The sequence below is a fragment of the Cyrtonyx montezumae genome, unplaced genomic scaffold (genome assembly GCF_038088225.1).
Source record: "Cyrtonyx montezumae isolate F1298 unplaced genomic scaffold, pur_monq_1.0 scaffold_2, whole genome shotgun sequence".
Taxonomy (NCBI): Eukaryota; Metazoa; Chordata; class Aves; order Galliformes; family Odontophoridae; genus Cyrtonyx; species Cyrtonyx montezumae.
The window spans coordinates 40115360-40259538 of NW_027071936.1; the positions used below are offsets into that span (position 1 = coordinate 40115360).

Genomic DNA, 144179 nt, shown 5'->3' on the forward strand with positions numbered 1-144179 from the left:
CTGAAGACATCTGCTAGTCTCGATTTCTGAGACTTGTTGTACCTTGATCATCAACTGGTTTTATGTTTATAGTGTGGTAGAATTTTCTGCTTTTAATGCATTAAAAAGCAAACTTTAATTTTTGACACCTGCAAACTGTTTCTCAAACATTCCTGGCTCATCTTACCCTGCACTGTGCTTCCCAGGATTTGTTTCTTCTTATTTTCCTCACTTTTTATAGCTTCAGCCTCCTGTAGATTCCTTCTAGATGTTCATAGCCTTTCTTACTCTACTCTTTTGCTATTCTGTCTCCTCTTTGTCTTTCAAATCTTGTATTAGCAAGCTTGTGCCAATGGATGTTTCTGTAAAATCTGTGTTGCATTTTAGCTCCTAGTTCTAGCTCATTTTAAAAAGCCTTTTTTTGTGTGTGTGATAATGGTGGTAGGCAGTTTTAGCTTGTAATGCTCTTACAGGTTTATAAATTCAGCTTTCTTTTTCCTATATTTTCAACAGTATTCGTGCTGTGTACCACAACTACTTCTGCTCATGGAATGTTTTATGCAGTGAAGGAGTAATAATTGGCAAGGCCAAGTTTGAAATTGCATACTGTGAGAGTGTTTGAGATACCAACACAAATGGGAATCAGAGAAATAATGTGTATTTACAGAAGTAATGTACTATAGAAACAATCCTGTGATAAAGAATATGTTTGAAGGATGAAACAATGAATAAATTAATTGTGAAATACTCTGAAGCTCACCACAAGATGCCTTCTTCAAATAATTAGTATCAGATTTTATCTAGGAGATCTGGCTTTTTTTTTTCCCATGATTCCTCAGTACTAGAAACCTTGTTGTTGCCATGAATCTCATTTTTGCCTTTGTTTATACACAAATGGGCTTGATTTGATTCAGTAAAGCAGAAGGATTTACTGCTCCTAAAATAGTGAAGCAGGTTTATCTTTGTTGTCCAGGCTGACAGAAGTAAAGATCATGATATAGAATCCTTAGAGTTGGAAGGGAACATTAAAGGTCATCTAGTCCAATACCCCTGTAATGAACAGGGACGTGCACAGCTAGATCAGGTTGTTTAGAGCCTGGTCCAGCCTGGCTTTGATTGTCTTTGGGGTGAGACATCTACCACATGTCTGGGCAAACTGTTTTGCTGCTTCACTACCTTATTGTGTGTTTAAAAAAAAAAACACAAAAAACCAAACAAAAAATACCACAATCTTTTTTTCCCCTCACATAGTCTAAATCTCCACTCTTTCAATTTAAAAGCATTTTCCCTTGTCCTATCACAACAGATCCTGCTGAAGAGTTTGTCCCCTTTTATCTTAAAAACTCTCCTTAAGTAAGGGAAAGTTGCTATCAGATCTCCCTGGATCTCTCCTCCTCTCCAGGCTGAGCAGTCCCAGCTCTCTCAGTCTGTCCTCATAGGGGCAGTGTTCCATCCTTTGGCTCATTTTTGTGCCCCTCTTCTGGATGCCCTTCAATAGGTCTGTGTCTCACCTGTACTGAGGACTCCATGTCTGCACACAGCATTCCAGATGAGGTCTTGGAAGTAAAGAGGAACAGAATTGCCTCCCTTGACTTGTTGGCCACTCTTTTGATACTGCATGGCATTGTTTGGCTTTCTGTTAGGTCTGGAAGAGCACACTGCTGGCTCATAACCAGCTTGCCATCCACTAGTACACCCAAATCCCTTTTAGCAGGGCTGTGCTCAATCTTTTCAGCACCCAACTTGTGCTGATAGTGGGAGCTGTTGCAACCCAGTTGCAAGGCCTTGCACTTGGCTTTGTTGAAGTTAAGGAGGTTCTCCTGGGCTCACTGTTCAAGTCTAGGTGTCTTTGTATGGCATCTCAGGTGTATTGGCCATACAGCTTGTTGTCATCTGCAAACTTGCTAAGGGTTTATTTGAACCCACTGTCATTGAAGATTTTGAGCAGTATTGGTCTCAACCCCTGAGGGATGCCACTCATCACTGGTCTCTGTCCAAACACTGACCCATTGCCATTCTCTAGGTACTATCTTGCAAACAGTTCCTCATCCGCTGAATGGTCTACTCATCAAATCCATATCTTTCTTTCCAGTTCAGAAAGATGATGGGAGGGTCTATATCAAATGCCTTCCTGAAATTCGGATAGATGACATCAGTGTCTTCCCTTGTCCACTGACACAGGCCACCATACATGGCCACTAAGTTGGACACCACTTGTCCTTACTGAAGCCATGCTGGTTGTTCACATAACCTCCCTGTCTTCTGTGTACCTTAGCATAGCTTCCAGGAGGATCTTCTCCATCATCTTTCTGGGCAATGAGATGAGACTGACAAGATGGTAGTTCCCTGGGTCATCCTTTCTACCCTTCTCAAAAATGAGTGCAACACTGCATTTCTTCCAGACACCAGGAACTTCATTTGACTGCTGTGACTTTTCAAATATCATTGAGAGTGACTTGATGACTGCATCAGTCAATTATCTCGTGATTCTGAGATGTATCAAGACTCATAGGCTTGTGGATGTTTAGTTTCCTCAGGTGGTCAATGAGCCTGATCACTTATGGAGGAAGGGGTACTGTTCACCCTGTCTCTACCTTCTAATTGTCTTCTCTTTTTAGTGACAGTGAATTCAAATTATCTCATTTAATACATTTAGATGTTGGCCTGTTAATGGATATTGATGTGTCTAGCTATTCTTCATGGCAAAGCCCATTTATGGTTGTTACAGAAGTTAAATAACTTCATCCTTGTACAGTTGTCTCCAGACACGAGCGGAACTTTTCAGAATAGCTTCTGTATATATTTCATAATTTATCTCCAACTCTGTACAGACTACTTATACATTGCACACTTTTCTTACAACTCTGTCTAAGCTGGTTGTGAGGTATCAGCCAAGTTGCATATATATATATATATATATATATTTAATGTAATGGATGACTCTTTTCTGTATAGGGTCCTAAAACTGATTTTTATTAAAGACGTTTCTGGTACAGCAATTAAAAACGATTACAAGGGAGGATATTCCTGCATTTTTTTTTCCCCAAAGAAGCTGACTAGTTTTAGCCACAGGGAGATAAACCATTAAAGCTGCTTAAGGTAATGTGCTTTACTGCAGAAGTAGGGAAATATTCCAGTGTGAAGCATAGCTGGTACTTTTTCCCTGTTGGAGGAGTGATTCAGTAGTGTCTGAGCCCGTGCACAGTCTGAATTGAATATCAGCCTCTTATGCAAGATCTTTTCTGCACTTGTTGCTTTCTGAGAGCAGAAATTCAGTCCTCACCCCCCTGTATGCTTGTGCTTTGTGGCTCAGAAGGGAGGAACTGGGACTTCTAATCTGCAAAGTGGCTGTGGGCAGTTTAGCAGAGTTTTAGGAACAGGATTTATGAATCTTGGCTTGAATGGAGGTAGTGGAGGGGAATGAATTGCTGTCTCCATGAGTCTGAGGAGGCTTAAACTTCCGGCTGCCTCACTTCTTCATAATCTTAAATACTGATAGTGGGATTTTTCAAGTGGCCAATAGGAAAACTGTGGCAGCTGTATAATGGTATTTAACTTAACAGCCTTGTTAAAAGGAAATGATTTTCCTTAAAGGGAATGATAATAAGGGCAGCCCAGAAAGATCAACTACTGCCCTAGTAAGTTGGGACTTCAGCTTGAGGAGCGCAGCTCCACAATGAAGCTGTCAGAAGTTTGCATGCTGAGTAAGAATTACCCAACTGATTCAAGGGAAACCTCCGGCATACAAATTTAAATGTCTAAGATAAAAACTTAAGGTGGGGCCTACTAAGAGTTCTTGAAATTACTGTTAAAATATACTTATTTGGACTCAAAAGGAAAAATTCAGCTCCTCTTCACTTTCTGCAGCTATCTTCCTCTGACTTCAAAATTTCTCACATTTTGCTTATATGTATGACTGTCTCCAAACTGAGGTTTTACTGTAGTTTTATTTTAGTTTTGCTCCTGCTGTTAATTTCTTGCTTTTGTTGTTATCTTGGGATGCAAATGAGTCTTTCAATTTTTACTTTTCCTGTCACTCCAGGCTTTCTGGCTTTTTCAGCAGGAGCTTCCAGTGTGGGTAACCAGTGAAAGATATAACTTAAATGCTTCAAGACTCTAAAGGCAAAATAAACATTCATCTCACCTTGTGTTTCTGAACAGTTACGCTTAGTTTTTAGAGGTGAGAGCTATGAAATTTCAATGGGATAGAATAGGGTTTGGTTTTAACACAATCTTGATACATAAAACCAAGCTCTGCTCATCAGACTAATTATATTTTTAGCCATTTTCTTCGAGGTCTTTTTTTCCCCCAGTGAAACTTAAAGCAGAAGTTCATTTATCTGCATGGCCAACAAATAGTATTCATGGTTCGAATTAGTCAAACTTGAAATCTATGCTGACTCTGCTATCCAGAAAATTATGAAATGAGGAAACTGAAACCTTCTGATTCAGTGCAGCCTTTCCTTCTGTGCTTCTTCAAAGTTGAAATCCCTCTCAGAGTTTACATTTAGATTGGTACTCTGGGGATTATGTGAATGAATCATAGCATCATTAATTGGGCTTGTCAGTGCTCTTTCTTACTGTGAAGTTTTTCTCCAAACGTACAAGAAAATATGAAGAAACTAAAGTGATCTGTAGCAGAAATCTTACAAAGGTCTTTTGTGAAATATAGTTCAGCTTTGGGAACTAATTAAACAAAGCTTCTTGTTCATAATCCCATGTTCTTACTGATAGTTTTAACTCCTATATAATTGCTAGAAAGGTTAATTTTTTTTTTCTGTGCAGAGGTTCATTAAATTTGTCATTATTATTATGCTTTCATGGACCAGATTTAGCAAATGCATATTGGGCACTGATAACCAGTAAGTTTTCAATTATCAGTAAGATCAGAAATTTATTTACCTTGTGTGGAAGATGAAATGTCTACCAAGCCTTCTTGTAGGCTTTTGTCTCTAAGATCCAGGTGAAGATCTTGCTTTCCTGCTTTGCTTTATAATGCTACATACTATCTTATACTTCTGGTTTTTATATCCCATCCCAATCCTCACTGGGAGTTGAACTCTAGAGGTCCCTCTAGAGTTCTAATTGTGAACCTGGCTGTGAAAGGTGTAATGCTGCCAAAAAATGTCTATTTCGATAATTAATGGATGTTATTAATGTTTTTATGAGGGCTTGTAGCAACTAGAAATCCTAAAAATTGACAAGAGATGGACTGTCCACCCCTTGTGTGTGGAGTGCAGTGCTTTGCTGTGAAGCACAAAGACTGTGTGGAGTCCTTGACTGCTTCAGCTAGGGAAGTGATCCTGATCTGGTATTCTTTTTGGCTCAAGTCAATAAGATTTGTATCTCTCCCCTACAGTGCAAGAATTCTCTGTGGGATAGCACTTGCGGTGTGGAGATAATGCGCAGAGCAGAGGCTGGAGGACAATCTGAGTTTATTTTCTCGGTTCCATTTTAGTACAAAATATCCTTGGAGGAGGGGCCTAAACCCCATCCTCTCTGAGAGAAATGTTATAGGACTGTGTTTCTTTTGTTTTTGGTTTTCTCACCTCATACTGTTAATCAGGTAGAATTTGTTCATTCTCTGCTCTAAGACAAAATTTTAATGCTTCCTACAGTCCAATTAAAATACAATTTGGACAGAACAGTGCTAAGTTTGACCCAAATCTGATCAATGAAACTTTAAATTTAATAAGTTTTTATAAAATAAGGGGAAAAATACCCACTTCCATGCTCCCCTGTACAAGAAAGACTTATCTGGAGAGAGTCCAGAAAAGGGCTGATAAGATCATCAAGGCGCTGGAAGCTTTTGTTCGAGAGGCTGAATGAGCTGGTACTCTTCAGCATGGAAAAGAAAATGCAGGATATTGCTTTAAGACCTTTTACTATGGACATGCTAACTCCTTAACAGTTGCAAGATGATCTTATTTATCTTTAACCACAAAACAAACAAACAAAAAACAGTGAGCTTGTCTCATGCTGTTACAAGATAAAAATCTTGAGTTGCCACAGAATCTGAGTCTGAGTCACAAAACACCTAAGGTTGGAAACAGTCTCTAGAGATTATCTAGTCCGACCCTTGCATTTATCTGTTCTGTATTTCATTGGTTTGTCTGTGAATTAACAGACTTCGTCTAGTAGCTTCTGAAGAGAAAGTGTGAACTTTGCAGTGTAATGGTGAACAGTCTAGAAAAGGCTATTTTTATTTCTAGAAAACAGATTCTTTGTCAGTACTCAGATACTGCAGGTGTGTTCTAGACTGTGCTTATGTATTCTAGACTTATGTTTTATGAATATTACAGATACTCGTTGTGCCATTTGACATGCAGGGAATAGAAGGTTCCTGTAGTAAAAATAATTCTGGAGTTCTAATTTATCAAATAACAGCTGATCTGTATTTGGCATTTACAGAATCTATTAATGGTTGTGCAAGAGTTTATTGTGCAGTGGTGTAGGTTTCTCACAAACAACCATGAAACCTTTGACACTGCATCTTACTTCATTGCTTCAAATGTGTGCCATGTCACTGACTTTTTTTTCCCTTCCCTGTAATCAGGGAGGAAAACAGTCTGCATCTGGCAACAGGTTCCCTTCCTGTGAGAACGGCTGGAGTGAAAGCATTTAAGCAACTATTTAGAGATTCAGCTTCCTCCTTTCTTTTTCTGCCCTTCCTTTTAATGCAGCAACTTGTTGATCTAGATGGATGTCGACTGAAGGGCATTCATTAGTAGGAAATGAGTAACCTTTTGTAGGGCTGGTAGTCTGCTTAATAGTCCTGAGTTAGCCACCATAGGAACAAACCAGTGGCAGTATTTGTACACAGGATGGAAAAGAAGAGGAACTGATGAATCCATTATACATGCAGCTGAATTATCCATCAATACTAACTTGTGGAGATGGTTTTATTTTATAGCTCAGGGTTTTATTATATCAGACTTCTAGGACATAGGTAAATATTCTTGTGTGGTGTTGTGGTAGTATTTGGGAAATCAGGTTTAGTTGTGCTTATACTGGACTTGAGTTGGCTGATAGTAGCTCCTGGCCCTTCTACAAAGGGAGCATTTTAACAGGGTCTTACACCAGCTGCTAAGCTGTTGTGGAGTTGAAACTGCCTGTTGCTTCTGTGACTGCTATGATGTGTCTTTTCATTTGCTGTGAAGTACAAAATTGTGTGCTGCATACTGTTTAACAGCTCTGGCCTTACATAGAGAAGAGTATTATACTTTTCTACATAAGTTTCTCTGTTTTGGTTTAGTTTTGGCAACAGAATCTGGAGCTGCTTGCATTGTAATGAGACAATACCTTCAGTACTGATAAATTGTTGTTCAGTGTTGATTCCTGTCCTTGACATCTCTTTCAAAATTCTCTCTTCTAATACTTCCGCTTTAAACCATTAACTTAAGGAAAGTTATGTAGGGTTTTCATCTTTACTTGGATCATAATAGGAAATGAACACAGTACACGTACTTGCATTATCTTACTGACTTCAGAGTTTTCATTTCTACTGAGAGACAGATAGTAAGAAATCTTGAACCAGAACTGTACATACATCTATCTCTTCTTGAGCTACAAAGGTTAAGCAGTGATCAAAATTTAATATGGAAAGCATTATGCCCTTTATTCAGTTTTGTAAAATTCTTTCAAGCTATTAAATAAGCGCTTTAACAAGGAGTCTGATGCCCAGAAAACTGTTACTGGGGATGAATACTGCAGCATAAACCAGAACATGGTTTTGAGCCCATTCATTTTAGCTCTTTTACGTATGTCAGGAGACTCTTATCTGCATGTTAGCAAATTAACACTGAGGGCATGGATTTCATGGCAGGTAAGACCTCAGCACAACACACCATCTATTTCCATGATACAGCTTGCCAGGCTGCAGGCTATTCTGTTTTGTGCAGAAATAATTAAAGATCCAAAGACAGATCGCATATCCTGGTCTTCCAAGTGGTGAAAGGCTTAGGTTTAGCTCTCTTGTATGTGACAGATTCTGCTGTTGTACCTTTCCAAGCTGAAGAATTTTCTGAGATGTGGGAACAATGGAGGTGAAAAAGTTTCTAGCTATGTTAAAGAACACGTTGATGTTCTAGGGTACCTGTTATGAATTTTAGTGTTCCTTGTCAGGAAGTAAAAGAAAGCTATCTTAGTCCTTTCATTCATGGCCAGAACAAATTTCAGCTGAGAACTTCGTTAGAGACTTTGTTCTTGTCAGAAAAACAGCTGGGCAATCTACAGAAACTGTATGCTCTCTTGACTTGTATCCAGTGTAAATTTAATGCAGGCGACTGCTATTAAAATATTGCTTGAAAACTCACAAGCTCAGACAGTAGCATAGAAATTTCAGTGTGGAATTACACAGCCAATAGTACAAACTGCAACAGTACAAATCCCTACCTATGTAAATTCAGAGAGGAGAAAACTTTAAAATGTTTAGGCTTTTTCTCCCTGTATGTGTGTGTATATATACACACACATATATGGAACTAGAAACACAAAGAAAAACTACTCAGTAAGCTACATAATGGCTGATATATGTTTAAAAGAAATGCAAACTACTGCAAAGGCTACTGAAGTTTGATACCCATCAATCTTTATTCATACTGGCCCAATTGCTGTTTAAAACACCATTAAGTACACACTGCCATCTAGTGAGCATCTCTAACAACTGCAATTCGATTTTAGAAGAGAAAAACGTGTTGCTTGGAGCAGGTAACTAATACAGTACAAAACATAGACTTAAAAATGCTGCACTGAATGCTTTGTCAATTGTATGTTGTTATATAACAGAGATACGCAGAGCAAAGCTAAAGTATTTTATTAATAATTTATTGTCAGTAAGAAAGACTGGCTAATGGTAATTTTCAGTAAAAACCTTTACAAGACCAATAGATCACAAATATACAGACACTATAAAAACTGTGTCGTGGTGGTTTTGGTTTTAAACTGTTATGTAGAAGGTCTTCAACACACTTTCCAAGAAGGGAAAAAATGTTTACAGTTCTAAAATACAGCAACCCATTTAAGACATTTCCATGTAGCTGACCCAGAAAAATATCAGACCTAACCTATGTACAATTGGAGTAGTGTGAACGTGTTGAAATTTTTATAATGAAATGTAAAACCTTGATTTTGGGGGAATACATACAGTGATGCCCTGATTATAATAACTCAGGGTGCTAGTTTTAATGGCACACAAACACCACTAGTTTCAGTGGAAAACAAATTCACAAAATATCTACAAAATCTAGTTAAAACTATTAAAATCAAAACTGTACATAAAATTTACAGAAAGTAGGAGGAAATTAACTTTCATTAGAACTATATAAATATATGTACCATGCTAATATGGAGAAGTGGTATGTGATTTTTTTAACATAGACAATGCAAGTACAAAAAACATGTTCAAAAATGGCACAGCCAGTGGGATTCTTGGAACTGCCCAATTATAGTAGGTCAGGAAACCGAAAAAAGCTGATTTAGTGAAATGAACTGCATGATCCAATGCCATCATGCCAGTTTAGCTCACTGAAACAGAAGCATTCACTTAGTCTGGGAAAAGGGGGTGGGGAAAAAGAAAGCTCTTGAAAATTTTTCTAGAACTGATTAAGTCTTTTAAGAGTCCAGGCACTTTGTTGAATGTGAGTGTCAGACTTCTGTATGTTGCTGGGAATCAAGTGGAGGAATTTTCACATTTTCAAAATGACTGTCATCTCCACTCTCATAGTCACTCATCATGACTTCAGACTCCATTTCACAGCATGCTGACACATCAGAGCACGAAGCTGTGGAAGCATACACAGACATGGACATGTTGTCTACAGTGGGAGCTTCAAAGTCTCTATTGTACCCTAATGTGTAAGGAGCATAAGGTTCTCTGTAATTGCCATTGGCACCACTGGTTGTGGTCTGAGGTTCAGACATGTCTGCAGGATAGTGATGGGGAAGATACTGATTAAGGTTAAACCTCTGCCTGCTTCTTGTAGAAGAACCCAAGCTACCTATGGCTGGCATGTCTCTGGGAGGCTGTATTGACTCAAACTGGTCGCTGTATTCTGGTGGTAATGGTGGAAGCTCATCAGGTGCAGGGAAGTCATCAGGTGGAGGTGGAAAATCACTTTCTATGTCGTAACCACCAGGGTAATAGTCTGTATCGATGGCATTAGGATCTGTATACAGGGGAGCTGGCTCCTCAACCACTTCGTAATTTGGATATTCCTGGATACCTGGGAGTTGAACGCTTGGCATCCAGTCTGATGTATCCCAATGATAACCTGAAAATTGAACATTTTTTAAATACAAAACATAGCGTTAATCATCAGTCTGAACTGAGATGTCAATGCATGTATTATGACAATGCAGTCACTGTGATTAGAACACTACTTGTTAATTGCAGAGCAGTTTGCCTGGCTCCACAGAAGACATTCAACACGACTTTACATTATGCCATGCACTAGATATTGCATCATTCACATTTAAAGATTTTGATTTTCTCAGACATCTCACCTACAATGAGAAGAGTTGTATGTCATCTATGGAATGTGCTGTTAAAATATATAATGGTATAGAATTGTTCACTCAACAGCAAATAACCAACGGTTTCCTTAATGCAGCAAAACTCTTCAATTGTTGTTTGAGTAATTAGAATTGGCTCGCTAACCAATGTCCTGTTTTCTTATGCTGTATTTATCATAAGTAAACCTTGCTTTTCCTGTGTAAAAGAAGTAATTTCTAACTGGTAAAGTATCCAGGCTATTTAAAGTGACTTTACCACTTGGCTGAATTTTAGTGTTAATTTCACAATGTGCTGTTAGCTTTATAGTAAAACTCAAAAAATGGTGCCTCTCCATACTTCCACACCTCTGATAAAATCCCTTTCTTGTTTTCTACATATGTTCCACTTGAATATAGGAGCAAAACAGCAAAATCAGGCTTAATCATGCATGTCAGCCTTCCCTTGAATAAGTTTTTATTGCTCTGCTGAAAACTAGGTGTAAGGCTAATGTCATTAAAAATATGCACATGTGTAATGTATTTTTAACATTAATAGCAAAAAGGAAAATTAATACATAACTGGAATAAGGGTGCAAATCTAGTAAAAAGAGCAATCACTGCAGACAAATGCACAGCAAGCAAGTTGACAGTAAGTCTGTGTTAAAGCCAAGTATTAACAAAAATATTTTGGTGCATATCAATGAACTACATGCAGAAGTCACCTCTTGAATTGCTGAGGTCAGGAACAGCAAAAGATTCTTTAGTTGGCAGAATGAGAAGAAAAAGGAGAAAATATCCCTTGTTAGGAACAAAGTACTGAAACCGATATGAAGACAAACATAACGACTCTCACTAGGATGTTACCTTTATCTGTTTTTTTTAGTGTTCTCTAGTTAAATGCCTATCTCTTGAGTAGTACTAAAGTTGGCTTTTTTCCCCTATGATCCTCCTTTATTAGATTTGAACTGTAGAACTGCTGCTGAGTCAATGTAAAGCCCACCTAGGACACTATGTTGTTATGGCATAATCTGTAGTCCACAGTCTGTTGAAATTTTCATTTCATTGTATTTAGAACTTTCCTTAAGGGGTAACAAGACTTGGTCTGATTCTATTCTTGCTTCACACCCCCTTGATTTTTAATACAGGGGTACATCTATTAGGACTTGTACTCTCTAGCGTCTCATGTGGAGATGGAACTTCCACTTTATCCAGCTTCCACATACTGTGTGCAGGGAGACCTGCCTCTTGCTGTACAGTAACCCCAACAACTTCTGCTTAGTATGGAACTGTCCTGTGCTGTCTGACAAACTTTAAACTTTTAAAACTTTTCTTTCTGAGGAATCTATTTTCTTTCTGAGGAATCTATATTCCTGATATAGGTCTGAAAGGAGGGATGCCTGCCTATTCTGATCCTGGAGTCACCTCCTAAGAACTGATACTTTTATCACTTCTCATAAGGGTCTGAGATCCTTAAAATATTAAAATATCTCTGGTCTCCTCAGCAGGAGAATTTTCTGACCATTAGACTTCTTAAAAGTCAGCTTTTTTTGTTTTTCTACGGAAACTGGGTGTAAGACTGAACAAAATGGGCAGACTTTGCATACTTCAGAGTCAAACACCATTCAGTATAAAATAGAGGCAAACTAGAACTTGATGTACCCATCTTTCTAGGTGACACTTTGCTACACTGGAGCTCTTATTTCCTCTTGCACTCAACACTGTTGTTTGCACAGCGCTACAGCCTTCTAGCAGCGAAGGGAATACATGCCTACAACTGTCCTAAGAGGAAATTGTGCAGTTGATACTTCCAGGATACTTTTTTGAGACTTGAGGAAAAGACCATCTGTCCAAAAGCTTGACCTTTGCTGAAGACTGGAGCAAGGACTGACACTGTTCTGAGATGCTCTGAAGTAGAACTCTTTACCTGTTGTGCTTTCAAATTTGTGCTTCTATTGAGGCTAGAAACTTCTAAGCATTAAAAAGCAGGTGAGCCAGAAGTCTTTAATCTCTATCCCTTCTCAATGGTTCCAATGCATAAAATATTTGTACTTTTCTTGCAGTGATACCAAAACAGTGAATGGTACTTCCAACTGTCCAATTTTAGCTTCTATGTATTAAAATCTCAGAAAAATCCAAGTTATTAAATATTTTTCATAGGCTTAGCTTTTGTTGCCTCTAATCTTGGAACTCATAAGTTACTGTTCATCACAATTTTTTAGCACTGGGGACTATGATCTATTTGTAAACACTAATGATATGCTACTCTGTGATTAGAAGTCATTGCATGTCTACTTTTTTTGTCTCTCTGCATACATGAGAGAGGATGTACTTCAGAAACAATAAGCCAAACAGAATCTTTAGGCACTGTTAAATATTTTTATGACGTTAAAATGGCTTTGTTTTCAGCAGGACAATTTTGTTTTTATTGAGAAACAAGAAACATATGCTATGAGTATCACTTCAGAAGTAGCCTCTGCAGACATGCAGAGATCTAGAGGAGCAAGCTATTGACAATTCCACTGCTATTCAAGTCTACTAAGAGGTCAGTTTTTGTATAGGCTCAGTGGCACTTCTATTACTACTAATGTTTTGCACAGTCTGTTTCTTAAATGTCAGCAAGAAAATACACTGAAAATAGTATTTTTATATATAATACTTATAAAATAAAGATTTTTTTTTGCTGCCTCCTAATGTAGAAATGGATATGCACAAGTGTGTATATATACATATACACACACAAATATGCCTTTTAGATACCTCAGTAAGAACAGGAGGTAAGCAACTACTTAAGCTAGGAGGGATGTATGTGCCAATGCACCTCAATTGTATACTTGAAGTCAGCATTTTCTACTACAGACTAACTCATCTAAAGATGTGGAAAGTGTGTATCAAGCTACTTGTGTTCTACTCTGCCAGAACTAAAAAGGTAGATAGGGAAAGAAATTGAACTGTGGGCTGCTGATTTTTCATCTGTTTTGGTGTACATAATAGCCTCTGCTGTCTCAGCCTGCCAGAAACTTTATCACGAATGTTGTCAGACAACAGTAAGCACCAGTATCTTTTTATGCCAACCCATTTTTTTCTTTTTCAGGAAGTCACACTGAAACATGCCTGCAGGGTACACACAGCATACATGTGAAAATACAAATACACACACTATATTCTTCACTAATGCTTTTGAGAAAGTTTAAGTAAATAACAGTTTGTAACTCATCTGCTACAACTACATTACTTAGAAGAAAAACATGCATTATTCTGCCACAGCAGTAAATAAATATGAAAACATGTATATACCTTCTTTTTCCACCGAGTCAACAACAGCATTGACAAGGTGTATTACAGTCACTACGGAAGCTTGTAAAAGGTATAAAAGGAGCAAATTAAAACAAACCTATGGTTAGTATCACTTTAAACAGCATACAGGTATACAAAAATACTGTGAAATGGTAGTCCATTGCTACTTTATCAATGAAGACTGTTGGTGTAATACATATACATACACATATACACACTATCTAGAAAGCAATTGTATGTAACACAAAACACATCTCTGAACCTGACTTCTGTTCTGTACGAATATCACGAGGTACTTGTTATAACTATTTTTGAAATTCTGCACAAGGACAAAATTGTTTTTAATTGTTTTAATATTTATTCAGTAGCGTGTTTCTACCATACTTCATCTAGATTGCAATAAACCTACACCCCACAAATGCTCTTGTGAGGTGTATTAAGGAGTAATTAAGAAGCAGGTTTCCTTCTGCTATTCCCCCTCAACTGAGAGGAAGAATCTTTCACTATAATGAAAGGATAGTAGGAATACCAAAATGAGGTTGATGTGTTTTTTAAATAACAATCATAATCAGTTAATTTGTTATAACTTCCTTTCCCCAACATACTTTTGGAAGGGAGAAAGACTTTCCCTTTTAGGGTAGGATGAAGTAAGCACATGCAATTTTGTTTGCAAGACTCATAATAAATTCAGTACCTATCAAAAAAGGAGGAAGGAACAATCTCTATGATGCTACAGCTATTTCTCTTAGAGTGATACAGAGTAATCAATACATTACAAGAAATACCTGTAGGCATGTATGAAATATAGGGGATGAAGGGGAGGGGAGAACATGTACTGCACAACACTTAATACCACAGGAAGAAAAAGTTGAAAGTTGATATTAAGTCTACTGATAAATGAGTACTATAAGCATACTATTTTACTTTCACCAATCATTAACAGATTGCTATTAAAGAATAAACCACTGTAACTTAAGAAGTGGAATTTCTTTACTCCTAAGCTAAAGACATTTTAAATTCTTGCTGCTGCCATATAGGCAAAAGCAGGAATTGGAATAGTCAGAGCGCCCGAACTCCGTGAATTAAATTGAGACAACTGCATCTTTATCCAATCGGTTTGAAATATTTCTGAATACATAGATGCATTCAGACTGAACAGTAAAAGCATCTGTTGCAATGGATAAATAATCGATCTAATCGATATCGTTCTAATCGATAATAGTAACAGAATGCTCTAATAAGTATAATGAGTTGTACTAAAAGATTTATATTTTTATTTTCATATTGGCTTTTTTTCAGTGCAGGAACTTTTTAATTAATTTTAATCATGGTGAAAGCCAAGTATACTGCTCTACTGCAATAAGATTCCTTTTTTGTAGCTTCCTTCATTACTAAAGTAATCAAACTTACAAGCAATCCCTTAAACTCTGCTTTCACTCAGAACTGATCTGATCCATATAGGAGCTGAGGTCGCAGCAGGAAAAAGAGAAGGAAACACATGAAACTGTAACACCAGAAAACTTTACTAGAAGCTGAACGTCAAAACTGAAGTTATAGTTGCACAGGCAAAGGCTGTTTTTTAAATTCACTGTATTCTTATATAACTATTAAATTTGAGTGCTTTTAACAGCTTTTAACACATAGCGCTGAATACCTTGTGCTGTATTCACACTGTTAATATTCTAATACTGGAATGAATATTAAGGTAAAGTAATTAACATGAAGTGTAAGATAGGCAAAAAACACTAACAGATCTGAGTATTAAAATAAACACTAATATATATTGTGTATTAATATATATTAGATGTATGCAACACTTACTGATACTAAGAGATTTAGGTGCAGAGACATTATGAATGAATGTAAGCAGCAGTACAGAATGATTAGAGTTTACATACCATTGTCATCACATGATTCAGACTGGAAGGAGCTAAGAGACTGGACTTCAGACATGCTTTCTCTAGCACTATAAGGATGGGAGCTCTTTTCATCCAGAGGCGTTTTTGAAAGGCAGGGGTCAAGATCTACTACTTTAGCTGGAAGAAAAAGTTTCAAGTAAGGCAATTAACAGTCTTCATTAAAAGGCATTAGTAATTAAAGCTTTCTAAGATCTACACTTCTAAGAAAACTTAGTGGTGTATGAAGCTCGATCAGATTTGAGAACTAATAAAATCCTAATTCTTTTGTCTTTTTTTACGATAGTAGGCACAGACAGACTTTGAACTCCTATTAAACCTGCACCACAAACATGCATCTTTATCTCTCAGTTAACAAAAGTAAGAAAATTTCTTACTGTCATAGTCGAAATCCCAGCTGGGCTTCTGTATGGAATCACTGTCTGAAGGAGAGTTGGAGGGAGGTGGAGGTGGCAGGTTTGGTGCTACGCTGCAAACAGCTACAGCTTTTCGGTGGCCATGTACAGAATCTGGATTAAAAGTACTAAATTCTGGGTGCTCAGGGATAGCAGACCCCTCAAAAGAATTCCTGTCAAGATTATTCCTGGAGTCACTTGGAATGCTAGGAGTATACGAAATGGGACGAACAGGAACCTGTGGCGGGATGTCAGAATAAATGTTCTTATTCAACTTTGCATCAAAATAAGGTCGTTGTAAGAATGCTGTTGTAGCTCCCAGTTGCTTGTCTTCAGGTTCTGGTTGGTGTTTCTTCTTTCTACTCATCACTTTGCGACAAACAACAAAAATCCCAACTAACAAGAATATTCCAGCGATGAAAACAATAATTCCAATTACTTCAGCTAAACTAATGTTCCAAGATGTTGAAACATATTTGTTAAGAACAATGTCTGTGCAGTGCTTTCCTCCAAATCCATGACTGCAATTACAGTGATATGAACCATAAGTATTCTCACAGAGGGCACCATTAAGACATGGGTTTTCTGTGCATTCATCGACATCAGTCAGACACCTACCAGAATCAGAAAGAGGAAACAATGATTAGCTTACATCAGTAATCACTGCTCTTGTTCAACAATTCTAGATGTGTTTAATATGTAATACTGTACACTACCAGGCAACTTGCTATTCCATCACCATTCTAGATTTCAATCAACTTGAGTAGTTAAGAAGTATTTATAAAACTTTTCTTTGGAATGCTATACTCACCTTTCTCCCCGAAAGCCTGCTTCACACTCACAAACAGGTCCGTCCAAACTGTCAATGCACTTGCCACTGTTTTTACAAGGATTGTCTTTGCAATATGGACCCAGCTGGCACCTTCAAAAGAGGAAAAAAATAGTTAACAACAAAAAGAGCCACTGTCTTACTGTAAGTTGTGTAAATAGTATTATATACAGTGGGATTCAAGGCTGCAACACAGGGGCTGACATTAAGCAACTCAAGTGGATTTTAGAGTGTGAGTTTCAGTTAGAAAAGAGATAAAGTAAAAAAAAAAAGCATTACATTTATATACTATGCTGTAAGGGGTTGATTTGTTCAAAAAAAAGCCCATACAAACATACCTTTGGCCTGTGTACTGTCCTCGGCATTGGCAGATGAAATCATCACTGACTGGGATGCATGTACCTCCATAAAGGCAGGGATTGGAAGCACAAGGATTGACACTTACATCACAGTGAGTTCCCATGAATAAAGGAGCACACTTGCAGTAGTAACCTAAAATCAAATACATTCTTTTTGAGACATGCACATGGCTTCACTGTATTCAAGATAAATCCTTCCCTGCCCACTTACCTATTTGTTCAAAGACAGAGGACAGAAATAGAAATATTCTGTTGACAAATGAAGGAAGGTCTAATGGAAAGTTTTTTCTGGTATGTGACTGAAGGTTAACTGCCACTTACTTATCTCTCAGAACTCATGCCTGTCATGTTTTCAGAAATTTTAAAGTAGGCAGTCAGAGAATGGACCTCAGTGTTGACTGACACTGAAGATTAATAAATGGATTTTACCTACTTCGTATTCCAAGAAACCGAGTGTCCAGAACACAGGCAGACACAGCCTCCCTCCCTGGTTAACAACCAACTTTCTACAACTCTTTGGGAAAGTAAAAATTATTTACAAAACTGTTTTGGCCTTCAAAGGCAGGTAAGTGAAAAAGCAGTTTTGAAAAGTAGCAGCACAGCTTACCTCCATTTGACAGGGCATTGCAGATGCCTCCATTCTGACATGGGTTGCTTGAACAACCTTCTGTGGTAGAAAGTAAGCACCCAGGAGTCACATCAACAGATTCTTCCATGTGTGCATAATTTCGTGGCTTGCTGTTTAAGGGGAGCTCCTGTCCATTAAGTACAATAGAATCCATGCAGCCTCTGAAGCCATTGCTAACCTGAGGACTCCTGCCATGTCTTGCACCCTGCTGCCGAATATGACCACCAAAAAACACATGATTATCTAGGTTTAGCGTCCTAAGTGTACCAGGAGCAGTACCAGATGCAGTATGCACCCTGTCCAGAACAAGTCGTGCATAATTTCCATCCACTTCAAGAGATACCGAATGCCACTGGCCATCATTAATCTGAATGCTCTGAACTGAGACAATGCCAGGTCCGCTGCCACAATCAAACTTATATTGCAGCCTTCCATGATGAATCTACAGAGGAAAGACACATCATCAATAAATGGACCACAGACAGAGAATCCCTGCAGAAAGTAAAATTTGAAAATATTGGTGCCTCTTAAAAGTTTATGTTTGCTACAGAGAGAAGATGATGGTGTTGTCCATAAAGGGCAGTTTAGAATACATTGTTAGTAAACATTCACACTGATTGTGATTTGCTTTACATGATCCTTCTAATTAAAATGCATATAGTACTTTTTTTTTCCCCTACAGTAACGAACTCACAGATTGTAATCAAAATATTGCAGAATATTGTGTTTTAAGTGATTAACATCTCATGTTTTAAACCCTTTTTCTGTATGAACTTACTGAGTATTACAAGCAAGTAAATATTTGTTTTTTTTACTCTTTTTTTTTTTAACACTGAAGAAAATTAATTCTTTTTACACATTAAAAAATTCTATAAATGTTGGCAACTGGAATGTATAAAAAAAACCTGTATTTTGAATGCAACTCTCAATTGTAACAACTCTGCAGAAATGGTGTATGAATAAAAGAAGATATATGTACCTCTAAGATACTGTAGTCTGTTCCTCGAGCGTACATAACAACTGCATGAGCAGAGTAAGTTCTAAGTCTCATTGTCAGCTTCATTTCCTCTTTGTTCTCATTTTCCATGAGACGATATTTCACATAACTGTTCCCACTGAACGTTACAGCAGAGCCCACCGATGCTGAGGGATACAGAAAAATATGACGTATTACCACACAGGACTGGGAAATAATATGGTTTTACGTGGAAATTTTTTAAAGCAAATTTTCTTACCAGAACACTGTCCAGTTTTGCTGTCATGGCAAACACAGGTATATTTTTCCTCCTTTGGATCTCCTAAACATTCAGTACCTTCAGGGCATGGGTTTCCTTCACAGACACTATTCACTACAGGGCATTTCCCTTCTGTAAAATGAAATATATTATTTCTCTTCTGTTGGCAGTAATGCTATTTTGTGAAAAAGGACACTTCAACAAGAGCTGAAGGCAACCCTAATGATACTCCTCAGTATCAGGCAACAAGGAAGTGAAGAACAGTTATGCAACATGATTGACAAAGACTAGGCAAACAGTGTGTGCAATGGCTGATGTTCACAGTTATCTCAATTAATAACTCAATTCAGCTGAGAACATTTAAAAAGTCATGATGTGGTTTAAGGTTTACTTCAGCTATCACACATCATGAAAAATGCAAGAGTGCATAGATATAAAACATAAGCAGAGGAGATAAGTGTATTTGAGAGAGAAAAGGAATGGGCTTTAAGTATTTACTGCAGATGTAAGTTCAGCCAGCAGTGGTAATCAATAATTTTAAAAAGCCATCTCATTTTCCTGAGAGCCGAAGACAAATTCATCACTTGTTATAAATCTAGATACTTTCATCTATTTTAATGCGTATTAATTTTCCAGTTCAATCTGTCATTCACAACTAAGTTTTAAAGCTGTATGAGATCTTTCTCTTAGCAAAAACCCAGACATATTCTTGTTCTTTGCAATAACTTATTTCTGTGCATACAAGACTGAATAGCCATTATTCATGCAATTAGGAGAAGCAACAGAAGAAAGAAATTCTTTTATAAAATGGATAATGAAGACACAAGTATAAAAAAATTGCTTCCCACAAGCTTATATCATATAAAGTCTCATTATCTCATTTTAAGAGAATAATTACTCCTTATTTTAAATAAAAGTAGTGAATGCTGCAGTGTAGGTTACAGAACATTCTTACTCCTGTAACATTCATTTCCCCCTATGGATGATGATTGTTCAAAACCAGAACAATCTTTTGAAGAATATGGTTTTCCTTTCTGCCCTCCTTACCTTTACAGAGACAAACTGCTGCTCTGTGATGACGGGGAGTGACAAAACTCAGCCTGGCTGTGCTGTGGGTTGACATGATGTTCTCATCCAGTGTTACTTTTTCTTCACAAAATTTCAAAGGACAGTCTAGGCCTGCACAAAGCTTATGGAAAACATCAATTATCCGAACACCTAGAATCTCCTCTAGGTCAGGCACAGAAGAGTTTATCTTGTGGAGCAAAATTCTCATGGGATGCTGAGAGCTGCCAGATTTCTCAATGTTCAAGAGGACATCAAGGCTTGAAGGAGGATCAGAAGGCTGCAAACTAACAATCTGGATGTCATTTCTCCTCACACCTAAGATGTTTCTTAAAGCTCTCTGGAAATTGCGCCAGTAATCGCCAATGAATTCTTCAGGAGCAAGGTTTGCAAAGCGCATTGTAATGCTGTGATTTAGTAAATCTTGTGTGATTTGTTTGATATGCACAGTAATATCAGCTGCAGTTGTAAATTTTCCATCAGTAACAGTGACGTTTAGGAGGTACTGTCCCACATCTAACCTTTTATGTGCTATTAGTTTGCCTCCAGTACTGGAAACAGAGAACATGGATTCCATCTTGGGGTCTAGGCTATAGGTCAAAGTATCATAAACATCTTGGTCAGTTGCATGAATTTTTCCAATGACTCCACCTGAATATTCTTCACCAAAGGCTGTAATAAAGATTTCTAGAGGCAGAATTGCTGGAGGATAAATGCTCTCCTCAATAACTCTAATATCAACATATGTCAGAGATGACAGTGGTGGCTTTCCATTATCTGTGACCTAGTAGAAGACAAGGGTACAGTTAGATTTTTTGCTTTATCTCATTAAATTCTGTTGCAGGTACGTTATGCAGTAGTGCTGTACTTTTCTACAAACACACACATAAATATACAAAAGTTATTACAGGTCAATGCTTTAAAAAAATTGCAAATTCAAGTTTATGAGAAGTTAATTCTGAAAATTCAGAAAAGTGCACACACCCAAATATGTTTTCACTTCTTCCACGATGAAAAGGATCCAGTGTTCTTAATACCTCCATATGCAAGAAAGCCTACTAGCACTTACAGCAAATGCAGAGGAAATGCACAGTAGCTGATTTCAGACAGTAGATGGTGCTTGAAGCTTTTTTAGTGCAAACATGGAGTTAAGAACTCAAAATGACTCATGGACTCTAAATTTCTAACAAGTTTCACCACTTAGGCCTTGAAGGCAATCTAAATGCAGTATGTTAAACAGAACTGCAAAAGAAAAACAATGTATGTAGAAAGTTACAATTAATTATACTGTCTTTCATGACTGGTAATCATGGAGAGGAAAAAAATAACCTGTGATGTTATTTACTTCAGGCAATTATACTAATTAACACAACCAGCCTAACTCAATTTTGAAGTCTTTTAAACATGTCACCTATCTTCCATCCTTTTTTGACAACAGCATATGCTGTCATTGGATGATGAGAGAACAGAAGAAAATTACTATAAAAATAATAAAAGAGTATTCCTTTGGGTTTACTTTTTTCCCTCTACATTTCTCAGTTCTTGTTTCCTTTCTAGCTCTTTCCCCAGTTACTGAAATTGAAAGTAAAGAAACAGTCGAAGATGCGGATACAATGTGAAGGAACCCAGGGGATATGCAAGGCTCAGAGAATACAAGATATCCTCCACTGTTTAAAAGATGTTACAATAATTTTACCATGACTACATGTTGCTGTACCAACTCTGCAGATCTATGCAGAGGCATTGCTTTTGATTTTTCAGACAGATTTAAGCAAAAGAAAATAACTCCTGAATACAAGAGTGTCTGAATATATGTACAAAACTGTAGCATCTTAAAAAGGCAAGGCATGTCTCACAGAACTACACACTTCTATCAGTAATTCCAAAAGGCATGACTAGAAGCTCGACCTCTAGTTACCCAAGCGCAAATAAGGAAAGAGACAGAGAGACGAAGCAAGCTTATGTTGGCAAAGTTTTGTTTTGCCTAGATTTCTGCCTGGAAACAAGACAAGGCAGGCAGTTTATCTACAGCACAAAAGCCCAAGAGAAAACACGAAAATACTTAAAACAAACAAGCGAGCAAAATTGTAACAAATGGACAGCAAGTAGGAGGGAAGAGCCACAGGAGAAAGTATCTTTCAATAGTGCAGATACTTAAAAATCTGCTGCAGTTTTAAACTAAAGAATTCAGGAGTGCAGTACAAAAGACCATATGACTCATAGCTGAAGATTTCACACACTAATGCTATGACACATTTGTTAATGGATAGTCTATTTCCTTTTTTCCAAAGGAAAACAAATCTGAGTGGCATGTACATGTTGGGAAAAGGCTCATGTGAAAGTTTTTTAGTGGTAGTGGTTTATTTGTGTGTATGGTAGGAGGAGGGTTTTCTGCGTTCAGTTAAACCCGTAACATAAGAAGAGCTTTGCTTCAGCGATCCGTTCAAAAAGAAAAAGCTGTGAGTACAGAAAAGCGGGGCCAGTGAAGATCAGTTAAAAAACAAAACCAAGCAACAATGGATCATGCACAGCTGTTAACTTAGGAGCTGCAAGAAGACAATACAGAAATTAAAGACTAGAGAAGATGCTTTTCAAAACAAACAAACAAACAAAAAACAAAACAAAACAAAACAAAAAAACAACAAACCAAAACAAGATTTTTTAGCGAGAAGAGGAAAGAATATTTTTCCCAGAAAATCATGTAACTATTTTTATGTGTGTCACTGAAGCTGAAGGCTTGTGATATGGACATGGTAATTCTAGTCTAAGATACCTTCATGCTTGTGCATGGTGACTCACTAAAGAAAAGTTAATTGCAAATTATAGCGCTACGTCAATTAAAAAAAAAAGATCATAATAGGTGATGATAAATGGCAACTGAAAGACAGTAATGCATTTCCAGAATCCAGGCAGAGAACTTCTAAATCAAAGTATGAGACAGGTACCAAGTATTGAGAATGAACAAGACAGAACAAACAAACAAAAAGAAAGCATGACATTAGTATAGTCTAACACTGACATAGAATCTCTAAAAAGCATTTGTTCTAAATGAGTATTTTGCTTTAAGATACTTGTTTTTCTATTAAGCACCATTAAAATTCTCCCTTTACTCATTCTCTAGAAAAAATGACACTGCTAAAGTGCTGTGCTAAAGATAAGACAAAGACAGCTGAAGTACTGATAGGCTGCTTACAGGTATTCTACAGTCTAGGTGGCTTGGAAACGAGAAGAATGAATCTACCAAGAAAAAGGTGTTAGGCTGATTTCTTGTATTCATATTCATCAATAGGCAAACTCATTAAAGATGGGCCAAGTCTGCAGCTGAATCATGAAGTGGGATAAAGACAGTCTAACAATCCACACAGCAGTCAAAATTGCAGCCATGTGCCTCAACAAGAATATGCTTTAGAAGCAAATTACATATAAATAATAGGATTAATGAATCACCAGTGTTGGAAATGACCAAGATATTCCAGTCCATTTGGCCACCTATGACCAGTACATATACCACATTACACAAGTGTGACAAAGTCCACCTCTACTGCTGCTTTGGACCCATGAAACCTAGGAAGGACAACAAAGCCTTTGCTTGAAGGCTAATCTGTCTCACCAGATCATTAGCAGATCATTACTGAGAAGCAAATAACTGACAGTGGAATGATTTATGTCCCTGACTCCTTTTTTAATCTGTATTATTAATCCTAAACTAAACTTAAATGGAGCCTTTACCTATGCTGCTACTTATGCTCAAGTCTCCTGATACCATGTTTCAGAGACTCAAACAACAAATCACAGTACCTGTGGCAATTATTTTCCTTCCCCAAAGAGGAGAGATAGACTTTGTATAAATATACCAAGATTATTACCCAAATGCAGGCAAAATTTACTACATCCTGTTGTAAAATTCTGAACATTTACTCAGAAACTATATGCAATGTTACATATGATAATAACAGAGATTTAAAGGCCGTATAAAGCCACGTGAAAATAAAGGTGAGAACTTTTCTTAAAATATAGCTCTGGAAATGAAGTTTAAAAATTAAGGGCAACTATTTTTAGCCTATCAATTTTAAGTTCCCTAGTCACAGTTCCTTAATTTATTACTGAACTAAAAGGGACCGGAAAAGGTTAAAAACAGGAAAAAAAAAAAAGGTTTGAATTTTTTTGTAATGTTAAGTCATGTGAAAGGCCTTACCAGGAGAACTCACCCTGTCAACATTTCACAGGCACTGTACACTAATAGTGAGTCAATGAATTCAGCTTTCTATTAAATCCGTAGTACTATTCCATTTCAATCAGCAGGCTGTCTCTGAAGACACTACTGGCAAGGGACATGCCTCAAATAACTACATAGCATGTCAAGATCATGTAACAGAAAGACAAATTATCTTCCAAGTAACAGGAAAAGGTGGTCGTTCATGTACAAGTGAAGAACGTTTAATACTTAAACTACAGAGTAGCTAGAAATAGGATATCCTACCTTAACATGGAGTAAATAGTGATCCCTCACTTTGCGATTCAGAGCAGCAGTTGTTGTCAGCACTCCTTGATGGTTAACCTGGAAAGTGTTCTCTTCGTTTCCACTCAGGATGGTGAAAAGAAAAGGAGGACCATTGTGAGAAGAATCCTTGTCTGTCACCACCAGTTGAAGCACACTAAATCCAACAGGCTTATTTTCCTATAAATGCATAACATAATCACATTAGCTTCGTTGCACTTGAGGATATATACTGACATTCATTTTTCACACAAAAGACCAAATTACTGTCAAATTAGTTAATAACTATCAGTGAAATAAGAATGACAAAACTATTTAAGAAAAAATACTTCCTTATGTGAAGAATGATAAAAACAGTAAAAAATTCTTAAGATTTTTTTTATTTTAAGAGTTATCATATATAAATTCAGTTCAAATTCAATATACTATATATTCACATAAACACACCAACTAAAAGAACACAATCCACTTGCAAAGTAAGCTTCTAAATAGGCTGCACAATATGGACTTTGTAATTCTTAACACTTGTTCAAGTATACAGTCTCACTGATAAACTTAATTACAAAATGACAATATTGAAAATAAAATTGAACCATTAGGTTTATCATATCCTGCAAAATTTTTTCAAGTAACAAATTAACATTCAAATAATATTATTGATTTGATTACTACAGCTTTACTGCATACATCTGGTTTACCTGGATGATAATGCTATAGTTTCCTTTTGAGAATACTGGAGGATTGTCATTTACATCAGAAACATCAATATTAACGGTGGTAGTGTTATGTCTAGGTGGGTTTCCATTATCTGAAGCTTGAACTGTCAATGTATATCCTGAAATCTTTTAAAAGAAAAAAAAAAGTCACACATTCACTGAAGAACAAAGAAGAATAAATTCATCTTAGAAGAAATATTTTAGTGAAAACCTGCAGTAAAGCTTGTCTTTTTATCTTTAATCCTTTTTCTCTCCCCACAGATGCCCCTTACCCTGTCCCAAAAGGTACTAACATTAATAGATGTGTTCACAGTTGTCACTGTTGTACAAGGTCTGCTCAAAAAATACTAATTCCTATCTTATTATACTGGCCCCCAATTTCAGAGGCAGATGCTGGTGACACAGTAGTAGAAGTTGAACTTTCCCAACAATATTCCCTTAAATTTTGTTGTTAGGCAACAAGTAATCAAAGTACATATGAAGCAAACATGTACTTGAATTCCTCCATGAGGAAAAAATAGCACACACTGACACTCATCAGTGCTTCCTGGATGTTTATGGAGACCAAATGGTGGATGTGAGCACAGTGAGCTGGTGCAAATTTTTATGAGCACAGCTTAACAGTGTTTGTTCATCACTTCCAAAAATGCATAGCTAGTGGTGGTGATCAAGTTGAATAACAGTGTTCTGCAGATGAGACTTTCCACTACCAAACAGTGTTATTGTGCTGTTTGTATCTGTTATAGTTTTCGTGAAAATAAATGGGAGGCATTACTTTTGGAGTGACATACATGTTAATTTTGGAACATTTAAAGTGGCAATTTAGAAATAAAATCCCAAAATTGTAGCCATCAAAAATAAACATCTAAAATAATCCCAACTGCTCAAAAAAAGTATAGAAAACTTACCTTTTCTCGGTCTAGAAGTTTAGTGACTTTTATTTCACCCCCTGTAGGGTCAATTGTAAAAGGATTTCCCTGATTGCCATCTATAATTGTGTAGTGAATGTGGTTGTTTGAAGGTCCATCGGCATCATCTGCCATAACCTAAGGGAAATTAGAATCTCATTTAAAACAGGTCTACACAGACTCTATCATCATTCAAACAAACTCATCTTGTAAATGAATATAATTGTTTTCATCTAATTTTTAACGATGTTGCACACTTCTTAGGAGAAACATCCTAACATTCAGAACATGCCAACATAATTTAAATTTTTAAAGAAAATTAGAGAATTAGTACTGTTTTCACAAGGAGAACAAAATATAAATATTATCTACTTTCCCATAGCCAGTCCCTGGCTCCAAAACTTTTTCGAAATTAATTTCAATTTATTCAATGGCAACATTCTCTATTAATTTACATCCATCTTCTAATCATTATTTGCTCCTTTGAGACTGAAAGCATGATTGTTTTAACATATTTTTCAAGGAAAAAGTGACAATACATACTGTAATGACTGACTGTTCAAGCACAGCATCCTCACTGATTACTGCAGTGTATGTGTCTTGGCTAAACACTGGAGTATTGTCATTGATATCTGTTATATTAACATTCACTGTTACGACATCACTTAATGAAGGTGTGCCTCCGTCTGTGGCTTCCACTGTCAAGTAATACTCATGAGAACTTTCATAATCCAAGCTGTCAATGATAAAAATGGCTCCTATTGGAGGAAATAACAACACAGAAACTCACTGTTACTGTAGTATAATACATTGCTACTTCTGATTTTGTTCTGATAAATACTTAGCTTCTTCACGGTTTGATTTGTCACTGTAAAGCTGGAGATACACAGTAAAATAATCAGACTTTACACATAAAAGGTCAGCTGTTGTCACTACTATCAAAGACTTCCACTTTAAAATCACCTTAATTTTTAATTAAAATTAACCAAAAATACAAAACTACCTTTAGCCTGACTTTCCGTGCACCAATATTAATTTCAGACATGGAGAGGACAACACAGAGGAAGTAAGAGTGGTGTCTGCCCATGACTTATTATCAATAGAAATATCTGACTTGAAGTGCAAGTTCTTAATCAAATAGTTAAAATAGTTCAGTCACTAATATACGTGTAAATTTGCTGCTATAAGAGTGTTTCTCTGGAATTTTCTTAACCATTTCAAAACTTTGAAGAAGTTAAACCGACAAATTACTTCTACAGTACAGTACAGTGTGCGTGCTGGAAAAAGCAGTAGGAAGAATTATAATTTCAGTCACACTGGCATAATTAACTATTATTAACTTTCAGGTAGAGATTTTATTTAAAAACAAAATTAAACAAACAAACAAAAAACCTCAACATAAATGAATTCTAGAAAAATAACTATAGAAGAAAACAAAGCTATAGTTGAGGTTTACATGAATTTTTAACAAAGTATTGTCATTAGTAGGGTAAATTTTTCCAAAGAACCTAAGTGCTTCCAGAGAGTAAATCTGACTAACAAGTAAGCCTGAAATCTCCATTGTCATCCTGGATATATACTTGAATAGAATACTCCAACCTTTTTTAATGACACATCAAGCTCCTCTGGAATGTCTGTCTTCATGGGCCAATGAATACTTTTCCCTGTCAATTTCATTTCTGATCTTTCTTTTACCAAGTCTGGATGCTTGTTCTGATTACATGACTTTTGTGAAAAGACTGTTAGGCTTCTGTAATGACAGAACCATTTCTTCCCCTCTGGGTGAGAAACATTTCAGCTAGGCAACCTTTACTTTTGCCATCTATGTGAATATAACTAAAATAAATAATAAATAGTAGTGATATATAAACTATTCTCATTTAATAAGCATCCTGTTGAGATGAGTGAGCAAACAGTAGCACGGCTTTACAGTGAGCGTAATGCACATAAATCATACAACATATTTGGTTGAATTACTGCAGAACATAATACGGCATTATTCTTGTTTAGACTAAAATATCATTTCAGGATAAGACTGAACAAGCATTACTGCGAGACCAGTTGCATTCTTACCTGTTGTTGAATCAATACTGAATTTTCCATGTTCATTCCCACTGACTATGGAGTATGTAATTTCAGCATTGGCTTCAATATCTCTGCTTGCAGCATGGATCTGGAGAACTTCAGTTCCAACCACTGTGTCTTCTGACACACTTGTGCTATACTCCCTGTACTCAAATACAGGTGGATTATCATTTATATCCAAAATGGAAACTATAAGATTACTTGTGGAAGACAGTCTTCTAGGTAAACCTCCATCTGTAGCCCTCAAAGTCAGTGTGTACACAGCTTGCAACTCCCGATCCAAAGGCTTTTCTAACTGGATGATTCCAGAGAATTCATCAATAGAGAACTGGCCCTCTGCAGAGTTCACCAGTGAATAGTGGATTTTACGGTTCATCCCTGTATTTTGAAAACAGTTGCACAATATGAAGCAGCAGACAAAGTACACCAACAAAATAACAGAACAGATAGCTATAGAAATAAAATACGCATGTTAAATACTATCACTCATGCTACAGTAAATTTCAGCATAAGACAATGGCTCCTGTCAAGGACAGAATGGTTTCCAAAAATATGTAATTAATTTAAGAAGTTAAATAAGGCCTTCACTGCATCAATTTTCTGCCAGATAAGAAAGCATGAAGCGTGGTTATGCTTTAGTCACAGTACTAGCTAATATGAAATGATTTGTAATACAAATCTGATTATAACTTTAGAACAACAACATCTGCTTAGCAGGCTTAAAAATAAAATGGGAGGATATGTAAGAGTTTGGCTGTATCAAATAAGCAGACTCAGTTCCAGTAAGTTCATTTAAGAACCACAACCCAAAATTGACAGGAATATAACTCCCGGCAACATTTTTGTAAAGGAGAGCAATCAAAAAGTTCGCTTTTGAGACAAGTATTTTGCTCCTGTGTCTCAAAGATGAAGAAAATGTGAAAACATCTGCGTATTACCTTCTAGTTGAACAATCTAGCTTTATCATAGTACAAAGAAAGTTTGTTGTTCCACAGAAGCGAGGCATCTATTACTTGATTAATTGATATACGGAAATAATAAATAAATAAAGACTACACCGCTTTATTCTTCCTTACAATAACAAAGCCTAAGAACATACTCTTTCTGATGCCATTTTCAGCTCATGTTCACTTAAATACTTATAACTAAACAGTAACTACAGAGACAACAAAATCTTAATAGGGTAGCATACGCTTTGGAATGGAGTATTTCAGTTGAAAGGGGTCTTCTATCTAGTCCACACATAAATCTATAAATGACCAGTGTTCTCTTTACAGTATGATCATCGATGGCTAACCTGAGGAATGCACATTCAAAATCTTTGAATAAATATTTATACAAAAATACAGGGCTTACACTCTTACATCAGGAGTAAAAGAACGTAAGCAATCGTAACAGCTTATCATGCTACAAATATCCTATTTTCTCTCTTTCCTCTCTTCTTTTTTGAGGGGAGAGAGAAAAGACATTTTTTCCAAGCTACTCAACACCCAAAAGTTGGGAGATACGTAATTTAGCAAATCTAAAAATATCTTTCAGGAGTCTATTCCTGAGAGGCACTGAACATCGGTGAGTTCCCCTGAAAGAGTTAACACACTTCAGGATAAGATTAAATAAACACTGCTGTTAATTTGAGACCATGGCAAAAGTTTTTGCCAAAGAACGCATACCTGCATCTGCATCCGTTGCCTGCACTCTCGTCAAAAGTGTTTTAGGCTCTGTGTTTTCAAATACTGTAATGGAGTAAGGATCCACTGTAAACTCTGGGGCATTATCATTCACGTCTTCCAGAGTCAGAATAATATTAGCCTGGCAGAATCTTCCTCCTCCATCTGTGGCTTTCACTAGAAGGTAATAAACTGCTTGCTGCTCCCGGTCCAGTGGCATTAATGTTTTCAGTTCACCTATAAACAGAATAACAAATACAACTTCATGCAAGTTGCAAGAATTATGCATTCCTAACACATTATTTTCTAATACCTTTATACTCAGCAAAAAACCATTTTTTTTTTTTAGGATAACTTCATCAGTGACCTGACTCTTCTGCTTTGATAGATTAAATACTGTAACACTTCTTTTTTTTCCAGTCCTTCTGAAGGAGAAATTAGCTAAAGTAAGAGTACCTAACAGTGTAGAGACAATGTACATGCATTCAGAAAATAATGTGTTATCACATAAAGAAAATTCAAATATGGTAAAGTCCATGTACTGTTATCCTAGCTGTGTTCTGTCCACAGCAAAGGACTTGACTCTCATCTAACATTCTGTGATAAACAGAGCTATTTACACCATCAAATATAACCTAACTAGCTACTAGACACAAATCTCCAGAAGTCTAACACATACTTTCCTTCCAAAGTGACAGTAAACATAACAGGAACAAAGTGTAGTTCAAAAAAGTCAAAAGTAGTTCAAAAGTCTCCTTTTGACTGATTCAAAAAACATTCTGAAATATTGTTTACGAGTATGCTAGCCTCAACAGTTCTGAATTTATGTAACAACCTGTTAACACAGCACATGGGTGATGTTCAAAGTCAATCTCCTTGAAGTAAGATCCTTCTCATTTATTTTGTCACTAGAATGTTCTTATTTCCTTCTCTGTATTTCTACTATATCTTTTTATCTATCTTGTTGATTTTTTTCTATATTGTTAACTAGTCCTGCAGTGCACAGTTTTTGCACTGAACTACATAATAATTCAAAAGAAGTGAATACCATGAAAACCAAACAAAGTCAGGGAAGATAAAAGCTTATCTTTATTACATAACGATTCCAAAAAGAAACTAGAGCCAATTTTGGCATTTACTGTGGAAAGGAAACATGCTGCTTATTCTAACCTCAGCCCATTTAACATGCCAAACCAAATGTTGGCAGGGAGAATCTGAATGAAGATTATCTTATTTTCAGTTTATCAACTGTGATTACTGCTAATACAATATAAATAGTACAAAATTAATGGCATGTATTTATCACAATTCTGCATGAAGCCTCTGTCAGTTGTCCTATTTACTTCAGTTTTTCATGTATTAAATACTTGCCTTTTCCACAACTTCTAAACAATTTTATTTTTTTATCTGAACAATATTACTTGCGTACTACAAATTCATACAGTATATGAACTCTTAATGGAAAGCTTCAAATACTGACACTTATGTGTGTCTTAATGTAGTCATAAAACATTTTGTAAAAATAAGTCACGATTATGCTTTTGTTTATAAAGCTGTTACCTGTGTCTGGAGTGAGTCTGAACTTCTCTGCTCCAGGGCCATGTAATGTATATGTAATTTCTGCATTGGAACGAATATCTGCATCCGTAGCAGATACCTGCATTATCAGTTTGCCAGGAAGGGCATCCTCAGGAACAGTATCAGTATATAAAGCCTGAAAAAGTTTTGAATTTCATTCAAAGACTTAACACACAGAGTAAATAGGCTTGGAAAGGGGATGCAAAGAGAGAATGGCAGATGACAAAATATTATTTTAGCATCGGGGAACATGTGACATGAATCAGAGGATGAAATACTGAAAATTATAAGAACTTAGATTTTCCAATTAATTACTTGACATTTATTACATTATTCAAAGGTAATTATTACTGAAACCATAGGGACTCTTTGAGTGTTAACAAAGCTGAGAACTCTGAACACTTGTAACTAATTAGCTGGTAATTAAATGCATTCCCAAGTTAGGAGTTCTGAATTTTTGGCAATGTCCTTTTTTTGTCTTCTGGTAAATCATGTCTAGGTTGGACTCAATCCAGAAGACACCAATGCCTGTCTTCTATGTAGCAGTTCATGAAATAGAAGCTTCCAGTTTAAAAGGCACTAAGCACTCGCATAGCTCATTTATAGCACTATATAACTCATATAGAAAGACGGAGATGTACAGATAACATCAGTAGTATCGAAGGAATAAATCTAAAAACACTGACTTACTAAATTGTAGTTACCTACACTTTTGTACACAAGTGATCAACATAAACAAAGACTAATAAAAATAATCAGTCACTGTATATTTGATCCTTCCCAAAACATAAAAACATTTTGCCTTTCTGCCCATTGCTAAAATAAAAAGAGGGCTATGAAAATCCAGATTTTTCTTATTATAGGCTTCTGCTTCCCCCTTCCTTTTTTTTCTTTTTTTTTCCCCATTTGTTATATTTCATATCTGTTTTTGCAGACTATCATATATGATAAAGTTGGCTTAGTAAAAAAGAAAACATTTTGGGGAATTACAGATTTTTGATTTTTGGACATTCCAGGCTTTTCAACACTTTTTCACAAATACATAAATGCTCTTCAGACTTTTTTCAGACTTTGCTTCATTCAGGAAAACACAGCACACAAAATGTAACAGGAGCTACCTGAAACTATTCCTTTGGGGAAAGTATGCGTTAACACAAATAAGTGACCTAAAGTTATCCTAATACATCCAGCTAGTGTTAAAATTATATCAATGAATTGTCTTTGGATTATTTACTTATTTTAAAAAAACTTGCCCAATTGCTTTGACAGAATTCATAGCAGTCCAGAGCTCTGTTACCAACATTAAAGGAATATCCATTTGTCTGTCTCCTAAGAAGTAATTTCAGAGAAAGTGAGTTAACATTTTATCTACAGAAACAGCTAGACATGAAGAATATGCCTACCTTTTCACATACAGGGCTATTGTCATTAGCATCAAGGACTTTAACCTCCACCACAGCTCTAGTAGCAAACGTGCCATCAGTAGCTGTAATATTTAGAAGGTAATGGTCCTTTTCTTCCCTGTCCAGGGGCTTTTTGACGTAAACTTTCCATTCATTCTGTATATTTTCAACAGCGAACTGTCCCAAGAGATCACCTCCTAAAATATGAAAGTAAAACTTTAATTTAAAACAAGAGGGAGAATGTTACTATTACTCTATCAATTACATCTAAAAAGAAAATAAAAAATTAAATGCAAAAGAGCAGCCACTTTCAGTGGGTATATTTGAAAGTTTCATTTTTCAGACAGAAATAGTAGGTAAATAAATACAATATTTAACTTGCTGCCAATAGAATCTATAAAAATCAATGCACAAATTCCTTTAGCATAATAGACAATGTTGTAAGACACTTAAAGAAAAAGATTAGAATACTCCACTGGAAAACAACACTATTATTTTGTTTTTCTTTGGTTCCTTTTTTAACTGCAACACTGACTTCAGTGCAAATACATATTTCTTTATAAAACATGATACATGTGAACTAAACAAAAAACTCATCTTTTTCCCCCTAGTCATCCCCCTTTATATTTGATTTTAAGTCATACACATTCTTTCTTTGCAGTTTCAAATGTTTCAAAAATTAGGATTAAGTTATAGTACACATCATTCCTCAAATGATTTTTTTTCTGACATTACTCAAAGAGTTACCTGTAATGTAGTAAGAGACTTGTCTATTGGCTTCTTTTGTATCAGCATCAGTTGTACTTAAGATGGCAATTATTCCACCAGGAGGGTCATCCTCACTGACTGTTCCTTTATATATCTCAGCAGTAAAGCGTGGAGGATTGTCATTCACATCTGTAACGGTAACTTCAACCACAGCCAAAGAAGACAGCTGAATTTTGTCACCCCGATCAGATGCAACCACTGTAATTCTGTATTTGTCTCGCATCTCATGGTCAAGTTCTTTGAGAGTGGTAATCCAGCCAGTTTCCATGTTTATGGCAAAAGACTCTATAACGTCTAGTTCTTGAGAAGGATCTAAGCTGTAAGTGACCTGCCCATTAAGTCCTGAATCTAAGTCGGTTCCTTTTACTTGGATCACTCTTGTTCCAGCTGGCATGTTTTCTACAATGAATGCTTCATACGGATTGGATTCCAAAACTGGTTTGTTATCATTTGCATCTTTTACTTGAATGCTTACCTCTACTGAGGAAATAACATTATAATTTTCATTTGTATACTGTGCTAGCACTGAGAACTGGTACCATTTAGTTGTTTCATGATCGAGATTCTTTTCAAGTTTCAGCTTTCCAGTCTGTCGATCAATCACAAAAAAATTATCTCTATTGCTTTCAGGAGTGTTCCCTTTAATCAGACTATACACCAAAGTCTTATTATGCTCTGCTTTGATAACATCTATCTCAGTTCCAACTGGAATGTCCTCTGAAACCACGTAAGAGTAAAACGGTTCTGAAAATTTTGGAAGAGACACATCTGATGGGAGTATTCTAGTGTAAACGGGAACAACTGATTCCTTCTGAGGGGATCCACCATCAACAGCTCTAACAAAAAAGGTTAGAAACTCATTTTCTAAACCAATTAAGCTTTCTTTTGTTGTAATTATACCAGACAAAGAATCAATTTCTAAATTCTCTTTAACATTTTCAGACTCTGCTTCAATAGTATACGTGATGTCTGCATTTGTACCTTCATCAGCATCAGATGCCCAGACTTTAATGACAGAAGTTCCCCGTGGAACATCAGATCCAATATTTACTACATACTCTGTTGCTCGAAATTGCGGAGCATTATCATTGTCATCAGTAAGTATTACATTAACTGTACAGAAAGCAACTTTTCCTCCTGAATCTTTGGCCATTAAACTAATGGCAATTACTTTTTCTGCTTGCGTTTCACGGTCAAGCTTTTCAGAGGTAAATATCTGCCCTCTCTCATTTACGTAAAATCTATCTTTGGCAAAGTCATTTACAATGTGGTAAGTGATATGGCCATAAGTACCAGAATCTTCATCTCTTGCTCTAACTACAGTCACTAAGGTATGCAAAGGAGCATTTTCAGCTAGTTCAACCTCATATTCGTTCTGGCTGAAAACAGGGCTGTGCATATTGGCGCTGGTTACTGTTATATGAACTTGGGCTGAGCTCCTGAAAACTCCATCAGAAACAGACACATTAAGAATGTAATGTGACTTCAGTACCTGCCTGCGTAGGTTTGAGATGGTGATAATGCCAGTTTTACTATTAATTACAAAATTCTTTTGGTCATTGCCTGTCAGAATGGAGTACTCCAATTTGTCAGCATCTGAACTGTCTGCATCTGAGGCTTGCACACAGGTCACAAAATGTCCACGGGGAGCCAGTTCACTAATTTTAGCTTCATAAACCAATTGGTTAAAAACAGGGGGGTTGTCATTTAGATCAGTCACATCGACAGTTATAATAGTGTCACTGCTCAAGGGCAGCATACCACCATCTATGGCCCTTATTAATAATTTGTGTTGCTGAATTTTTTCATAGTCCAAAGTTCTCGTTGTGAGAATGAGTCCAGTGCTGCTGTCTACGTTGAAATAGTCATGACTTTCAGTATCATCCTCAACCAAATAATAGGAAATTCCCCTGTTTGTTCCAGAATCAGCATCTGTAGCGCTCACTTGTAGAACAGATGTTCCAATGACTGATGCCTCAGAAAGAGTTACAGTGTAAGACTGCTCTGTGAACACCGGAGGATTATCATTGATATCTTCCACTATTATGTCTACAAACACATCAGCGTGTGCTCCAGTTAGAGAGTCTGTTGCTCGAATATTCAGTTTGTAGGCTGGATGAGACTCAAAGTCAAGAGGGGCAACAACATTTATCACTCCAGTGTTGAAGTTGATCATGAACTGATTGAAAGGATCTCCATCTGTGATGCTGTAAAACACTTTAAGTCCTTCTGGGCTGTTTGCTTGTACATGTACTACAGGACTATGGAGCTGAATGTTTTCAGGTATCTCTGCACTATAGAAAGGCTTTTCAAAAACTGGCATAGCTTTATTCATAACTGTAATTGGGACTACAACTTCAGCAGAAAAAGCAGGTTCTCCTCCATCTTTTGCCACTACTGTAACCAGGTACTCCTTATTTACTGTGTCAGGTTGAAACTTCTTCTTCAGAGAGATTTCACCAGAGGGATCAATTTGGAAATGTTCATGATGCTCTTTAAGATAGTAATGCACTTCTCCATTTCTGCCTGTATCTTTATCTACAGCAGTGATACGTCGAATAACATAGCCTACTTCAGAATCTACTTTAACTGCAGCGTAATATGGAAGATTGACAAAAAATGGAACATTGTCATTTATATCTTCCACTGTGACTTTAACTACAATATGTGCAACAACTGATGGTTTATGTTCCTCTGTTACTTCTACGACCACATCAAATGATTCTTGCTGTTCACGATCAAATGGTATTCCTGTTGTTGAAAGGACTCCTGAAGTTGGGCTTATTTTAAATCTGCTATCTGGGTTTAGAATATGATAAAACAAAGGCTCATTTAATTGATTCCCTATAGCAGTAACCACAGCTATTCTTTTTGCCTCAGTGGAATTCTCCTGCACTACTGCAGAGTAGGAACTCTGTGTAAATTTCAGTTGGCTTGCTTTGCTTTCTTTCACATTAATTTTTACAGATGTAGTGGTTGCAAATCTGCCATCAGATGCTCTCACTGTTAATTCATATCTACTTCGTAACTGAGTCGTATTTTGTACTGTTATATCTCCAGTCTTGGGGTTTATTGAAAATTTTTCTCCAATGTTGCCTTCAATAATGGAATAAATTAGTTGTGAAAAAATGCCTGAATCGGCATCAGTGGCATTTATGTTGATTACTTTCACACCTTTATAAGTTGGAACCAAAATGGTTGTATCATACAGCTCTCTTGAAAACACAGGAGGACAATCATTGATGTCAACTACATAAATAGTAACATTGGCTGCATATTCTGCATATAAACGTGGAATGCCCATATCATGTACTTGGACAGAAAAGTGGAAAATATTTGTCTCCTCATAGTCCAGACTCATTAGCGTCCGAATGGCACCAGTGCTAGAATCAATGGCAAAATACTTGCGGACAGATGGTTCAACAATTTGATAAACAAGCAAAGCATTTGATTCTTTATCAGCATCTGTAGCTTGAATTACTAATGGGACATTCTTGTCAGTCAGAACCACACTGTTAATTGAAGCTGATTCACTGATGAGTCCTGTATATTCAGACTGCATAAAAATTGGTATATTGTCATTCTCATCCTGAAGATGTACCCAAACTGTTGCATTAGTGGACAAACCAGCCATGTTTGTTCCCTGCACAGTTAGCGTGTAAACAGGCAAAGTTTCAAAATCAAGTACCTTCTGTGAAACAATGACACCCGAGTTTGGGTTGATAGCAAAGACATCTCCTATATTACCGTCTTTTATTTCATAAACTACAGAAGACAAACTGTATGCTGTAACCATTCCAACAAAACTGCCAATGCTAGCACTTTCGCTGATTTCTGTAGAATATTCTTTGGCTGTAAACTTTGGTGAGGCATTATCAGACACCGTAACAAATATATGCACAGAGGTCACTTCATTCATTGGAGGATCTCCTTTGTCTGTAGCTTTTACTATCAAGCTGTATTCTTCCTGGTTACTGTGATCTAATTCCTTTGCAATTTTAATCATACCCAAGACAGGATCTATCACGAAGGAATTTCCAATATTCCCTGAGAAGAAAAATGAAGTAATTAAGAAAATTAAAGAATGTTTGTTTACTTGCCATGTACTAAAAAAGACTAAGTAGAGAGAAAACAGAGAATGTTGAAGTTTCTTAATTTTGTTTAACAAACATTTGTAGCCTCTCTGGAAAAATATTCTGTAAGAGTTGTTCAGAAGTTAACATTAGCAGAGCTCATGTTACATTTCAGGATCTAGAATAACTAGATAGTTCTGAAAAAAAAAAAGTGTTATAATGACACTTAAGAATCTCAGTTGTTTATGTGAGTATTGTTTAAATTACCGCTTCAGAATGAATCTTTCTGAACTGGACCAAAATCAGCATTTCTTCTAACTTCATGTTAATACATAGGTATGTTATTCCCTGAGATTAATTATTAGGAAAAAAAATACCTATTACCAGATGACACTTATTAACCATTTCTTCATTTTTCCAACTATACAGCTGAATTCTACTGCACAATGTATTCAGCTCATGTACTAAATACAGTAAGATTAGCACTGTAGTTCCTTATAAATATATATTACTAGAGCCATGATCTCAGCACGGAAAAAAAAATAAATTAAGAACTTCTGAGTTATGCATACAAGTAGGCAAGAGACTGTTTTTTTGTTGTTTTTGTTTTTCTTTCTTTTTTTTTTTTTTTTTTTGAAGTGGAGGCTCTAGACACAGTGGTATTCTTAGAATATCCCATTACAAATCTAGGCAGCCATTACAAGCATTTGAGGAATGTTCTATCCATATGCTGAGAACATCAGTTACAATGCTTCAGCCTCACAGTTGGTCACTTTCCTATAAAACAAACCTAAGAATGTCTTAAATCTACTCCTACAAAAAGCTAGAAGAAAAGGAGAACAGTATGTAACTTCATTTTAGACAGCACACATACAGAATCTTTTTCTTGCAGTATTTTATTTTAACACATACTCTTGCAGAATTTAAAGGTATCTTTCCCATCAGGAGGGAGACATGAATAACTAAGAGAAGAAGATGAATACTTATCATTGTAGTTTTCTTTTAACGTTCTCAGGCTATATCTTTAAATACATGACACAAAATAGAATGTGTACTTTCACAGCTGTTTTTTACATGCCTACAGATGAAACAAAGCATGATCAAATATCATTTTAAAAAGAAATTAAAGATATAAGAATGTCAACATACCTGATTCAATAGAATACACAATTTCTGCATTTTTTCCTTTGTCCTTATCTAATGCTGTAACCTGAAGTACTGCTGATCCAACAGCTGCTGACTCATACACACGGCCTTCATAGGAAGAGCTGGTGAACCACGGTGCGTGGTCATTTGTGTCGCTAACATTAATGATGATCCTAGCGTAGTTACGCTTTACAGGAACATCTTGATCTCGAACCTAAAACAGTTAGCAATTATCACTGATAATTCAGAAGTTCACCAAATATTAATGATTATTCAAGGTTCAATCTTTACCAGTCAAGGACTAAATACAAATTAAATATACAAAAAAATGTTTGCATTACGGGGAAAATTAAAAGACATTTTTTTTAAAAAATGCTTGTTATAGAACACAGAACAAATATTGTGCTTATTTACCATTACTGTGAGAATATGCTGGTTCATGGTCTCATGATCTAGTTTTTCTGTGGTATAAAGAGATCCAGTTCCAGGGTCCAGACGAAATTTTTTAAGGCTGATGGGATCAGTGCTGCCTTGCAGGGTATATATCAGTTTATTCTTCTCATCTCTGTCTGTAGCACTAACTTGCAAAATTTCTGTCTCTGGTATGGTGTCTTCAGGTATAACAACTTCATATTTTGAAGCAGAAAATTGAGGCCTGTGATTATTTGTGTCTATAACTTTGATGTACACCTGAAATCACACAATAAGGAGGGGAAAGCCTTAGTAATTAGTAAACAGGAATGAAAAAGAGTATCATTAAAAATCAGATCATAATACGCACATAATTTCAACACTTTTTTTTTTTTTCTCCAGGAGAGAGAGGTACAGAGAAGAGTTATGGAACTCACTAAATCCGAATCTGCCTCATCTTCCTCAAAGTCTAAAATAGCTTCCAAGAACATTAGAGGACTTATATTCTAAGTAACAGCAGAAGGACTGCTGCACTGAAGTGCTGCACCAAACTCTGGAGGCTCCACAATGCAGCCTGATGAACTGAAGTCAGAATGTGGGAACACGAAAAAATGGGTGCAGAACTTTTGGATAAATCTGTAGTGTAAAATACAAAGATATTCCCCCAAACTGGAATGTTACCCACTCTACTTGCTGAAATAACTGTCATCGGGCAGAGTATTTTCATGGTGAATCTCACTCAGATAAAAAAGAATAGACAAACATATAAAATGTAATATAGGAACACAGGTGAAGAGGGCAAGTATGGAATGTTAAGTATTAGAAGCCGGATATGGAATGAAATGCTATGCAAGGAGTAAGAAGTTTCAAGTTTATTTGAAACAATAAAACAACCTATGTGTAAACGAGACCACCAGGAAATATAAGAAACAACTAAGAAGCTCATGCTAAAATACAATTTTGCCTCAGTTTCTTTCACAAAGAAAAAGAGTGACCTGGCACAAAATAAAATAAAAAAGGTAGACATTGGAAAAAAATGGAATAAGCTGCTAGATGAAAACTATTCAGCAGGACAAGATGGAGCCACTCGTGCTGAATTACAGGAAAAATAGTAATAATATAAAAAAAGATGGCAATACTCCTGTTTAACATGCACTATTAATAACATTGAGCTCCTCTGTGAGATAGTAGAGGGGGCCTGTGTGTGCATACTGGCATCTGCAGATGTAAGCACAGCCCTGTGATTTTTTTACTACATGTAGTCTTTGGTGTTTCAGATCAACAAATTATAAATCCAATATATATTACATTTGGGGAAATATTCATATATATAGTTTTATACTGTTTGAAACAGACCAATACGACAAACTGTCACTGCCATTAATAAGGAAAATCTACCAGAATTCTCATGAAACAGAATAAATAGAAAAACAACTAATTCTCTGGCACTATGATAGAATCCCTTGCAAGAGGTTGCTATGGAAACAAAGGACTTTTTTGTCATTGATTAGAAACCACTTAGAGATGGAAAATAAAAAGTTAGAACAAATACAGAATTTCAGTAGAGAGAAAATTAGTAGTAGGTGACCCAAGATGGTTTTTAGGTTAAAGCTTTAAATACATTCAGTAACAAAATCAACTGGAAAATGAACAGCAAGAATGAAAAGCACATGACCTTAAATATGCCTTTTTAGATCATCTTATTAGAGATAAACAAATACAATACATTTTTATACATCCTGGAAGAAGAACTGAAATAAAATACTGGATTATCCAACACGCTCACTTACATAGCAGTTTGAATATTTACATGCTCAGGAAAATTAAAAATGAAACTGAGTAAGGATAGTTAACAAATTAAAAAGCAGAAAATCCACTTTTTAATACAATTTAAACTAAATTGATATATGTTGTATAAATGAAAACTTAAAAGCCTGCTTACAACACAATTCATCCAAAGATTATATGTTCTCAACATGAATGTACCTCAAAAGTTTTCTTTTACTCCATACCTACTTCAGGTGTTCAAACTTGGACAAACGTAAGTAAAAAGATAAAGAATAAAATTTGATTAATTTAAATCAAAATAACTATTGAAGTTTGTGTCTATTTCTCTCAAATGAAAAAATACAGAAACTTAGACTGAACTTGGAGATGAGAGGGAGTGCAACTCAACATGTTCAGCATCTTCATCAATGACCTTGATGAGGGGATAGTGTCCACCTTCAGCAAGTTTGCTGATGATACAAAACTGGGAGGAATGGCTGACATGCCAGAAGGCTGTGCTGCCATTCAGCGAGACCAGAGCAGGCCGGAGAGCTGAGCAGAAAGGAATCAGAGCAAGTGTGATACGTTAAAAAGAGCATGGCCAGCAAGTCAAAGGAGGTGGATCCTCCCCCTCTACTCTGCCCTGGTGAAGCCTCACCTGGAGCATTGTGTGCAGTTCTGGGCTCCCTGGTACAAAAAATACAGGGATCTCCTGGAAAGAGTCCAACAGAGGGCCACAAAGATAAGAGGTGTTCCACGCCCTTTATCATGAGGAAAGGCTCATGATAGGCCTGGGTGTGTTCAGCCTTGAAAAAAAGAAGACTCAGAAAGGATCTGATCCATGTCTATAAGTATTTAAGGAGTGGGAGGCAAAGGGAGAAGGCCAGATTCTTCTCAGTAGTGTATGGCAATAGGATGAGGGGAAATAACCACAAACTGATGCATAGTTCTGTACAAATGTGTATGGGAACTTCTTCACAGTGAGGGTGATGGAGCACTGGCACAGTCTGCCCAGGGAGGTGGTGGAGTCTCCTTCTCTGGATACGTTCAAGACCCGCCTAGACACCTACCTGTGCAACCTGGGCTAGGGAGCTGCTTTGGCAGGGGGGTTGGACTCAATGATCTCTAGAGGTCCCTTCCAACCCCTACAATTCTGTGATTCTGTGAAGGTTAACTGCATGCTGGGCTGCTTTACTAAGGTGATCACGCCTTTAACTTGCCTGTGATTTTATAGATCCACTACCATCTGAAGCTCAGCAGAGCAAGAGATCTTGAGACTGAAATGGAACCAGTGGAAAGCCACTAAAATCTAGAGGTGTGCAGGGAAAGAACAAGATGAAACAATCACAAGCTCCAACAAGAGAAATAACAATTAGACATAAGAACCCTTCTTTTCAAAAACTGTGTTGCCAAACACTGCTATAAATGCACATCCGAAGAAGAGAGAGAAGCCCTGCCATCTCAGGTGCACAGAACTGAATGAATTCCTGAACTTGATGCATCTTTGCAGTTTTCTCTGCTCTGAGCCACCAGAATCTGAATTAGATGAGCTACAGGATATCTTCCATCCTAAACAATTATACAACCAGACAAGGAAACCTTGCTTTCAAGACTGAGATTTTTTTGCTGATGCTAAGTGACAGCTGCTACACGTGCATTTTCTATTAAATGTGATGGGGCCAAATTGTCACATAAACTGGTGAGGTCTTCATGTTAAATAAAAGACAACAGAAGACAGAAGTAAAACTGAACACAGTTGTTAAAGGCACATACAGCAAGTGATGGGGTTTGTGTGCTTGAGAACAAAGTAACTACTTGAAGAGCTTGTGCTACTCTAAAGTAAAATGTATAATAAAAGACAGGAATGTAAAATTTCAATGAAATTATTATAAGATTAAATTCAAATGAATTATATGAATATTTTCTCTTAATAAAGAAGTTTAATATCAAGAGGCACAGAATAGAAAAGTATGACATTAACAGATCACAATGTGATTGCTGAAATGAAACAGTGTGGAAGTGAAGAAGCTTGAAAGTGTGCAAGCCTATGAGCAGATCTCACAGAGACTAATACAGTCTGGTCATATGGAAACAGAACAAGGTAGACCAGAATTACCTAGGGGCTGAACATAAAGTGTATTGACTATATGATTGGCGAAATCTAAACTTGCATAGGAATGCACAGATTATTAGTGTGCAACAGAGAAGTGACATGCCGCTGATTAAACACACTCAGTGTGTAATAGTTAACAGTGATGTTCCTTTGTTCTAATCTAATTTTTCATCTTTTGATTCCTTGTTGAGATTTAAATCTTTTCCTCTCTTCATTCATAATGGCATTATAGTTAACTTTGGTATGCTTATATTAAAGTTCAGAAGCAAAATGTTATGTCATTCAGAGATCATATAAATGCTGTACATATACTAGATAAACAATATAAATTCTGTTCCCAAAATGTCTCTGTGGAGCAGTGTGGGGATCACAGGCCAAAAAGCATGTTTAGTCAATGAAGACATATCAACCCCAGAGCATAACATCCACGTAAATTTTACATAAAGCAAGATTAAATATGCTGTAATAGCACAGCAGTAGGCAAAATGCTGCCATTAGCTTTACACCATTTTAAATGTTACTTCTAATGAAAAGAACTGATAGACAGAGAAGTCTGGAAGTAGCATAGCTCAAAACAGGATGTGTTATTTACTTTCAAAAAGCAACTCAATAGCTCATATATTGCTTCTCATATCCCGTGAATAGCCTTTTCTACTTCAGACCAAAACATTATAATCTGAAAACATAAGTACATTGATTTGTTTTTCAAATTATATTCCTTCCTAATCTAACATCATTTGTCAGACAAATACCACTGCTGTAGGCATGGAATTTGCTTGTCCTTTTTTTGCATCACGCATTTGGCATTTAGATGCATACAAAATTCTAATAAGTCTCCACGCCTACTGCTGCAGTACTTTTCAAAAAACCTATTTAACTGAAGCCTTCAAAGAGTCAAATACTCTAAAGATGTCAGAGGCCCAAGGCCAGCAAAAGCCTTCTAGCTTGAAGTCCATTCTATACACAACTTCCTCACAATGATACTGATGTTTTTCATTTCTTGTCCCCTTCCTCAACATTTTGAAAATGTCATCAGGGTTTTTAAGTCAAAATACAAAATGACTTAATCTGCTGTTAATCAAGGCCTGTTCAATTGTGTACTGTATTTCAAATGTTTACAACTACTTTGCAAGTTAAAAGCTGCATATTTCATACTGCTGATCCAAATGTGTGTGCTTGGTATTCAGTTACTGTGCCTGTCTTTCATTACTGTTTATCAGCTCTTAGAAGGATTCTATACAGCGTCATCATACCAGCTTTAATCACAATTATTTCAGCAGCGAGTACACCGAGTAATGGAACATACACACTCATAGACATAAACTCCTTCAACTTTGATTTCATATCAACATTTATAATTGCCCTGAAGGTAAGCCTCATTCCAGAAATTTATCTTCTTAACTCTAGTCCTGAGAGCTGTCTTAGCAGATGAATCCATTTGGGTGGGCAATGAGTTACAAGGGAGATAAGTGAAACAGTTAAAGCCAGGAGCCTGTACATGCACCAACAGTTCCAGAGTTTGAACTAATCCACACTTCCCAATCTAAATACCACAGTAACATGAGACTCAAACAGCAACAGCTAACTTGTGCTTATCCAACAGGCAGGGGAAAAAAGAGGATATTGAGAAGGAAGTCTCTGTGTTCTTGTAACAGAAACCACAAGCTCTATTCTTGCCAGCTCTAGCTGAGAGAGGAAAAGTGAAGACATGAAAGAAAGTCATACTAAAAAGCAATCACAGAAATAAAGGACTATAATTTCAAGACTACCATTCCAATTCTTCTGCAGAGGACTGTTGTGATAAATGTTTATAAATGTTCACCCAACTTTATGAAATGCTTTAACAACAAATTCATTAAAAGAATTTGGACAAAAGCCTCACTGTGTAATTCTGAGAAAAACTGAATGAATCACATGATCGAGGGGAAGAGAGAAGGGGTAAAGCTTAAAGTATTTTCACAACCTCACAATTCTGAGTTCTTCCAGCAGATGAAACAGATTATGGCTTAAATGTGACAGCTCAGAATGTCAGTGTCAATTCAACTGCATAAAAGCAGCAGCACCAGGTAAAATATCTGCAGTCAACTGAGACCACGCACCATTTACTAGCCCCCAGGTTACCCTAACACACTGCATGGTGGCGTTTTGATTGAATTCCTGAAAAACAAACAAACAAACAAACCCAACAAAATAAAATCTTCCAGTTGTCTTCTGACTTGCCTGGCAAATTAAATTCTCTTTTAGCTGGATTTAGGATTCTTCTATTTTTTTTCACACTAAGTCATACCACCTTTCCAGCATTTTGGATTTGGTAGAAGTGAATCCGCTCAAAATTTTGACTCCAACTAGGAAATAAATTTACAGCAGGATTCTCCAAACCTTTTTTGGTGGCTATCAGCATCGTCAGCAATGGCTCCAGGGTTAGGACAGCAGTGAATTCTGACTCATGTTCTGCTGGGGGGCTTACTGTAGTATTGAGAGATGCATGGAATATCACTCACAGTCATCACCATTAAAAGAAAAGATCTCAAAGGAAATTGCTATTCCTGCAAACTTCAACTACAGCATTTTGTCTATTTGACCTATCAATGAGGTGATCTCAATAAAAAGACTGTTTTAAATCCTTAATGTTCACAAGGAGTATTTTTGCTCTGGCTGAAAGAAGGAAGATGACATACAACATATAGGTGAAACAACCAAAGAACATACACTGTAGAAAAGTTGAACAAAAAAAAATTAAATACATTTTCTGTGAACATAAAAGCAGCAATGTATAGATTGCTCTTAGGTCCATAACAGATGGGTAAGTCAATTACACACACGTGGATAATATCATCATCCAACTGCAACAGTTATAATTCAGTAAATAAATCCACTCCTTTCCTTCTGAAATAAAGAGTACTCTATGCTCATAGCAATATTCACATCGATCTCTGATAAACTAATTATATTCAGATTTTGGGCTGGAGGAAGAAACTACATGGGAAAAACAGGATATTAATCTCAATTCACTTAGAGATATTTCAATTAGGTTAGAAGAGGCTTATGCCTTACAGAACTTCCTATCAGTCCAACTGCAAACAATTGTCACCACTATGGGACCTTAGCAGGGAAGTGATTTAAAGACATTTGTCTTGTCAGGGATTGCTGAACACTCTCCAGAAAGCAGCAATCTCTACTTCCATTGAAAGTGTTACTCCAGATGATACACAAAGATGCTGTTTTTTAAACCTTATTAAGCACATCATGCAGAAGGAACAAATAACAATTCAGTTTCATAATACAGTAGTTGGATATAGTATGATTTGTTATCCACAGATCTTAGGAAAAAAAAATCAGAAAATCTTCCAGTGGTCTTTCAAAATCCAAGCTAAGTAATCACATAATATACTGATTAGGAGGGAATGAGATAAAAAGTGGTAATTCAGATAAGAATTATTAATCCTTTTCTTTCGAGTAAAACATGCATGGAAGGGAGTAGTTATTTATTTAGCTAATGTAGGTAAATTTATTTAGCTAATAATAGTCTGCTGACTCAGACTACAGCCAACTAATGCACCTTCTACTTGGACTATACCACGACTCTATGGATATCAGAATCCAGCTCTGTTTTACAAAAACTCCCTAATTTATATAAAGCATGTTCACTGTCCAGGATGTAAAAAATAAAATAAAGATTAAAGGTAACTTCTCCCCTCAATGCAGCTACAAATCGCTCCTTTTATTAACACTTCTTTAGAAAGTCCATTACCTGAGTGCTGATAGATCTGGTTCCATCTGTTGCTTCCACTGTCAAGTTGTAATTTGATTTCTGTTCTGCATCAAGAGGTCTAGCGACAATGACAGTTCCAGTACCCTTGTCCACATCAAATCGACTGTCATAGTTGCCACCTTGTTCAGGATATTAGGAGAAGGAGAGGTTCATAAAACACAGAATTATTCTACTGTTTCATATATGGTTATGTTCTGTCTTCAGATGTTTAATGAAGGTGGAATTATATACATATATACTTATATACACACTTATTTTAAACCATCATTTTTTTCTAGTAATACAATATGCTGCTACTTACAGATATTTAAAACTGTTTTGGATGAAGCTGATTTGTCTGGCTTATGAACAGTTAGTAGGCAGATTAATTGACAAGATTCTCTCTTTTTTTTCTAATCAGAATTTTATGATAACAAATAGTGGGAAACTGATAATTAGTAGGTGAAATCTTATTTTATGGGCTGACATTCAGGATAAACAGAGAAAAACATACTCTGTATTAAAATAAACAAAAACTCCAAATCAGAAATGCTGTCAAATTTATGTCTCTTGAACCAGAGTATAAATTACTATACTGGTATATGAATATAGTCAAGGTGAAAAGTCTCTAATACCTCCAAAGGATACTCATGTCAAAGGAGAGTATCTGAAGAATTCATTATCCGACCTCTACTTGTGTGATCTCAGATGTTTAAATAATCAGTGATTAAATATGCCTATCTTCTTTTCTGAAACAAGCTATATTCCCCTGCAAAACTTTCAAATTACTCTTTGAAATATAGTTAAATAACTGTGTAGATCAATAGCTACACTTGGTCATTTAAACATTTAATTGATCATCATACCTCTCTGAGCATGCTGTTGTGAGCATACAACATCCACTAAGTCCAAATATTGCTGACAATGATAGATACTACCATTTAACTGGAATTGCTTTAGACCTCTCAATAAACTGTCTAAAATGGAGGAATCAATATTTATTTTGGTCAAACCAATGCTAGATATGGCAGACCAACTCCTCCTGATTGTGTACATGTCTTTTTCTAATTAAACTGCATAAGGATCGCATTCAGATATAATCTGCATGCACTACTTGTTATAATTTTTATGAGTTCTTACATGCTGTGTTTTGTAAATCACTGAATGTCTTTAGAAAAAGCCAAGGCAAGAAGTGAGGGTAAAATTCCAAGGTGGGAAATTTATACAAGTCAGAACAGGAAATACTGAAATGGGCCCCATTCACTTTCAGGAAGTTCAACTTCATGACAGACATATCAGTTTAGTAAAGATGGGCTGGATTCTGCTTCACTGAATTTGAGATAGTTAAGAGGTAAGGACAAAAATAAAATGTCGTCAAAAGCCATTTCCTCTTCCTAGCCCAACAGCAGTTTCCAAAACATGTGAATGGATATGATTTGAACAGCATGAAAAGCAGCAGCTTTGCTTGGAGCAGGTTTATGTGAAACTTTTTATTTGTCTTTGAGATGTCAACTTCAGAAAGCGAGTCTCTAACTCATATAGTTGGCATGCGATACTATTTTCTCAAATGGCAAGGAGAGGAGAACTTAATGTCTCAGTGGAGTCACTGCCATTTTAATGGAAAAGCAGGGTGAATGAACATTTTCATCTAATTTCCTTGATGCAATAACAAGCTCTGTAATCATCTTTTCCTTCTTTCCTTTTCAAGGAAATCATAAAGACCTTCCCTAATTTTCTTATAGCAGTGATGGTATCTATTCATCCAGTGAAGCAGAACTCAACCTGAACTTCTGTGTCTGGTACACTGAAAGTGTAACAGCAACAGTTTTGGACAAAGCCAAAACCTGAAGTTCTGAATTGATGCCATGTAAATGTAATGATGACAAAACAAAACAAAAACAAACCTGTCACAAATGCAACTGTGAGCACTTTGATTTCCGAAGGGTTAATAAAATAAATAGTTTATAAATGTACACTTTCGTTTCAGATCTCATAATCTGGTAATAAATTATGTGATCTCAGCAGATACCTTCTGCTGTACAGTTCACGTCACAAGCCATCTGAAAGATGTAAAATACTTCACTAGCAAGCTTGTCTCCTGGCTCAGCCAAAAAGAAAGAAAGCATGGAAAGCAAGCACAGAACACAAAGGAAAGCTGTCAATCAAATTAATTCATGCTATTAGAAACAGTAAAAGAGGGCAGTACGGTGACTACCGATTAGCTGATAAGCTGACAACGTGATTAGATATCAAACTTTTCAAAATACTTTCATCAAGAAAGCAGTCAAAATAAAATGGTTCATGTTACAGTCTGTGGACAAGTCATGTTCTTTCCCCTTGGAGTTTTCTGTAGTTGTCTTTTTAAAAATAGCATCTGTTTTCTGCATTAAGCATAAAATAAAAATACTTTAAATGTTCAAAGTGTGCTGCATGCTTTGCAGCAGCAAATCAAAATAAAACTATCATCAGAATTCTTTTCAAATGTACACGCTACTCAAGAGTGCACAGCAGTTGAAACGAACTAAAATGGGGATGTATTTTTCTATTGTTCAATCTAGTTAACAAGTTCTACTACCAAGGTTCTAAACTCTGTACTTAGACCAAAAAGAAAAGACCTCTTCTATGAGTAAACATCCTCTCTCATCCCTGTGAACTACTCCCCTTTTTCTGACAACATCCCTTCCTTAACCTTTCCTTTAGTGGTCTCTTTCTGGTTTACATATGTTTTTTTGTTTTACTGCATGGCCTTGCTTGAAATGGTGCACAAACAACCTTCTCATACTTCATCTTTGCTAACTTAAGCTATTTTTGTATTTTCTCCTTTTCTGCTCCTATGTCCATGTGCATGTACATTTGGGAGAACAGTAGAAGTGTAATCTCAGTCCCAATATATCTCTAATAAAAATAGCTTTGCCCCTGTGAGAATGCAAGGAAGTGTCTCTAGCTTCTTGCTCTTTTAATACAATTTTACAGATCTCTGTCCCCACATTTTGTTTAAACTCAAACTCTTTTTACTGGGATAAGATCAATTTGGACAGAAACATGTTGTTTTTTTTTTTCCCCAAGAATATATTAAAAAGAACCATACGAAAACTCTATGTAAATATTTATACATTGGCAGTGATATCAATCATGCCACATGCTGTTCATTCACGAAGCATGCATTCAGGGAAAAATGGCGTCTGTTCTCAGAAGAGCTTGAAAGTTTTCTGAGAACATCCTCAAGTAGCTTTTTAGTATTTGCATATTCCAGTTTCATGTATCAGTTTTACAAACTTCGATTTTAACTGTTGCTGTTCTCAGCAACCCTCTAGAATATATGTACCAATAAAGCAGACCTTTAAAATCATTAGACTCATAAGAAATAGTTTTTAAAAGAAGTTCTCCTCAACATCCTCAACAACATCACACCTTAATCATGAATAAAATTTTCAATGGTAACTAATGTGAAAAGGTCCCTTACAACTGAAGATGTCAGTTTCATATGGCTAACTTAAGACCAGAAACAGTTTACCGCAGTCTCTCTCTTGATACTAAGCACTGCTGTTTGACTTGGATTTGAAATGCAACACAGGTCAGAACTTGTTTATAGTATCAACTATACAGTGAACATTGTATTCTTGGAGCTCAGAGGTCTAGTGAAAAGTCTAAATATAAAAAATTACTATTCGTTTTATGATCACAGCACCTACGTAGAGTCATGTTACTGACCAAAACACCACTTCCAGTGGTAGAGGTTAAGATGTGTTACAACTGTAGGAATAAGTACAGGATGAAGTCTGTTGCTGTTAGGAACAGACAAGCTTTCCTTTTATTACTGAATCAAGGCAAGCAGACTGAGGAGCAGCCCAAAAGAAGTCAGTGCGAACAGTATGTCTCTTGATGTTCTATCCATATTTGCAGAAAACTGGCATTTTATTTCTTTCTCTATCCCATAACTTATGAAATTGAGTTGCTTTAAATTCACTGACAGTATTTATAAATCATTTCCAAAACTGCAACACTGAAAATACTCTGCAGTGTAATTTTATTTTTTATATATAGTAACATGGATAAAAATAGTCATTTTGATTTAAAGATAATAAATGCTAAGGGAAAAAAAAAAGAGATTAACAGCTGAACAATGCCCAAATTCTTATTAGAGTTGTTAAGAAATCAAGCTACAATGAACCTTCTGGCACCTCAGAATCCCATGCATTTGTTTCTAATACAAAGCCCTTAAGGCAGCCTTACCTGTTATGTCAAACCAAAGTGGTATTCCAAGAGGTTCAACAGCTATTACGCCAATCATGTGAGCAACTGGGTCACTTTCCATCACAGTAAAAGAAAAAAATTCTTCCTCAAAATAAATGGGCTCTGTGGGTGGGATGGGCTTTGGAATCCATTCTATGTGAAGCCGAGTAGTTGATGATTTCTGTGGTCGACCATTATCTACAGCTTTAATCTGTGAAACAAACACACCTTTTAGGCTACAGGATCATATAAATCATTATGACACACACACAAAAATAAAAATAAGCTCCAGACACATTTGTTTTTGTGAGAGATATCCAAAAGGGCTAAGTGTTTCTTGAAGTGCTGCTTGCCCCTCATTATCTGGGGAGTAAAAAGAGAAAAAGCATGTAGAACCTGATAGTAGCTTAAAACACTACCATAAACTCACTTTAACTTCACTTTCTTCCTGAAAGAGAGTCAATATGATTGTTTATGCTCCCTCAACCTATTCATTATCTGTCAAGTTCTGGAAAACAGCAGCAGCTTCTTGATTGTCTTTAATACAATCATCTGAAATTGTTCTTTAAAAAAAAAAAAACCAACCCAAAAAAACCAATACTTCTGGATCTGTTGATGCTTACTTCCTTCATTCAGATACTGCAGTCTCTCATCTGCCAGCTACTGAACAAAAAGTGTTGGGAATACAGATAAAAGAACACTTCATATATAAATGATGTATGAGATTTTGACTCACTGAAAGAATGTCATATTCCCTTGCAGCAGAAAATTTCTTCGATGAAACCACTCCAGTTTTTGGTTCAATAAAGAATTTGCCATGTTCATCACCATCTTCAATGCTATAAGAGATCTCTGCATTGGGGCCTTCATCCTTATCTGCTGCAATAACTCGGTAGATCGGCTCTCTCCTAGCAGTCCTCTCTCGTTCTGGCTTACTGCGCTCTGGAAGCCTGATTTTGTAGAACTTTTGCAAGAACTGAGGCTTATTGTCATTCTCATCTAAAACCTTCACAATCACCCGTGCAATTGTTGATTTGGCAGGAATACCATTGTCCGTTACTGTCACCTAGTTTTATTAAAAAAAAAACCAACACATAGGATTAGTGCTCAATTCAACTGCAGTCTTTCTAATAATGCTCTTTTTAAATCACATTTCCCTACATTTCTAGAGTAATCCTCTAAATTCAGTTACTTAAAGACTATTGAATATGTTAAATAGTTAGGAAAGAACTACAAAGCTTTATTCAGCTACTACCCCAATATTATGATACTTGATGTCTGGCACATAGGAGTTGATTCCTTTACTTTGCAGCATAGGTATATATTAAATCTATTCCACTGTTTTGTAACATTGTAACAGAAATACTGCATTTTTTGGTATAGGAACGGCATACACGTATAGCATTTCTGATAAGTTTCACTGCAATATCTTAGCATACTTTCAGCCTAGTGCCTCCTTGCAACTTTTGAATTTAATCATTTGATTTTACACCTTAAAAGGTGCAATTTATAACGCTATAATTTCCAAAATCTGACAGGCCTATGCATTAAAAACTATATATCTCAAAGACATAAAATCACTAACTTGTTTAAAATAAGCATAACAAATAGGCTTTTAAAGGAACACACAATTTAGTTCCACAGCCTACATGAAATGGGAAATGAAACCAAGTCTGATTTTCCAGCAGTAGTCAGTTTCTACTAAAAAGCCACAAAATGAGTAAGAAATCTTCTGCAGTGTTAATTCTAGTACCGATACAATGATAGTTATATGGACAGTAAAGAAAAATTCAGTAAAATTAAAATATCTCTTTATTTGAAGCTAAAAAACGTAGAAAAGACATTATGTAGTAGAAATAGACCAAACTGATGCAGAAATTTAATGTAGGAATCTTACCTTTTTACTTCACTTACTTAGCCCCTCACTGATTAATCTATTTATTGTTAATTATTATTGTTTGATAATAAATTATAATTAACAATAATTTATCAATAACTATAAGCTAATAAGGCACTAAATATGAGCACCTATCTGATATGCTAATTTAGAACTTATTTCAAAGAAGAAAACAGATAGGGGGTGGTGTTCCTGCCTCCTACCTCTACAAGTGTGTGGTTAGTAAGAGTTACAGAGCAGGCCCATCATTTTCTGACTGCATTCTCATCTTCAACATAAAAGCACAACATGGATACAAAATAGGTCTACTGACTGAAGACTAGAATTGAATCCCTGATGAAACCCCTGACTAGAAAAGGAATTTACTATTGATGTGATTGACAGTAGTTTTACTCCTGCACATAATATGATATGCTCTTTTTTGGTTCTTTCCTAGCTTTTTTTAGGAAGAAATACAGAAATACAAAGTAAGTGTGGGGATAATTCCTAAGCATGTAGGAAATGAAAAAGTGTAAGTGATAACAGTGATTAATCATGACAAAACACATTAAGTGACATGAAATGGAAATATTCATGCTCATCTCAAAGAGATGGTAGGATTTCACAATATGATTATCTGTTCACTTAAGTACATAACATTGAACACTATCACATATCTTCCAGCTCACAAAACCCACACATTTGAGAAGAGGAATTTTCACAGGGTATAGAATAACTTGTTTTCATAATACTGGCCTGAACCAAGAAAAAAAAAAGGCAAATAGTTGTTTGATTTCATGGAACAGGAGACATTACTGATATAACAAACAGAATGCTAATATACGAGGAAATAACATGAAGTTAGCTCTGAAACAATTGCATTAGAAATAAGCTATCAAACTGGCTCTCAAAAAGTAGTTACAAGTTGGAAATAAAATGAATGGGACATATTAATTACTACTACTTAAGCAGGAGTGCAATCAAATATAAATTTTAATAGCAAGCAAAGAATAAACCCATTAACCCATCTGGTCAACATTTCAATGCCCAATTAATTAGCCAGATGCACAACACTTGGCTCAAATGGTTTATAATACTGTTCACCATTCCGTGCATTTCTGGGTTTCTTTCCAACCCATATTCAAAGATGTCAGAATAAAACGAACGAATGGGAAAATAGCTAGTTTGGGCCATGCTGTCACTATCACACTGCAGTTAAGGATTTTGGCATCCGATGCTTTACAAACTTTTATTTAAAACTTTAATAACCAGCTGGGATTCAAAATGAAGAATGATGAGTTATAAAGAATACCACTAGGCAGTAATCAGCATTTCAAACTAAGAACAATCAGTTTAATTCATTATCTTTACAGAGAATGCTGAAAGTAGACTATTTATGTACCATTGTATGATTCATTGTACGATTCTGCAACCTTTAAGTATCCTGAGTTCTGTACACATTATCTTGTAATAAATTTGCACAGTTACTCCTTTTTGAATTTTTTACTTTTTGTACTGTAATATCAAAAGGCAAAGTTTTGTTCTTACTGGTTGTGTCAACAGTATAACACCAAACAGATACTGGAACATAGGCATAAGCATTACCACACAGTTGTCTGTACCTTTACACTGCTAGTATGAACTCGAGAAGTTATGACCAAAACAAGCAGCAATTCTCCCAGGTATTGTCTAGGTAAAATTCGAGAATTCACATAATTCAGGCACCACTCTCAACAGGTAACTTGGACACCGCCACCTGTTATGAGGATATCTTATACACATTCAAAGCCATGCCTAGTGTCTTCAGAGCCAAAGTACGATCCACAGCCCATTTTATTTAACTTTATAAATCCAACAGAAAAGTCAGTACAGTATGTATAGAAGCAAAAGTCATTAGATACCAGTACTAAACCAGATTTGCCAGATAATTCACTTTGCTTCTGTTGCTTCAACTAGAAACACACTGGAGAGGAAATTCCACCCTACTGCTATTTAAGTGCAAAGGGTTCTTTCCAAAGCTGCTACCAAAATGAAAACTACAATTAAAATTTGCTCCAATAGCTCTTTAACTTCAGTTTTCAGTACACCAAATAAACAGAAAAGAGCCAGGAAGACTGTATCTACACTGGAATTCTGCAAAGTTCACGCTGTCAAGGCTTTATTCCCCAAGTCTATATAGTTTTTTGTTCACATTTCTATCAAAAAACATTTCTACAGATCTCACAGACATTGAGAAAGTCCAGACTTGCTTAGATTAGAAGTCTGAAAAATAACTATAGAAGCTTTAAAGGTAGCTTTGATTATTCGTGTAGCAGTTCTTTATCATTCTGAAGGAAAACACAATAGAGGGTTCAAATCTTAACTATAATGTTTGTGGTGATGGTTACACCTCAAGTCTCCACCACAGGTGAGGGATAATGCCCTCACATTGCACGTCATAGGAGAAGAATGTCTATTACATAAATTCCAGATGACCAATTAAATGAACTAAAATAAAATAATTTTGGTGCAAATTTCATGTTGTGATTCTTAATCTATCATGCACATTTTGACAACTGATCTACTTACGTTAGTGATAAACAAGTTATGCAGAAATAAACGTCTACTCAATCTGTTTGCATTCTCAATGTTTATAAAAAAAAGTTTCTGCATTCCTTGTTAACAGGTCTATATTCAGAAGGCTGATTTTGATTATTCCAATAATTAAAGAAGAGAAATAAGAAAGAATCATCCTTGTAACAATCATGTCTTTGTAGTGGTGGAAAGAAAATCTTTGTTTGCAGATACAAAAACAAAAAATTACCTACATCTGTATCTTAATTCTTAACAAAACATCCCAACATATTGTTTTAACAGATAGTACTGTGCATTGCAATGTAATTAATAAACACAAAAGCAAATTACTTCCCAAATCCACTTCTCTATAGTCTTCATATGTTAATCAAGTATAGAAAACTTTTTGGAAAAAAAAAAAAAAAGAACTTAGAGTCACTGTTTATCAGAGAAGAAAATAAATTTACCTCCAGTATGTGTTCTGCCTGCTGCTCCCGATCTAATTTTCTAGATGTGGTTGAAATTAGACCTGTAACATGAAATAATAATTAGTTAGATCCATCACGAAAATAATCTGGATGGAGGTTAGGTTAAACTCATAGTCACTGATATATGTGAACTTAATTTCTTCATAGGTGGTCTCCTCTATTTTTACAGCACTTAAACATTCATTAAAAGAATGGTTAAAGGGTTTCTAATCCTTAAGAGCCATGAAAAGGGTACTTTGCTATCTGGAAGCTGAGCTGTAGTATCCCTTATACGATAGATGCAGTTCTGTTTTCCAACACAACTTAAGCACATCACATTTCTGACAGCAGTAATGGATGTATTTCTCTCACTAGAAGTCTAGCTTTCAAAGAGGTGCACCTTATTCAAAGAGAGACTACATACACTGTGCAAATAATTTGAATAATCACCTAAAGAGAAATATCCACTTGTGTTTTTAGAAATATGCATGACCTGAAGAGATATACTTATGCTGGGGAATAGTAAGTAGTCTGTGTGTGCATGCACACATACAGCCTTGATTTGGCAAAACTGAGGACTCAGACAGTATTGTGGCAATAACAGAGAAAGAAGATGACTTTTTGGTGCAAGATTTTACATTTCTTGCATGAATTTGACAAAAGTTTGACACAGTATTAGGAAGGTATGATTAACTTTTCTATAAAATAAAGAAAATGAAATAGACTTGGTGGAAAAAATACAGTAAAAATCTAAATACAAAAATATCCTAGCAAAATTAATTCTCTATAACATCAGGTTCAGAATTTCAGCTACTGGGTTCCATCTGAAGTTAACTCAGTCAACTTTCAATTATAGCTGAATAGCTGGCCCATGATGGGGGTTAACTGTGCCAGGCATGCAAAGATACGAGAGAGAGAGAGCTCTATGAAAAACCAGCCCAGGTCTAACGAGATTTGCTAGCTCAGGCTCTGTGCTAAGTGAACACACTGATGGTATTTGTGGGGCCAACTTGTACATGGAACAGTTAAATGGCTTTTGCGTAATAAAGAAACTGAACTAACAGCATCATTTGGATTCAGTTCCCAGAAACAAATAATCATTAGCTTAGATGCAAGACTAGTTCTGCCTGACTCAAGCCGCTACTGTCCAAAGCATCCCATATTCACTGCACTAGAAATCCAGCACAAGTTATCACAATACAGTGATTAGTCTACTATAACAAAAACACTTCATTTTTTTCTCAATAATTGATAAAAACTCAGTACCTAAGTAAGAAAAGCACAGTGAATAAATATTACACTTTTACTTAACAGGGAAAGGCAAATAGAAACGGAATTGTACACCATCTATGCATAGCTACCCAAAGGTCCTGTCAAAAGAGAATTGTATTCTATATATTCCAATAAAATCAACAGCATCTATTAAATAACATGAACAAACATATATACAGCAATATCACAGCTGTCAAATGTTCAAACCATTATTAATAAAAAAAATAGTACAAACAACAGTCGTTTCAATTATATCTGCCCTTGTTTTTCAAGGAATTTAGTTTGTCATTTTATCAAATCCATCATACACTTAGTATTTTAAACAAAGTTTTGTCTGGGTTAAGGATGGGGAGGATCTAAAAAAGCAGAAAAATTAAGTAATTCTAGCAGAGATATCTCAATGTGTTCACATTTTCATGAATATACTTCCCCTATTCACTGCATATCCACTGAACAATATTAGACTGCATCTCTCACAGCGGCAGCAAGTAGAGAAATGCTAACACAGGCAAGCAGAAAGACAGCACCTTTCAGCAGTTTCCTATTCACTTTTTCCCCATGTGAGCCATAAAGACTAGAACCACTGTTTATATAAATGCCAGCTGTGGAAAAAAAAAAAAAAGCTTTCATTGCATGTGCTCCAAACAGAACTACATCCACAGTGCCACTACTTTAAACACTCTACTCTGTTAAAGTAAGTCTAAATCCATATATAATTTCTGTTAATGAAGATGGTCAAGACAACTCAAAAAGCTAAGACGACAAATATCTGGTATGAACAAAACATGCAATGCTTTCATCTATTTAATCTTCCAACCTTTTCAACCAAGCATGCCACACTGCTGTTAAAACACTTCAGACCATTAACAGAAGGGCTTAGTCTTCACCATATATATCCTGTAAATTCAGCAGAAACTAGTGCCAACAAAGGAAATGTAACACTTCTGGATTTAGAATCACATACACATGCATGACATTCTTTTTATTTAACCCTTTACTGCTAGCCACTTTCCTAAGTGAAACTTCACTTGAGTGAAAATTGTATCTCTATAGCTTAACACTGAATAAGACTTGATTATAGCAGTTACAAAGACTTTCATTTTTTTCCAAGCGTCAGCATGTTCTAAATACTCTGGCACTGACATATTTAATTAGCTGTTAGAGCTGTACAGAATTAGAGTTGTGACAGTGAAGAACAGCATTCCTATGGACTCTAGCACTCTGGCTTTTGTGACTACCCCTTCAGGCAGCTGGGGAAAAACCTTGGACTTCATGTAAGTTAGCTCCCCATTATGGGAGCCAATATTCTACTCTTTCTACTGAGAACTGAAGTTCTAAAACTTTTAGGTGGAAATCCCTCTCTTTCCTGTGACTTCAGTTATCTTTTTGCCCTACCCCTTGCTCTATATTAACAAATGAAAATTCACACCTCTACAAAAACCGAATTCTCATTTGATCAATAAATGACTCAATTCCCAGGCTAGCTGCCCCTATTCTGTCTAAGAAACATCCAGCAAAGCCATCCGTACTACTACTATGAAATGCCCTCCATGTTTTCTCTACAGACTTTCTGCAGTCTTTACTGTCTGATGTTTACCTGCACCACCCAAACCACCTACAGTGAAGCTTCTCAATTCTAATCAAATATTTAAAAATACTTGTCTTAAAAACATGAAAAAAGGCAACAAAACAGGGAAGCCAAACTTCTGTCCTTAAATGCACAAAAGTATAATGTGTTACATCAGACATACTCTGTTGCACCTAGTCTGGAACTGTGACAAACCCGGGCTACCTAGCTACCAATGTTGCCAAGCACAGAAGTGAGAAAGAAAGATGATTTTTAATTAATCTCTGAAGAAGTGTGTAACAGAATCAGTTTTGAAATCCTTATTACATGGTGTGGAGAATCTCTTCACTGCTGAACAAGAGAAATGACAGTGGGTGTCACTGTGACAAAACATTTATTTATAAGCAGAAATGACTCACAGAGCCTTGTTTTGCAGTCATACTTTCTCATTTTCCTTCTGCCTCTCCTTATCACATAACATTATTTCTCTGCTCCCAAAACACAACAGGAACACTGAGCTCCAGTAATTTACATCTCTATTATTCCACCTGGAAATTAGTCCACACTATGTCAAGATGGGTCAGTCAGTCTGGGGAAAACAGAGTTTACAACAAACATTTCTAAGCTAATGATAAGTAAATGGTGTCTCTAGTAAATCGGTGCAATCTTTTCATTCAGTAATACTTCAAAACTCACCTCAACAGTAACATTTTCATAGCAGCAGCTGAATAATTTAGTCTTTGGATAAAATCACAGCTGTGCTACCTCACTAGCTGGAGAGATGCTGTAATGAACTGAAACTAACTGTAAACATCCACTTAAAAAATGCAAAAAACAACCAATCCAGGTTAACACAACTGTATTGTTCTCCCTCCTTACTCTTTAGTGATTACATTCTGAGGATACCTACATCTGCTTGAGGTTTACTGTGACATCAAAACAGCTAGAACTGTAGCCAAATACAATTTATTTCAGATTTGCATTTTTAATGGTGTTAAAATAGGTAAAAATGCAAGTACACTATTAAATTACATAAATATAAATAATACTGCTACATGTGGAACAACAGTAAAAAATAACACAAGGGAGATGATATTAGCAGAGATTTATTGTATCCCACATAAGCTTTCATCCCAGTGCCTAGTTACATCCCATTACCTCTGCATCTCACTCCCATATCTGAAAAATAACACTTCAACAACAGCCTCCAATCAATACTGAAATGGCAAACTCTTTTAAAAAACTGCACAACAGTGGATAGGCACCACACTAAGAATATTAACACCATGCTATTAGCCACCTTTATAGAAAGGACTGTCTCAGCAGAGAGAGAAAAAAAAGAAAAAAAAGGAGTATCAGAAATAATGATCTTTGCAGGAAGAGGTGGAAGGCTTAAAATTTTTAACCCATGCTAAAAGCACATCAAATATTCTCTGCTACATGCACGCATTTATAAGTACGAAAATACACACATTTTCCAACTGTACATTCATCATGAAACAGTAAAGGTTCCGGATATCTTGCAATAAAACAAAACAAAACAAAAAAACCCTTGCAATTGGTAAAGATACATGCATAGGGTGGTTTTGCTTGTGGGGGAGCTGCAGAAGGGACAGAAGGTGAGCCCCGGAAAGGAGGGAAGGAAGGCTGCTGTTTTAATATTTACGTTTCTAATTCCCCCAAACTATTTTAATTGAGAAAGAATGTTAATTTCCCTCAGTTGAAATTACTGCTTGCCAATGTTGGTAGTTGGTAAGCAATACCCCTGCCTCTATCATGATCACAAGCTTTCTCTTCTTCTGGTTTTCTTAGTTTCTACCCCTCCCTAATGGAGCGAGCAGCTGAGTGGCTAACCTTCCACAATCCAGAAGACTGAAGCAGGAGCCAGGTCAGTAGACTTGGCAACTGCTACCAGTGAGTTTGAACCAAAAGGCTTAGTTTCAAGTGCAGTATAACAGTATTTGAATTGTACAGTATGAAAATAAATACAGCCTTTCTGGTGTCTGAATGCATTGGCACTGAAGGCTTAAGGAAATGGAAAGCAGATACAACATTTTTTGAACTTCAACAGATACACTGGAATTAGATCTGATAAGGGAGGTCACAGTTTTACAGTCCCATTTTCTTGATGAGATTCTTGTCTTCCCTATTGAAAGCAAACCATAACCAGTCAGCAGAAATAATTTTCCTAGACTGCACTAATGTAACTCAATTTAAAGCTTTCTATCAGTTTAATTACTTACACTTCCACCCCCAGTTTGAGCTTCAAATGGCAAACTGCCAACAAATGTTAAAAACAATTATCTTGTGATTTTCTTTACAGTATCTTAATACATGCATTACTGTAAGAGATTAAGTACGGATTTTAAATTCACATGTGGCTATACAGATAATCTAGCTTTGACTACTGCATAACACAATCCTAACATACTGGGTAAACTACAGCAAGCATTCTGTATGTGGATGGCCAATTATATCTCTTATAAAGATACTGTCATGCCCCTATGTAGGATTTCCTACTGATCATTTAATGAATACCGTATTATGTACAATTCAATCTTACAATTCCTTGCAAACAGAGTAATGTAGTCTATCAGACAAGAGAAAGATAAGTCCACTAGAATCAGCAGTTTCCATCCCAGGGACGTATTAATCTGACCAAGTCACGTCTTCTGTGATAATTAAATGCACTGAACTTTTCAGGAAGATCTCTTATGACACTGTTTGGAACTGCTTTCAGTATTTGAACACTTTCTGAAAGGATGGACAAAACAACTGATGAGCGCAATGATTGTTTCATCATCACCATGGAAAGATAAGTACCTTTTTTCAGTCTTCCTTCAACTGATTTCAAGTTTACAATCAACTTTACAATGACCATCAGAAAAGACATGTTTCATTTCTAAGGAAATTCTTAATTGTTACTGTGTTCAAATATATGCACTTCTGGCAAGACTACAGTCAAACCTTCTATGTAAGCCAAGGCACAGACTCACAACCAAAGTAAATAAACAAGTTAATAATAATGAGTCAATGGAAAGTATTAGCAGAGACATTTTAGATCAGATGACATTTTAGCTTTACAGGTCATAAAATATAAATTCTATGTCCTACCATTCATATATAGCTGATTTCAAACCAGACAATAAAACAATCACCACTATGAATGTAGGCTGATGAGTTTAAAAAACAAAAATCCTAGCCGTTGTACTAGAGAGTATACCACAAAGAAATGTCTACATGGTCCTAAAGATTGCTCCCTAGCAATTTCACTTCTTTTTCAAACTATTCCTTGTCCTAAGTGCCTTACTAGCTCTCAGTAAAATCAGCAACAAAATTGTCACCACGATTTTCAATCAAGATTACCAAAAGGAACTAGCCATATCATTTAAATGAGGTTTTAAGTGTCTCTTCTGCCCAAGTAAAGCATTTAAAAACAATTATTTTTATTCTTTTAACAAAAATCTGACAAGTACAAATAATGAAGCCGCTATTAGGCCTTATTTTTCTAGTCCCCGGTGCTCAGCAGGCTTTTCAAGGTAGCTGAAATCCACTTTTGTGGCATAAGGAATAGCTTTCTACTTTTTGCATGATCAGGATATTTTACAAAAAGAAGCTGTATCACCCTATAAACAGCCAGCTTTAGAAAAATTAAAAGAGACCCAACTCTTGTATGTTGTGCTGAAATCAGCTTTCCCTTCCTGTTAAATACAGGATGATTGCATTCAACCAGCACCATTGTTCAAAGCTTTCCCCGTTTACTTCCCTGCAGAAGCCAGCAGGACTTTCCCACACTGTATATGCTGCTAGGTAAAACTGAAGCCGAAAGGTCTAAAATTCCTTACAGAATTCCAGCCTCCACTGATTTTTCAGACTGTGTTCTTTTATTTAGGCATTTCCTTATTCCTGTTTCAGATGCTGATAAATACGCTCTGGATTTTGTCCACAAAAATCATTTTTGGCACATCTGATGAATAAATGGTTTACTTTTTGCTTAGTACTCCATGAAAAGAAATAAATTATTGAGATCTTGATCCAACCAATGTCAGGATAACTACTGTAGGCCATAGGTGTTTGCTTGTGTCAGCACAAGAGGCATTTATTGAGGTAGAGTAATATCATGTGCTTACGAGTTTGTTACATGTTAACAGGATAGACTGAAATCTTTATATATATAAGTAAATTACTTAATCTTATGGCTGGCATTTAATACCACTAGTCACAAAGTTAATCAGTAACTGGGCAATTTAATTACTCCATCCAACAACTACAAAGTGTAACTTCCTGCAAGCACTGTGTGCACACTGCACTTATTAAGAATCACTTCCCTGGAATATTTTAACAACAGCTAGATACAACGATCTGGAATTTGCTGATCAGAGTGCTCATTATTAATTTTGGTGAATGCAAGCAGAGAGCAAAGGCAAGCAAGACGACAAAAATTATTAACGTATGGAATAAGGAGGAAGAAAACAATTTCCATAAATAAGTCAATAAACATTATGGAACTTCAACAAGATATTGACTGAAGTATAAAATCTGTATTCAGTAATTATATAATTGTAGGAAACTGCTCAAATGTACAAAATTCACTATATAGCTTTGTGTATTCTAATTAGTCATGAAGTATTTCACATTCAGTCTATATTTATTAAGATAATAGAATCACTACTTCTGCAGTAATTCGTTTACTATCAAAACTGCTTAGGAAATTATGAAAATAATTGTACAAATAATCACATCACAGCCCACAGAAACATGGGCAAAACAAACCCAAGCCGAAGATTCGGCATTCTGAGCAATTGAGAGTACTTAGTAAATAGTCAGTTTCACTGTCAATCATATTCAGATGTTAGTTTGTTTCTCTTGTACTCAGGGGGAAAAAAAGTGAAAGACATCAGTAGTGTATGAAATCACAGAAAAAAAATAGTACTTAATGTTTAAAATAATACTGAGTGTAAAAAAACTCCCAAAACCTGAATACGATTATTCAAAGTATGTTAGTAGAAATAATGATAAATTTCCTGTTGTAACAACCTTGCTCTTATTATCAATAAAAAACTGTTTTTGTTTTTGTTATGCCCATGCTGACCTTGCACAAAGACCCTTGCTTTCAGCACAATCTATTATACTAAGGACATACCCATTTAAAATGAAAATTCCATCAGTAATAAATTCTCTAATTAAACTGATCTCCATCACTCTTTTTTTTTCCTCTCATTTTGAGACATGTATCTTCAGAAGTACGTGTAGAATTATTTCCATAAAACTACCCAACATCTTCAGTGATCATTGCGAACCTAAAATAATCCTGCTGCATTACCAGAGTTTGAACAAAGACGCCGCATGCTCCTTTTCCAAACCTTTTCCTGGGCAAGTAAATGAATGTTTTTAGCTGACTATGGCTAGCACTGACTTATGTTGCTTATAAAAAAATCACAATTGCTTGAGAGAAATATTTAAAATCAGTTGTTAAGAGGATTTGGGTTAGTCCCGAGGCCACTTCCTCAATCACAGTTTACAATTGCATGATTAATCTCCCATAAAATTGCTGAAACGTAGATAAACAAAGACAGTCAAATTCACAAAGGAAAGTTAAAGAACTCTGGACTTTGCTGGTAAAGCTGCTTATAGTTTGTAAATGTTGTCTGAAATGCAAGGTAGCTGAATAAAGTTTAATTTTGATCTTTCTGCATTGAGTTAACTGAATGCATTCCTCAATGAGACTTGAAGTTAAAAGGTACAATCATAAAAATCCAAGCCTTCATGCATGGCAATAAACCTTGCTACATAAACAACCTAAAATTTAATGGGAGATTAAAGAAGTTATTATAGGTAATTAAGAATATATGCTATCAAAGAAAATATCAGAGAAGGCTTCCATGTTGCCTACTGCTTTGATGTCAAAACTGCTTTCAAGCAATTCAGCTGTTTTTATTAAGATAGATAAAATGCCCACTAAAGAGTATCAGCTTTGGTACTGTTACAGCAAATAATCAAGAATGACAGCAGTGGCTGAGAACAACTCAGTAATATGACAAAATATTGAACTCTTCTTAGCATTTAATAAAATTCTACAAACAAAGAAGCATCTTATTGCAGGGAAGAGTAGAAAGTACTCAGTACTATGAGATTTTATTTTTTTCAAACCATGAGAAACCTGTTTCACATTTTCTGAAAAATTCTATTGGTGTGTTCAAAATTAAGTAGGAAATAAGAATGTCTAATTAAAAGTTTTAGCATTTATCATTCCACAATGAGGAAGTGTCTTTGGGTAAAAAAAAAGTTTTGAAATAACCCTACAGGATGCCAGAAAACTGAGCAGAAGTACTGGTTTAATATGTGGTCTGTCTTACTATAGCAACTAAGGAAACAAAGCATTAAAGGCTGGCTTTTGATCTCAGTTATCCTGGCACATCTAAGACTATATTTACACAAGTGAGACCACCCACTGGACCAGAATGTGTAAAGACCCTAAAACATCACCAGCATATAACAGAGCATCTTGATACTTAGACGTAGTTCATATTACTTCGCTATTGATCATCATAACTCAAAAATCAAGCCAATCTAGCTGTTGATATGGGTACTACTTGTAAATGAATACATTTCTCTTCATAGGAAATCAATCAATACTAATGTCACTGTGTTGGTACGTATACAAACTCCATTACAGTCATGCCACTCAGAGAGCTTATGGAAAGACTGATACTTCCAAAAGCCATTAGACTGTGTGAAGGTGGTACTTGGCAAGTGACTCTTAATACTTCCTCATCAACAAATGAACTATAATTTCCTACATTACACATTCCAGTTCAAAAGGCATGTATGATACAGGAATATGTCTCCAATATTGTTTTTGTATCAGGACATGGGAAAATCAAATCATTTTATAGAGAAAACTTCAATTTACTTTAAAATGTCATTTATTACACACTGTACATAATGAAGAATATGACCTGAAGACTGATGCTCCAGGACAGAAAGAGGAGAAGGAAAGGATTACTGCACTGGTACTTTGTTTCCCCTTTGTTTTTCCCAGTTTCTTTTCCTGAAGAGGTATAACTGAATATTACTTTTTACAGCAAAAAAAAACAGCAATATCTGCAAAGTAAGAAAATCTCCACAAATAAGTACTTGCAATTTTTAATTTTCCTTTTTAAAAAGAAAAACTATCTGTAACAGCAATTTTTCTATCTTTTCAAGTGTAAAATCCCAGTATACTGCAGAAAGAACATAAAGATGTTATTAAAAACTTCACATATATAAGCTTGTCTTCCCAGTCTCAAAAAAGACAACAAGTTCAAACAAAGCTCTTCAAATGCTTCAAACAATATTCTAAAAAAAAGCTAAAAGTGGGTTTTTGCAGAGTTTTGCAAACTCTTTCCAACTGTATGCCTATAAAATATTGTATCTACGCATGTAACCCTCTCTGGTTAAAGCAGAAGTTTAACAAGTATTTTGGTTAATTCTTTTCACATATTCAATAAAGGTAAAGAAAAAATCTCTTATAGAGATAGTGTACTGAAATAATTTGTTTTCTCTGTACGTGCCAAGCAAACAGTTGGGCACATTTGGGCTGCTACACACTCTGTGAGGTCTGGGACATGAATGAGCAATAATTGAGCATGGCACTATTTGAGAGCTGAGGTAGTAAGAACAACAATTTCAGTGTTTAGGGTTTTTATTTTAACTTTGAATCACATTTGTGTGTAATGAAGCAGTACTCCTTTTATTCAAGTTCTAAAATATTTGTCCAGTTGGGATTAAAAACCACACAGTTAAACAACAAAGATTTCCTATGTTAAAATTAAGCCCATACTATGGTATGTTCACTTCCCCTTCACTTCCTCACTGTCATTCTCCCGTGCTATCGGAAACTGGTGGAAGTTATACACAGCTGTACCCATTTCCTATTTCACTTCAATCTTCAAGTCAACCACACTCACAAGAAGCTGAAGGCTACAAAGAGTGTAAAACTGTTATAATTGAGTGAGGCAGATGATTTCTCCATGAGCTACTAACGTTTCATAAATTCTCAAAGCTCTAAAGATTGCAAAACATTGAGAAACAAAGAACAAGATCCATAGACTTAATGTTACACAATTTTTAATCCTTCTATTTGACAGAACAAAGATTTATATTAAAATAGCATTATATGGTAGGATTGTGCATACAAAAGGGTTTTTAATTCAGCACTGCTTGAAGGTTGATATTAACTCTGTAATCCATGTTTTGAGGTGCGGTATAATTTTAGGAAGCAAACTGCCAAAACCCTAAGTTGCCACAGGATCCCTTTAGTATAAGTGCTTTCTAAAACATAAGATATTAAAAGAGAACATAGGGAAAAAAAAAGTAGGAGCAAAAGCTGAATCAAGTAATATACAATCCTATACAAAATACTTTTATTTTCTGATTTAATCACCCAAAATTGAATTTCAGAGTCAAGCCTGCCAAGACATCTTAATTTCACTTTCTTGTATGTATGTATTAATACACTGAGCACGGGATACAGTAGATTACAAAATGGGTAATTACTCAGTGTTTGTGTTGGAATCCCTAATTTAAGAAGGCCTTATCTAAATGGTCTAAGTCCAAGAACACTGGATTACTAATTTCCTCAGAGGAATGACCGTGAAATTCTCAAGATAATACTGCAAGTGCTTCATAAATATGAATTGGGATATATCACAACACTCCCATACAATTAGGTAGTGCAATTATTCCTGTTTTATACCTGGAAAAATGAAGTACTGTGAAATGAGCACTCAAAATTAATTTGGTTAATTTCCTGTCCAGGTTATGAATCCAAGTCTAACTTTTGAAGCTATGTACTAATTCTCATATCAAGGCATAGGAAGTTACGCTTTTGCTCTCAGCATTTCTGCAAATCAGATCCCAAATTCTTACATGACACAACATTAAATAGCTCCCTGCCTCATTTGCTATTATTGTTTTCAATTTCTGAAGTGAGGGACAGTTTCTGGAGAAAATGTTACTGTCTTTCCCCAAGCCAAATCTACTCAGCGCAATAAATTTAGTAGAAGTCCTAAGGCAGCGGAAAGAAGCATATCAATTTGGCAAAAGATAATTTATTTCACAGGATCAGAAAATATTTCTGGGCTGAATAACAGACAAGGTGATAAAAAAAAAAGTCTAAGGGTCTTCCCTCCTATCTCTATGGATATCTGATTAGGATTTGAATCTCTTGCTCTGTGATACTGAGGAGAATTAGGAACTCCTTTTACTTTGTCATTCCATTGCAGATATTACCACCAACAAGAAAGCAGTACAAACTTCTTTTAGACTCATTATCTCAGCAATCCTCGATATGTTGATATGACAAGGCCTGTATCGCTGAGGAGTAGCCATCTTTCAAATAACGACATGGCAAAACATTAAAATCTGTATGAAAACAAATGCAGAGACAATTCCATTGTCTCAAGTACTTGTGACCTTGCTAGAAGGCAATTACAAAATGTAAAAAAAACCAACAAACAGACAAAAAACCCTCAAAAGGAAAAGAGCCACATCCACAATCAATAGTAAAGAATTACTAAACTACTTTCTATTATGCATACCATAAAAACAAACAGTATACACGGAGCACTGAAGAACAAATAAATTATTCACTCTTACATAATTCCTTTGCTTTAGATCGCTACATGAGGGTTCTAGAAGGACAAATCTTTCCTGATATTCTGTGCTCTTTAAAATTCAGTTTAAAGAGGAAAGACTAAGTATTTTAGTCCCAGCACATGTGTTTGGAATAAACATCAGTCTCTGCCAATTCCAACTTTTTATATCCAAACACATTCAAATTACTTGGATCTCTTATAATTTTTGTCAATTACAAGCTATTCCACAAGAATTTAAATAAAGTTTTAGTACAATTTATATAGAATCACTGAATAGTTCAGGTTGGAATCAACTCTTAGATCTCGTCCAATTCTGCTACCTTGGGCAGGGACATGTTGCTCAATGCCCCATTCGACCCAGCTTTGAACACTTCCAATGATGGGGAATCCACAGACTCATCCACAGTTGTGTTCAACTTGATTATGAAAGTCATGAAATTCATTTATGTGCTAGTTCTTCCCTATAAACAATATTATGGTGACTATTTTTATTACACTTGGCCAGCTTAGATGGTACAGCATCCCTTTTTTTTTTTCTCCATTATATGGGAACTCCCAAATAAAGAGTATTTTGTTTGCTTTAATCAAAGGCCAAGAATATCTGAGAAGATTACAAAATATCATACATTGTACTGCTATATATAGTCTGTTTCAAAATGTGAAATATCACATCTTCATGCAAAGAAAAAATGTAGCAATGTTTATTTTCAATGAAGTTATTTTTAAATACTTAATATAATGAACATATTTTCAAGTGCCAGTGAAGATTTACTGAAAACTCTGAAACAGATCACTCTAAGACTTATGCAAATAGATTATAACACTTTAGCAAGCAGCTAATCAGTAGTTCTTTTCATGAAAACAATCTTTTTCCTGTGACAGATGAACTATTTCCTACATAAATCCATGTCAAGTTTTCCATCTAAAATGTAGGCATATTGCACAAAGACAGACACACATCTTATTTTAGATGCTATAAATGCTAGTAAAGAGCTAGCCAGGCATAGAGAACAGAAAGAAATATTTTACTTGACAAAGGTTATAGGTAGGTTATTGCTATTTATAATCTCTTATTACTCTAATGTGTGAGAGTTCTAGCCATGCACCATCGTGTTAAATTCCATAAAAGACAGAAGAAGATGGATCCTTGACACAGAGAGGAGACAATAATACAGCATCAGCTGAGACGTATTTTTAGTCACCGACCACATGTTTTAAGAATCCCAACACTCATCTTTCCTTTACTTGGATGGAATGCCCTTAACAGACCTCGATTTGCCCCTGAGGCTGAACAGGCAACCAAAGCAATAAATGCAACATGTTTAACTCTTACTCTGCAACTTTCAGTGTTATAATGGTATATAGTTAACAACTTCATCCATATTCTAGCTCTATCTCCCTTTTGACTGGAAGGGAAACCTGCAGCCCTGTGAAGGTTTCTCTCCTTCTGACAAATACAGCATGATAGCTTCCAAGGTAAAAAATGGTGACATATTTGCAAAAGCAAATGAGACAGGATTTGATCTCACTGATTCTAGTCAAACATATTCTATTCTAATTAACTGAAGGAAAATACACTGTGTTATAACTACAACAAGAACAGATTCCTTTTGAAGTGATTTTTAAGCTCCTTAACAGTACAGTGAAAGAGCTTTTTATCCCTAAGAAGATCTATTTGGGTGAAATGCATCTGATTTCTAGTAGGCAGATGAGATACTTGAAAAGTAACAAACCTGATAAGTCCAGTGATCGAGTGCTTTGACTATATCAGTATCTACTGCAAACAAAACACACACAAGGAAAAAAGAATGCTGCCCATCAGATCACATGAAATCCAATGTCCTATGTACTTTGAAGACATTATACTTGATCTAGCTACTTAGTTTTCATTGAACTTCAGCTTACTCTGGGAACAAAACAGAAGACAACAAACAGAAAGCTGCAAGAGGATTCCCCTCTGACCATCCAACTGTTCTCTTTCCCTCTTCTGTATGTTTATTATATTAGCCTGTCTAGCATCATTCTTAGCAGATAATAGGAAATTTACCCACCACTGTGATTTTAACTGCCTTTAAAGACAACATCTTCCTCTCTGCTGAATGTTAATTAGAAGAACTTCTCTTTCAATTCTTGTATGCTGACTTAATTATTTAACAACTTATTTATTTTCATTTGTTTTTCCCCTTTAATATGGACCTGAGAGAAGTCCTCTGGACCACTTTGCTTAATTCTGCAGCACAATGCCATAATAAAGGCTGGTAAGAAACTCTCTTGATATAAATTATTTATTAGCACTCTGTTAAGTATTCTTCATCACTTCAACATCTAGTATCCAAGCCACCTTAAGCTCGCTTTTTAACATACGTGAGATCACCAGTAACCTACTGATGCGGAAAACTACAAACTCAGTCTGAAGATAAGTCACAATCTCTTCCTACACTATTTTCTACACAAAAAATAAAGATGTTTTTTCACCCCAGAACTGAAGTGAGGCAGACATGCACATGTCCATACACAAAGCATGGGAAACATTATCCAATGACAGGGAAAGCAGAGATGAGTTGCAAAGGACCAAAGCAAAGAATAAGAAAAAAAAAGGAGTATATAAAAGTACCTGACACCCCCAAATAGTTGGTCAATTACATACTAAAGCGTAAATGTAGGTAGAGCTTATGTTCACTTGCAGTTTAAGTACAAAAGCCAGTCAGCTTTTTTCCAGGTAAGTTTCAGACAATTTTTCTGCTACTTTTAAATCAATAGCATTCATCGAGACAAGGATTATCAAAGCAGCACGTAATAGTACTTTGTAAAAACATAAAGAGATTTTTTTCCAGCCTTCATTTTGGATCATATGCAAACAGAAAAGGAAAGAGAAATAAAAATAAACAGTCGCTGCACTGACTTTAGAACACTCTGGTTTTGATTTTTTCTTGTTTTACATCTTCAGGTTGCCTTTGTTCTAAAACGAACATTTCTGTAAATATACTAGCTACAGGCCTTAACTACACTAGAAGACCTTTTGCAGCTTATGTTTTTTCATACATGCCCATTGGCAATGTCTCACAAGCAGATGCAGAACATACTGACAAAGAAATTATTGTAAAAAAGAATCCAAATAATATACCTGTGTTTGCATTCACAGCTTTGCTGACCCAGCAACTGCAGCTTATATAGCATGCAAGTCTTCTACACTCTGAGCTAAAACCATGAAACGTAATGAAGTCCAGTGTCAAAACCCGATTTTCAAAACATGACTCTCACTCATAGGGTTTTGTTGCTTATTTAAATCTCCTTAAAATTCCCTCCATGAATGAGTAAAAGCTAAATGAATGTGGCTTCTTTTTTGCCTTTCTACCTAGTCTCTTTAACCTAAAAAACTCTGGATTCTGAGAAATTTCTGAATGAGTGGATGAAAAGTCTCCTGTAATTTGTACCGTGACCAGGGACTTAAGTGCAACACATGAAAAGATAAGCTGTGCCCTACACCCAGACACCTCTTCTGTTATGTTAGGTAAGATACCTGTAAATGACATCCAGTACAGCTACTACTTTTTCTGCACTCACTCATAAGCAAGGGATGGTGAGTGACTTTTATGTTGTTTTTAAGATTATTCTTCCGCTTCAGTTAAGATGGATTATTTCATTTGTTTCCTCTCTGGAAATAGGTCAGTTGCTTTTGTATTGTGCTTTCCTGTTAAACCCTCAGGACGTTTTTCCAAAGTTTTCCGATCAGCTCTGAACTCACCCGCTGAAGTCACACCTTTTTCACTACATATCAGCCTGCAAATTTAACTCCCAGATTTTGTCCTAACAATGGCAAGAGCTAGTAACAAAGAGAGTCCCTTAGGACTGGGACAAGTGAATTTGCAGTTAATAAATGGCTTGCACTGTGTTGTCTAACATTAACTGAAGGGAGCAGGGGCAGGAACCAGCTTAAAAATTGTGTGAAAATTGAAAGACAGCAATTGCTAAAAACAATTTGAATAAAGCCAAGCTAAAAGATCCCAAGAGCACATTTACTGCACTACAAATTCAAATGGGCATTGATCAGACTAAAGCTGAGCCACTCAAGAGGTTAAACCACCTTAAAACTGGGAGGGTGCAAAAATCAAATACTTTGAACAAACTGTTTCACTCTTAGATACTCTTACTGATTTGTATAATTTAGTGATACAAAGTTAGAAGGTAATCTCTGCAACCACCTGAGTCACGGTAACAATGTTAAACCAGAGTCAGATTTTGCCCAAGTTGTGTATTTTCGCAAAAAACAGTGATTTATTTGTATATATAAAAAAAACTGTCTTGTACTTACCAGTTTTGGGGTTTATTGAAAAGAATCCCTGTGGATTTCCACTTGTAATCTTGTATGTTAATTTTTCACTTGAGCTAGAATCTGGATCAAATGCCTCAATCTGAATGACAGATACATCCTTAGGCGAGTTTTCCATGACCTCTGGGTAATAAACCGGTTCTGTTGTCTGAGGAGCATTATCATTAACATCCCCAACTTCTATGTAGATTTCAATGAAAGACGATAAAGGCACAACACCTCGGTCTGTTGCATAAACAGTCAACCAGTAATGTGAAGTAGTCTCACGATCCAGGTGATCAGCAGTCTCAATAATGCCTGTTCAACAGGAAGAGAAAGAAACAAATCGTTCAATATACAGAAGAGTGTAGAAACAGAGAAAAACAACAAGCTTAAGAAATGAGAAAGTTCAAAAGAACTGACACTGATTCTACAAACTGTTACTATACAGACACAAACATTAACACAAACCTGAAACCACAAAAATAAAATTACTACAGCAGTTTTCAGCAATTATGAATTACAGAAAATTAAACAGTATAGTACTTTCTTTCTACCATCCTCTGAGATTTATCAGATCAATTAACACCATTCAAAAAAGCTATTTTGCCTAGAAGACACAATATAATGAATAATTTGCCATCTTTTGGGACTTGAATAACCCTCTTTATTCATCACTGATTATAGTGAATTTTATACCATATTAAACTATCTGATTTGAATGCCAAACTCTTGAACTGTTTACCATTATCCATATTAATGAGCAGCAACTTAAATGTAAAACATTCTTATCTACACAACCGAATGAATTACTTAACTGAATTTTTATAATATGCATATCTATTTATGTCCACACCGAAATCTCACAGAAAAGTTAGATCTGAAACAAACTTTCATATCATTAAGACCAACCACTGTCTGCCATTACTTTGGCAGCAAAAAGCAACACTTAGCTTAATTTCACATCCATAAAATAAACTATTATTTAAGGAACAACTAGAGAATTCACAAACCTCACACTGGAGTTAGTCTGAACCAGAACTAAATAAATCATGAGGGACGCAAGTTTTCATCCACTGTTAAGGAAACTCAGACCTATTTTTACAAGCAACTTACTCCACAAAGTATGCTCACAGTATGTATTATATTTAAAAAGAAAAGTCATGACATGGCATGAATTTGACAGAGGGTTAATATCAAATGCATTCATACAGCCATGACACCATAGAAATTTGCATTTTCCTTTTCTTGATTCAGCTGCTCTTACATATCATCCTATCTAAGATATTTTCTAAATGGAAGTTAATGAACCTGCTATATAACAGGATATGGGCAGAGTAATACCTTGCAACCATTTGCTGTGTTTATCTTGAAAAGCTCTGTCATGGAGCTAATTTATTTATTATATTGACACACAGTAGACCAAATTAGTAGCAACGCCCAGATGATCCAAAGTATCACCATGACTCCAGGACTCTAGATATACTCATAAGATGTGACTATGTGTGATGTGGCCCTTGTCTGAGCTAATTTACTCTCTGCAACATACACACAGACAGTAAAACAGGACCTCAATAAACTATGCCACTATGTTTTTACAATTTTTCAGGAAAGAAATTAACTATAATTTCCCTAATGCACCAAGGACACCCTTTCCTGAATGCAATATTTAAGCTCAGCAAAATGAGGCCAATATTGAGGAATCACTCCTTTGCTTGTTATTTCCTTGCTCTGTGGGAAGCTGCATAAAGGTTTGATGGTAATAATGCTATGTTTTAAGCTGCCAGTAAGACTTCAGGAGGGCTGTAGTACATAGCACCTAATACCTAAACCTGCAGTACAGCCAGGTATAGCATTTACAGCAATGCAAAATTTTAGAACTACCACCAGGTGTCAGTGTGGAAATTGGTTTTATACAGTCTCAGACCAGAACTGGGATAAAAAGGAGGGGCAGGTAACAGCGATTTGAAAATACACAAACATAACGCACAGTCTATAACAGCTTTCTTGAAAGCATACTGATGGCCTTATAACTTCCTCCTTTGCAGACAAACACCATCAGAAAACAAACCAAGTTGTTCATTCTAAGGACACTTACATTTTACTGTTCCAGTCTCAGAATTTTTTTTTTGTGGCAGTCTTGTTATAAAAAAATAAATCCTCTAAAGCCACTAGGTTTGTGCTGAGGCTACTTACACAGTTCCACATGTTAAAGTAAAAAATAAATTTAAATAGGACGCCATAAATCTATTCTCTCAAAGGAGATGCAGCATTGAACACCCTATTACCAGGATTCTCACTCACAGCACCTTTTGCAAGTCTCTGGTTCAGCCAGACGACTCACCTAAGAGTAAAAGAACACGTGAATTATTCTGTCCTCACCTGTAAGCCTAATGCTTGATATGGCACAAAAGCACTTCAACTTCCATCTAGGTAGATTCCCTGCATGCCCCAGAACATTTTGTAGAACCTTCATGCCCTACCAAACACTAGACTGGCTGTTGTAATTCTCTCTTAGCAGGGATCCCATTAATGCTGCTGTGTTGCTTGTGATCTGTGCAGAACACAGTGGGCATGATTATGTGCTGCACTGAGCAACCATTATCATTTTACACCTGTCCTGCATTCCTAACACTATCTACATCAGAAGTGGCAGATTCATTTTAAGATAGCCTTCCCTGATTTTAAAGAAACAGAAAGGGAGACTCTCATCGTAATGGAGCTCTCCTCCTATCTTAACTGGCAACTGCAGTTTCTACTACTTTAGTTATCCTAGCCTACCTCAGTGAAAAAAAGAAACCCTACTGTTGACACTGCTGACACCCTGCCTCCTCCCTCCCAGAGGGGGTAGTAAGACAGGCTAGGGTGCTGCTGCCCATTATCATCGGGGATGGGCCTCTATAAAGACTGACAGTGGTTACTCCCCACCCCCCCAAAACAACAACAATACAAAACAAAAAAAACAAAATTTTCCCTTTGTGAATTGTCACTTCCCAAGTGTGTTCATACTCAAAAAGGGTAAATGGGAAGAAAAATAAAGAGTACAACACCAAAACAGGTATTTCAAGAAGAAATACGTAAAAACATTATAGGGAAGCAAAGGCAGTGATGTACAACAGAGTAAACATGGCCAGCTTTATTTATCACTTCATTTCTCATTTCAAATTAAACATGCATGTCTGGTGTTATTGATGTAGATTTTACACTGACTTCTTCAGAAATGCCCAATGAAAGTCTTTTATCTGTCTTATCACCAGACCACCAAATTAATCATATAACACAGATGTTTTTCCCAATAGGGGAGGCTCTTATTTTCAAAAATTTTCGTTTCCTACAGGGCCACCCATACTCTGCACGAGTAGAAACAAAATGAAATGTTTTTCACTAAAATTACTTTACCATTTTTATCATGTATCTCACTTAACAGATACAGAACTGTAGACTAACAATTTTCTGCATGCTCTGTTGCTTACAATCCCAAACTGCAACATAAAACACCTAGAGAAAATATCTCATGAGCATTCAGATATGCAAAAAATGCCCACATATCTGTTCACATTTAATGCTTAATAATAGATTAATTCCTGAACAAACTTTTCCTAGAGATGAAGTCTACTTTAAGAAAAAAGTACTAATAATAATCATCCCACTTACAGTTTAAAACAGATGTACTGGACAGCTGTGTATGCAAGTTGGAAAATTTACCTGACATTATGCACAGTTAGGGGACTGTTTTGAGTATATTATGAATGAAGACTCAAGATAACATTCCTCCAGTACAAAAGCCACATCAAAAAAGACAAGATAGTGAGCAAAAGTTTCCACTCTGTGCTCACCAGCTGAGGAGTGGTGAAGCTCCCTGCACCAAGTTCTCCCTCATTACTCACAGCTCCCAGAGCAGACAGGGATGGGATGACTATCAATGACTCAGCTCTCTTCATGTTGCTGCCACTCAGCAACAAAACGGAGCAGGATACTGACACAGTGCACAAACCTGGGCAGAGGTTTTATGAAGTAGGGGCAGTCACTGAGTACCAAAACTTGAATTAATTCAGCTCTTTCATCAGTTCTTTTGACAGAAAGCAGAAACCCGTATTTTCTCCCCTCTAACTAATGTACAAGCTGACCTCCCATCAGCCATTACAAAACACCATCCTTTTCTCATTTCTTGGACTGAAGTAATTTCTGCTCCAGCAAGTTTAACACTAAATTGTTCATCGTTTTGCCTATGGAAACACTCGCAGTTTCATCTTTGACTTCTATGCAACAACAATGAATACAAATGTATGCAAACTTCAAGAGTGCTATACGTTTTAAACAAATATAAGAACAAAGATGACTATTCTTTTGTTTCCATTGTAACAATGATACTTCTGCCCAGGCACAGACTGAGAACTAGTCCTTAAAGTATTATTGGTCTACCAACTTACTCCATTTGCAAGCTTTGACTTACAGCAGCCTGTTTTTATATTTTTTCATGTTTTTACAGCATGAAATTATGAAAGCCGATACTCATGCATTTCACAAAGTTACTGGCTTTTAGCTCTAGTGGTTCTCAAGACAGAAAACAAGAAACTGATGGGAAATCAAACATCAAAAAAGTCAATCCAAATCAATCAATCCAAGAAAGAGTTCATTTGTTTTAACCTTGCACTCAGCTAGAGCCATTAGGTATCAGCAAGATGTTAATCAGTATCATCAATTTCAGCAGCATGCACTGGCTTCTAAGAATTTTCACTGTTTTCTTCAAATGGTACAAAGCGCTCTTAGGGAATACAGAACAAGTATTTCTATTATGAATTCAGTGCATCTTTCTTTAACTCTTCTCCCATTCAAAGAAAAACCTTTAGTCAGCAAAATTCCCATTCTCTAAGCTGAATCAAATTGGCAATTTTAACTTTTACAAACCATTTGCTTTTTATGTAGCAAGATGAGTACATCAATCTCCCACAGAGTACCACTAGAGAACTTTCAACATACACGGCAATCCCAAAGATCTGTAAATATTATTGTTCATAAAATATGATGAAATGAGTACTCCAAAAACATTTTTACTTGTCTGGATATGCAGTCTTTAAGCTTTTCAGGTGCTTAGGATAAAAATATTTTTATTCATCAGTCATTAACCACCAGAGGGAAGAACAAAAGAGCTCTGATGAAATGTTTCTCAGTCATCTGCAAAAAGACATCAGAGTTGACTTCACACTCATCATATATCTATAATTTTAGACTAGACATTATTACTATTTGATGCAACAAGGTTTTTCTATTGATTTCATTAAAAGGTGAAAGTCCTAAACGAATACAATAGAATTCAAGCAGGTCAGAAGATAGTAAGGAGGAACAGGCTGGGTTAAGAATATGGCAACTGGGCTAAAACTGGAACATTAAACTCAGTCTTTCCAGAAACTAACACTACTTCCAATTTTAATCCCATAACCCAAATCAAAATAACGAAAGTCACTCTTAAAAATAAACATATAAATCCATCTCAAATCTGATAGTCTTGTATAAGCCAGTTCTGTCTAATTAACAAATGCTCAAACTGTAATAGCCCCAATTCCAAGGGATGATCCTCCTTAAGTGTGCTTATCCATGAAAACTCTCATTAACAATATTAATGATTCTGTAATGGAAATCAAAACCTGCAATCATTTCTCAGCAAAGCATGAAAATGCAGTTTAGTTGAATTTGCCCTGGGAGTGACAGCTAAAACAAACTAAGAGAAATCCCTGGCCTGGAACACAATTCCTGAAATCTGATTACAAACTTAATTAAACTGAATTCTAATAAGCTGGGCAAATAAAAAAGCTTCTTCAGCTGCTTTAAAAGCCATCTCCGGGTTAAATAGGAAATATTTTGACTACTGCACGAACACAGGTTTTGATCAAACACGAACAACAGTAAAAGACCAATCCAGGTTAAAGACTTACACGTGAGCAGATGCAGCTTGTTCCAACCAAAGACACACTGTTTCTTGGTGATACTAGCCTGTATACACATCAATACATCCTGCAACTTTGTCTTGAAGTCTGACCAAACTATCAATCACTGGAAGAGAAACTAGCACTATTCAATCTTTTCAATTAAAAACAGAATGAGGGGATGATAAACAGCTTAGCACATACTGCTGTTCACCACCTGAATCTCTCCTATGTCTGTAGAGGCTGGTTATTTTTTGTAATCAGAAAGTCACTGGTATTTATGAAATCAATTTTTATCTAGATAAGGGTCCAAAGAATCCCATCTTCCAGGAGTCTGTAAGTTTTCTGGTCAAATTTCTGCTTTAACTTCTATGAAACTTTGTTGAGTTGCTTTAAACAATGAAATAGATCACATCAGACTGTATGAATTCAGAGACTGTACCAGATCTGATAGAAGTAAAAAAAACCCCAACCAACTAGCCAAAGAAAAAACCCCAAAAAAACACTAGCATCTGGAGTAGATGATGCAGTACTTATTTGCTTCTCAGCAGTTTGTGCACAACTCAAAGAGAAACACTCACACTCTTGTCCTCTTTTTCCCCCTGAGTAAATTCTAGAGGCAAGGTCAAACAAGGACAATTGGCAAGTGCAATACTGTATATGACATACATTGTTCTTTCCCCCTCCACTGTTTCTCACCAAATGACCTGGGGGACATGGGGAAAAAAAGCAAAGCAAAAAAAAAAAAACCAAAAAAACAACGAATTATACCAGTCTGTAGTACTTAGTATACATTGTGATTCTAGTAGTAGTTATGATGACCAGTGACATACCTCAGATTCTTTCCACTTTTAAAACAATTTTAGAAGTCTTCCAGTCAATTTCTCTGTTTTTATGATGGGCCAGATAACCTCTGGCCATCACTATAGTCACTACATAAAAAACAGCATGAAGAAGTAGCCAAGTGCAGCCACACATGCTGCCAAGCAGTGTTATGCACCACAGGGCTTTCTGCAAAGGAAGAAGTTTTGAAATAGGGAACATATTGAATTCCCAAGTAAAAAACAACAACAACAAACCTGTACTTTCCCTGTGTCTGCTGCAACTAAGGCCTCTACCAAACACCAGTTTCTGAGGAACAACTGAGCCCCAGACTACAGTTCTTATAAAACAGCATCCAACACCAGTAAAATTTAATATTATTTGATCAGTAAAATAATAATGACTTAACAAAGACAAAACAAACAAAGGCATCGCAATAAGACATTGGTCTTCACACTGTATAAACCAACTGCCCTGAAGCACTGAAGATTTCACATTTGCCCTGTCACAAAGACAAGGAACTAGTCAGCACTTAAAATGTCAGTTGAAAAGACCAAAATCTCCATCTCCTGTGAACTTGAAACAATCTCCTTCTTTAGAAGGAACAGAATGAGATTCCTTTTGCAGAAGTGAAATGTCAGCTTGTCCGCTGTATAAACATGGCAGCATGCCAGGAGAGGCTCTGCACTCTGAGTCGTGAAATACTAAAGACCTGCGCCTGGCAGTGTGAACTTTTAAAAATGATACACAACCTCTGTCTTTTAGGAGAAATATTTTGATAAATAAACAGAGCTGGAAAAATGCTGGCCCTTCTTACCTGCTTCACACACATACTTAAAACAGGAAGTCTAGACAGAAGAGCAACAAACAGCCACTGAGAGAAAAACAATTTACTCTTGAACTTCAGAGCAATTTAAAACTTATCACTGACAATGCAAACCCCTCACACATCAGATTCTGTGCATCTGAGTCAAACAACAGGCTACACTGTATTGTTTCAGAATACAAATAATCCCCAGTTGCAGCTCCAAGGGAAAGGTTGAGCAGCTACTGCTTGCCTTTGACTCACACATGAACAAGAGAGAAATGCTCACTGCTTTCTCTCCTCTCTTCTCCAAGAGCATCTAATTAGGCAAACAGCAAGTCTGTAACCTAGCAACAAGCCTTCAATATTGCATTTTGCATAACTCATGAAGAATTCAAATTACATGTTTGCAAATATATCTGAGGAATATGAAAACACGTTATTAAGAACTCTATTTAGTCTGAAATAGCTTCATTGTTTTTTTTGCAACAATTCAGAGATTTTTCTGTTTTGCTTGAGTAAAGCTGAACCCTAAGTTACATCCTGATTTTTTTTTTTTTTTAATCAAATATTAGGAAGTTACCTTTCATAAGTACCTTGGTTAGCTGTACTTCAATATTTTCTACATTACAATAGAAATTTAAAAACAAACAAACAACAAAAAGCCAACCTCCCCAAGCCAACAAACTTTGACAAATTTTGCAACAGGCTACGTTTGCAGGCTACAAAGTTAGGGTTTTCACGTGCACCCTGAATGTCCTTAAGTACTATCAACTAGCAACTATCATCACTAGAATTACTTTAGTATTTACAGCTTATTACATCTCCATATTTTACATAGAATCACAGAATCACATGCTCATTTCCATTAAGTTTCCATACAGAGGCCTCACTCCATATTTAAAAAAATATATATTTTCTTCTTTATAACTAGTAATTCTTCACAACTACTGAAGACAGATAATGACAAATTAAAGCACATAACTTTTGCTTCAGAGAACTCTGAAAAAAATATCTCCCAGGAATTGCTAGGGAATAAACCCACTGAAAATAAGCTGAAATTAATATACTAGAATCACGAGTCTTTTGTCATTTTTATAAAGGCAGACCCAGAAATCTGAATGAATTTTCTGTATTTATAGCTCTTTGAAATGGAAAGCTCTTTTCATTTCATGTTATGTCTTGGGTACTAGCAGCTGAAAAAATCATGCTTAGACAGCATTGTTAAATGGAAAGCAACTCACTGTTTCAAGGACAAATGGCTCATTTCTAACATAAATCATGGCTTAGAAAGTTTCAAGTAACTTCTCACTAGCAGTATTAGCAAGCTGATGTAACTGTAATGAATTTGCACAAGTTCTTTAGCTAGTAGATGACATTTCCCTGTGGAGCTGCTAGAACGTCAAACAAGTCATGTCCATCAATGCTTGCTCTCTTCCCAGGGACCGATTACTGCAAGTTCAGAGAGGTTACAGGGAAAGAATATCCCCATAGATCTTATATGGCCTCAAAAGCACACAGAATGTAAAATGCAGAAAGCAGTATTATCAGTATTATAATGGATTTGAGATATTAACAGAACAAAGAAAAATTGAATTAAAGCCTGAATCACAGTAAATGTTATGATTTTTTTATCACAAAATCATCAGTTATGATTTCAGAATTCTGAACTGGTTTGCATCTCAAATTAAGTCCACTGAACTAGCTAGATGTAATAAAAGGTATAACCAAGTACAGTAACTTTAGAAAATCCAGTATGAGTTTCCAGAACTCCCAAATTCCATGACAAGTGTATTAAAAATAAAACCATTTCTGCATATGACACTAATGCAACAACAGAGACAATCTTTTGGGATAGTCAAACATCAGTGTCATGTCAAAGTTTGCAGACTCACCTTCACAAATGCGTAGAAATTATCAATGTATACATGGTAAAAAACTATTCTGGGACAAAATCTTGGCATCCAGACAACTCCAGCATATGGTCAAATCCAGGCCTTAACATAAAACTTAAAGGACAGAGCAGTTTATGCATCACTTCAGCACTCTGAACAGATGGCAGTAATTTGAATTGTGTTAACGGGAGAAAAAGGGTCACAACTGATTTCCACCACATGCAGCTTACAAACAAGATAGATACAGATATTTGAAAACAGAAATATAGAATGACCAATAGCTAAAAGCAGCTATCAGTTAACCAAGCACCTAAAGATAGTACAAAGAGGTAGGAGAAAAGGTATGTACAGTTAAAGCTCTGCAGCAAACACAGAATGTATTTTAAAACATCAAGAAAACAGGTTTTGCACTTCCCAGTGAAGCAGGCAAACTAGAACAAATTATTGTCCAAAAGAAAGTTGTAAATAATTAGACCTAGAAACATACTGGCTTGCAGTTCCTGCCACATTGCTCTAAGTGCACTTGTCCAAAAACAAGTCAGATGAACTGAAAGCAATACTTACTCTGTTATTAAGGGGAGAAAAAGTTCTAAAAGCATGTTCTTAAAACTGTCTACATAAATGATTATGAGCAGAAATTATGATTTGGTAATACATACTCCAGGCTAAGAGTAACAATACACTAAGGTCCACAAAGACTGAACTTTCAACTTTCAGGAAGTCACAGGGTGGTGAGGGGGAATTTCTGCAATTAGAAGATCCCTGATGGGATTGCCTCAGAACTCAACTGATTACTTCCAGTTCAAAAACACTTTGGGGACAATGGCAGACAGTGCCTATTGTTAGCCTCATTTATGGTTATTTAAATAGCTTCAGCTTATTTCTTTTAGCTAGACCATTTGTATGTTTTGGACAGGCACTGTAATTGTTACACAGAGTAAAGTTCCATATTGCTGAGGCTCAGTAGAGGAACATGCCACTGTATAGCTAGGGGAATTAAACGTTAACTTCTGTGACAACTGGAAAAGTTACTGTAACACAACCACACAAAAGCTATGGTTCTTTGAAGAGAAAGTAAGCTTGAAAACAATCTTTGTTATTAACATTTGAAAGAAAAATGACTATGGAAGCTACATCTGCATTACAACAGGTTTATGGAATATTAGTGAAAACAGAACAAACTGCCAGCAGATTCTGTGCCAAACACTGCTTTCAGTAAACACAAAAGCATCATCTCACTCTGCTGGGTGAGCAAAGTTTGCAGAAATCTAATGTCAAACAGCTCCAATTTTATTTTACTCAGTATTGCCTTCAGCTAGACAATCGGTTTTTGTTTCCCAAGAAATAAAGTTGCTTTAATTTTATGACAACTGTAGAACTACACTTAAGCAAAAATTCTTTGAAATAATAGTAGCCACACTATTCATCTTAAATCCTACTCTTAATTCTTGGTCATGCAATTGTAGAACTTTGATAGAAGCTGTCTGAAACTCAGAAATAACAGAAGAGATGTTTAACAGGCCTAGTATCTGTTTACCCAGAGCAGTAAAGAAGTTCAAATTTTTTGAGTGTGTGTGTATACTTCCAAGTATATAAGAAACATAAAGGATGAATTTATGCGGGTATGTTTATTAGAATTTGTACATATACTCACACATAAATGATTAAGTAGGCACTTAAGAACTATACCTTCACTCAGTAAACCTTAACCGACAGCTTTCCTAGTTCTAAGGAATTGTTGACAACGCGAATAACTGTATTACCACTCCAATAAATTTTACTGGGAAATGGGGAGCCTCTGAAGGGAAAATTCCTCTGCAAATGGCCTCAAGAATTTCAAGACTAACTGGAGTTGACAGATTAACCTGGGTCCCCCTTAGGCAGAAGAAGAGGCTACAACGAAAATAATGAGACGCACATGAAAGGCAACTACACACCACAACAATGTGTTTAATTGTACAGAAACTGGTTTGTTGATTCAGAAAGATGGAGTTGTTTACACCTCTGCCAACTATTAAAATACCTGGACAGTTCTGCAATAAGTATATTAACTTTCTATCTATAAATCCCAAAGTTTAATGTCAGCCATAAGTAAGGAAGATTGCTGCATGCATCCCAAGAATCTTTTTCCTGCATAATGAGCATTTTTCTCAGCTTCCTTTCTTGGTTGCAGCTGGAACAATTGCGGCCTACCTCATATTACTTCCATAAAAGTCATTTTTGAAAGCCCAACAAGCTTGACAGAGCAGTCCCATTGTGCAGCAAGAAGCAATTACAGCTGTGCTTCACAGCAACATCAGTCATTTTGCTTCATAGCAAAACTGGTAGTTTAGCACATGCATGTTTGCTATATTAATTATGCTGGACTACTGCAATTTTGCTTCAAGCTTTCAGTCTCCAGCCTATTTTCAGGAGCAGAAACTGTTGGAGAACAATGACAGTTCCCCAAGCAGGTCTGAGCAAGAAAGGATACTGATACATATGAAAAGGCAAGTAGAATGCAGTGAAAAACTGCAAGCTGGGTTGCTACTGCTGTTCATGTTATTGCACGAAGTAGCTATATACACAACAGCACTTTAATAACTGCCAACACAAATGCTGTTCCCAAGCAGATTTGTGTGTACAACAAGGAGCTGAAGTACCAGTGGGTATGGAATGAAGAGAACAAAGCAAATCAATGAAGTCATAAGATTAAAGCATCCAGGATCCAGCGACATCAAAAGACGTTTGTCCCTGTTCTGAAACACTCCATTTTATGAACCTTCAAATTATCCATTTATTTATTCACTTTATTTTTATTCATGTATCCAGGGGAGATTCCACACCAATCAGTACTTCTGCTACAAATTTTACATTATTTGCCTTTGCACATGAATCAAAATAAACAAGAAGCTATTGTTTGTTCTTACACAAATACAAACTTCAGGACAGGTAAGTCACAAAGACAAAGAAATTAAAAGAGGTTTAAAAAAAATCATTTTCTTTGGTTATGAGTATCATAACAAGCAGATGAGAAATCCTCCACATTTAAGTAGATTACTACAAATACACAGAACAATCAATATTTAACATCTAAAAAGGAGAGATGCACCTAGAGAAAACTAGAAATGACTTATCAGATGTCAAGCTTACCTATCTGCAAGTTCCCTGGCGGTTGTTTTTTGTTGTTATATGTTTTTTTCCCTTTCACATAAATAATAGATAACTGCCTGCACAGTTGTATTTGAAATTATCTGGAAGGAAAGAAAACTAACTAAAGATATCAGAAGCCAAGGAATGTTAACTATTAGAAAAATAATAAACTCTAGGGTTTCACTTGTTTTGTATTTTTTGCCTAATAATAGAACCTACAAGCATTTAGATGAACAGACCACAAAGCATCTCTGTTAGAATTTCTACTGGAAATCTCCATTAGTTACTCCCCACAAAAACATTTTTCACTGAAGATAACTCTGCACCTTTAGTAAAAACACCAAAGAGAATGAATGATGTGAATGTATAACTCCTGGCTAAACAACAAGTTTAATTGCCACAGAGTAAAAACAAGATCTGCTCTTTCTACACTTTACATGTAGTGTAAAGGAAAGAGCACCAATACTGTAAGGAGCTGGTATACCACATAGATACAGATCACGTTCCTTCTAAAAGAAATCCACAAAATTTGCAGAAAATAGAGGTAGAGTTGCATCACGCAACCTTCTCAAATGTTCATGCTTGTGCAAGACAGTTTTCAAAAATACTAGCATTTCTTGTGCTTAATTAGACTGAGCAACAAAATTTCAAAGGGATGTTTAATCATCCTTGGAATTACAGGCATACATTTCTAACTCTATTTGCTCCTATCATCACATGCTAGGTCAATATTTACTGCAGATTACGTGGATTAAATTTGGAGTGATCTTGTTCTCATTGTAATCATCATTCTCTTATTGTTAAACTGTGCACATCAAAATTGACTTGAGTCAATGACAACCTCATAACTCATCTTACACTAACACAATGATACCTGTACTTTTCTTTGTTTTTACATTATTTTTAAAGAAGGCATCCTTCCATGACAACTCACTAGATCTTCTAAGTACTTTTTTTGTTACCATCCTCAGGTCAGATACAGGTAAGTCCAAAATGACACAATTTAGTATAAATATTTTTTAAGCAAGCAAAAAGGGAAACTGAGAAATGCTCATTCCATAGTATTTTTTAATATTTGCCAGCACAGTTTCTCACCTCTAGGCTTCTATTCTCACTTGACACAAGCCTCCCTTTGGAAAGCTAACTGGAAGTGGCGCGAATTAGGGAGAACTATGAACTGTTTATATTCTTATTTTTTCCCCTCTGAGCCGTGTCTTCCCTATATGTAAAAATAACACCTTTTTATACACTTTTTACTTTAAGACATTCTCCACAAATTCAAGCAACTCAAAAATATTACCTGTACTAACTAGTAGCATGGGTGTGGAAGTACATATTGAAGAGAGACATAGGTAATTTTTCCATTTCTGACTAATCTGCTGAAATTGGTACTATAACACTCCTTAAAACTACCTTTAAAGTGAACTATGATACCAGACTTCCTTATGCAAAGGCAGTCACCTCTTTTCCCCACCCAAAGTAATTAACATTCCTTGCACAGGCAGCTGTACATTTGTTAATCATTAACTGTTTGAGTAGAAGGGATCGGGGGAGAAACTGTTAGCCATTCTTCACAATGTTACACACACACACAAAAATCTTTAAGACAGAGGATTTAGTGAACAGGATAACATTATTTACAGTAACAATAAACCTGCTGTATTATCATAGGATATTCAACATTTTGCTAACAATGTCTGTCTTCGTGACACTTTCCAGACTCAAAGCTGAGTAATTAGCTCAGGAATTTAATCAATTAAATTACACCTCTTCAACTAAAACAGGAAAAAAAGGTATATGCAAAAATATGAACTATGCTGCTAATCTCTGAAGCAGTAAAATACATATAACCAGAATTGTAACACCAAATATAATAGATGCATAACCAATGAACACATTCCAGTCTTATCTAGAATCGCTTTGATTCACTCTACCTTGCTTTCATTACAGGAAGGGCACAGCAAGGGCATTCCTCTCAGATCAAACAGAAAATTCCATAGACAGAAGTTTCCACATGTCTGATTCGTTGCAGATTAAGCCCTTATCGTTAGACAGCAATCTCTAATTTTCATAGAGACAGGATATACCCTGTCATGGCAAATCTACATGCAAAGGATTTGGAGGAAAAACTAAATCTGTAGAATGGTGATGTATTCCCACTGAGAAAGCTATGCACCACCTTCGTAGCACTGGAGAAATTGAGGAGATTGTTATTAGCGTAAAAGAATTAGTGTAAAAATTCACATACAAAACTCCATTCATACATTCCATCATAAGCTTCTTTATACTGCAAGTCTTTCAAGCTGATCAACCAAGAACCCCCACTGTGCATAAATACCATTAAGACTACAGGCAACACATGTGAAGCCTCTACTCATTTTTAGCACTTTGGTCATAAATTCTTCAATTTTTCAACCATTCAACTGCAGCACTTCTGTAACATTCATGCACATTTAGTATTACACTAAAATCAGAAGGTTCTGTTACCTATACTACATTATATAAAAATTCTCAAAATGTAAAATCCTCTAATCCTTAAATTCTGTAGAAATTTCTATACAAATACATAATTCCAGGACATTTTTATTTGCACTGTGCATGGAGGTGGTTTCAGGCTTTTAATATCAGCAAAATAAAAACAGCCTTTTGTGTAAGTACCCAAAAGCTTGGTTTACCATACATGCAGATTCTGGAACTAATCCTTGTCATTGCAGATTATTCAAAAAAGTTCTGTTACCAGAGATTCAGCATTTCTGTTATCAGAGATGCCTCAGTGACATACAACTCTAAGCAGAGAGAGCTCAAATAGTGTTACTACTGGTAGATAGGTCAAGAACACTTGCATCCACTAGCTCAGCAGTCTGCTCTTTACAAGGAGTATGAATATAGTTTACCCTTGTCCACAAATAATTGACAATTATTTCTGCACCTCTTTGAAATATAATTAAAACAGACTTTGGGGAAACCTGCATTCTGAACAGGAAAATTACAGCTCACAGTCTATTGCTAGATTCTTTTTCCAAAATTCCCTCTTTGACAACACTGAAATGCTAGCGGTTTTTATTTTTATTTATTTTTGTTGAGTCTCGCAGAGACTGCTGAGTTAAATTCCTCCTTGGTCACATTTAGATGACTAATGCAATCAAGTCACAGATGTAGCAAGAATTATATGTAGACTGTAAAATGGACCCACAAACTATAGATGCAGCAAGGCCGAAAATATTTTTAGATCCAAGATCTAAAGCTGCAACTACTGCATGTTATAAATTGTGGAAGTTTGCCAAGTACTCATGTAGGTTTGTCCTTTGTTAAATACGTCCAAATGCTGTATGATGAAAGTTTAAAATCTTCAAAGAAAAGAATAAACATTATGTAATCATTTTCAAACTCCTCACTTTTGACCTTAATATGTACTTCAAAAGCTAAGCAGATGCTTAGTAGGAAATAAATCCCCAATTCAACAGATGTACCAACAGTGATACGGCAAGATGCACCTTCCACAGCTTTTGGCAACCCTACCTTTTTATTATTCCTCTCTCACAAGTGCTTTTCAAGTCAAAGAGAAGCCTAAACAAGTTAATAGGCCCTTAATATGTACTCTGCTGCCTGAACTGATTGCTGCTTATAAGGTAATCTTTAAGACCACATGTGTCTCAGCCTAGGCTCATCTCCTACAGAGAGGCAGCCCTTAGGCAGCTCTGCTTTCATCAAACCAAATTGTAACCCAGTCAACACCTTTCACAGCAGAACAATCCCTCACTTTCAGCAGGAGAAGAGGAGGATGGAATTGTTCAGAGTCTCTGTTTGGTCACTCTGAGGTAATGTTTTGCTCAGCAGGATACTTAAGAAAACTCCCAAACTGCTTTGGAAGATCCCACAGCCAAAGCAAAACACATCATGAATACATTTGTCTAAAACTGATCCAGATTCTTCCAAAGACACACTCTGAAAGCAGCATTAACAACCAAATAGCACTTCATGATTTATCACTGTTACAAATGCAAATCATAATTTCCTTCAAAGCCTGAAAAAAAAAGAGAGGTTATCAGCTAGCTCCAGGACAGATAGGACCTTGGTGACCCTGGTCCAAACCAAGCTCTCCTTAATCTCTGCTAAACTGAAACTCAACATTAGCGTCAAATGCCCTGCTTAGGTCTAGCACATCTGACTCATGATCAGAAGGCCTGAATGTATGAGAATCATCATACATATTACACCAGCGTCACCTTCACTGACAGACCTTAGCCTGAATGAACACAATTAGACCTTAAGTACAGTAGTGCAAAGCTGCAAAATGTAGCCCCGACTACAGGATAACCAGGCAATTGCTTCAGAACATGGACATGACTAAATGCAGGCGCCAGGCAGCTGGTTCCAGCAATAAAGCAATACAATACACACCCACAGTTATCTCTTAGGGAAAAGCTTTCTGGATTGCTTTTTGGATAGCAGAGAAATTAGGATGGGTCCCCACTCTAGTTGACAGCACATCTCTGGATCTAAATATCAGTTACTTGAACAGATACAAATTGTATTCAGCAGGTTCTATGCTTCTGAAAAAGAAAAAAACTTTCAAGCTTCCCTTAATTCTAAAAAAAGATTTAAAGACAAGTTATTCTTAGTAAGCTGCTGTTACAGCTATTTGTGCTGTCTAGCAAAAGGAAATCTATGTGCCAAATTCCTCATTTTTAAAACCATAACAAATAGGTGGAAAATATATTTTAGTTGCATGAAATTTTAAACAAATGTTTTTTCACTCAAATTATTACTCAATCCAGGCACAGCTGAAGTATACAAATCTTGGGGAGGGGGTGTTTTTTGCTTTTTTTAAACATAACAATTTGTTTCTTGTAGAATGGCCCAAGTTTGGCTCAAGACCACTGAAGTGAAGTGCCATAATAATAGCCTGAAGTCACACAGATCTTCCACTGTGTAATCTTCACTGTTATTTTCAAGATGATTCTGAGCACATTCAAACCATCAGGTATCATTACCTAGAAAGAAAATAATATCCCTTCCTAAAATCACGTAGACTATTTTTAAGATATCTATAATCAGCCACCATAAATATGTCTCCTCCATTTAAATGTCCCACACAAAACAGATGCAATTGTCTCTTCCACTACACAGACTGAGCCAGGGTTTCAGCTCTGTTCCATACCTGATTATGGATGCCTGATTATCATTGAATATCTTAGTGCACTAAAAGATAGGGTGGGCATGGTATAGCTGGCTTCATTATTCACTGCCACAACAAAATGTTTCTTCTGGAGGAGCTCAAGAAGGGCTCTCCTGCAAAAGGCAATAGTACCAGAGGAAGAGTTGAAACAAAACGACCTTGTCCAAGTTACGTGTGAACTCAGCTTGTTCTGATGCTGCTACTCTTTTTCAATTCATTATCAAAGGGAAGAAAGGCCCAGTTACAGCATAAAATAAACACGCCACTAGAAAAAACAACAACAAAAAAACACTGAACAGATAATCGTGCAGAAATATCTTTCTAGATGAAGCACTTATCAAATTATTCTTTGCTTGCCCCTCCCACTTCTTTTAAAGATATTCTTTAAAATTATTGTTTAGTAAACTCTTCTTGCATGGAAATCCAAGAGAATGTCTTTCTTCATCTCTGATCTACGCTGCTTCCAGTTTCCAGGACTGTTTCATGTGCTTGTTTTAATAGCAATGCCAACATTTTTCAAGAAAAAAAAAAAAAAGAAATCCATACTCTTTAATCCCATTAATACATAAAATACATTATCACAAATTTAAAAAACTTAACTTGAACTCCTTTCAGAGTTTTATCATAGATTATTCAATAAATAAAATATGCTTGCCTTCATAATATTTTTCAAAGTACGAGCATAATAATTTGCACTTGAATTCCAAATGTAAATGCGGAAACTGACTGATGAAGCAATTCCACAGTCCAAGGAATGGCCTGCATAAAACTCCTCTCACTCTTATCTCAAATTTCACCCAAATCTCTAGTGCACGTGTACTACAGTAAGGTTTTAGATCTCAATGGCTAATTGAAGTGCTGATGCAGTCCCTTATTAAAAGAATAACCTTCCAGATCAACATCCATAGGCCTAAGAACTTAATTCTGAGTTACAGTCTATAGAACCTAGCAATCACTCCAGAAGGTTTTGTTTCATTTTGAACAAAGTGCATCAGAACAACTTCAGAAATTTTGACTGGCACATTTATAGCTCAGTCACTGAAAGAATTAAGCTGCAAGAACAGATCACTTAACATAAGCTCATTGAACAACATAACATGGAAGTACAGAATTTGGTGTGAGGTGTAAAAAAATCCAAGAAGCTTATTAGAAACTTGGGAAATTAGTCTGCACTTGAAGCTTCACTAACACCAGCTAAAACAAGAATTTATTGTGCAAAAAACCTGCAGACATTTAGTATTTAGAAATAGAGCACCTCCTAATCCAGCTATCTCTTCAAAGAAGGGATATAACCACTGAACTTTGCAATGAGAAAACACTATGAGAAAGCCCTCTTAGGAGAAAGCCTTTTTCCCCTTTACTTCTCATATTGATCTAGTTAAAATGTTCACATTAGGAATTTTAACACCAAAACCTGTGTGCCATTGAGACTGTACCTGTGGACAGAAGCTAAGCAGGAAATTTCACTGCCAAATATAAGTAAACAGACTAAATTTGACAACACCTTCTCACAGTCCACCACATCAATCCCACTTGGAAATATTCTCTCCTGGCTATCAACATCACCTCGTCAATTACAGTTTCATATTTTTCGTGCTCAATACTTTTGCTGTTAATAGGTTATAGTCCATGAACACTATCTAACAGATCTGCAGCTAGTCAGAACAAGCAGAGCAGACAGTCACCATATGGCTCTGACAGCAGTATGGTTAGAATATACACAGTAGAAAAATGGAAATTCAGGAATATTTGGGTTTTGTTTGTTTGCTTCAAATTAACTTGAGAGAAATTAAACTGTTGTACATCCTGATATTTATGACATTCACAAATAAAGTAACAAACTGGAGTATACATTAGGTTGAAACCTCAACATGAATTATTCACTTAAATGTGAAGTCTCATATTTGAAAAGTTGCTCCACTACAACTTAGATAAAACCAAAATAATACTCATTTCAGCATTATTAAAAATGCCTCTTCTACATTCAAAAGCTTTACAGCTATATCAGTACAAAAATCCCAGAGAACATTCCCAGGCCCTGGAATATCGCTGAGTTTGGCTTGTGCCAACTGCCACTCTTTCCTTAGCTGAATGCTAATCATGATTAAAAATGCTCAAAAGACAATTAACAGTAAAGTTACAGAATATGAAACTGCCCATTATGTACAAAAGAAACCATCATACCCTGCACTCTAAGGCAATTTTGAGAACAGTACAAAGAAATGTTAATATACATATTATTTGTTAGTAAGTCTCTGTACCTTTTAAGAGTAAATTCAGTACTTTGCTTTATGTAGTTAAAACCAAATTCATTCTCTGTAACAAATTACTGTCTTCCCTGCTGGAAATGGTCCTGGTAGTATTAAACATAGCATCACCAAGTCATTAAGCTTTATTGATGGTATTTTACACAAATGGAGATAGTGCAATAAAATGAATATTCTTCCATATGTCCCCCTTCATATTTTTTACTTGTTCCTTTAACATTCTTTATCAAAACAAATAATCTTTTCTCATTATGGTAGTAAGGCAACACTTGAAATTACAAGGTTCTAAGCAAAGACTACACATGAAAGAATCCACTACAGGCTACTGAACACTTGCAAACCCTATTTAAATAAAGAGCTCCACAAACAGAAAATGATCAGTTTGGGAATCTATTAGAAAGAGGTATTATGTGTCTGTTGTGCACTTGTTTTCAGACCTTTGGAGATGGTGTACCAGGTTAGACAGATTGATCTAATCAAGCATGATACTGTGTCTTTTTTAGTCTGCCAATTACTAAAGTAATAACAAAATTACTTTATTTGATCCCTTGTTATTATTAGAATTGCTGTTATTCTGTAACACATATATAGAACCTCAAACACTCTTTACTGAAAAAAAAAAAATCAAACATTTGAATTCCTGGTTATAAGTAACTTAATTACTTGACTAAACACCAGCAGTAAGTTTATAGTGCACAAACTTCAGACTGCCATACACCATTCTGGATCCAGGTTATGCTCTAGGAAACATCCACACCTGTAGAAGTTCAGAAAATGCTGATAGGTAGCCTTGCCAGTTGACCTCATGGGAAATCTCTCGTAAAAATGTTTGTAAAACTAGCCATTGTTTATTAACTTAGTTAAATCACATTCAGGAAAACCTTACAGTGTAGAATCTGTGTGTAACACCCCACAAATGGGAGCACAAGGGTTCAAGTCTGACTGCTCCAGTATACAGCTGGTTAGACACAATGAGAGGCACAGGAATTCAGTTTGAGATCTCTTTTGTTTCTCATTAGTAGGTTTCAGGATAGGCTCAAGTTGCCTACAAACACTGCACTGTCCTATGGAACCTATACTTCCAGCCTGCTGGCTCCCTCAGCTGCCTAAATTTATGTAGCTTCTGCTGCAGGTTCTCCTCCAGCAGTTGCTTCTATTATTCCTTAGATTCACTCATTTGTTGTGAAACTGAATTGTCTGATTTAATCTATCAGCTTTTACACATACTTTCAGTTCTAGCATCAAGACTGAATGTCAGCAACACTCCTCGGCAGACTCTCCCTGTACAATCTCCCACTTTGTCTCAGGAGATGAAGACAGCAGTTAACCCTTCACTGACTGCAGTGATAACCAGCAGCTTCATTTTCATTATCACATCAGGAATTCTGTACAGATGACTCATCAACCCATCTAAGATGATGTACACAGGACAACAAAGGATTGTCCGTCCTTCTCAGTTCTAAAGTAGCAGTGAAAACAAGAAAACATTCTACCATTTAGACAATGTTTATGAAAAACTGAGAACTTCTGGTAAGGTTGCATCTGACTCTCTTGAACCAACCATCTGCTGATACTTATCAGATGAAAGAAAACTGAGTTACCATCTCCCTCTTTACTCACTTGGCTTCCAGGTAACAATTTATAAGATGAAGATAACATGAGGCTGAACCTCAAACTGAACTCATTAAAACAATTTGTTTAGTTTAATCATACTTTCGGTAGCTATAATTTCTTGGGGAAATCAGTTTTGTGATTGTATTACAATTTATATGAAGAATGTTTCCTTTTAGGTTGCCTACAGGTTACTTCTGCGCACCCTATTTCTTACATTGTAACAAACTGAGATGGGAAGGCGGGACAAAAACTGCTGCAATCATTTTGACATCTGCCTTACCCTTCCACGAGGCAAAAAATACTACAGTTAATACACGATATACTACCAAGTTCATTCTTAATGTACTTTTTCTGTATCTTATCGATAAGCATAATAGATTGAAGCAATTGCACAAAGTAATCAAAACAGCTCCTGAGTTTAAGAGTACGAGTACAGTAGGGGCCCCTGTAACAAATTTACTACTGAGAGTTTGGACAGAACTGCTGATAACCGACCTCTGAAAATCACCTGATCTAAGACAAAGGTAAGACTCAAGGAAAAAAAAAAGAACTCAAAAAGTAGTGGCAAAGTTACACTAAGCTCTCCCTTGAAAATTTCAGAATAAAGGATAAAAATATAAACCACTAATACAATTTTGGACCATTTGAAATGTATAACAACAATAGATTAAAAAAATAATGTAACAAAACAAAGGTCACATAATAACATAGAAATAACCTGAAAGCCAGCTACAATTCTACACCTAGAACTACTTGATGTTTCTAACAACATCAACCATCTTAGTTTTTTCTGTAAACGTGACTGTTGTCCTTGACTTCTAAGAAGAGAGAAAAGGATTATTCTTATCCAATAGTTAACACAAAATAACTTCCTAAATCCAGTTTATCAAACTGAAGGAAAATGTAGCATGATGCTCTCAAAGACAGAAGGAAACTTGAGGGTAAAATCAGAAAAGCCTTTTAGCAAACTGAAAAAGTCACCAAGTTGCTTGCCAGATCTCCTCTTCCACACATTCTTTCATGCGCTTTCTTGGCTAATTATCAACCTGTTTCCTGTATCAAGGCCAGACCATTTTGAAGAACATGACAAAGATTCTTTTAAGTATAAAGACGGCTTTTTGTAACAACACTGATGATTTCTTAGAGGAAAAAAAAAAAAAGAAAAAACTTGAGACATAAGTTACACTGTCAAGCTTTTAGATGCTCAATATTCCTTCATCAGTTCCTTGGTTTAATGCAAAATACAAAAAAAAACAACAAAAAAAAAAACACATGCCCAGCAAGCACAAACAAACACATTCCTCCCCACTTAAGTGTCTTAGGAAGAATTTGTTCCCTAAGATTTAAAGAAAAAAAAATACAAAACAAAAAACTCCCTCTTCACAAACATAACCCCATCAGACAGTAGCACAATATCAATGCGTTATCAGACATAAAAGAACAAGTAGCTACAGAGATGTGCTTACAAGTCAGCACTAGACTTCTATTAAAGCCATATTTGTCTCTGAATACATGACAATGGAGTAATTCTTACAGTTGTTTCTCATTTTATCCATCATTAATGAGATAAGTGAACAGTTCAATCTGCTCGATTCATCTAAGCTTTTTAAAAACAGCTTTCTTTAACAGGAGCCTTTCCACAAATTACTGTTACTAATACAAACGGGCACCCATAAAAACTATAAGAAATAACTGTAAAAACCTGCAGGTATTGAAGTATCACACATGCATACCACTACTAAATGAAGCAACAGAGATGTTGTTTAGGATTGCAAACCATGAACACGTCAGAATTAATTCCTTGGGTAGAGAGCAATTTACTCCTTTGACTTCATATTCCACACTGTCTAGTAGACAACTCTATTTATATGAAACAGACCTCTATTCTGTATCAATAATATTCTTCCTGTCAGGTGGTAGAGATTTTATGACCTATGAACAGTTGCAAGTTGGATCAAAATGAGGATACCAGAGGAAAAGTACTTATGAAATATATACATACAATTTCACCAAAGCAATAGATCCGCTATTATACATAATTAAATAATATCCATTATTTGTGTTTTTTTCTTTTTTTCTCCCAAGAACAACAGCCCTCTGAACAGCGACAATACAGCCTGTTTGCTTTGTCAGTTTGTCTCACCTCTTTGCTGGCATACTATTTTACTTCAAATACAAAAACAACAGGAAGCCATCTTACCTTTTTCTTCATCTATTCGAAAAACTCCCATACCAGACCCATCTCTGATGGAGTATCTTATCTCCCCATCTCGTCCTTCATCTTCATCATAAGCAGACACTGTCATTACTGAGAAGCCAATAGGGACATCTTCTTTTACAAAGCCTTTATCTGCAAATACAGAGAACCGAGGAGGGTGCAAGTTCTCATTCACATCGACTACCTCAACTTCAACGTAACACGTAGAAGACAATGAAATGGGTTTTCCTTTATCCTTGGCCCGCACAGTCAAATTATAAAGTTGTTTCTTCTCATAATCCAGTCTTTGTACAATACGTATTGCTCCACTTAGTTTATCAACATCAAAAGTGCCATCTCCACTGTCCAGAAGACTGTATCGTACTTGACTTGACTGGCCTACATCAGGATCATAGGCTTCTAACCATGTAATAATTGCTCCTTCAGGAAGATCTTCTCGAATTTTCACATGATAATTTGAAGGAATAAACTTAGGAGGATTATCATTAACGTCTTCTATAGACACTTTCAAAACAACTGTTGAAAATAACTGAGGTTCTTCGGTAGGTTGGTCCCTAGCCTCTATTTTCAAGACATAGACATGCTGTTCTTCATGATCCAGAAGCCCTACAACCTTCACAACTCCCGTCACAGCATTAATAGCAAACTTGTCAGTGTCTGTAAGAAGAGAATATTTCACTTCTCCATTAGCCCCTAAATCTTCATCAGTAGCTTCAATTTGAATAATTTCACTGTTAAGCTCTTTGTTTTCACTCACTTCCACAAAATAGCTGTCTTGTAGAAACTCTGGTGCGTTATCATTAGCATCCAAAATTCTTATATCTAGAAGGTACCAGGCAGACTTCTGTGGTATCCCAAGATCATAGACAGTAATATTCAGACTATATTTATCTTTTACTTCTCGATCAAGAGGAGACAAAATTTTCAGCATTCCACTTTCCATATCAACAATGAAGCTGCTATCTTCATTACCTCCAGAGATAACATATACTAGCTTTCCATTGAAGCCAGTATCAAGATCAGTAGCATTCATAAGTATTATGCTGGAGCCCACAGGTTGATCCTCTCTTACCTCAATGCTACGGGGGAGATTACTTCTAAACTGAGGTGCATGCATGTTCAAGGAGTGAGTGTCAAAGAAAACATCCTCAACTTCTCCACGACTATGCAATTTATTTGCTTGTAAGAGCTTCTCTGCAAGCATTTTGGCAACACCAGTTTCTTCACATTGCAAGTTGACCAGTTTGCGACTAGTAGCTACAGTGATGTTGATATACAATGGTTTTGCAACGTTTTCTCCATCTGTAGCTGTAATTTTCAAACTGTGAAAAGACACCTTAGCACCTGGGCCATCTGTTAGCGATTGCTTGAGTGACAATACACCAGAATTCGGATTTAAGCTAAATAAATCCAGTTCATTCCCAGATTCAATTTGGTATCTTACCAACTGAAGCTCATCAGCATCAATGGCAGATACAGTTGTTATTTGTTCTCCAACACCGAGATCCCTGGGAATTGTTCCCTCACAATTTATTTTCTCAAACAGAGGTATATTGTCATTCAGGTTATTTAAAATAATAGTCACAGGAACTTCAACTTCTCGACGATACGGTACACCCCAATCAGAAGCTCGAATCCTTAAATTGTAAACCCTTGGCATCAATTCATAATCCAAGTCTTCTGAGGTACTAATAATCCCACTGAAATGGTTAATCACAAATGGCAAAGGATTAAGGTTTGCAATACTGTAAGTCACATAACCATTCTCCCCTTCATCAGGATCTTTTGCACTCACACTCACGATGCTTGTACCTATTGGCACATTCTCATCAAAGGATGCTTTATAGGCTGTCTGAGTAAATTCAGGAGGATTGCTGTTCATGCCTAGTACCTTAATTAATACTTTCGCAGAAGCTCTTCTGTCACTTGTCACAACTTCAAGTTCAAAATGGGAAGAGTATTGTGCTTTTATGAGTTCTGAAGTGGTAATAAGACCAGTATGAATGTTTAAATCAAATTTTTCTTTGCCAGGTGTATTTTTAAATATATATTTTAAATGTGGGTAACTAGGAACAGCTTTCACCATTATCACAGGTGTGTTTGGAGGGGCAAATTCACTTATTTCAGCTCTATATATCTCTTTTTCAAATCTGGCGGGACCAGACTTGAATTGTGGTGATGTCACGTGAACAACTTTTACAGATGAAAACTGTGGTGGATTTCCTTTATCTTTAGCTTGAAGGGTAAGGTTGTAACCAAAAGGGTGGCTCTCCCAGTCAATTGGACTAACGGCTTTGATTCTATATTCTTTACCTCCTGGAACAGATCTCACTGTTCTGAACTGTTGAAGTGGATCACCTGCAACAATATTCAATGATGCTATTTCTCCATTTGAACCCTGATCATTGTCCTCTACAGTTATAATGGCATAAGCTGGATCTTTGTCTGATTCTGATGGAGTCAGTGTAACAGCTGTAATAACAGGCGCATATTCATTTGCTTGCTCTACATAAACAGTTAGTTTTGCCATACTGCTGATGCCGCTGCTACCATACAGCTTCAGTCCACGGTCCACAGCAAGAATTTCCATCTCATAAAGCTTAGTGTCCAAGTAGTCAAGCCTACCAGTTAGAACTACCACACCACTAGTAGGATGTATAGCAAATACATCTGTTCTTTCTTTAAAGCTATAGTAGAACTCCCCATTAGTTCCTATATCTGCATCTGTTGCACTGACTCTTGCGATACTGGTCCTTATTGCTGTGTTTTCAGGCAAAGAAACGCTGTACGATGTCGGAGAAAACAAAGGCCGCAAGTCATTTGTATCCAGTACCTGTATCCTGACTTTCGTGCGTGTTTCAGCATTTGTATTTTTTTCAACTGCTTTAACAGTCAGCATATAATGGTCTTTTACCTCCCTGTTAAGGATAGCTGTGTTTCCTCCTTTGGTCCTTATTCTCAAAAAGCAAAAGTTTCCAAGTACATACTCTTCAGCTTTGAACAAGTTCTCATTGTCACCAGAAATAATTTTGTACCTTAGGTCCCATAATGGATTTACAATATAAATGCCCATTTTTACTGGATGTCCAACGTAAGTTTTGGCTGCAGAATTCTCATACACAGTAGCATTATACTGTGCTTGTGTAAACTGCATTGATGAAACATGATGTGGTATTTGATTTCCTTCACAGTTTCCAATATGCTGCACCAGCAGCATCAGCAGCAAGAGCATAGTCAAGTATCTTCCCATCGCAGCAATTACAAAAGAACCTGAAACAAGAAAAAGAAGCATTAAGCCTCACAGATATTCAAATATTACTCAGATAACTTTTCTATTTAATTTCAAACTCACACTTCGAAGAAAACTATTAGGTACATATCCAGGCTACATTCTTTTTGCAGAACGTTTCAACACAACTTGGTTATAGAAAAGCAGGTGAGTTCAAATTCCCCCAAATCTCAAGAACCCCCAAGACAAAATTTAAGAGTTACTATCATGATACAAAAAGAACATGCTGTTAACTGCATCTGAAACACTTCACAAAGCAAGACTATTAGAAGAAATATATCAGTGCTGTCTACTATGTCAGCAAACTTGAACTGAATGAATCTGGAGTACTGAGCTTTCACTCCAGACCTCTAGTTCATATGAAACCTTGCTCTTTGATAGAAATTTTTTCTCCCTCATTTCACTTAGACTGCAAAATGAATTATGTCCAATGATGCAGAAGTAAACTGTAATATGTAGCTTGAAACTACCATGGATTTTCTCTTAGATCTTCAACATATACTATAAGCACCTGCTGTAATAAGTACAGACAGAAGTTATAAGTAGAGAATTATTCCATACATGTTGTATTCTCACCAGCTCTGAGTATCTGTATAAGAGTAGTGGATAACAGTGCACACAACTTAAAAAAAAAAAAAAAAGAAAAGAAAAAAGCAAGGCACCACTAAGCTGTAATACCATCAGCAAGGAATGAAGCAGAATAATTTACTCCTCTCTCTGAATAGATCTGAGTATTTATCATCGAGAGCTATTGGAAAATGAATCTATTAAAAATAACTGGAAGAAATATTAAGATGTGTTTCATTTAAACACACTCCAGAAATGACAGAGAAATAGCCAAAAACAGTAAGACAGACATGGAGACAGACCCTCATTAGCACTATTTTTTTTGAAGGAGTAGCCATAATTTTCATTGTCTAAATCCAGGCAAGACTATGCATAAAGAAAGGTAGAAAGCTCAGAAATTTCACGTTTCAGGACTATACTCTTTATTGGCATCTTCTGAAAGCTTTCAAAAAATGTATTGGGAGAAAAATTTATTTCCTGCAAGTGAAAAGCAATTTAACTTGAACTTGACTAATTTGATTAACCAACACACATTCTTTCACCTTCTTCCAAATCCTAAACATTTCTCCTTTACCTCTTTTTTAACATCCTCCTCTCTGGCTGATCTTTGTCATACAACCAATACACTATGTCACACATACCAATACTAATTCATAACTGTGCTCTTCTCTCATTCTCCCTGGCCTTTTTTCCCCACATTTTATCCCTCGTTTTCCCCATCCCTACCTTTGTCATTCTCAGTGTCCATCCGCACTGCCACTATTCATCTCAGCTATGAAATTATCCCATTATGCTGCCTTCTTCACCCACTCACACTCCTACCTGCTCAATTAGATACCTGAAAGATTACATTGGCTGAAACTCCATGGACCATTTCTACCCATAGGAAGAATTATAGCAAATTAACCTGCTCGTGACAACAATTCACTCTAAATCTTCAGAAGCAGTTAATTTGGTCACAGCTAATGTTAAATGAGCATCTTGGATAAGGACTTAAGACTCAGACCCACAAAGCTATACGAAATCTGAAAGAAATAAAAACCAAGTCACTCTCCTTTAGGAAAAAAAAAGAAGTGGTCTGCCTTCCAAATATTAAGTTTCTTGATTAAGACTACAGCTATAGCAAACAACAAAATATAAGTTACTAGCTGGAACCCCTACTTAAAATGTCTGGGAGAATGAAAAGTTGGTAGGGCAAATGAGTGTGACATTGAAATAACCACCATGTCAACGGGCTAACAATATTACTACCATTTTTCCTACACTATGGTTTGTCCTTAAACAGACACTTGGGTGTCCACGGCTTCATTCTTAACATGCTCCTAAATAAACATATATTGCAGTTATTTTTTCCATGAAAATAACTGATACCAATACCTCTTAAACTCCAAGCAATTTAAGAAGTCACTAGACTTAGCTAAAAGATAGTCAGAAATGATTACATCACTTTAAGTAATCAAGAGAAACAACTCGCACAGTGGAAATTTTGAGACCTGCAACCGTAACAGGTGAAAGAACCTTCACTCTAACCAAATAAATATAAGGTGTTAAAACCACCCAGCTTCCTCTGTGAAAGCCTTTCAGAAGGAGTGGGAAGCAGCTGTTCAGGGGAGTATAGTTAGGCAAACAGAAGTTACTCTCCTATCTTTCCCACCTGTAAGAACACTTCTCTGTAAACTTCTCATGTTCTCAGAGCCATGGTAACTTTTCACAAATCATTTCCATGTAATTCCTTAAACTCTCACCACTCATTTTGCACTCTTGTCCAAAATGGATGTATTTTGGGCCTACACTATATTAAAATTCAGTAGCAGAGAGTACGTACACCTTTGGTGTTACAACATTCTGTAACTCACAGCTGGCAACAGGCTGTCAGAATTAGTGTGTTTATTAAGCAAAACACTACCCGTCTGTATTTTTTTTTATCTTATGCTCCTCTTATCTCAGGCACATTTGACTATGATGCATTGGACTGCACTAGTATTTCCAAGCTCTTCATTAAAATCCTAAATTGAACACGTGTAGGTTTTACTATTACAAATATTTTCCTGTTCTATAATACCTGAAGTACTCTTTGCTTATTTTCTGTAATAACTGCAAGCAGAGTCTGCTCAGAGCTGGCAACAGGCAGGCTACGAATGCAACCACCAGTAAGGGTCCATTCTGTAGCAGCAAATTCCAAGGTCTGCTGAGTCACAACCCACAGCTTAATAGCATCCCTCAACTCAGTTGCTCAGTGGGGTACATTACACAAAGATGAGTTAGATATTTGCTACACTTCACTTCTCCTATCTTGTTCCATCATTTGCAGAGTTACCAGAAGCCAAAAATTCTTGAACCAGGATTATCAACATATAATACAATCTTGATAAAAGTATTAAAAAATGCAAAGAGTTAATTACAAAGGGAAAGTAGCATTTTATTTGAACGCTCTCATAATGTGTTAGATATAAACTCAGACAACTCACAAACAGTAACCCAGCATAACTGAATTTCACAAACATTTCAGCCAAAGGCTACACTTCAAACTCTTCAATTTCTTATCTTTGGAGTAACACTTCAAAATTTTCTACATCCATTTTCAAGACATAATGCAACTGCTTGCTTAACAAACATCATAGCTCAAGGTTTCTAAGAAGCACATCATATTTATTCTGGAATGCTACAGTCCCACAAACTTTGATATTCTACATGGAAGGACCATCTGTATATTCACTGTAGGGAAATCTTTGAGTTTTATGAGCTCCTACATTAACAAAGTGATATAACTCATTAACATAATTTGAGCTGGGAAAAATTACAACTTAAAAATATGCAACATCTTCACGATAAAGACAACAGAACATGAGAAACTGGGAGGACTAGCAGAACTCAGACTGAAAACTTAGAAGTGCAGACTATTCGGATAAGATCAAGGTCTTATATAGCACTGTTCCTCTTAGCAAAAATGCTTCTCTTAGCAGAATGTTTGCAGGATAAAGACTTCAAACTTTAAGCAGCAAAAAGAGTAAAACAGAAACATGCCAAACATGGAAAACAAGCACTATGTGAGGTACTAAAAGGATACATTGCAGGAGTTATTCCCTCATCGATCACATAAAAATCACAGGCAGAAAATGACCCTAAACTGAGCCGAATAGGCTGTCAGGATAAGCCTGGGTGCCACTGTTCTTGCTCTCCTACTCCCAAGGTTGGCTAGTCGACACTGAAGTGACATCACCTACACTGTCAGAAGATGACCCTGCACATGGCTTTAACACTGAGCTCAGGAAACATCAGAGAGCACTACAAGAGGCACCACTGCTACAGCAATTGTCTTCTGAAAGCCACCACTAACTTTTAAAAAATGTGGTAGCACTTTGGTGTTGTCTTCTATGCCTTTTGATATGTGTGCATCAGCTTCTCTAATTTGCAGTGCTTTTAACACTAAGTTGTGTCTACTAATCAAAACATCACCAATTTACTTTAAAGTGAGTTTTGATCAGCATGCGCAAGTAATGCCATCTGATACAAATACAGTGTGAAAAGTTATTACTGCAGTAACTAAACCATCATGACAAGGCATCTATTGTAGCAGTGAAGGGGAGATCACACGGCTTTGTGAGCTGTACAACTCTACAGTTAGACCTTCTCTTCCAATTGTTTAGAAGCAATTATTCACACAGCCCCATCAGAAAACAAACAAACAAAAAACTACTACTGTTCAACTACTTCAACATCTTCAAGCTTCCAATTAAAACTTATGCTTTTATTTTTAAATCAACACTGAAAAAGCTTTTTTTAGGGCTTTTTATTTTTGAGAGGAAGAAGAGAGACACCAGTGAGGGGTTTCTGTGTGTTGGCAGACAGAAAAGCAACACATGAGGAAAGCATATAGGAGTACTGTATTAGTAAAGCTGGTAAGTTATTCAAAAAATGCACACTGCTGTAGAGATTAATGTAACAGATTCAACTTGTGACTGAACTCCAGAGAGTTTCATGCTTACATTCACCACCTTAGGAGTTAATATCATGAGGTGCTTTGATTTATGCAGTTGAGATCTCTAGTGTTAAAAAGGAAAACACAACTGCTGTATTCAGGCAGCAGGCAAAGACACTGACTGACTAAAATGGTTTCACACCGACAACTGTGACTATTTGCACATGGTAATCAGTAGTGTATCTTGTACTGAGTTCTCCCATTGCACAGGGAAAAGCAGACCTTTGGGAATTAAGAAGTGCAGTAAAATTTAACATGATGACACTAAAATTCATGAGGACAAAAACAGCTTTACAGAGCCAACACTCAACTTTAACTAAAATTGAAAAAATACACAAATTTGTTGGGTTTTATACTTTTTTCTTGCTTGCTTTCACTGAAACCAGCGGTAACTTGGCCGTATAAGTTTCCTTCTCATGCTAGGTTATCAACTCAGAAGACTGATGATGTACTACTGGAGCTCATCACCCAGTGCCCTAAGCGCGAGATCTCAGGATTTCAGAAAACAAACAAAACCCCTGAAATAAAGTCACTTCAGCACTAAAATAAGGTATTTCACTGACTAAACAGCTGAGTATTTCCACGTGTTTCGACAGGTACACAGCAAATACACAGCAGACTGTGTAATAGATGCAAGTGTCCTATTTCCCATGCAACGCCCAGGAGCAACTCACATCTAAGTTTTTCAATTTCAGGAAAGCTACTGGTGGAAGCCAAAATTACTTCGAAATGTTTTAACGCATTCTCCTCCCACCAAGAAAATAAAGTTTCCAATCAGGGGGTATTGTGTACTGCCAACGGGGAGATCTGCCGTCTAAGACTGCCACCCTCAAACAGAGGGTGCGGAGCAAAGGGAGCGCTCGTTATCGCTCAGGGGAATGCGGGCGGAAAGCAACGAGGGACGCCGGGCGAAGTGCAAACAAAGGGCCAACACCACCTCGGGACACTTCTCTGCCGCGAACCACTCCCGTTGGCTACCGGGGGATAAGTTCACAGCAGCCCACCGAACGCAAACGAAGACAAGACATCTTGCCTCGGGGGGAAATATTATCACCACCACCCTTTTTTCTTTTTTTCTCCTGGACAGAACTTCCGCGCAACCTGCCGCCTGCGTCCCGCCCGCTCTTCTTGCTCCAGCCCCGCCGGCTAACACGCGCAAGCAGCGGGGCTCCCCTTACTCCAGCCTCCCCACCCGCCACCCCGGCGCCGAGCCCCCCTCCCCGTTCCCCTAAGCACCACTGCTCCCAGCCCAGCCGTCCAACTCCAAACTTCTCACAACTTCCCAGCCCCCACCTCACCGCGCTCAGTGCCTCCGGAGCGGTGGGGCAAGCCGGACCCAGCCCCGCATGCTGCCGCCGAACAGCTTTCCTTTCTTCGCCACCCGCACGCCTCTCCGCTGCCCTCCGCCCCCTCCATGCCGCGGCGCCGTATTCTTCCGCCGCACCGGACCGCGGCCGCTCCGGAACTCGTTTCTGCGGCGTTTCGCGGACACGGCGGCGGCCCCGGCCCCCCGGGTCTGCCCCGCCCGGGGCTGGGCCGAGCGCAGACGGGCGGGAGCGTGCCTCCAACCATAGCCCCGCCGGGAGGGGGGGACGGGGACAACGGCGCCTTCAAGTATAGCGAAGCGCCGAGGAAGGAGACTGAGAAACTTTAGCGAGCCGGAGCTCGGCCGCAGAGTCTGGAAAGGATCTCTCCTGTTGCCGGCCGGCCCAGCGTTAAACACTGCCAAACGCTGCTCGGAGAGTTCTCCACTCATTAATAAGTGATGGCACTTCGCAACCAGCAAACGTTTGCCCGGGGAATCCCGGCGCAGCGGGCTCTGCGCCTGCGGGCGGGGGAAGCCAGCAGGGGCACATTAGCCCCGACACGGCTTTTATGAGCCGCATAAATAAATAAAAGCAGCTGCGGGGGGGCGGGGGATGGGTAGGGCGCTGTTAGCAGAGCCCGGCGCTCCCCGCAGCCCCCGCGCACGCTCCGAGGGCCGCCCCGGCCCCCGGCGCAGTTCAGCGGCGGCCAGCAGGGGGCGCCACGGCACAGCGCAACGCGCGGAGACAGCACGGCGCCGGCGGGCAGCCCGGTACGGAGCGGACGAGCTCCGGCCCCCGCCGCGCTGCGCTTGGGTCGGCAGCGGTGCGCGCAGGGCTGCGGGTCGATGCTGCGCTGCCTCTGGCTCCAGCTGTAAGCTGCTCGGACCAGTTCTGCGTGCAGATACAGACACGCACGTGTGTGTGCACGCACATACGCAGGAACGTAGGTATGCTACAGTTTCAAACTGCAGCGTCTACGGGGTTGAAACGCAGCCTCTGCCCTCTTTCATTAAAAGCCGCTCACTGGAGGACCGCGACTCACGAGAACCACCTTCCTTAGCATCCCGCTACTGACAAACTCATTAAACAAAGAACTCACCAGACCAGCTGGACTCGGCGCTCTCCTCTCAAAGTCCGCTCCAGCTCAGTTCATCTCCGCTCACACTTTCCTCTCCCCTCCCTCTTTTTCCCGTCCTTCGGAGAAGCAGCGATCACAGCCCCGCTGCCCGTGCAGCACTAGCGCCTGCCTGCGGCTCCGGAGTCCAGCGCGGCCCCGGCGCGCAGTGAGAGCGGCGCCCGGCCCTGCCGGCAGAGCGCGGTGCTCCGGTAGCCGGCCATCCGCGGCTCCGGCTCCAGCGAGAGGAAAAAAAAGAGACGAGCAGGGAAGAAGGGAAAAAAAAAAAAAAAAAAGAAAAAAAGGAAAAAAATCAGGTGAAATGAGAGATCCAACTTTCTCAAGACATGTCCAGGCAAAGAACGGGAGAGTTGAGGAGTTGAGCAGCGTAGGGAGTGAGTGGGAAAGCTACGACGGTTCGTTGCTCCCTCCCTCCTCGCTTCCTCCGCCTTTCCCCCTCCGTCCCTCCCTCCCTCTCCCCCTTCTCTCGCGCTCCGGCCGGCCCTCCCGGACCCCAATCCCGGAGCACCTCCCCTCCTTCCCTCCTCGCCTCCCCTCGCCGCGTCACCACGGCTCCGCGCGGGGCCGCTGCCGCGCACCTTGGCCCGGCTGCCTGCAGGTGAGGCTTGGCGAGGAGAGACTTCCCCTGCGCTGCTCCCAGCCTCTTTCCTGGGGCTCTCATTTGCTGCAGGTTCGGGGCCCGCTGGCTCTGCCTCCGCAGCACTCGGCCGATCCTTTGTCGAAGCACAGCCACTGGAATGAGTGGGCAACTCCGAGAGTGCTGAGCAAGAGCTTTCGCCTAGCCACACTAAAAATGGAGTAGCTCTCTACCCCTCATGCCCCACCCCACTCCCTTCCCACTTTGTTCCCATATTTTTTCTGTTTTTTCTCTACTTTTTTCTTTTTTTTTTTTATCCCTTTTCCTTTTTTTTTCTTCTCCTTTTCCATTCTTTCATTTCCCCCCTTTTTTTCCCTTTTTCTCCTTTACCCCCCTTTTTTTACCTTTTTTTAACCTTTTTTTTTATCTTTTCCCCCATTCCCCTCCTTCCTTTCCTCCCTCCTTTTTCTGTTTTTTCTTTCCTTCTCTCCTTCCCTTTTCTTCTCCTAAGGGGAGTTGCATTTTTTAAAAAAACATAGCAGAGGATTTCCTGTGCACTCCTACCTCCACTTAAGAAGGCAAAATGACAGTGGCTTCTTAAAAATAGTGAAGCACTATCAAGCAAGGAATAGTCATACAGTGGTGCTCCCTCATTCAGTGTAGTCCCCAGACCATCCTACCGATATGGTCCAGGAGAGGTGGCACTACTGAGAGAGAGGGTCAACTGAAAGCATTGCTGCGCCAGTCCTAAGAGAAAGGTTTATCATATGTTGGGAGAACTACACAAATAGCTTTAGATGTCCCTTATCTGAGAGACAGAGTCTATAAAGTTTGCAAAGCACACTGTGATTCTCAGAAGGTAAAATCTTACTATGTGGCACTATTTATCAGTAAGGACCTTAAAGTCATGGACTTTCTCCAAAAGTCAAACTGAGTTCTGAAGATATTGAATTGTTGTTTCCTACAGTTCACACCACTGAGATATACCAACCAAATTCTGTTTAAAAGACCAGATACACACTGCAGTATAAAAATACTAAGTATATTTCGAAATAATATATGCAAGACGTTTTAACCTGGGAGTGATCGCTTTGGGTGAATCTGTCTGGAAAGTTTAATATCAAAATTCTCTGGCATTGTAGATTTCCACAACAGACAGAGCTGATAGATTTACTGAGTATCTCTGAGGTACTTTTTGAAGACTCTAAATAGAATTATACTAAGTCCTTATCCAAATAGTTCTGGGCCAAATGATCTTTCCTTCTGTGAAGTCTGCTTCAAAGTGATTTTTATAAAGCAAATGTACTGAAAGTAGTGTTCCTGAAAAGAACTAGAAAAGGGAATGTTTTAAAGGTTTTGTAGGTAAGGAATAGAAACAACTGTAAACCACACTTCTAATAGTACAAAGATTAACATTAGCTATCATTCAAATTCATGGCCATGTTGCAGCTGATTTGTGAGGTAAGCAATGAAAGGCCAGAGCAGCATGTTGTTTACTGTTAGCTAAACTTCAGCTCTCAGTGGCTGAAGAAGGGCAGTAGTGGTTCATCGCATGCACCTCCCAATATGTGGGACAGAAGCAACTCTCAAAAGCAGCTGGTAAAGATAAATAGAGGGGCTTTTGATTTAGATTTTCTACTATATTCATACTATGCTGATAATAAGTACTTTAGATAAATAATAAAGAGATGTACTATCACTCTATCAAATGAGTAGTCTTAGCTTTTCAGATAAGGCATCGGAGCAAAGATGTCCAAGCAAGTGTGTTCATAAGTCTTCTTGATAGGTATAATTTTACCTTCTACCTTGAAACAAGACTCTAATATCATGATTAATACTGACAAAGTCACACTGATAACATAGCTTCCTGATAAAACATTTTTGTATTTTCTCTATTTTTTCTTCAAAATTTGTCAATAAAGCTATTATGATCCTTGTTACAAATGTAAATATTCCCAGAGTCATTTTTGATAGGCTGTACTAAAGAAAATTACTATATTTTGTGCATAGTTATGCACTGTGCTAACCTAGGGGACAGTTATGAAATAGAATACTTGAAATCATACCTCAGTGTCCGTGGCACTTCGTGCTCCTGTGGTAAACTTCCAGTCTCGCAATCATTGTGGGAAAATATATTCTAGATTTGGTGCTCCTTAGAATCTATTAACGTATCCTTGCACTTATGATACCACCTAAAATGAATCAAGTTTTAGCTCAACTGTTAATAATAAAAAATAATGAATTTTTTGATTATATAGTTTTCTTCAAAGAGAAATGTCTATCTATCAAGTTTGGATTTAGTTTTAAAAACTGGAATAGAAAACTGATATGAAACTGCCACCAAACAGTTGTATTTGAGAACCATTGCTTTAAAAGAATAAGACAGTCAGAAGTTACATTCCCTTTCAGTCATCATCATAATCTCTCTGTAAGGCATTCTGGCACTAGCACTCTTCCCACTAATCTATTACAAAGCTTAGCATCATAGATCTCAACCCGTTTGCCATATATTTAATAAACAGGAGCTGATATATGAACCAGGTCAGTCAATTATTAGGAGGTAAATACTGAATTCAAGTGTCCAGAAATGCACACAAGGAATGCTATCTCAAGTACTTTGGACTAATATCTCAGCTCTTGTTTTTAGGGACTTCGGCTACAGAAAGCTTTAAAGAATGAAATCACAGTTTTGAATTGCTCTGTCTCAGAGGATAGCAAAGATAATTATGGCTTGGTCTCTGTGAGAAAGAGTTACAATTGCTACACCAAGTTCAGCTTTAAAAGACAAAACAAACAACAACAACAACAACAAAAACTGGAAAAAAAAAAACAAAAAAAAACCCCAAAAAACAACAACAAACTAACACAGCCAGCCAGCAAACCAAACCACTTCTGTACACAATTGCAGTCTGTGACTCAGGGCAATCAAGGGCCCATAAACATTGAGCCTCTGTGGCAGAGGGCAAACACATCTTCTCAGTAATGGGGTCAGGAGCAGTTTCAAGCAAGTTCTCAGCTAGTTAAATATGAACTGCTCTGACATTTATTTTACAGTAAGAATAAAGTTCTTTCCTACACAAAAAGCACAGAGCCTATGCCCTATATAAATCTCATTTACAAAGAGAGAAGGAGGCTAATAAGTGGAAGCTCTGCTTCAGTCATCCTCCTTTTCCTCATCTAGCCTAAATTTCTTAAAACAGCACTTTGGGAAGACCTCCCAGGCATCTAAATTGGTTGTAGCATTTGGGAAAAAGAAAAAAACAATTTCATCCTAGGTTTTTTTTTTCCTGTAAAGGTAGACATGGCAAGTAAAAAACAATTCAGCCTGCTCATTTTGGCTGTTCTTACTTCTGTTCTTTGCAACTTTGAATAGAACAGACCTGTTCACTTCCACTCCTCTCTGCCCACCTGTCTTCAGAGGGGAAAAAATGAGTAGTCTGTATAAGATGCATATTTGAGAGTGCTGGACTTTTTCTCCCTAAACCAATTTTATTCAAATCGTCTGAAATTATTTAGAATTGCTTTTGAATACATACCTTTACCTGGCAAAATATGAGCAAGAATATTCATCTTTTCATGGGTTAATTATTTTTATTGACTTTCTTTTCTTACCCTAGAGTGTTCTTACTGTGTAAAATAACATCAACTGTTTGATTAGGTACTCTTTCATAGTGCTTTTCAAGACTTTCAAAGCTGCAGTGTGAAAATAACAGTCATATAGCAGCACTGGTACAATCAAATGCTAGATAATCTCATCTCCTTGACAATCCTTTGTGTGCCTTGTGAACATAAAAAAGGAGTTTACTGAGGCAATTCAATCCTTAGACATATGAGCTACAGCTATATGTGGACATCCATTAAGTGCACACATATGCAGTAGCAGAGAAAGCTTGAGGCAGCTCTAGAAAGGAAAAAAAGTGAAAGAGTACTTAAAATATTATCTAACATTTCAACGTACACCCTGTTTTTCAATGAGGGCTGTAGGCAGAACAACCAAATATTTGAATGGTTATTTTTTGAGCTTACAAACAGTCAGAGACAGCTGATGCGAAAAAGAATCATATTATTTTATTACTTTTTATTATTCTTATTATTTTAATTTAGCAAGAATGATAAACACATTCTCAAAATGAGAAATATGTGGGTGAGGCACCTTCATTGTTTACAGCATTTTGATCCTGCAATTTGACTCTGTGTATGTGAAGTTTTGCGACACATTTTTGATTCTCTTTAGAAATGAGACCCATTTACACACAACACTTTTCTTCACTAACCCGTCTCACGCTAAGAGCTAGTCAAATAGATTGTTTTAAACCCACATAACAAATCATCAAAAACCCACCTTAAGTGAAGTTTGCTTTTATGTTGTTTACCTTTCTTGGTGCTTTATTGGTTAACTGGAATGAAACCAACTACAAGGTTAAGGATAATCCTGGTATTTTGCTTTGAGATTTGGACAGAAATTACAGTAATGGTTTGTGACGATGTATGAAAAATCAAACCAAAGCACCTCACTTATCTTCAATGTTCCCAAAGATGGAATGCATTTGGGTGCCCTAATATATGTGTTCTATATTTAGACACTGATAATTCAAATCTAATCAAGACTAAGTATGAGCCTTGTATAAAAAAACCTGTCAAGTGTATATGTGAATGCAGTATTTTCTGGGAGGCAATAGGAAAATGTGATAAATAAAGAGATTAGGGCATTGATTTAAATATTCATAGTGCTGACATAAGAATGGTATGGGGAATCCCTCTCTGTCAAACAAAAAGGGGTGAATGAAATCTGCTCTCCTTTGATTATATAACTCTATTTTCTTGAGCTGTACCTTTAGCTGTAAATTAAGAATATTGAGGCTTAGGGATTTCAGAACAAAAAATGTTAGAGTCCAGAAGATGTTAATATATCATAGTGCTAAAAGATGGTTATGAATGGTCAACAAAATTTCCTTGGTTTTGAGTAGCTGAAATTAGTCATGTGGGTTCCATTAATCCCAAAGCTGGTTGAAATTCACTGAATTAAAGTTTTCAGAGATGGGATGCTGTTAGTATTGCATAGGGCTGAATGAAGTGAAAGAAGAGCTGATGTTTGTTGTGGTTTAACTTAGCAGGCAGCAAAACACCACATAGATGCTTGCTAACACCACACCCATAGCAGTGGGGTTGGGGAGAAATCTGAAAAGTGAATGAACTCTTGGATTGAAAAAAAAAACAGTTTAATATGAATTAAAAACAACAACAATGAGAGAAGAAATTAAACAGATGGGAAAACAGTAACAACAAAAAGAATAAAGAGAGCAAGTGATGCACAACACAATTGCTCAGCACCCTGTGACCAGTGCTCAACCACTCCCCAAGTAGTAGAGGCTGCTCTCCTGGGCCAGATCCCCCAGTTTATAGTTCATCATATGGAATGGGCTGTCCCTTTGCCAGTCTGGATCAACTGTCTTGGTTCTGTCCTCCCCCAGTTCCTTGTGTGCTCCCAGCTCTTCACTGGCAGACAGGATGAGAAGCTGAAAAGTTCTTGGCTCTGTGCAAGCACTGCTCTGAGGCAGCTATAATATCCATGTGTTATTTACATTATTGTCATCCCAAATCCAAAACACAACACTATACCACCTACTAGGAAGAAAGTAAACTCTATTCTGGCTGAAGCCAAGATCTGAAGAAATGTAGAGAAAACAGAGAGCCTCAGTGTCTCTGCTACTAATACACGTCAAGAATAAGGTCAATCATTGCATAAGCCATGGACTTTCTTAATGTAGTAATGGAATGGTAGCCCAGTTTTAATTTAGTACAGAATGATTAATGTTGCACTGTAATACTCTGAGTTACTTAAAAATTTTTCATAGGCCTCTACTGGGACCAAATCATTCTTCTCTGTTTATTGTGGTCACTTGTCCTTTCATAAACACTAGTTTCAGAGTCACAGCTTATAAATCTACAGCACTAATATAAATATATAGCAAACAATTCTAGAACCTAATTGAATTCAGTGTCCCATAGAGCTGAAAGAGATTTTTATTGAGCTGGCGTCTACAGTGTTGTAAGCCTCATGCATTACTTATTTCTCCATCTTTAATTAATCTCTGGTTATGTCTTAGTTTAGGATTTGTAAATCCAAGTAGTTAAAAACGTAGATGACTTCAGTATTTTGTAAAACTGATAGCTGTTTCCATTATCACAATGGTCTGTAGTTTTATTCAGTAGTATTATACGCAATCCTTCTGCTGCTATAATTTCAACTGTTAACTAAGCTTATGACTTTCAAAAATACTGAATTGAGAATCTGGTGCTCACCTGTAGAACTCATCGAGGTTTAGTCCTGTGTGTATAAGTATGTATATCTCTTTCGCTCTGGGCTCTGAGCCCTTGGATCTCACCACTATGAAGATTCCTTGTTTTTACTGATGATTTGATCTCATTTTACTAATATCAGGATTGATTTCCAAACAAGTGTCATATACTTGAAAGAAATCTACAATCTTTTTTGAAAGCTCATTGTTCTACATTGTTCCACTTGGAACTCTACCTGATCTGGGTTTCCATCACCATCCTTCTCACAGAACTTTGGCATTTCTTTTCTGGTATATGCAAAGAAGTTGCATTACTAAATCTAAACATTAAAATAAAAGGGTTAATATGTTCAACATAAAACTTACCAATTTGTTCTCATTTTCCTATGTGTGTTCTGTATTAGTGAATAGGATTTGATGACCTGTATCTTCTCTCAGTTTTTCAGCACTTCAAAATTTCTGCTTCTCTTTTATTGTAAACATGTAAATGTTTCACATTTTTGAATGAAATCATAAAATACTTTACAAACATCTAAGATGAATCTAACACATCATCTTCCGTAACAGAGTTGTGTCTTATATTTAAGTTTCAGTCTCTATATTATCTTTACTATTCTATACCATCTTTAGCAGAGTTATGGCACTTCAGATAGGGTCACTACTATGTAAATTATCCAGCTAATGAACACTGTGGAAGTATTCATTCAGACCAATATCATAACACTCTGAATATACTGAAGAATACAGCATATTCATATAACTGGGATCACATTAAGGTCAGAGCCTGTAAAATAAAATTTCAAAATAGTATCTAAGTAAGAATCAATATCAGTATATCCCATTTTCAGAATGTAAACATATATAAAAGTGTCAGTCAGAAGACATATATTAAGTCCTTTTCTATTTGTAATTGCAATATCATCTTATGTTCACCTACAGTAAATTACAAAACATGCCTTCAGGCATGAATTGCCCTTAAAATAAAATTCTACTATTCTATTATTTTATATTGACAACTTTTATAAAGCTAGTGTCTCAGAAACAAGCTATGTAATAAAATGTGTATGCCACCTATGGTCAACTACAAACCAGTTTATCAGAAAAATTTACTCTGGTTCAAACTGAATGGAAGGACTTTTATCAAGATCTTATGCATAGAGAAGAAAGAGGAAAGAAAAAGTAGATTAGGGAGGTGGATAGGGTTGAGTTCAATAAATGGTGAATAAGAAAGAAAGGAGGAAATGTGTTTACTTTCAGAAGTGTACAGAGATAATACTCAGTTAAGATGTTGAAAGTTACTGCTGTACCAGGCAATTTTTGCACATTTTTTAGATTGGCCAATATATCTAGACATACCTTGATAGCATGATGTGGACAGTAATAAATGCTTCATCTGTATATGTCTTGTACAGATGGAGTTTTTCAGACATATGAGTAAATCTTCAGAGACACTGTTCAAGGCTGTTTAATCAAAAACCCTACCAAGCTATTTCCAGTATTCTGAATAAGTTCATGTGCTGCCTGAAGACTGAAATGAAAAATACATCAACATTTATTTTATCCAACACAAGCTGATCAATTAATATCCAAGAGAAAGTTTGTTTCAGTTAATTTGAGATCAGTCCAGTAAGAGAGAAGAATTGAGAGAAATTGTTTACCTACACTTTATGTTTTGTGTTTCCAAGGCAATGTATTCAATGTGTTTTGGAGAAAAATTATATGTAATCCTGCCTTTTCTTGGCAGACATTTTACTTGTACTGCCTATCTTGTCCTCTGTTTTTAACAGGTTTTAAGAATATTTCTGTTGTATTTTTATGCGTACTTATCATCTCATGGCAGTAATAGGAATCATGATCTCAGTACATAATAAAAAGCTGTCTTTGATAACTTCTTTGCTCTCAAATTACTGACTTTTCTCTCTGATCAGATTTCTCTCGTATTACAGCCACTATCTTATGTGTCTGGGAATGGGGCAATTCACTGAACCTTTGAACTTTTACTGAAAATCTACCAACCCTCAGCAGAATATCTTATCTAATGTTTCCTCAACATAAATAGGAGGTCTTTCTTTTTCAAGAGGCCTTCATTTTGCAACTTTCTTCCTATAAATGCTGTGCATCCAGGATTTTTTAAACCATTTTTCTGCTGTACAGCTCATCGCTCCCTATTTATATCTGATATCATTAAGACACTATTCAAATGAAACATTGTTAAGGAAAGGATGTATTAAGATAGGAACATTTCTACACCAGCATTTTTAACTTACAATGCAAAGAAGACCAGATAAAAAATATGCAAGAATTTATCACCTGTCAGAACTGAGATACGTCAGGGAAGCAAAATCAATTGTTTGTACCTCATGAAGTGATTGCTATAACTCTCACGTAATCAGTTGCAAAATGAAAGGAAAAACACATGCTGGAAAAGACTCATTGCTTTCATAGGAATGGACTAACCTTTTATATTCAATAAGTAACGATGTTTGAGCTGGCAGGAGCGAAGTTTTTAACTCAAGTACTTGAAATATTCCAGTTATCTCTATTTCATTACTGGGCCAGAGAGTGGGGGAAGCAGAAACTACATTAAATAAACTGCATGCATTACTGTATACAAGCCTCATTTCATTTGATTTAGATAGTCAAAGATACTGTTACACTAAGTGCTTAGGCTGCACGATGACAAGGACTGTGAAATTATGTTACTGTGTAAATGAAAATGCTTATAAAAATGATTTTGATATAATTCATCTGGACTTTCTGATGAAAATGGATGTTTTCAATCACGTGGGATCATTTGAAAATGATTCTCCATAAATAAGTTACAGTGCCTATAAGAGCGCTACTTGATTGCATTATGGTAACTGCAAAATATTTTTAAAATGTACTGTGAAGATCTTGTCCTTTTTTTAAATATGTGTCAATATTGACTGCTACCTTTAGATCAGATTAAAATGTTTTGCTTATATATCTTCATACAAAATGGACAGTATTTCCTCTCTTGTGTTTTTTACAGTTGTGTTCTAATTACAAAGTTCACCACAAAGAAGAATAAAAGCTCTGACCACGAAAGAGTTTTCTGTATTTTGATGAAATATCAAATATAAAAGTTAAATTGCCTGTATCTTACCAAGCATTATAGGAGACATTTGAGTTTAGTGGAAATAAATAATTGCAGAGTAAAAAGGCTATCTGGGATGATGGATGCCCAGGGGAGCGAGAATAGATTTTTCACTGCCAGGTCACTGGCTTGAAGTTGACCCATTTCAGTTGAGACTAAATGAGGTTACCTTCTACTTCTCGCTGGCTGTAAGAAATTTGTTTGTGGATTAATCTAGTTCAGCATAGATTTGCATTTAGGAAGCAGAAATGACACAGTACCCATTTAAAACTTCAGAAGAGAAAAATAGGTACTTCTAGAGACTTGCTCATTAGACTAACATTTTAGCTGAAAATGCTGATAGTAAGTGGGAAAACAGCAATAGAGAGAAGCCTGTACTGCCTTGCCACCATATATGCTCTGTAGATCAAGGGCTTCAGTTTGTCATGCTATTCACGGATTACTACAAGTTACATTTATTTATTTATTCTAGAATATACCTATTTAAATCAAAGAAGAAATTCTGTAGCTACCACAGAAGAAAACTGCTTCCTAAGAAGCAGTTGCAGAATTGGATCCCCTGCAAAATTTACACTCAAAAAATATTTACATTCTGTAGAAAAGTACAGACTGTCTTTCTTAATTAAAATGAATTTGAGGATTAAAAAAAAAGCGTTACCTGCAATCCCAAGGAAAACTTTCCCATAGTTCATTCCTTAGGAAGACACCTTTCAGATTTCCAGTTGTGAAGTATGCAGTTACTAAAAAGAACATAGCAAATGGCTGATCTTTTTTTAACTGCTTTTTCCCTTTGGTTAAATTCCTCAAATACTTCTTCAAGCTAGTCTGTGTAATAGAGTCTATTCTAAGCATTACATCCATGGTTTATTTGTGTATGCATTTTATTCTGCTATTAAGTAAATGTTTTGCTTGGCTTCTTACTACCATGGTGACACTTTCACTAGCTAATATATTTTCTGAAATTAATGAAATACTAGACAGAGTCACACAGGTATGCCCCCTCAGCCCCTAGTACTTTTATGAATGATGTATCAGGAATGAAGATGTTTTCTCTAAAAAAGAAAAACAACAGTGTTTTCTTTGAATTCTTTTTCCCCCTACAGAAACTAAAGAAAATCCTGCTCTAAAGTCTCCCGTATGCATCTTAGTGTTGTTGTTGGACAGAAACTTTTGGCAAGTAATACTTAGCAATGAGACTGTGCTGGTTAGCAGAGAGGACTAAGACTACAGGCTAAGACAAATTAAATACTTCCTAGATATTCTAAAAATAGAATAATTTATGTCCTTAACCTGCTTACATGAAGAATTGCGGGGATTGGCTATTCATTGAAATAACTTTGAGTTCTCCTGTATTGTCTGTTTCCTGATGGCAATGTGAGAAGAACTGGAAAAGTATGCTAAATAGAATTGGAAAATTCTCTATATCCTGAAGTGCTAAAAATGGTCCCTGTGATTTCAATGGTCTCAGCCACCAAGGTGTAGAAAAGATATCAGACAGATGAATTAAGAGGAAGGGAACACCAGAGTGCTGATGAGGAATGTATGAAACCAAATTCAAAACACAAATATTACTGCTAAATTACCATCACTGTGACAGACAGTGGTCCTAAAAGGAGTTATTGTTGTGTATTAACTGCTCAGCCTCTTTGTCTATCTTGGCTTATAGAATTCATATTTTCCTCTGTATAAGTAGATTTTATTTGGTCGTCTTAATCACATCTGTGTTAACATATCCTACCCATTTTATCAAAATGGGTATTTTGGCTATGACAAATAGGAATAAGAAGATCCTTCAAGTAAAAGAGATGTCCAGTTCTAGATGGATTATTTCATTATCTCTCATGGTGTTATTCTTTCTAGATCTATGGCCATGAAACTCACTTTTTCACTGTTGTCTTTAGAATCCACATGAATGTACTCTAGGCATGGTGAAAGACTCATGAGTATTTTTTAGGGATCATGTAGAATAAAAGAAGGTTGACAGTGTAAAGAAAATGCTCCAGCTGTGAACTTTGTTTATCTGAATATACAGAGCAAAACTTAAAAAATGAACTTATTGAATTGTTGGCTAATCAGATAAATACACTCAAGTAGTGTGCCACTGACACCACTGACATTTGACCTTACTCTGAAAAAGTTAAGGATGTAGCAGAACTGTACTTCTAATTAAGTCACTTAAGTGTAGAACAGTCATATGAATCATATCTATCTCAAAGTGCAACGCTAAGAGTCTATGTAATCCTACTTTACTATACAAACACTGTTTACTTCAAAACTTCATTGTGTTTCTGTGGTTAGAAGGTTTTAGTATTTTCATTTCATACCCCTCAGTAGAGCAACACAAAGGATACCTTTTATTAGCATTCTTAAGCCCCATTTTTTAAATTAATGTGATTTCTAGATGCCAAGATCACAGAGTAACTGAGGGCCTCATTTTAAATTACTCAGTGTAAAATTCTGAGGTATAAAAAGTAGGTTAATGAAGTCAGAACAAAAATAATTAAAATTTCACGAGACAGCATCAGAATCTAATGCATGTCGCTACACTCTCTTTAGCTGTTACAGCTGGTGCTCTACCTGAACCTAAACAGTGGTAACTGTGCTGACTCTATGTACTCAAAGCTACTCTGCAAGAGTGGAACTGATACATGAGACTTCAAATCAAGTATTTTTTTGTGGTTCTATTTTTAATATCAAATATCATTTAAGAAGATGATGTGCTGTAGCATTATATCAATAGTTCTTAAGAGAATTTTCTGTGTTTTAATGTGTGCCCATTGGCTCTTGTTCTGTCACTGCCCACCACTGAGAAGAGTCTGGTTCCCTCATCTTCGGTTCCTTCCATGTAATAATAATAATACATATTGGTAAAATCCCCACTGAACCTTCCCTTCTCCAAGCTGAAAAAATCACAGTTCTCTCAGCCTCTCCTCCCATGAGGAGCTCCCAGAATTATTAGTGAACACATTAAACAACAATGGCCTCAATATCAGCTTTTGATGTACAAAATGATTTGCCTCCAGCTGGACTTGGTGCAGTTGATCACAACCTTCAAGGCCCAGACATTTGGCTGTTAACTTTATACTAACATTTATCATAAGCCTCTGTTGTCCGCTATTAGAACACAGGATACTGGGCTAGATGGACTCCTTATTACATTTATTGCAATCTTGTTTCAATAAGAAGAGTGTAAATAGATACATTTTTAAAGGACATACCTCCAGGATCACCCACTTTTCCAAGTGCAGTCCCAGACCCAAAAAGCAAGAATTGTGATGAAGGGACTTCCTATTATTATATTCCAAGCACATAATGAGAACCACTGGGACAAAAATGCCCTTTTCTTGGTATTGCTATCCTACATATTTAATAATTCTGTGATGTCAAGAGTCTTGTAAAAAACAAAACAAAAAAAAAAACAAATGCAGAAATTACTCAAATATCCATTTATTTAATGTTCATTCAGAGCACCCACATTTTTACCCTGTTTTGACAGTCTTAATCCAGACTTTGACAATCCTAACCCATGAATAAATTTCATTTAAAGAAATACATGTTCTGAATGGTCTTTAGCATATTTTTCTCTAGGATTCATATGGAATAAATCAGTGTTAAGTTTTCTTACTTAGCTTCAACTTGAGCATGTGTTGGATTAACTCATTGTGAACATTTATGGTCACATGTCACATGCCATTCTATTATTCTTTGTTGGCACAAAAAGACAGAACATTTAAAAATACATTATTTAAAAAATCATCAAAAGGAACAAGTAGCTTTGATCCTCACATGTAATTAATTGCACATTGGATAGATTTAGCTCATACAAATGTGGGATAGTTACTGTACTGTAAATAATTAATAACTATGAACAGTTGTTTGTTTTCTTCATCTTGCCTTACAAGTGGAAACACTCTGACACCTACAGTTCAAGCATCAGGAGAGAGGCTAAGGCATGCTGTCTGACCTCTTAGTTATTTACACTACATAGGGTTTGAGAAGCATTTTTCTTCCAAGAGCTTTTCAGTGATTTTGCTCATAAGAAGGTAGTGCATCTATGCACTTCCTTGAGCATTATTTGTAAGTCAATATAGACACTCTCTCACAAATCAGTAAAATGTGATCAGGTATAATTTAAAAAGCTTAATATACCAAGATCCATTTATTATACTAAACATCTATACAACAATTGATGTATATTGATGCAATTCCTTTGTAATATGAAAACCATGGGGACAGAATCTTATTTAGACTCATAAAGCACATCACAAGCTTCTTTGATCTAGGTATAAAGTGAAGCATAACATAAACCTCCTTCTTTTTAATGAAAATGTTAACGGAACTACCGAACATATTTCAAACTCATGCATTGTACATAAAGTGCTGCTGTGATATATGTGGTGTTATTCATGCATAATGTACATTCACTTTTTTCAATTACCCTTTGACAAAATCCTGCCGAAAACAATCGAAATGAATCGTCCATGATGAGCAAAATTTTACTTTTGGCTACACAGCAGTAATCCATTGATTTCACAGTGAATGAATCATAGTCTGCTGATCCATGCTCTCAATGCGTTTGAGTGTATTTGTGCGTACATACATATACCTCACACAATGCTTTCAGAGCTCTGTCTACTCTGCAATTTCTCTGGGATGGCTGACATTAAGAGAGTGAAAGGTGCACATTTTCTCAGTGGGGATCAAACCAGAAAAATAGTACTTAGATAACCTTTCTGCCAGCCTCCCTGTACAGTGGAATTCCCATTTGAACATATTTCCTAGAGCTGTATCTCCTCCCTCTCCCTCCTTAACTGTTTCTACACCAATGGCTGTAAGTAGGAGGTACAGTGAAAGGTGAAACCAAAACGTTTTGATGCTGGGGGCTTTGATCCTTCCTGCTCTTTTAGGATCTCTTGTATCTGAAGCCCTCAATTGAGTTCTGAGAAACTTCTGGGAGTAAAGACGGTCTTAAAGAGTTTTCATTCCTTTTTTGTTTCCGCAGTTTTTTTCTTTTCCCCACAGAAGGGCGTATTCAGATTCCAAAAGAAGGCTTTGAAAGGGATCCAGAGAGGCAATCACATGCATGTGCAACTATTTTTTCCACCAGGCAAGGATATATGGACTGTGAATGGAGTTTCAGCATAGCTCTGCTAGTGTGAGTATGAATTGAAACTCTGTGCGTAAATTCCATTAAGTTCCAGGTAAATTAATCTGCATATAGCCACTAAATTGCTAAATTTGTATGACTGAAAGCAGGAAAACCTGTTTGCATCTGGTTGTTAATACAATGTTTAATTAGAATTGAGATCTTTAAAAGTGAAAAGTGGCATTGAATAGTACAGGCTTCACACTATCTCCAGAACATGATTCTGTCAAGTATAGGATTTTTGAAGAGAAAAATGAATATTAGTCATTCTTTTCTTGCACAAATAGTAATATCTGGAATCTTCCAAACCATAGATTAATCCTGAGTATGAATAAATATTTCCCAAAGACTAGGCAACATTTTCTTTCTCCTCAGGGAGAAAAGATGTAATTGAAATCTGTGTAGCTTATTAAGACTTCAAAATGTAAATTAGTTCAAATAGATCTGATTTTCACATTCAAAATAGCTAGTAGAAATTAGAATTTTTGCTCCACATTTTTGCCTGTCATTTTTCATTCATTATCATCCTGCTAAATGACTTTCAGCTCATCCAATACGACAAAAACAAAAACACCATGTGAACTTAAGTGACTAATGGCTGGCAAACTGATCCAGCAGTCTTGCAAAGAATATGCCACCTATGCCGACGGTTCTCAGACTACAGATCCATACACTGTACCCACAAATAAGGGTTACAGTCACAGCAGCTCACATTGATTGGTGGATAAAACAGAAGCAGATGCATTATATGTTCAATGGATACATCATTAGCTGTAAAAAAAAAAAACCTTCATAATTTTTCACTTACACTGTTTTTTTTTTTTTAAGATAAAACATTTACCTTTTGTTATTTTTGTTTCTGTAACTGTATTTCCACCTTTAATTTCTAGGGTTGCCCTCTATTCCTGTATTCGAGACTCCAACTAGAATATCATAATTCATATAGAAACTTTACTAGTTACTTCTCCTTAACTGAATTTTAGTTTTGAATCTGAGACTTCAAACTGTAAAGAACATATATGGATATGAAAGAAAAGAATAACTTGGTGCAAAATCATGCCTTTTGTTTTTATGCCTCCCTCTAAACAATATATATTCTCAGTGTTTAGACAAGAACACTAATGTTATTTTTGTTTAAATGTGTTTACTAGATGTAGTTTGATGGACTGCAAGTAAAATACAACCCATTCATGTTTGCTTGATTTTTCTCAGTTTGGCATGACCCAGTATTGCTGGGTTTGTGGTATCTTTATTTAAACTTTGTTCCTCTGTGAGGAGCTGTGGCTTCTGTATTCCTCAGCATCACTGTACCCCAAGGGTGACATTTCTCTCTGATCCTTAAAGTGCTCTATTTCAGATGCTATATCACACCTCTGAATACCAGCTTGCTAAGGAAAATACAGCTGTATTTTTCAGAAGGAACTGAAGTTACATCAGGTTGATTTTCACCCTCTAAGTTACTTAAGCACAGTATAATATTATACAAACTCAAAACAAAGAGCAAAATCCTGCCTGCTACTAAAGAGATGTCATTGCAGAGAAAAAAAAACAACAACAAATAAATCCCATGCCTCTCAAATTGCTTCTGTAAATATCTTAAAGGCAAGGTTGCCACTTTACTGCTACTGGGAATACAATTTATTTCCAAGAAGCATGACATACAGATAATTTGCCCTTTGCTTTGCAGCTCAATTATATAAAATGAACAGTTCACAAAATCTTGGTCTCATCTGGTTTACAGAAGGCTAAATATTTTTCTTCTTTTAGTTTTAGCTGATTTTGGATGTCCATTCTAGCTCAGATTTCTAAACAGTAGGGGACAATATGTCTTTACATTAGGTTTTTTATTATTTTTTTTCCCAGTCTGTGTTTCCTTTAATGCTGGCCTTTTTTTTTTTTTTCCCTGCACTTTTCCAAGTGCTCTAGGTCACCTGTATTTTCTATGGAGATGATCTAGGTTGAACTACAGTGAGTAAGCAAGGGACCAGTATTGGCAGCAGCACTTCAGAGGCTGTGTATATCTTTGCAGAATATTGCAAAGCTCTGGGTAGGATCCTACTGCCTGTATGCATAAACGGCTGGGGACATCTGAAGAGAGAGAACACATTACTGTAAGAAAATCGGAGGGCTGTAAGAAGATTGGAGATGAACTTTAACTTTTGTGTAGCCTAAGAAAGTGAAATACCTGTAAAGATCCCAATGGGTCTCATTTTCCAAAGCTGAGGGATGTGAAAGCTGCATGGGTCAGGTTCTTCCATACTTGGATGAATGCTCATTCACTTGCCCAAGATGTTTGTCCCTCTTCAAAATAGCTAGTTCAGATCAGTCTTTAACCTTTATTTTCAACCACAGTTCTGTAATTCTTTTGATGCAATCAAATGATGCTACTTCTCACTATAAGCAATACAGTGAATAACCTGAACTGTTTTGTTTAGTATCTTTTAGCAGATAAGTGGCTGTGAGAAGTACCTTATATTATATGTGTCTATAAATATATCTCCATGTATAGACATGAAAATATACAATTTTTTAATATTGATCTCCACATTTCTTTATATTCAGAAAATGAACACTGGTGAAATTCCTTACAGTAATTAAAGCATATGAAGTATATATAAAGCTTTTTTTTTTCCTCTAGAAATGAAATGTTAGAGAACTCAGACAATTGGATAGATATATAGTTGAAGAAAAGCAATCCTAGAATCAAAGTCTGTACTCTGTAGAAATATTGACTATAGAAGTAGTTAGCAAAAACAAGAAATCCAGGACCTCTAAGTGTGGTTAACCTGCATCTGGTTAATTGCTAGTCAGGGGATAATGACAGGCATCTTTTTTATCTGCCGCTTTCTCTAGGGCACAACATAGATAAATGGTTTTCTTCATTCTTTTCTTAATTATTTTTTAAGTATTCAAATTCACTGCTGTAGATCTACTCCCCTCCTGTAAAGATTATATTGTACCAATACTCACTCTCTTCGCTCTCTCTTTTAAAAGCTAATCTTTTCCAATACAAAGCACTGTGACAGCTTGAAGAGAAAGGCTTCAGAAATTTTTATCTGTTGCTTTTGTAACTATCTTCAGTCACCAAAATACAATCTTCTATTTGTCCTGTTAAGAACCGTGTCCTGAACACATAATTCTACAGAATGAAAAAAAATGTCCCAACCAATGCTCTGAGACAATATTCTGGATTACTGTTTCAGAACTAGCATTTTAATAATTACAGTGGTGTATCTCCCAGGTAGCAGGAAAAAACAGCTTCATGGCGATAACACATACCTTTTAGAAACTGCAGAAATGATTTGAAACCTTTCTTTTGAGCAGCAATTAAACAGTGTTGAGTTTGTAACTGAAAACTGTTTTGTGCTAAGCTTGCCTTTCTCATCTCCCAGCATTTTCCTGTTTAACGAAAGGATAAATTGATATAATACTGTGGTTTTACAACTTTAGAAAACAAATAGTAAGTGTCATGCGCAATTTCCAGACAGCTTTGTCTCAACAGAAAGAAATCCTTTTCCTTTTCATGTCTGTGTTCGTTTTAGCTTATGAATACATTTTATACTTGAATAGAGCAATGAATTTGTTCTTAATGCACATCTTCACTTCCCCCACCAACATTTCATGTAGTTGTATACCATTAAGCATCTCCTCATTAAGCTTTTTTTTCCCTAATCTAATACATTCTGCTCCCAATGATTTTAAATGAGACCTAAACAAAGTCTTGCATAATGAGATCATTATCTTTCAAGGTTTAACTTTTTAGTTAATTCACAACCTAAAACAGTATATAACGCCTTAACATTGGAGGAAAGCTAAAGAGAGGTTTGGACAGATGGACTAAAGATGTTAAAAACAAAGATAATAGGAAAAAGAATAATGAAGGCTGAAAAAAAGGAGAACAAAATCATTTCACATATAAATCAAAGCAGCTCCAAGTTACTGATATCCACTTGTAAGAACTGAAGATTTGAACCTGCATCTATCATTCACATGTGATGAGATACCTCATAACACTACCCGTGTTGAAACCCGTTGAATATTTAATTTTGCTTACTATGATCCTTGACAATGAAAAGCTGTATCACGCAACACAATCCTAAAGAACAGAAGTGATACCCCTAGCAGTTCCTGTTTCCCTCTCTGCTGATTTACAGCAGGATGTTTCTACACCGCACCATGCTGAATCAGAATTTGCCACTTAACATGGTCACACAAACAGTGCTGCACAGAGCCAGGTTAAGACACAACCCAGCAGAAAGTAAGATGTAGAGCTTTGCTCCAGGTTAACATAGAGGGAATCTGACCACGAAGGAAGAAAAACTGCTTACCTCTGAAAAGCATCCAGTAGGCAAAGATCACCAGGAAGGCACCTCTGCCTTCTTTACCCTTAAATGAAGTCTGGGAGGGGGTGGATCCTGGCTCCATCCCCTTCTGGCCACTCAGGTGTATTGCATGCAACTGAGATCGGGGTTGGCCCTGACACCCGGGTGCTCAATCAGTGTTTCAGGTCATGACATAGCATTTCCTCGACAGGGAACATTGTGTTTTCTTTCCTTCGTTTCACCTACATACAGGACTAAGTATAGAGGGTGCAAATCATGCTGGTGGAACTGCATCACTTTCAGTTTGGGAGCTACTGTACTTGACACTAACTAGGTATCTCTAAGTATCGTGGTGTGGATATATTCCACAGTTGCATGATATTCCTTGTTGTCTAAAGATTGTTGAAAGTTCCCTGAACAATATATTACAAAGGTTCTTTGATTTTCAATCCTGATATATTTTCATCATTCTGTTAATTATTAATTATGCTTGTTGATACACTGTTAAATTATCACAAATGAAGGAACATTGTTTTGTGGTGTGAGGTTGTGAACATCTAACTTCACCACTGAAGAACAAAATGTACTTTCTATAGGAGGCTTAAATTCACTTGTTTCCCGGATGTCCCAACTAATCTTATCCATTCTTACTGAGACAGCTGATGGTTTGTGCTGTTTAATATGATTGCAATGGTGTACACTGCCAGCTGGGGTGGAGGTTACTGCTCAAAGGACAAGAAAAAAGTGCACACCTTCTGAGAAACAGATGCAAATCCCTTCTGCAGACCGGTCAAGTTGAAAAATTTGAATCTTCCGAATTATTTATTTTGTCATAGTTGCAATCCTACTATTCTCTTTTGTCACGAAAGTGAATTTAATCTAATTTTACTTTTTCTTTTGATGTTTTCCTAGAGAAACAAGATCTAAAGGAGATTTTTTCCCTTTCTCTTTAAATAACTAGTAATTTGAGCACTCTTACAGAACAACTAGCGTTTCATCTTGAGGAAAACAGTCTTTAAGTGAGAAACTGCAAGCTATTAATAAAACACTTTTCTGCATGTATTAGCAAAACCAGTATGATTTTGGAAAAAAATAAAAAATAAAAGAGGTTTTCTATGAATCTTGATTTCATACACAATTGATAAGTATTGTTGAACCACACCATGTGGACTAAACATCTGAATAAATAAAGTGCCTAGATTAGGACCCTGGTCTTATTTAACAACTGCTGAGAAAGGTGCTATGATGTGTCAGGAATGGAGCTCTTCTGTATGCTGATAAAAAGAAATTCAGGTGTTTTGCAAATATTAGTACCAAAATTTTATGACTATGGATCTTAAGTGCTTTTAGCATATGAAGACGTGAGAAGGTCCTGGGTGGACGCTGCAGTGGCCTTCTGGTACCTGATGGAGGCCTAAAAGTAAGCTGGGGAGGGACTTTTTAGAAGGACATGTAGTGATATGTAGTGACAAGTGTGTAGTCTTTTGGGGCAAGTTGCCATGTATTTCATGAGTAAATTATCCACTTAGCTCAAACTCTCGATCCCAGTAGGTAAACAAGTATGCACCTACGAATGAAACACTGCCATGAAAAATGGCCAACGTAAGACCGAGTCATTTGTGTGGATCCAGAACTGATTGCTATTGATTTCAGTGAAAATGCGACAAGGGGCTCAGGAACTTTTTGAAATGTAACCTACATTGTGAAAATCCTAAAACTTTAGATAATTCTTTAGAGACTTTCTAGTAATTCTAAAGATTAGAATTACCATTTTTCCTTAGAGATCTCCTTTATAGAAATTGTGTACATGCAGAATTCTACTTTTCTGCAACATCAAATGCATTTAAAAGTAGACAGATCCTTTATTTCTATAAAATATTCGGATTTATCGATATATTGCTTGCATATGAACATTACTCCAAATTTGTACACGTTCTTTTATGTATATACCTACTGATTTTCTTTGCAAAATTATCTACTTTTGCCCCATCACACTTTATGGCACACACATGTCTCCTTATCTTGTCTTTTGGAAATTTAGGCCTGCTAGTCCTTCTTAAGACATAAGAAGAGATTAAACTTCACATATCAGCTTCTATCTCTTTAAATCTTTTTAGCATCTAATCAAGATCTGATATGTGGTCAGACTGCTGGTGGAGGTCTGTCGGCAGGGAACAACATGTGGAATACAGTGCAAATTGTGTCATCCCTGTTCATCATAATTAAAGCAGCAGAAAGGCTGATGGAAAGTAAAATCTGAATGAGAACTCCAGAGGGGGTTCTTTTCATGACTTTTTCATTCCAACAATGTCTTTTTTTCTCCTCTTTCAAGAAATCAATTTTTCAAATAAAGAACAACTCTTTTCTCTAAAATATTACTGTTAATACAGTTCTAAAAAACAAAGTTTTGCTGATTTGGTTTCTGTCATAAAATAATTCATTAAGCTGTTGCTACAAAGTAAGTCTTGGAAGAATTCTAATAGATGTTATTTGCCAAAATATCTTTCTTACCTAGAGAAAATGCTGTAAAATATTCAAAATGCATAGAATTTCATAAAAAAGAAAAAAAAAGATAAGGATAATCTTCTTCTTAAGGATATAGAAACATGCAGTAAGTTGTACAGAACTTAAAAATGGTCCTTATCTTTCACTATTACTCTCTCCAAACATCTTTATTTTCATAAACATATAGTCCATACTTTAAAAATAAAGCTAAAAATAAAACTTTGCTACAAACTGTGATAATATATACTTCTCTCTTCTACTGGAATCCATACATCCCATTTGACAAGGGTTTACCACAAAGCCTCTCTTAAATGACTATAATCTGTAAAGAATGCACACATAAACACTGCATTCTGCTCTGAGAGCTTTCTTTATAAACTATAATATTCTTAAATAAAAACTATCACCACCACCAAAAAACAGCCTGTGCAGCCATCCTTTCTCTTACAGTTGTAGTTTTTTTTTTTTTTTTAATGCTACATTGCTTTAGGCACTATATGTATTGACAGATGCAAAATGTTGACTTTAAAAGGAATGTGTCAAATCATGTAAGTGTACAGTTCTGTGTAGCAGGGAGAAAAAGAAATAGCGCGCTCTTTATTTACTAGCACACTAGGTATGTATTTAAAAACAATAATTAATTTTTCAAGACAGCTACTTCTGTCATAAAGAGAAATTCCAAATACAAAATCTTATGCTTTTATTCACTCAACCCTCCTGTGTGTAACGTAATGTCTTTAGTATAGTAAATATTGGCAAAATTATTTGATTAGTCTTCTATATACACTGTATCACCTACAAATAATAGGAAGTAAAAGCAATTAGAAAAAGATCAAAATCTGTAAAATTCAGCTGTATTTTTTGTGCCAAACTCAAACTGCATTAGCTCCTCAGAGTGTTACCATTTTTGTATGTTCTTACATCGTTTTAGAAGGTGTCATGTAATTTATTTGAAAGATAGGATATGGTTGTTTACATCCAATCTATATTTAATCAGATTCCTATATCGAATGAACAGATCATCTGGACAGATGAATTAATCACATGGAGAGTAACTACAAATCACTTGTTGAGTAAACACTACTGCGACCTGTTATTAATACAATTATAATGTAAATTGGATTTATTATGCAAAAATAAGTAAAAACTAGAATAATATAAGCAATTATTTTCTGTAAAACTTACTGCCCATACTTTTTACTAACTGCCCATGAAAAACCATGTCATGAATTGAATTTAGTAAGAATATTTATTCCAATTTGGTGTGTTGAATCTGTATTAAAAATGAAGTAAAGCAATTATCCTATCCACATAAACATATACATTATCTGATATTTCTTGGAACAGCAGTGCGGTATTGGTATAATTTAGAAAAATAAAATAAGTTCTAAGGAATTAATTATACTTAAGTCTTTGAGTCCTACTGATTTCTTTAGCACTGACAGAAAACAAGGTTAGTGTGGGTAAAAACATTTTGAGACAGGAAATACAGACATAAACTTGTTTGAATTGTATCAGAATTTAGAAAGCCTATGCATTTGCTGAATTTTATTCTTTTCCTCACTTTGGGGTCTTCTAGATGAAAGCTCCAGTGCAAAGATAAAACTGAATTGAGAGTGATTCCAATAAAACTTAGAAAAGATGTGACTAAATAGGCAGATAGAAGGGTGGAATGAAATCTTTCCATTCTTTCATTCTGAAGTTCTTCACCCTTTCCTTGCTTTAAGTCATAGAATCATTTCACAGAATCTAGAATGCTTTGGGTTGGAAGGGACTTTTAAGATAATCTAATTCCATCTTGTTCCTGCTATAGTTAGGGATACATCCCACTAGACCAGATTGCTCAGAGCCCCATCCAGCCTGGCCTTGAATGCTTGCAGGAAGGCGACATCCACAACCTTGCTGGACAACCTGTTCCAGTGTCTCACCACTCTCACAGAAAAGGAGTAGTTTAGTTTAGTGGTTTATTCTATCATTTCTTTTCAATAGAAGGAATATATTAAGTAAAATCAGATACATTGCTGTAATCTCCTGTGTGCTTTATTTGAAAATAATGAACACTGTTATTAATATAAATTGGAATATACCTATTAAGATAAGGGTTTGATTTCCACTAGAATTGACAAATGAAAATGGAATAAAAGCAAAACCAGGCCTAATAGTAGTTTCTCTACACTTTGGTTTAGATAGAGCAGTTTTTAGTCCAGGACTATTAACAGTGGAGTTAGCCTTGTACTGACAAACTTCCTATTTTCAGCATCTTTTTGCAAATGTTCAACTTAATGTAATATCAAATTGGCACTCACCAGCAAATATGACTTAGACTTAGCCTTAGAGTTGTATAATTTATCATCATTTCCTTTTAATTATTCCTCCAGATTATGGGAGGAAAGATAGCAAAATTCAGCTGGATTCTGGATCAGTATTTGTGACATACAAATGTCTTTTTTTATTTAAAAAAAAAATGTTCTATAGAATATTTCCCATTAACCAGACATGGCAATTTAGCTTCCATTCATAAAGAACAAAAGATGATTTTACCCGATATATCCAGAATATGGTGTATAATATAGTGTCTCTTTATCTATTCTTGAGCTGTTATGTCTAAGAAATCTCACATAATCATCTCACATCATCTTCCAGGCAAGAAAAGCTAAGGTGCTCTGAGCCCTGTTTCCCACGTCTGGTAGGCTTACTGGTCTGACTAAAAGGAAAACTGAACAGCAAATAAAATCATTTTGGATTGAATGTTATTGATATTTTGTCTTCTGCTATTCAGATGCTTCCAGCTCTTTTTAAAAACTGAATAACAGACTCATAGACATTATTTAATGAACCTGAAAATAATAATTTCATTAATTTGAACAGTAAAAATAATATAAACAGTGTTGTAAAAGAAATTATATATAGAACATAGAAGATCTTAATACTTTTTCACTATGAAGATGCAGTGAGTATCAGAATACTCATTCAATTATGCTCATTCACAATTAATGAATCACAATGCATTGTATGACAGAAATGAGAATTCCATTAAAAAAAAAATCTGGACAAATGAAGTAATAACTGATAGCAAACATACTGCAATGTCAAATTGAATTGTTAAGAGCTAATAATACTCAAAGCATATGCTTCCTTTCATACATGCTTTTTGTCAATGAAAGTACATAGTTTGCTCCAAAAGTAACGCCTTCTATATATTTCCATAGAAACTGCAATGAATACAAAGAGCACAAAGACATTATCTGACTGAGCAAATTTTCAGCTACAGAACACTACTTTTAAACACAGTTATCAACTTTAACTATGTATTTCACGAGTGATGAACAAAAGCCTGAATGCTGCACATGTAAAAATTTGCTGTTGCTGTTGCTGCTGCAGTGCAACACTCACTGCCTTACTGTGTTCAGATCCACTGCTTGGTCTCCATAAACATTTAGGAAGTGTCAGTGAATGTCAGTGGGTGCCGTTTTTTCCACATATAGTAATTCACTGACACACTTTTGCTTCATACACACTTCCATGTCATATGTCAATCTGTCAGACTGCCCCCCTGCTACCATCTGTCACATGACAACAAAATGTAATTGGGATATTGGCAGGGAGGTTCATCTTTGGCTGCCATACCAGCATAATCTGACTCTGATATCATGGACCAACATAATAAGATAGGAGGCATTAATTTCGGAGCAGCCCTTGTAGTTCACCAATTCCCAGAATTTTATTTTTGTCTTTTTTATATGACATTTAAACTATACGGTAGTTGTGATATTTAGAACAAAAGCTGCAAGCCTCAAATCAAAGGTTTACAAATGCAGTATCAAAATCACATGCTGTATTACTCAATTTTCTTCTGTTTAAACACAAGTGTACATGCATTTAGTGAACTCTGTTTTTCTAGGAGACATTTATTTGTAATTTAGATATATCTTGGCATTGGTGTGCTGTAATTCATAAAACTGACTGCCTAAGTGTATACCAAAATATCACAGTATGGAATGTTTCCTATATTGCCGTTTGTCTCTGTCCTTTCTCTGTCATTTTCCCAATGAAACAGGGCAATACAATAACAATCAGTTTTTTTTAAATCATCTGCCTTAATCAATAATAGCTTGCAGAAATGAGCAATTAATTTAAAAAAATTGAGGAATAGGAATTGTTAGGGAATCATTTCACTTTCAGGAATCTTGATTAAAGTTTTTAAAGAAATGCACATGGAAACCATCAGCTCAATTGTACAATTGCATTTTTTGAGGAGGGACTATTAATGCTAGGATCAGACTGTGGTGCCTTTTCTTTCCTGAGCAATATATTACTTTGAAAATAGGTTTAGACATATTTACCTTTCAAAATGTTCACTATTATTCTTCATGAGTATGAGGATCCCTGAAAACATGAAATACAAGCAAGAATGAACAAATACACAGAAAACATGATTCTGCAAGCTTTCTTCGTGGGAACAACCTCACAAGAATTCTCACACGTAATCTGCAGCATGAAAAGGTGAAAATGAATTTCTCACACACAACTGTTAATTTCAGCCACTTGTTTAACTTACTGGCTGGGAATCTGTTCACATATTTTAGAAGTAAGTTGCTAGTTATTAATAGCTAGAGAATTGAATGATTTTTATCTACCAAAGTAGTTTATATCTTGAACTTTTGTGATATCTAGAAGTATTAGATATGATTGTATCGCTTTATCATAGATATATTTTAACTTTCAGCTATATTGCATATGAATTTTATCTTTAAAAGCTATAAAATGAAAAATTGAGCAGATTTGTTGAATGTTTATGATTTTATGTTTCTTAGCAGCTAATAGTAGATAAAGAGACTGTCAATTTGAAGATGTTAACAGTAAAAATGAATTTATATATATATTTACATATATATATATTTACATGCATGCAAATAATTCTTAATTACTCGATTTCATACTCCTATGCTTCATTAGAATGATACTCCATGTATCAGTAAGTAATGTGACAAGGGAACTTCTTTATTCCTGATACAAATCAATGATTGCTGCCTTAATTTTAACATTGAGTGATGATAAGATTCGGTGACTCAATAAATTTGAGAGTTTAATATTATGCAGGAGAACATAAAACCTGTTTGTGCATTATGATATAGCAATAATGTATCCATTCCTAATCATTGTCATACCTATCTTTTCTAGCTTACATATATATAGCATGCATAATGAAATGTTTGCAAAATATGGAGAGATTCTAATTTTTCATATACTTGCTTTATGAATCCCTACAGTTATTAAAAGAAAAAAAAAGTTAAAATCTTTATACCAAGAGGTACAATTTACAGAGTATATTTTCTTATAACTGCCTTTGAAGATAGCATCAGAACTATAAAACGTTTTAAGGGTTGAAAGAAGCACCTAAATGCACCTATCTTTCTTTTCGTAATAAAATATAAAACAACAACACTCTGAATGAGCAACAAACAAAAGCAAGCAATAACTTACTGCTTGCCTAAGTTGACCTTGGTTTTAAGAATTAAGGATTACTTTTTGTTGGCTCTGGCATCAGCTAAAGTAAATCCTGAAGTGTATTCTTAGATGGTGTGAGTTGGTCTAATTGTATTCAAGTAACGCAATGCTGACCTGCACTAGCTGCGGATCAGGCCATTACCAGACCAACCACCTGCCTGTGTTTCAGAATTAACAGGGGATAAGGCTGATTTTTTTTTTTTTTGTAGCCGTTCACAGAGGATTGGCTACTGATTAGTTCTTTCGACCTTGTCTTTTAGCACAGTTAGCAGGAGGAGATGGGGAAGGTGGGCCATTGTGATAAGGAAGCTGTGATGTTTTCTAGTGTACTAAATTAATTATTTAATATAGTTTCAATGAGATCTTTATGATTTATGGGCAACATCATGTTTCTTTTAGCTTTCCAGAAACACAGCTCCCTCAACCTATAGATCAGCTGGAAAAAAAGATTATTGTAATATATCCGCGAGTGAGGGAGAGCAGCATTTTATCCTAAACTGGAATCACTTCAGAAGGAATATTTTTGAAAGATTTCTTCAATTTATATCATGCCTTTCTAGTTCAAAGCAACAAATCTAAACAAACTTACAGAATATACAAACTAGTACATTCAGGATGCCAATTTAGATATGATTGTTTACATTCTCACCCCATTTTGCAAAGTGTGAAATGTTAAAAGCGACTATAGAGACCACAATCATTTTAGTCCTGGCTTTGAGTAAAAGAAACACCGTAAAAAAAATTGTTGTTTCCTATCTTAAGGAAAGTTTTTGCAACACTGACATTTTCTTTTGAAGAAAAGTTTCACACACTTAAAAAATTGTTCACTGGTGTTGCAGATATATATATTTTTTTCTGTAGAAGGGAAGTAGGGAAATAATAAATATGCTTACAACAAGTCTTTACAAAATCTGCTAGTGATCTCGCTAGCACACTAGTGATCTCCCTATCTGATCCACATCAATAAATATCTAAGGAGTGGGAAGCAAAGGGTCAAGACTGGACTCTTCTCAGCACTGTGTGGTGATAGGACAAGGGAAATGGCCACAAACTGAAGCATAGGAAGTTCCACACAAATGTGTGTGGGAACTTCACAGTGAGGGTGACAAAGCAGTGGAACAGCCTGCCCAGAGAGGTTGTGGAGTCTTCTTCTCTGGAGACATTCTAGAGCTGCCTGAATGCCTACCTGTGCAACCTGGACTAGGGAGTTGCTTTGGCAGGGGGCTGGACTCAATGATCTCTAGAGGTCCCTTCCAACCCCTACAATTCTGTGTTTCTGTGATTCTATCTGAAACTATCTGTTGGCTTTCCTGCTTCCTTTGTCACCCTCACTGTGAAGAAGTTCCCATGCACATTTGTGCAGAACTTTCTATGCTTCAGTTTGTGGTCATTTCCCCTTGTCTATTGATACACACTGCTGAGAAGAGTCCAGCCTTGTCCCTTTACTTCCTGCTCCTTAGATATTTATTGACCTGGATCAGATCCCCTCTGTGTCTTCTTTTTCAAGGCTGAAGAGACCCAGGTCTCTCAGCCTTTCCTCATAAGAGAGGTGTTTCTTGCCCTTTATCATCTTTGTGGTCCTCTTTCAAGGATATCTTTGTCTTTTTTTTTGTACCAGGGAGCATAGAATTGGACACAGTACCTGGTTGAGGCCCGATCAGAGCAGAGTAGAGTGGGAGGAACACCTCCCTTGACCTGCTGGCCACGCCCTTTTTAATGCACCCCAGGATGCCACTGGCCTTCTTGGCCACCAGGGCACAGTGCTGGCTCATGGCCAGACTATTATCAGCCAGAGCACCCAGGTCTCATTCCTCAGAGGTCCTCTCCAGCAGATCATCCCTCAATCTGTACCAGTGCATGCAGTTATTCTTTCCTATATGCAAGACCCTACACTTGCTCTTGTTAAACCTCATCCTGTTCCTCTCTGCCCAGCTCTCCAGCCTGTCCAGGTCTAGCTGAATGGCAACACATCCTTCCAGCATTTTAGCCATTCCTCCCAGCTTTATAACATCAACAAACTTGCTGAGTTTGGACTCTATTCCCTCATCAAGATCATTGATGAAGATGTTGAACAGGACTGGACACAGCACTAATCCCTGAGAAACTGCACAAAGTACAGGCCTCCAAATGGACTCTGCTCCACTGATCACAACCCTCTGAGCTCTGCCAGTCAGCCAGTTCTTAATCCACCTCACTGTCCACCTCACTTCTAGCATTTTCTGTGCTACACTTTAATGTTTATGATTTTTTTCCTCAGGGGATATTTATCTTAGAAACCACCAAAGAAAATCATAGGCCTCAAAAATCACAGGAAAGGACAAAGCTATGAAAAACTGAAGGAATAGTGGTGCATAAAAAAAAAAAAAAAGGAAACAAAGATTAAGTTAAATAAGTTCCACATTTAAGGGTCAATAAGTGGAATCTCTACTGATGATGTATGTATGTACGAATATATGTAAATAAAGTAATTATAGATCTTGTTACATTTAATATAATTAGGAATTATTGTGAGTTAAAGGTATACATTTAGAAAGAGATACAACTAAAAAATAGCCCTGAAGTGTGTACTCTGACCAATGCATTAAATTTAGGATGAATGGAATTTTTTCTCAAGCAATTCTGTAAATTAGATATCAAGTGCAGAACAAATCTGAACACTCTTTCCTTTGTATAAGAACAATATACAAAAAGAAAGTTACTGAAATGAATGCTAGCACAGAGCGAACAAGACACAGCATAATAGTTCAATAAAGGAGGAACTGTATAGTAAAATACTGTTTCCTTCTTACTTGCAAAAAAATCAGGATGTTATTCACTGAGTTATGCAGATACTTGACTAAATAGGAATACTGACATCTTTATTCATTATTTTATGATGTTAGTATTTTTTACTTCATTAATCAAATCAATACCAGTCGTATATCACTAACAGAGAAAGTAGTAGGAAAAGTGAAATGTTTGAGTGGTCAGTGTCCATTTCATACTCACAGGACATTCTCTGTAAGTAGGGAATCCAACCATCTAAGTTTGGATACGCTTGCAGAGACACAATAAAATGTATGCAGCTTAGGAGATAATCAAGATTAATGACTACCAAGTGTATAGGTCAAGGTTTTTTCGTATGTGTATTTTTATTTGTTTGCTTGTTTGCTTGGCACATTTTCTCCTTTTCTCCTCCTTTCTCTTTTAATTGATATACATTATTTTTTTTTAATCTGGTATAGTTACACATATTCATAGGAAAAAAGTAAAATTCAGTTTGCTTAGAAAATCTTCCATCTTCCATTGTCTTGGTTTAGGGAGAAAGATGACCCTTAAAAGAACACTTTGTTTAACTCATTTATTTTTCATATCTTTCTAGTAATGCTATTTTATCTGTGATAGTAATGCCTCTTACTTCTGCTACGTAAATACATAACATTTTTTCCTAAGAAATGGCTAGATGGTTTTGAACTTTAGTACAGAAAGGTCAGAGCACACTTGATATTCTGGTATTTTGCCATTAGCTCTGTACAGAAGCAGTGCTTTGGAAAACTGCTTCTTCCCAAAAACTGGGTGTTGTGCCCATTGGACAGTTGTGAGTGATCTTCTTGATGACCCATCCTTTCCATAACTTCTCAAGAGAGTAGTGACCATTATGATAAAAGGCAGATGTATTAGTACTAGTGGCTTTGAGGATTCAGGAACCTTATTTAGTTCCTGGTTTCTGATACAGACACAAGTGGCAAGTCTCATAGCACATGATTCCTTCATGATCAACTGCGCTTCTCTGGGATTGTCAACAGTTTACCAGGCTGGTTCAGCCTGGTTTCGCAACAATTGGTGTGGGGGACCCATGGACCCACGCCCCAGCAAAGGGGAAGGGAGAAAGGGAAAAGGGAAAAGGGAGAAAGGCCTAGAAACAAAACCGGCAGTGATCTGAGGAGGAAAGTTAATTTACTAAATAAGATATGAGAAAGCGAAATAACACAATATAATACAATATAATTGGAATTGAAACTAATAAATCAAATAAAATGAGCAAGAGAGAGTGTCCGATAAACTGAAGGCCTTATGCTAACGCTGAAGGTGGACAGCAGCGAGCACCCACTGATGAGTCGATCCCAAAGGAAAGAGAGTGTCCCGTGACCGCAGATAGCTTTTATCTTTCCCTCTGAGCATAAACACATAAAAATGTAAAGCATCGCAAAGTCCTCTGGGGAATGGAGTTCTCTTCTGAGACAGGTATACCCATAACTATCTATGATCCATGGATCTGGAGCATTAACTCTAACTCTCAATACACTACATGATGTTATGATGTGGAATACCAATGCCAAAAATCATAAAACCATGACAGGGATGGGCAGATAAAGCACATCTTGCTTCAAACAAAATGCTTAGAATTTACCTTTAGTATCAATAAGAATACTGGCGTGACCCAAAAATGCTGCCACAGAGGAGAAGAGATATGTATACATTTGCCTGTGCATGTGTCTGGACACACACATACAAATGTTACAAGGAATTTTCACTGTCTTAGCAACAAGGCTGTGAAAGGCACCAAATTCCTTTTTCTTTTTTAAGCCACTTTTAGATCTGCTTTGTGTGCTGTATACTGTCATACAACACTGGATACATAGTCCTTGTTTTCCTGAAAGGGTCAAATGTGTTTTACATTCACTATGTAAAGTAATTTTTAAAAAGTGATGTTTATATAAACTTAATTGTACTTGTGCAACCAATAATAAACTAATTTATGTTGCTAAGGAATATAATATCTTGAGAGGAAATATATAAGAATATTTAGGGCTTTCTTAATGAAAAAAATAATTGCCTGATAACATTTTTTTGTGTGACTGTAGTTGCATGGAAAGAGTACAAAATACACAATTTCTGTATTTTTCAAATTGATTTCTCACCCACTTGTAATAAAAGTTGACCTCAGCGATTAATACAAAAATAAGTCAAAAAAATATGTAAGCTCTTTTAAATAGTATTCTCGTAACTTTTAATTACATCCAAAATCCTTTCCTCTAAGTACAGGCTTTTATTTAACAGTCACGTTATACAAGAACCTAAGTATATATTTGTTAATTACAAGATACACTGTGTGATGTGTCAGTGGTGTGCCATGAAGAAAAAACACAATATTCAGCCTAATAATTAAAGACAAAAATATTATGTGTTATACTGGATGGATAGAATACCTATGGTACATGCGTTAATAGGAAAAATAAAGCTCCTGCGGAAAACAGCCCTTGTTGAGTTCTAATGACCAGTGTTGGCTGGTAACACTGGCAAGAACAATGTATCCGAATAAAAAAAAACATAATATAGCCAAAATTTCAGCATGAAATGAATTTCCACTACAGACATTTTTGAAGTTTTAAGAAATATTAAATATAAATGACTGCATCTCAACTTCACAGTCAGTGAACGTCCTCTGTGACCTATCTCAGTGCAATACATTTTCTTTAAAATGTCTGAGTAAATACTGCCTGTAGGTTTTCCCTATATGTCTACAAAATAAAAGTATATACAAGCTTTAGAGGCTGAGAATGAATGCTTCTTTTGGATTATTTTTATTATTTTAACAACTAATTGAAATCATACACATATGTATTTTGTAAAGGCAGTTGCCTCTACAGGAACAGCTAATTACAGATAGAGGTGGTTAAGAAAATAACAAAGGTATTTTTAGCCATGCCACAGAAATGCTCAGGTGCTTGTAAGTATTTCATTCATGTGTTACTGAGGCTCTATAGCAGTCAGTAAATCTCAGGACATAGGCCCTCTGACAGCAACTTTTCACTGCATATATGATCTTCAGGGTTACTGAAGATACCTGGGCTAGGCAATAGCACGGGTATGCTCTCCTAAAAGTTTTTAGGTGTGCTGGATTTGCAATTCATTCTCCAAGCCTTCTGTTAGCTGAAAGAAAATACTCAGACTTTCCGAGATATTTTAACCATAATTATACTTTACTTTAAATAGCAAAGAAAATAGTTGTAGCCAAAATAATAAACATACCATTCTGCATGGTTTTGTCTCTCAGGAAATTGGTCAGCTTTTAGGAGGAGAGTCAAAGTCCTCTAGGAGTCATTTGTGCTTGGAACATAAATCACAGAACCTGAGATGCTCAGTTGATTGTCCTATTTGCATTTCTTTTCAAACTTCCACAGCTTTAAGAACACTTTTTTTATAACTCCTACATATACCATTGTTTTATGTTTCTTCATTCAGCCTACTCAGGTAATTAAGTTCCTTTCTCACATGCTGGCTACCAGCCCACAAAGCAGAATAAGACTGATTATCTACAAAACTGCACAGTTAAAACTGTTCAAATGTCATCAAGCTTAGATAGCTCACCCTTCAAACCTACACCTGGCTGTGTGCCATGCATTAGTCCATTGTCTGTCTTTTCCTCAATCCCAGGGAGTATCTCTGAAAAGAAGTTAATCCCTTGAAGTCAGTTAAGCAACCAAGATCACACAGTTACGCTAAGTGGCACTTAATTTTTCATAAAGACACTGCAAAAAGAAAAATCCCCTGTGGTTTCCAAAAGCTGACATTTGTTAGAATAATTTATACCTAGGCTTCTAAAGGTGTAGCCATGTTCAGTGGAGAGAGGTCTGCCCGCATGAGGTTTTAAACATATTTTGTCTAATTCAGGGATCTTTAAACATATCTCAAAGGCTATAGGTTTGCCTGTGAGCACATCATTTTTGCAAGATTTGGGAATCCAGCGATAAGTAATAAAATATCATAGCATATTCAGCAGTGAGAATAACAGTTTCAGGCTTATTCTTTTCATCATGATTGCAATAGCTTTGTTGTAAAGAACTAATTTACATTTCCTGCTCTTTCTGGGGTTGTGTGTTATGTGAAGTTCTTTTAGGCTTTAATGTTCTATTCTCTATCTCTCCTCTTCCCCCATATCTGCTTTTTTCTATTTCCCCAGTACTCACTTTCACTCTCTTGCCAGTACTGATCAGACAGATGGCTTGCTGGGACATGAGAGTTAGCAAATGTGAAGGTCTTCTCTCAAAGTGACATAAAGACATCAAGAAGGGTAGCCTGGTGGCTGTGGTCTTATAAGGAGCTGGATGACCATACGAGGCCTCTGTTCTCTGTTCTCATCAGCCTCTCTGCAGAAAAATATGAGAGCATAAAGAGTAAGCTGCACAACGTAATCTGGATCATTTAAAACAACAGACACTCAGTACATAAAATATATGTTCCCATGATAGAAAATCATCCTTTAATGTGGAATTTTGCTTCAGAGCTGATTTAAAATGCTGAGTGGGACCTAATAGGTGAAATAGATCCCTTCTTGTAGCACCTTGATACTACAAAGGGCCTGCTAAAACACATCAATACACCAGAATTACTTTGTTGGAAATTTTGGGAAGCAGTAGTGTTGTAATTTATTTAGGGCATCATGAAAATTAAAATGTATAATCCAGTGTTGTAATCTTTGGAAAAAATCCTGTTTTCATTAAAATTGATGTAGCATTTCTGTTGGCATTTATGATGCCAACTTCACTTTTTCTTATCTTTCTCTTTTCAGCAAAAGACATGGTGTTCAGATGTGTTTATGGCTTTGTTACATAATATTCTAACCACATTAAAAAGTTTCATTTAAAATTTTCAAGACACTCTGTCTGTAAGGACATCAAAAGTACACATGGAAAAAGATGAGATCTGTTTATCTGGACTTTTTTTCTTCTCCACTGACTTTGGGAAGATTTCAGAAACAAGAAGGAATAAATAAAAGAGCTCTTGACTTAAGCTACATCTGACTTTTATTTTGTTTTATCTGGGAGTAATGTGCTAAATCTTTGCAGAGTAAAAACCAATCTTGTTCCATCCTAGGACAAAATTAAAGAAGATATTGTTGAATATTTCTGGTTATTTTTATGAAGAAAATTAAGAATGATGAATTATAATAGAAATGCTTTATTATTTTCAAGATTTGGGGCCAAATGTGTATTTTGATAGAAACTTTTGTTTTATTTAATGAAAGAATTATAGCAGAGAAGAATGATTGAATTGCAAGCATCTACTACCTTGGGCTAGTAAGCCAAAGGGGAAAACTAGTGACAAAGTTAAGCTTTAATTTTCCAGATGTATTTATTTCTGAAAATCCAATATTTTGCCATTTCCTTCTTATTTAGTTTCTTTTTCTAATGCTGGTCAGGCTGTTATATCTCATCTTCACTAAATATTGGAGAGAATCCAAGGCCACCCACTGGTAATTCTGAAGCCAAAATAAATCCAAATGGGAAGTTATTGATATAATGAAACAAAGACAAGAATAATGAATACACTGCCAGTAATTCATTTGATTTCTAAAAAGGAAAATAGAGACAGACAATAATCAGGAGAGTTGTTGAGGTCTCCCAGCCATAGAAGAAATGCTCTTCCCAAGTTTACAGTAGTAACAAGTATAAACAATTCTATATGAAGTTGAAAGAGGAGGAGGAGTAAACTTGTCTTTTAACCCCTTCAGGCAAGGTAGCATCAAGAGTAAGAACTCTTCAAACTTGTGAATGAAAAAAGAAGCATTATAAACAAAATTAAAATCGCTTGGAGAATATCCTCCATGAATTATCATACAGCAGTTTTCACCATCTCTCATTAAAAGATAATGGAAATGAAAGAATGATTCCAAATAGAATATAGACAACTGAGAGGGGAGTGTAGTTCTGAAGAGAAAATAAGTATAATTAAAGGTAAGAAACAGAAAATTAACTTTGTTTTCTGACATATTAACCAACACTGTCTCATTGTCAAGTATCATAGAATCATAGAAGTATAAAGATTGGGAAAGACCTCTAGGAATACCAAGTCCAACTGTCAACCCAACACCACCATGTCCAGTAAACCATGTCTCTAAGTACCACATCTATATGTTTTTCGAGCACCTCCAGGGACAGTGACTCCACCACTGCCTTGGGCAGCCTGTTCCAATGCTTAAGCACTCTTTCCAAGAAGAAATTAACCTCTCTATTCCTGCTGACTATACTATTTCTGATGCAAGCTAGGATGCCACTGGACTTCTTGGCCGCCTGGGCACACTGCTGGCTCATGTTCAGCTAGCTAACACCCCCCTGATGCCCCTGTGTGGGAAGTTCCATGCTTTCATGCAAGAAGCTGTGTCCTGTAGAAGTGTGCTTATCATGAGATATGCTTATGTTGGGCTTGATCTGTGTCTTGATTTCCAGAGAAGTTTGACTGGTGCACAGATTGGCTAACATGAACCAAAAGAACGTAGCATAATTTGTAAAAAACCCTTTCTTTCGAAGAATGTAGTGGCAGAAGTAATATGCTGTGTACTCTACCTGGATTTTTCACAAAACTTCTCTTGAGCTGACAGAAGTTTGGATACTTGTTGTGGTTTTGTGTTTTTGATGCTGGTATTCCACATCAGAACATCATTCTCGGAGTTAAGGAGGTAATGCTGTGTTGGGGAGTGGCAGAGGGGCGGAGCACATGTATTTCTCCCGCAGTTTTTCCCTAACTTAAGTGCACAGATTTGGTTTGGAAACTTTGTCTCTCTCAATTGTTCGATTTTATTAGATTTAGTAAAGATACCG

General features: G+C 36.4%; 1 protein-coding gene across 4 annotated transcripts; it reads right to left on the bottom strand.

The window, feature by feature from the left end:
* Window positions 1-8789: 8789 nt before the first annotated feature.
* Window positions 8790-107532, bottom strand: FAT1 (FAT atypical cadherin 1). 4 transcript variants are annotated; one of them, XM_065736940.1, is made up of 29 exons: window positions 107088-107532; window positions 96829-100116; window positions 72994-73308; window positions 56205-56266; window positions 52045-52374; window positions 51309-51519; window positions 47076-47215; window positions 39448-39723; window positions 39037-39247; window positions 33794-37861; window positions 33047-33243; window positions 31626-31779; window positions 30069-30302; window positions 28387-28776; window positions 26857-27071; window positions 26314-26451; window positions 25388-25531; window positions 24672-24869; window positions 20174-20975; window positions 19127-19258; window positions 18871-19034; window positions 17871-18333; window positions 17243-17396; window positions 16887-16997; window positions 16058-16689; window positions 15663-15800; window positions 13765-13824; window positions 11193-11228; window positions 8790-10250 (listed from the first exon to the last, which is right to left on the bottom strand). In XM_065736940.1, the coding sequence occupies exons 2-29, from the start codon at window positions 100094-100096 to the stop codon at window positions 9625-9627; spliced, it is 13869 nt and encodes a 4622-aa protein (XP_065593012.1). In that variant the 5' UTR covers window positions 100097-100116; window positions 107088-107532; the 3' UTR covers window positions 8790-9624. The 4 variants fall into 4 exon arrangements, with proteins under 4 accessions (XP_065593012.1, XP_065593009.1, XP_065593010.1 ...); XM_065736937.1 differs by lacking the exon at window positions 107088-107532 and adding an exon at window positions 105980-106513; XM_065736938.1 differs by lacking the exons at window positions 13765-13824; window positions 107088-107532 and adding an exon at window positions 105980-106512.
* Between the last annotated feature and the right edge of the window lie 36647 nt (window positions 107533-144179).

Bases quoted from the DNA above. Each gene is read 5' to 3' on its own strand.
- FAT1 (XM_065736937.1), bottom strand. From the start codon at position 106,253: ATGGTTGGAGGCACGCTCCCGCCCGTCTGCGCTCGGCCCAGCCCCGGG. The intron at 100,117-105,979 runs GTGAGGTGGGGG...TTCTTGTTTCAG, and splicing joins CTCCGGAGGCACTGAGCGCG to GTTCTTTTGTAATTGCTGCG. The intron at 47,216-51,308 runs GTAAGGCTGCCT...ATCCTGAACAAG, and splicing joins ACTTTGGTTTGACATAACAG to GTGGCAACTATGACAGTCGA.